This window comes from Chrysemys picta, chromosome 12 (assembly GCF_011386835.1).
Source record: "Chrysemys picta bellii isolate R12L10 chromosome 12, ASM1138683v2, whole genome shotgun sequence".
NCBI classification, from domain to species: Eukaryota; Metazoa; Chordata; order Testudines; family Emydidae; genus Chrysemys; species Chrysemys picta.
The window spans coordinates 7,472,275-7,612,843 of NC_088802.1; the positions used below are offsets into that span (position 1 = coordinate 7,472,275).

The 140,569-nt window shown below is 50.9% G+C and overlaps 5 protein-coding genes across 18 annotated transcripts; 3 read left to right on the forward strand and 2 right to left on the reverse strand.

The window, feature by feature from the left end:
• Positions 1-2,536: 2,536 nt before the first annotated feature.
• On the reverse strand, positions 2,537-77,566 carry LOC101947741 (C-type lectin domain family 2 member D-like). 5 transcript variants are annotated; one of them, XM_005312667.5, is made up of 8 exons: positions 77,054-77,566; positions 73,835-73,884; positions 73,714-73,744; positions 10,962-11,303; positions 9,402-9,491; positions 6,060-6,247; positions 4,883-4,989; positions 2,537-3,728 (listed from the first exon to the last, which is right to left on the reverse strand). In XM_005312667.5, the coding sequence occupies exons 4-8, from the start codon at positions 11,131-11,133 to the stop codon at positions 3,605-3,607; spliced, it is 681 nt and encodes a 226-aa protein (XP_005312724.2). In that variant the 5' UTR covers positions 11,134-11,303; positions 73,714-73,744; positions 73,835-73,884; positions 77,054-77,566; the 3' UTR covers positions 2,537-3,604. The 5 variants fall into 5 exon arrangements, with proteins under 5 accessions (XP_005312724.2, XP_065420348.1, XP_042701271.2 ...); XM_065564276.1 differs by lacking the exons at positions 73,714-73,744; positions 73,835-73,884; positions 77,054-77,566 and adding exons at positions 13,540-13,720; positions 28,302-33,578; XM_042845337.2 differs by lacking the exons at positions 73,714-73,744; positions 73,835-73,884; positions 77,054-77,566 and adding exons at positions 13,540-13,720; positions 22,520-33,578.
• Positions 35,726-49,732, reverse strand: LOC101948018 (C-type lectin domain family 2 member D-like). 6 transcript variants are annotated; one of them, XM_042845329.2, is made up of 6 exons: positions 49,415-49,732; positions 42,190-42,704; positions 40,580-40,720; positions 38,195-38,355; positions 37,106-37,209; positions 35,726-36,454 (listed from the first exon to the last, which is right to left on the reverse strand). In XM_042845329.2, the coding sequence occupies exons 2-6, from the start codon at positions 42,356-42,358 to the stop codon at positions 36,331-36,333; spliced, it is 699 nt and encodes a 232-aa protein (XP_042701263.2). In that variant the 5' UTR covers positions 42,359-42,704; positions 49,415-49,732; the 3' UTR covers positions 35,726-36,330. The 6 variants fall into 6 exon arrangements, with proteins under 6 accessions (XP_042701263.2, XP_042701266.2, XP_065420344.1 ...); XM_042845332.2 differs by having other exon boundaries at positions 40,580-40,690; positions 49,415-49,698; XM_065564272.1 differs by having other exon boundaries at positions 40,580-40,690; positions 49,384-49,518.
• LOC101948287 (early activation antigen CD69-like) lies at positions 69,049-87,058 on the forward strand. Of its 2 annotated transcripts, none has more exons than XM_005312669.4 (6): positions 69,049-69,507; positions 80,224-80,519; positions 83,675-83,761; positions 84,648-84,829; positions 85,585-85,688; positions 86,596-87,058. In XM_005312669.4, the coding sequence occupies exons 2-6, from the start codon at positions 80,390-80,392 to the stop codon at positions 86,711-86,713; spliced, it is 621 nt and encodes a 206-aa protein (XP_005312726.2). In that variant the 5' UTR covers positions 69,049-69,507; positions 80,224-80,389; the 3' UTR covers positions 86,714-87,058. The 2 variants fall into 2 exon arrangements, with proteins under 2 accessions (XP_005312726.2, XP_042701272.2); XM_042845338.2 differs by lacking the exon at positions 69,049-69,507 and adding an exon at positions 76,321-77,015.
• A 4,594-nt stretch (positions 87,059-91,652) lies between these two features.
• Positions 91,653-106,408, forward strand: LOC101949019 (zinc finger protein 835-like). 4 transcript variants are annotated; one of them, XM_024112982.3, is made up of 3 exons: positions 91,653-91,846; positions 97,506-97,604; positions 98,063-106,408. In XM_024112982.3, exons 2-3 carry the CDS (start codon positions 97,526-97,528, stop codon positions 99,292-99,294), a joined length of 1,311 nt encoding a protein of 436 aa, XP_023968750.3. In that variant the 5' UTR covers positions 91,653-91,846; positions 97,506-97,525; the 3' UTR covers positions 99,295-106,408. The 4 variants fall into 4 exon arrangements, with proteins under 4 accessions (XP_023968750.3, XP_042701274.2, XP_042701276.2 ...); XM_042845340.2 differs by having other exon boundaries at positions 91,654-91,854; positions 97,403-97,604; XM_042845342.2 differs by having other exon boundaries at positions 91,654-91,854; positions 97,503-97,604.
• Positions 106,409-114,469: 8,061 nt separating this feature from the next.
• Positions 114,470-128,299, forward strand: LOC103306935 (uncharacterized). The gene is made up of 4 exons (XM_008176537.4): positions 114,470-114,623; positions 118,604-118,921; positions 120,453-120,530; positions 126,845-128,299. Exons 1-4 carry the CDS (start codon positions 114,551-114,553, stop codon positions 127,246-127,248), a joined length of 873 nt encoding a protein of 290 aa, XP_008174759.2. The 5' UTR covers positions 114,470-114,550; the 3' UTR covers positions 127,249-128,299.
• Positions 128,300-140,569: the final 12,270 nt, after the last annotated feature.

The window sequence follows — 140,569 nt, forward strand, 5'->3', positions numbered from 1 at the left end:
GACCGAGAGCTCCAGGGCTGCGGGTTCCTCCCCACCCACAGTTCCACCCCTTTCTGCTCTTTCCCTGGGGTGCCACTCAGGGTCCCCCCATTCCACCCCCCCCCCCCACTGCAGCTCCTCAACCCGTTTCATACCTTATGTCCTCTCCACCCCCCACTGCGACCCCAAGACCGGAGATGCCCAGTCCCCCTATCACAGCCTGAGGCCGCAGTAGGGAGTGCCCCCCCAACCCCCCAAGCTGTGAGGCTGCCTCCTGGGGCCGCAGTGGGGGGGGGTCCCAGTGCTCGGGCTTCCCCTGCCACCCCCTGTGCTTCTGCCGGGGATGGGTTGGAGCGCTGGGGGCTTCCCCTGTCCCCACCTTCTGCTGGGGACACCGCCAGGGAGGCGCGGGGGGCCGCCAGTTGACCACTGCCCCGGGCGCTTTGGCGGAGCTCTGGCCGCTTTTTTTCTTTTTTGCGCTTCAGCGGTGCTCAGGCCCCCCCCCCCCATTTTCTTTTTTTGGGGGAGCAGCCGGAGCCACCTTATGACCGTGTTACATCCGAATTCGCGTTATCGCGGGGCGTGTTATACCGGGGTTTCCCTGTACCTTAGTCTGACAGTTATGTTAATTGAAAGGTGCATTCATGCCCGTCAGTCTCTATGAGGTTGGGGCAGCCATCAACACCTCTCAGCATAAAACTACGATTCAGGCATCATTAATCTTAACACTACCATTACGTTACCTTGCAATACAAGTCCACCTCCAATGCTCATACTTCATTTACAGCATAGTATAAAGACTGTGCAAAAAAGAGCGTCCAAAAACAAATATGGCTCAGTGCTAAATAGCATAATTAAGGAAATCACAGTTTACAAAGATCTAGAAACAAACGGAAGAGGAGTCCGTGGCTCAGCGGTAAGGCAGTCGAGACAAAGCGAGCCTGTCTCTATGCAACACTCAATGACAGTGTTTATGGTGGGTATAAACAGATACCACGTCTGGAGAGTTTGCACCTGCCGCAGTCGGTGCCTGGAATGATTCTGGCTTTCTAGGAAAGTCTGGCGGTCACAGCAGACATAGTGCAGGCGAGAAGGGGTCTGTCCAAAGGACGCTCCAAGTTGTACATGAGACTCATGACGAAGTGGGTTCCACCCCCACGAAAGCTGATGCCCAAATACATTTGTTAGTCTTTAAGGTGCCACCAGACTCCTCGTTGTTTTTGCTGAAACAGACTAACACGGCTTCCCCGCTGAAAGTAGAGACGAAGACACCTCCGCTTTGCTACTTATTTGGAAGTTGCTACCAAGCTGTCTCCCCATAGGGGGCGTAACCATTCACTGTTAACATCCCTCTTGCTGTCTGTGCCACTGTGTAACCGTCAGGTATGTTCTTTACGCTCATCCATTCACTGGACTCTGCTGCCTTCTCACCGTCCCTTTGGAGACACACAGATAGCTCGGAGGGGGAGCAGGGAGAACGCACTGCATTCACTCGCTGCATCAGATCTCAGAGGCTAATGCCCCGTCCTTAACTAGTCCATTCATGGCTGCTGGATCAGCCCTCGCTCGGCCCTTTGTACCTCGTGCCCGGCTTCCTTTCTGCAATTCCCGCCTTTGTTCTCCTGGCATGCCAGCGTCACCCGCTTCCTGCCAATCTCCCCTGGAAGCTCACCGCTGCGCAGCCCGCACTGGTAGGCACGCTCGAGCCCTTCAATCCCGTATAAATATAACGCTCCCACAACAGAACCATCCTCTGGGCCACTCGGTGCACTTCGGGTTGGTCTCAGATCGTCAGCAGCACGAGACCAGACCTGCTTTCTGCAGCAGCTAGGTAACGTGCAGAGGTAGGAAATCAAACGGTTGCATGGTTATCCAGAACCACCTCTCAGCTTCTGGTTAATCCCAAAACGGAATGTCTGAGGTTTCGAGGTCACAAGGAACATCATGACCATCTGGCCTGACCTGCAGAACACAGCCGAGAGAAACTCACCCAGTGGTTCCTGCGCTGGGCCCAGTAACTTAGGCTCTAGTTCAGCTAGATCAATTGGAAAACTAGGATACATCTCCCCCCTCGCCTCAGCAGTGGAGGGGCTGGTACGACCCATGGTATCGTCTCGGGTCATTCTTGAGCAGGGATTGCTGCCCTGCAAGACATTCCTAGGCCTGAGAGAGACTAAGGGCACATCTGCACTACAAACGTAAGTCGACCTATGTTGGCCCCTGGCTGAAGAACAAGGCACATCCCGTCAGTCAGCGCCTACAGCAGGCCAGAGCACCGGTGCACGGTGTAACGCTGTCAGCGGCTGTAAGCTCTTGAGCTCAATGCGTGAGCTAAAAGACACAGCGCTCTTAGCTACGGCTGTAGCAGGCTCGTCAACCCTAGGTGATCTAGCCACCACTTGAAGGGTGCAGAGCGACACAGCGAGCAGGCCTGGGTTACGCTGGCATCACAGAAACACCCCCACTCTCCTCCTTCTGTGGGCGGTGTGCTTCCTCACCAGGAGCACTTCCCCCGCCGTAAGTGGGGCAGCGTGGGGGGGGCTGAGAGCCAGGCTCCTCACAGGGGTTCCTGCTGGGCTCTTGGCAGCCCGGCGAGGAGCAGGGAGCCCTCCCACTTGCCTCCCTAGCTAGGAGCCAGATACAGGTTCACAGCAGGGAGGCTACCAGCCTTCGTCAATTTCATGGCTCCCTGCCAGAGCTATGAAATTGACAAGAATGAAAGCTGAAAGCGGATATAAGTAACGCCGTGTCTACATGGGCACTGCATCGCTAACTTAGTGGTTCTCAACTTATTTATCATTGTGGGCCGCACGTGTTACCTGGGCTGCAGGAGCCAGGTGGCAGGGCAGTGGAGCCTGGACCCTGACCCCAGAGCTTGCAGGGCTGGGCGGCGGCCACGGACCCCACTGCACCAGGCAGCCAGGAACCCAGACCCTGCCACGCGGGCCAGCCTTTAGCACACAGCTGATCTGGGCTGCAGCTGTGTGCAAACTGGGCGACAAGCGGCCCACGGGTTGAGAACCGCTGCTCTAGCTACACGGACATACGCCCTGCGTCTCTCGTCGAGGTGAAGTTATGTCAGTGCAGTAGGTCGGGCACTTACACTGGTGGGAGCAAGGCTGTAGTGTGTACACACCGGGCGGCTTTATTATAGCTGGAAGTGCTGGTTGTGGAAGTGATGGCTGGTGGCAGGTCTGTGGCTTTGGAGTGGCTCAACAGGAAGATGAGATCAAATCTGCCCCCTGAAAGGTGGCCCAGGGCTGGGTCCTTATTTGCCTGCCCTGGTGTCCAGACGTACCAGAGGAAGAGGCCTCAGGTGAGAACCAGCTGGCTTAGGAACCGCAGTTCATCCAGTCCAGTCTCCTGTCTGAAGCACAGAGCAAAGGGCAGGACACCCAATGGCCAGTTACGAGATCACTCGCCCACAGGGGAAAGTTTACTCCCAAGGACAGGGAGCTTATGCCCTGAAGCAGGAGGGTCTGGCCCATCTCAGATGCTTTTTGGTTTAGTCCTCACTAGCCTAGCTGTGAACGCTCTCATTAGCCAGAAAAATGTCCGAGCCCGCCAGCATCAACAATGTCCTGTCTCTTCCAGGCTGAGCTTTCAGCCCCTGCCCAGCGCCGTGCTAAACCTTTGCACACACGTGGGGTTTGCTGCAGATCCAGTGTCTCTCCATCGAGCACCGCGAGGAGCTGATGGCTTTTGCTTCCTTCAGATACGCGCACTTCCCTCCCCCGCCGATGTGAAACCTGCAGGGAAGGAGCAAAGGGATTGTCAGCAGAGGGTTCCCAGTCACCCAGCAGGGTCACAGCACATAGAAACCCACAGACAGTCACACCGCGTGCCAAGGGAGGTAACCGGGATTACCCCCATAGCACAGATGGGGAAGTGGAGGCACAGAGATGAAGGGACCTGTCCCGGGCAGCACAGCAGTTAGTGACAAAGCTGGGATCAGACCCCAGGTCTCCCTATTCCCCATCCCCTGCTCTAGCCGCTGGGCCACGCTGGCTCTAAGGGGAGGCTCCTTCAATCACAAGGTGATTATTCACCTGCACTTTGGTCTGGGGGAAGATCAGAGCAGCCCTCCCACCACAGACCCGGCAGTGGCTGGTGAGTGACACGTCTAACCTGTTCCTGACTCCTGGTGATTAGCATCAGGGCAGCTGTATCTGGGTTAGCTCCCCTCAGCAGCACATACATGAGTGTTCAGGACAGATGGACACACACGGAAGCAGACAGACCGAGGCAGCAGCAGTTCCTCCAGCAGGGGTCAGCCAGACACAGCCACCAGCTTTCCTCCCGCCCCGGGCAGAGTCGGGTCAGCGCCAGCTCCCCCAGCGCCGCAGAGCGTAGCTGCGAGCCGGCCGACGCTGTCACGGGGGGACCAGAGAGAGCGGCAGGAAAGGCAGAGCCCAGGGCAGAGAAGTCGCCCCAGCACATGGGGAGCTGCTGGCGAGGGTACTGTTTGGGATGGGGTTGGGGAAGGAGACAGACAGCGAGAGCACTGAGCACTGCACAGATGCAAAGTGGCTGGAGATTCACACCCCTCCGGCTAGGGAGGAGGGCTCTGCCTGCCCCGCAAAAGTGACTAAGACCCACGGCAGGAGACCGGTGCAGAGGGAACCAACCCCTCCCAGCCCCATGGCAGGAGCGGAGATCCCTCAAGGCAGAGAGGAATCAGCACCACGCAGGCCTGGGATCGGAGAGCCCAGATCCCCCATCGCTCCCCTATGCTTCCCACAGGAGGTAGTGCTGGGGGCGGACGCAGACATGGGGAGCACATTGATGTCACTTTGTCATACAAGACTCAGGTTTCCCTTTGTCGGCGAGGAGTCCTGGCTCGGTGAGAGTCCAGGACGTCAGGCGCCCGCGACCAGATACTCAGGGAGAGGCGAGAACTCACCAGTTGTTGAATTCGGTGCCGTTCACCCACCTCCAGGGCCGGAGGTCCTGTTCCCTCTGGAGGCCGAACCAGTGATCACGGGGGTCTCTGTAGCGCAGCATGAAGTCCTTTAACAAGAGCAGCAGGAAACCGTTCATGTCATGCCTGACAGAGCGCCCAGCAAGATGGGTTTGAGTCTATGGGCTGATAGACAGGGCAGGGGTAGCCCCGTCCCCCAATCCAGCAAATGTGTCCCATGCAGTGGCTGCCACCAGCTGCAGCCAGCACGTGTTTTGCAAGAGATTATTCTAGTGTGACATGATCTGGGGACCCTGTCAGAGGGCGGGTGCTCAGCCCCCCGTGATAATCAGTCCCCTTAGGGAGGGTCTCACTTGGGCTCCCACGTCACGTCAGAAAGACCTGGACACATTGAACAGGTCCCAGCCTAAGAGCCACAGGACGCCGGGCGCTCCAGGGATGAGAGGCCCAGGGGAAGCAGCAGGGGTGGGGCTCAGGGAATCAGTAGGGCAGGGAGCTGTGACAGCTCAGGCCAGAGGGCGTGGATAGGGAGGAGATCTCCGCAGATGGGAACCGGGGAGAGTGGAGGGGAAGGGACTGCAGTAGCCACGGCTGGAGGGGATGGGATGGGGAGGAGATCTCAAAGGACGGGAACCAGGGCCGGGAGGGGGGGAGAGGGAGAGAAGAGACAGGGAAGCCGTGTCTGAGATGGGTTGAGTCTCACGAGTTGCTGCTGAGAGTCTGGAAGCCGGACACCCTCAGAACAGGCGCAGTTGGAACCGCTGAACCCCCGCGGGGAATCGCTGAGCTGCCCAGCCCTTCCCAGCAGCCCTTGGGGCGGAGGGGACGTGGTGCCCAGAGGTAAGCCCTGGTTCGCCAAGGCAGGTGTCAGGCTGCAGCCTGGCAGCGTCTCACTGTCGGAGGTGGGGGAGGAGCTGAGTTTGGGGAATGGAGGCAGAAGGGCAGCCCGTCGCGAGGAGGGAGCTGGAGCAGAGCCGGCTGTGCCCTGGGAAGTGGGACGTCTGCCTGGGACAGGGACGGTTAGATCGGCACCGGGCTGGGACCCAGCCTGGTCTCCCGTCATGCCAGCTCCCACCCCACCCCCAGGGTCTGAGCCCTGGCACCGTTCCAGCACCAGCCACCAGGCCGCGCCCGGCCCGTTACTGCTCCACGGACTCACCATGTCCTGCTGGGTGTCGATCCCAGCCAGGAAGGCGCCGAGAGAGGAGCAGTTGCTCCGGCTGTAGGTCCAGTTCCCTTCGGTCTCTGAGAAATAGTAACATTTCCCTTGGAACACGACCCAGCCATTGGGGCAGGCAGTCTCTCCTCGTACCCCCAAATCAGCCACATGTGGCTTAGATGTTGTCACTGGAGGGGAGAGAGTAAGAGGGTGAGTCTGTCCCTGGCCCCTTCCCTGGCCCCCAGGGGAGCAGCCCCTCAGGCAAAGAAACCCCCAGCCTGAGTAGAGCCGGGACCCCACACCAGAGCCAGTGATTCTGAGCCTGAGATAGATCCCGCCCCCCGCCCTGATTGGCATAGCGGGGACATGCACTGACCCGCCGTACGGACTGGGAGGCGGGACTCCTGGGTTCTGATCCCCCCCACCCTGCAGTCCTAGCCCCATGCGACCCCCTCTGTAAGAAAGGGAATTGCCTGCCACCCCTGGGGCTGAGCGAGGTGATGGCCGGACAGCGCTCAGAGAGTTCACTGAGCAACGGGGAATTCACTTGGGTCAGTCCCATCATCTCACTTTATCCCGGGGGGCCTGGCAATACAGTAGGGGAGGGGCTGGCTCCAGGTCACAGGGAGTCAGTGGTCGAGCTGCGATTCGAACCCGAGTCCTGGCCAGTCCTTCGCTCACACCGCACCCCTCCCGAGTGCAGGGGGCTCACACAGGTGTCGGTTACGGCGCTTCTGTAAGATGAATTTCAGGGGCGCGCTCAGCCCGTGGCACTAACTGGACTCAGGGGCGGGAACCTGAGCACCTCAGCCATGGGAAGCTGCTTCTGTGCTGTGAGTGGTTAGATCCACCGGAAAAACATATCCGGCCAGGGCAGTGACGGGCCGGGGCACAATCTCCAGGCACTTGGCACACAAATCCAGCAGTTATGCTGGGGCTGGCTCTGCAGCGGTTTGCCCCAGACGGCCGGGACCGGGCACACACAGGCGCTGCCGTCACTTGTATAGGCCAAACCCAGGCACCCCCGTGATGGATGCAGCGTAGATGCCTAGACAGAGGCATGACCTCCTGGCTCACGCTTCCTATTTGTAGGCCTTTCAGCATGCGCACACCCACCATAGCAGCACCCGAGTTCCCCACAAGCATGGGTTGATTTTAGTCTCACATTTCCCCCCCGCCCTGTGAGGCAGGGAAGTGTAACTAACCCCATTTTACTAAGGGGAAACTGAGGCACCACGCAGGGAAGCATTCTGTCCAGTCACCCAGGGGCAGATCTGGGAACAGAACCCAGGAATCCCAATGCCCGTGCCAATGTTTTAACCTCAGGCCTGACCCACACCAGGCTGCTGCGCAGAACCGGGACTCTCCACCTCCCTAATCCATATGAACAGCGCCAGGGAGGGCTTGGAAGGGGCCTGGTGCAGTGGTTTGAATGGGGTGAGTAACAAGTTACATTGGGGCCGGTCCTGCCTGTCACAGCATAACCGGCCTCCAATGGCAATGGGGCCAGCCCTACCTGTCCCTCACTCCACCCTCCTCCCCAGCTGGGGAAATTACTGGGGGCCCAGGACAGGCGGTCACGGGTTAAAACCCAGTCCAGGCCTGGCGATAAGAGAAGTTCCCGGAGAGGCAGCGGAGAACCTCCGAGGGAGAGGAGGGCTGGTTGTCTGCGGATCTCCGCAGGGAAGGAGAGTTGGAAGGGGCCAGCTTGGAGAAGCCGAGGGAGGGCCGCAGCCGGCCTGAACGAGCAGCACAGACCCCAGAAAGAGGCTCAGAGACTCCTGATCCCAGGAGGGAAAATCTACCCAAAGAATCACACAGGCCCAGGCGGGCTGGGTGGGAGATCCCTGAATCCACGGGAACAGAAGTTAGACTTGAGGGGCGAAGGAGCAGTTTGATTTGCTGCACAAGACTTAATGAGACAGCAGAAAAGGGAAGGAATCTTAATTTAAGGTACTTGGTACAAGAGGGAGCTGGAGGCAGCACACCTGCAGGGCCAGGTTAGGGTGCCCCCTTGTGGGCAGAGACAGCTCCCTGTTATACTATCCTATTAAAATACATAGACGCTCTGCATTAACATCCATAGGAGCTGGGAAAGGGTCACGGTGCTCAGCCCAAAGACCCTGATCATGTTATTTAATTCCCTGGCTTGCCAACAAGAGCCTAGCAAGCATGGCAGGGCTATTAGAGACATCAGGAACCAAGCACTGCAGAGTTCAGGTTACTCCCCTCCCTAGATCACCTTAACTCTGCCCCCTTGTAGTGACACTGGCCTGCTCGTCACATGCCGAGTAGGGAACTAAACCCCACTCTGCATAACACACTAATCCTGTGTGTGTGTCTGAGCCCAAGCAAAGGAGCAGGGGTCTCACACGGACAGTGCTGCTTTCCAGGGGGATGTCCCGGGCAGGGGGAGGTTGGATATTTAGACTCCCTGCAACTGGGCTTAGTGACACAGGGAGAGTCGGCTGCCTCAGAGAGCCTGAGGGCCCCAGGATGTGAGGGGCTGGGTAGCTGCCATGCCAAGCCCTCTGTGCCGGAACAGAATGGGTCTGAGGAGCGGGGGTCTGATCGTCCTTGCACGGCACTGTGTCCAATCTAGACGGTAACAATACCGAACACTAACCATGCATGAGCCTCCATCAGGCACCACGCCACATTAGGCTAGACAGGGCAGCAGCCTGTTTCCTGGGTTTGGCACGGATGGAGAGCGCAGCTGGATTTTCGAGGAGTGTCTACAGGGGGGCAGAGTTAAGGTGGTCTGGATGCCCAGAGTGCTACGAGCAGCCTCCGCTCTGCACTGCCTGGGTTTTTAACGTTGAGGGAGTTATTTGAGCTGCTGTTCTTGCCAGGCTCCAGCGGAGGGAGCCGGGGGAACGTGGCAGCGACTGAAACGAAGGGTCACATTTAGCAGCATGAACAGCATCTATGGCGTGTGCCAACTAGATCGGTTAATAGCCGAGGTGGAAACTCCCCCAACTGCGTTACAAAGTGACGGACAGGTTTGTTTCCCAGCTGCGCTGCAGTGAGAGCCCCCCCATCCACTGCCTAATCAAGCCGGCCTCAAAAACACTGTAGGACTTGCAAGCCGTGTCCTGTGTCCTCAGAGGAACACTGTGCGGATGAGCTAGAGATCCTGTGGTGGGAATGAAGTTCCCTCCATTGCTCCAGGTGTGTGTGTGTCTGAGCTGTACAGAGGGAGTGCTAGGCACTGGGGCCGGGTGGGGGAAGGAATTGGAAAGACATCTCATGTGAGTCCTTGCTGAAGTCAGAGAGACTGGGAGGGGAAAACATGCAACTGAATGGGAAGCACAGAGGAGGCCAGACGGGCTGGGAACTCACCTGCCAGAGCTGCCCCCAAACCAATGACGAGGATGACCAGACCTGCAACTGTGCCCCATACTAATGGATTCCTGAAGGGAGACAGACAACCTGAAAGAGAAGCCATGAATGTCCGCAGGGCTGCTCCACTGCAGGGGATCAGGGAGCCAGCAGCATCGGACCAGCCACAGACCAGGTATTTATTTAGATCGCTGGAATGCGTGTGCCCTTGCACGTCTGGATAGTAGTTAAAACCACACACAGTCCTAACAATGTCCTCCCCAAATCCCACCGCGTTACAGGGATCTCAGTTCCTGTTAAGAGGATAAACGGGGCTAGCTAACCCCCCTCTTCCAGTCCAGGCTCTCCTGGAGCATCGGAAGGGTGACCGGCTCCCAGCTGTCAGGGATGGGAATGGGTCTCACCCTCCCCTTCCCTGCAGTCTGTGCCCTGAGCTGTGTCCGGGCCCCCTGCCTGTCACTGAGCCCAGAGCAATTGAACACAAGACCCCCTGCCCCTTCCTCGGTGAGTGTGGGGGGAAATCTACTCTCTCATATTGATTCCACCAGAGAGCTGAGAAGGTGTCGCAGAACTGAGACTTCAGAGACATTCTGAAAAATGAAGGAATTGGGGGACACTGGCTCATTACCCAGGGAATAAACCCTGTGCAAAAGATGTCCGCCCTCTGAGCCAGCGTGGGGCTGGGAGAACAGCTCTGTGGCCCCACCCAGCCTTCACAAACAGTCTTCCCCAAATGCCCAGAGCCACGTTTTCAGAATGCCCAGGGAAAACCCTGCTCAAACCCGGGCTGTGGCCACAGGCCTCAACGGAAGGCAGGAATTTCACTGTCCCCACACACCTGGCTCCTTGTCATGCACAAGTGGAGGATCCTGGGGGTGCCCCAGATGTGGCTAGACTAAGTGCTTTGGGGCTGGGACTGTCATTGTGTGCATGTCTGTACAGCACCCAGCACAACAGGCCTCAACCTGACTGGTCTCTAGGCGCTGGAGTAGAAATACAAGAATCTGCGAGGAGGCCTATGCTCTCCTGTTTGAAAATCTGGTGCTTACGATAAGCAGAGGGGAGAAGGGATGGAATGAACACAGGACAGGGACCAAGTGTTTTAGATGCAGACCCTATAGTGTGTAGAAATGGGGCTAGCGCCCCTTTAAATAGCTCGTGAGCCCTCCAGCAGCGCTCACTGTGTTTTAGGTTTGAGAAGCCAGCCCGAGCAGCAGTGCGCATGTAGCTGAGCCTGGGGTGTCCGTGTGTAGCTAGTACACATGGGTATTTGGCGCCCCACTGTGTCCTGGAGTTCGTCATAGCATTTCACTGCCTTTTGCTCTCTAGTCAGGAGTGACACGTGCCCACCCAGAACTGTTCATCCACAACCCCCCGCTGCACACAGAAAAGGGCGGTTACAGGTGCAGGCTGGGTAACTGTCGACAGGAGCCCACTGGGGCAGTCGGGGCCTTGCTACCTGGACAAACGCAAGGAGACGAACCCTCAGTGGAAGGGGAAATTGCAAAGCCAGCATGCAGCTCCCCACAGCCCATTCCCTGACCACGAAGCTGTGATTACCTGGGTCCTGTCCTCTCCTTGCATCTCCATTGCTACTTGACAACTCCATTAATTGTTCTTGTTGAGGATTCTCTCCAGATTCTGTGTCCCCTCCTGCCTCAGGGTCCCCATTACAGATGGGGAGCATCTCTCTTTGCAGCCTCTGCTCAGTTGAATCTGCTGTTTTCCCCATCTCTCCGCTGACGCACACAGGTTGCTCTGAGCACCTCTGATCCGCTCCTCTCCGGCTGTAGCGAGAGTCACGCCGATTCCTCTCCCTCTGCGGCTTTCAGTTCTGCGCAGACGCGAAGATGTAACACTCAGAAGAGTTCAGGGCACAGCGGGGTCAGTTCTGGTCATTCCCTGTTTGGGCCAAGAACATAAGCACCACGACACCCAGTTAGTTTTTGGCTTCTGAGTTCTACTGCACACGTTGAGAGCCCGCAGACCTGATCCTAATCCCACAGCAGAACCCAGATCCTGCCAGAACAGCCCAATGGCACCACAAACAGTCACTCATTTGGCACATGGATCTGGCCGGCTTTTGGGCCCAAATTCAAGACTTCGCCTAAAGGAAAATGATAGTTTATTGATGCAGTCTCGCCGCACCCCCTGGAATCCACCATCATTCGGCCCCTCACCCTGCTGCTCCTAACAAGTGAAGTTCCTACCAGGACAACAAGAGAGTTTTTAATCTGACATTGCTGGGCAAGAACATTTCAAACCCTGTATCCAACATCTAGACTCAACTGGCTCCTGCTTTTGGCTCAGAAACTCTAAGTCAGATCAGTAGCAGGTAACATATCTGGAAGTCTCCATTCACAGGAAGCCATTACTCTCGGGGGAGGGATAGCTCAATGGTTTGAGCATTGGCCCACTAAACCCAGGGTTGTGAGTTCAGTCCTCGAGGGGGCCATTTGGGGATCTGGGGCAAAAAAAATTGGTCCTGCTAGTAAAGGCCAGGGACTGGAAGTGATGACCTTTCAAGGTCCCTTCCAGTTCTAGGAGATAAAATAATAATATATGGAGATATACCTATTTTATATTATATTATGATTACTGTCACACCATGAGAGTTTGGTCACATCATATATAAACTTCCTGTTGCGGGTTTCCTTCTGCATGGGCAGTCATGCAGTTCCTTCTATCAGATTTCTTTCCAAGACTGTATTATTAAGACTATTTAGAACAAAGAAATGTAAACGTAACCCTACACAGCCTAGACCAGCCAAGGAGGAAACCAAAGAACAACCTACGGCATCTGAAAAGGACGTGCATTGATGATACGCTGTTCTGTGATAGCTAGCAACCGAAGAGCCAGAAGTTAGTGTCTGCCTGAGAATCTTGTACATGAAACTCACTAAAATATACACTATTTTTGAGACCTCAGTGCACTCAGTTGAATCTCATCGTCATAAGGCATTTTTGGTCCAGCCGTTAAACAGATTCTCCTTCGTACAAGTTTGTAGTCATAGTTGAGAGATTGAGGCTAGATCTGGAACAACAACAACAAGCAACCCCCCTCCCAAAACCACCACCACCACCCCTCTTTTCTCGGTGAAGATAAGCAGCACACACTCGCCCCTTTCTAAAACTCTATTACTGTGGTCATTCTGCTGTGTTGAAAGCATTGGTAACGCTTGGCACTGTTCCAGTATAAGGTTGACAGGAAGCTTTTGCTTATTAGGCGTGGCAGAACTCAATATTTGTAATTTCAATGGAGAACGCTGGTTTAGTTCTAATTTTTTAATATGTTTATCACTTTCAATGTTCCCAGCTGTGAAGAAAGTGGGTGGGTGGGGGGCAGACAATAGGTAAAGACAACAGATGTTGATATTTTAAAAGTTCTCTTCCTTTGCCAGGCTGCACATGTCAAATCACCACCAACGGAGATATTTTCCGTCAGTGTGTCTGCGTGCCGTTAAATGAATACTGAGATTTTACTATCAAAATCGAATCCTTCCAAGCCTACCTATTAGCTGAATAGGTCATATTGTAATAGCTGCTTCATGGTCTATCATCTGCCCCCCAGCTGCTGAGTTCTTACGGGAGGAGGCAGCTTCAGCCCTTGCTGTTTAACCTCCTGTTTTCAACTAGGGGATGTTAGAGAGCTGGGAACATCCCCGCGTTTCTGGGGCTGAACCGTGCTCTTGGACTAGAGCAGCAGGACGGGCTGCTTGGCCCCTGCCATTTCCAGGAGAACTGCCCTGGACGGGACAGACACCTCCAGGCTGTTTGCCGCCCTAGCCAGGAGCAAACTGAGATTCTGGGGGGGGGGGGTTGTTCCACAGTTCAAACAAATAAATTGCTCAGCACAGCCCCCAACTCAATCCCCCTCCCCCATCTGATCAGCATGCAGCCCCACCCAACCCCCTCAACAACAGTCCCCAGTCCCCCATTTGATCAGTGGAGAAACATACCTGTTCTAGCTCCACCAGTGTAACCCCCTCCCCAATATCCCCCCCACCCGAGCCCTGCTCCACTCTCCAGGGTTTAGCTGAAATCCCTTCCTCCCCAACCTCCAAATCGGTGCAGCCCCGCCCCCTTGCTCCATGCTCCCCCTCCCCACCCTGATCAGTGCAGGATCTCCCATCCTCACCTAGTACCAGAGATCCCTCAGTCCGTGCACTGCGTCTCCCTGCCCCAGCAGGACCCTGAACCTGAGCAGGGCAGGATTGGGTCCCATAGACCCAGGGACAGAGAATCCCAGGGCTCTGCTCAGGGCTGTTTCTTCAGCAAACGCTCGAGTCGGCTCCCCTCTCTTCTCCTGCAGACACAAGCTGCAACATGAAGCCAAGAATCAGAACCTGGCAGCTTGCGCAACCCTCAGCACGCACCCACTTCACTCTCCCGCGGCAGGTGGCACTTCCCATTCCAGCCAATCCCCGCGAGCACTCCGGAAAACACACCCTAAAAGGGCAGCAGATCTAAACATGACAAGAAGGGAGCCCCACGGGAGAGGAGCCAATTGGCCAGCAGTGAGACTGTTCGCAGGTCCCAAGAAGTGCCCAGCCCCGGACATACCTTGAGGCTCTCATGATCTTTTTAATAACCAGTAATTAAACACACCTTATCGCCTGTGGGGAGCACCTGTCACAAAACGAGCCTCTGAATCCAACTGATCCCTGCATAACACCTTCAAAAGACGAGTCTGGGAGCTTAAATTCATTCTTCTGCTAGACACTAGAAATCACAGACTGAACACAGACACCGCATTTGTGGTTTTTTTACAAACAGTCGGTAACCCACTAATCCCCTCTTTTTGCCCTATGACTGCAGAGGCGTTAACCAGCCATTCTACCTTGAATGGTCCCTTAGAATATGTGCTAATTACTGATGCTAAACAATTTGTTCCACCTTAGCCCGGAGAACCTTTCCCAGACCTGAAGAAGAGTGCCCTGTGTGGCTGGAAAGCCTGTCTCTTTCACCAACAGAAGTCGGTCCAATCAAAGATATTACCTCACCCTCCTTGTCTAACCTTTCAATATTTGAGCGACTTATTTAAGAGATCCTTTGCCCATTAAGAAACATGTTATGCTGAGCGCCGTGCAAAAATAAAGAATCCGTGATAATTATGGGCACCCGATGCATCCCCTCTCTTCCCTGGCCCTCTAACCTCATGCACAAAGATATTGCCCATGGTCTTCAGTTTTGGAGACTGAAAATGAAAACCATAAAGGAGCAATCGCAAGATCTACAATTGTCACCCCCCACTCTCAGTAACAGCACTTCCCAGAGAGTTAAAACCCATTGAACTCTTGTGCCGGGGCTGCATTGTTTTGGACTAATGGTAGTTCCTGCCTCTCCACCAAGCTATTCTTCATAACAGAAAGGTTCTCCTTCAGCAGAACAGATTCAGATACAATGGTCTGTTACAGAGAATGCCAGACAGAGCTGCCCTCTTTCAAAATGGTGTCCTCTCCTCTTCTCCTCAATGGGACAGAAGCCATACCTGTCCTCGCTTGGTGGCCATTTTGAGAAGGGCATCTCTCTCTCTTTACTTCCTCAAAGTGCAGGGACCCACCAGCTTCCCTGAGGGATCCTGTGGCTTCAGACCCATCAAGAACAATGCAATATGGAGGCCATTTTGAAAGGGGACTATTCTTTCTGACAACGTTTGTTATGAAAAATAGCCATTAAGCCTGAATGTCTTTGCAGACGCCACCCATTCAGACAGATCTACTCAACAGGCAGGCCACAAGGGAAGGGGAACCGGTGTATCTGAGCACACAGGGTAACCAGTAGGGTGGTACCAGAAGCAGGGGGAATTTTGAGGACAGACAGGGTGGGTGAGGGGGAAGAATCTGGAAAGGCTATTTTGCCCTGCTCCGGTCAAACAAAGCAACTGTAAGTCTACTGCAACGGGCCCATATGCGCGGGCTACTTTGTGCTTCAGAGGGAATGAATAGAACAGGTAATCATCACGTGAGCCACCCCATCATCCACTCCCACGTTCTGGCAAACAGAGACCACAGATACTCAGAGCACGGTGTTGCATCCCTGCTCATCCTGGCTAATGGCCATCGATGGACCTATCCTCCATGAACTTATCTAGTTCTTTTTTGAACCCTGTTAGTGTCTTGGCCTTCACAACATCCTCCGGCAAGGAGTTTCACAGGTTGACTGGGTGTTGTGTGAAAAAATACTTCCTTTTGTTTGTTTTGGACCTGTTGCCTATTAATTTCATTGAGTGACGCCTAGTTCTGGTGTTATGAGGCGTAAACAACACTTTCCTTATTTACTTTCTGCTCACCAGTCATGATTTTACATACTTCAACTTACTTATCTCTTTTCCAGTCTTTTTAATCTCACCTAATATGGAAGCTGTTCCATGCCCCGTATCATTTCCATTGCCCTTATCTGTACCTTTTCCAATTCCAGTATATCTTTTTTGAGCTGGGGCAACCAGACCTGCACGCAGTATTCAAGAGATGGGCGTACCACAAATTTATATAGAGGCATTACGATATTTTTCTGTCTTGTTCTCCATCCCTTTCCTAGTGGTTCCTAACAGTCTGTTTGCTGGATTTGCAGCGGCAGTCAGAAAAAGCTGATGTTTTCAGTGACGCCATGCCACTGTTACTCCTGGGGGGATTCTGTGCCCTTGCGGGGGCACATAATGCATTTGGTCTGCATTTTTCTGTGCCCCCCGTGCAGAAAAATTAAATAAATAAATCAGCCTCTTCCCTGGGAGCCCAGGCGGTGCGTCTGTTCCAGTGTGTCTGGAGGATCAGCCTCAGAGACAGGGGAGGGGAGCCGGGCGTACGTGTGTGCCTGAGTGAGCACCGTTGGAGGGAGCGGGTCAAGAGGCAGGCTAGAGGCACAAATAGCCACCCTGCCTGAGTTAATTGATTCATTCACCGAGGCACTAGCTGCCTGCCTGCCTGTAGTAACGTTGTTAAAGTTGCTTGTGATGGTTAATTGATCTCATTCTCTGGAGCAGAGATGTAGCAGCCTGACTGTTATGTTAATTTTGTTCACGTTTCTATTGTTTTTCAATTCCCATTCTAGGTCAATTCCCCCAGGAGCATAAAGTTTTAAGGCCCTACATTGCCAGAGTGATTTGAAGGCGCCTTATTATAAAGGACAGTAAGGGAATCCTGAGCTAGGAAGGTCTACGTGCTTTCTCACTTTCTTCCTGTGCCAAAGTGACACAATGGAATTAAGGATCTGAACAGGATTATTTTACGTACCCATTTTTTAAAAAAAGACTTTTGAGGGCAAATAAAACATTTACCAAGCAGTCAATAAAACATGAGGACTGTCAGAACCAAACACTTCCCAAAGTACCCAGCCAGGACGATAATTAGAAAAACTGTACGACTTTCATGTGTGCAAGTCTGAGCAATTTGAAATGACATTCCACTCCTCCCCCCGCCCCACATACACACCCAGTTTGGTGTTCTGTAATGTAATTTAAATGAAAATCCAGGATTGTAACTGGAATGCAGGGTATTAGTTACCAAGTGTTTGTAACTTAATTTTCATGTGTTTAGGAAATGCTGAATAGTTATTGAGACTTTTTTCTGTATTGCAGTTTAAATAAATTACCAAAGCAATTGAAACTGGTGTGATTATATTGCATTATTTTGACAAATAAAATATGCAGAATTTTGAATTTTTTGGCACAGAATTCCCCCCAGGGGTAAACTGTTACGGGGTTAACACCCTTAATCTAATCTGACATCACAAGCCATGAACTAACATTCAGAGCAGGGTGGACTGATAATAATCAAAAGTTATTTAAAATCACCAAGCAGGAAACCTTGATTTAATCATTTAATTTAATCTTGTTCTGAATTCATACTTTAGTTATTTTCCTAAAGAGAGGTTGATTCTCACTGGTTGGAAATCATTAAAACACGCTGATTTGCCTTTACGCTAAATGTGGTGGGGGTTTTTTTGTTTTAATACAGTATATCTAGACACATTTATTTAAGCAATTATATAGCTTATGTTTGTACAGATTCTTAATTTTTATATTTGTATTGTGTTAGAAAGTGGTGAGTGACGTTTTTCCTACTAGACAATAATGATTTGCGGCAAGCTCTGTTTAAATGGAAAATCAAATTCAAATATAAATGCACCAAAATTTTTTATTAGTTAAATAAAAACTACCTTAAATGTGCTGGATATACAAGAAACCTATTATCAAAATGTTTTGCATTTAAAACTGATTTGTTAAACAAAGTATTCTCTATAGTCATGGGCGATGCATGGGGGGGCCCAGCGGCCCTCGCTGACCCGCCCGTGGCAGTGGCCCCTCACTAGCTCCACCCCCCAGTAGCAGCACCCCCATTTATACCAGTTACCTGTGTCTAGAGTTAGTGAATTAAGCTGATTGTTTCTGGTCACTGTGTCCTTCAAGATTTTTAGAACTAGGAGATCTCATCCTGTTACATCTAGTTATTATTCATGGATTGGAAGAAAGAAAACAGAAAAGCTTATTTATCCAACTAGGAATGAACTAGTCAACAAATTGAACTATTTAAATAAATTGAAATGAAGAAAAATTCTCTCTGCAACAGAGGCTACTGCTGTTAAAAGCTGGTTTATCATTTCAGCAAACTCTCGTTCCAGGTGCTTAGTCAGTGCCTTCCACTAGTTCAGTGATTTGCCTTTATTTAAGCCTTTGCAGAAGACAAGTTCTGCTTAATTCTTTTTAATTAAGAAATTATAGTATGTTTAGGTTCTAACCCAGGCTGTCAAATTCAAATAGGTTTATTTTTAAAAGAAAACCGATATTTACTTTAAACAACATTTGATTTTGTTTTTAAAAACTGATTTCTATCCAACCCATTTTAGAGACATTAAATGTTTTCACTTCTTCCATCCTCATTATAGCACTAAAGAGCAGAGTTAAGGTTTCTGAGGACGGAGAATCTGTTATTAAAATAGTGAGGGGGGTAATGAGCATTAATCCTAAAAACACATGTATATTCAACAGTAGCCTGTACTGAACACTGGCAATGATCTAATAACACAGGAAAAGTTCAAAGAATCTGATGAGGCAGAGTTTGGACACTCAAACCTTGACACGTTTGGATTGCTTTCAAGTGTAACCATAATGGTAACCAGGGCCGGCTCCAGGCACCAGCCCACCAAGCTTGTGCTTGGGGTGGCACCTGGAGGGGGGCGGCGTGGTGCGGCGCACTGGTCCCCGGGGAGAGCGGGGCCACGGCCGGGCTCCGGCCGCCCTCCCCCCCAGCGCCCTCCCCCCGGCCACCGGGGGGAGAGCGGAGCCCCCGCCAGGGCTCACCGCCCTCCTCCCGGGGCTCACCACCCTCCTCCCCCCGGCCGCCGGGGGGAGAGCAGAGCCCCCACCGGGGCTCGCCGCCCTCCCCCCCAGCGCCCTCCCCCCGGCCGCCGGGGGGAGAGCGGAGCCCCCACCGAGGCTCGCCGCCCTCCCCCCGGGGCTCCGGCCGCCCCGATGGTAAATTCCTTAGATTTATAAATTCCTTTTGAGATAATTACAACATCCCTGCAATGTTGTTTATCCTCAATTACTGACGTGTGCGCTCAACTGAATGCCATTTTAATGTAGTTTTTGACCAAGAATCTATACTTGAGGTTCTTCCTGACGTGTCCAACTTCCTTGCAGAGGATGAAGTTGAGACCAGTTTCCTGCCTACGCTAATTGATTTTTCATTCATGTTTCTTTCCCTGCTGTGTACCAGGGCAACATTTTAGTTACGTGATTGACAGGCCCAAGGGTGCTAGGTGCTGTACAAAGGGCTGCCCCAATTAGAGTGTATTCTGGTGGCAAGCCATGGCACATTCAGCGGGCCTACCTCATTTCCTACTCTCAGGTAACCCAAGGACCCTTGGAGAGGCCCTCTTGCCCCAACAGTACCCCTTCCTCGGGAAAACTTTGTTCAAATAGTCCAAAACCTAAATCCCAACACACAGTCCATTTATCACAGCAGTGCAAGCAGTCATTGAAATCCTAGGATTTCTCATCCCTTGATGCCCTACATACCACATGTCTGCCACACCTGGACTCTGTCAGTCCTCCTCTATCCAGACAGTCACCCCAGCCCTTCCAGCTGGAGTGCAACCCCCACTTCTTCCCCCCACTCCCCAACTCTCTGCTGACAGATCATCTTTACTAGGGGAGCGTGAAGTCCCTCACTCCCCGAGTCCTCTCCCATTTCTCCTGAGTCCAGCTCTCCAATGTGAAGACATCAGTGAGTCCCTCTACTGCTCCCCTGTTTTCAGCTCTGGGCTTTGAAGAAGCAGGCACCTCCCTCTGCTGCTTTTCTGCCTTCAGTCCTCTCCAACCCTGCTTGCTGATCCCCTCCTTCAGCCTCCCCCCAGGAACAAATGCTCCAAAGCACCCCTCCCTCCCCAGGCCTGTCTCCCTCAGAGTCTCCCTGATCCTGTATAATCCCAGGTGCAGCCCTGGGTTTTCAATTGGCCAGATGGGAGCACCTGCTCTGAACGTACTTCGTTCCCTGGGACCTGACACCCTGCGACACACCAAATGCATGACTGGGGCTTCTAGGTGTTACCCCAATACAAATGAAGAATAAATAAGCAGCCTGCACTACACTGACTGAGATTACGGAGAACCACAGGTTAAGATCACCGGCGCTTACCAAGATGTAGAGGACGAAAATGCACGTTCCCAGGTCTGCTTTTAGGATTTGTAGATCCTGCTGTTGGTGGTGTTCAAGCAGAGCTGGCTGAAAGTCTGTCGTTATGTTTAAACGGAAAAGGGGCTTTTCCGATTAAAAAAAAATGTTTTCGCCACGTGCTGAATTTCACAAACAGTTTTGGGGATTTATCATAATAGCAAAACCCAAATGCCTCCGTTTCTGAGAATCAAGAGCCAATAATTCCTTGGGTTTAAGCAACGGAAGTTTTTGGATGAAACCCGCCCCAACGAATTGAAGAAATTGGGCAACATTCCCCCTGGCCCATTTGTTAACATTTTTCACAAGGGGGGAAAAAGTTCCCATTAAAGTGCTGGTGAGAGGGAGCCCGGTATCAGGTTCAGCATCAGACAGGGACTAGACCAGTGATATTCAGACCTCAGCGATTTAGGAACCAAATTAGTCATCGACCTTACCCAAAAGAGCCACAGTCGTGTGAATCCATTGTTTCACTTACTAGTCAGACTTAAACAGTATGTCGGGGGAAAGATTGAATTACTCTCCCAGCAAGTATGTTAATATCAGGACTGCCACACAGGCTGGACAGGAGGCGAAGTGTACAGAGAGAGAGAGAGAGATGGAAACTACGCCCGGGTGCCCCACCGAGCCACTCCCCTCCCGCAGCAACACCTGCATCATCTGCTCCTGGGAGATCGCCGGCTGGGAACTGGACTCTTGCACCGGTCTCAGTGCCTGGGCACAGGCCTGCTGCTGCAGCCGCTGTTCCAGCCGGGCACAGGCAGGGTGAGTGTGATGTGCTGCCCTTTCTCTGCCCCCGGAGCGGGGGGGGCTGCTCACCTTGCCGTGGGGCTGGCGCTAAGGCAGGGGAGCAATTGCTGTGGGGGCTCCACAGGGCTCTCTCCCAGTCCCAGCTGATGTGCCTGTGTGATCCCGCCGGGGGGGGGGGGTGGAGGGGGGAAGGGCGCGCTGGCCTGCCACCCTGCAGCAGGCACGTGGTGTCCTCCCACTGTGGGGCTGCTTTAATTCACCCTCACACAGCTGGGAATCTATTTTGCACCACAGCATGGTAGCATAGGACCTAATCACATCAGCCACACCATAAGGGGCTCTTTCACCTGCACAGCTACTAATGTGGTATATGCCATCGTGTGCCAGCAATGCCCCTTTGCCATGTACATTGGCCAAACCGGACAGTCTCTACGCCAAATGGACACAAATCAGACATCAGGAATGGTAACATACAAAAACCAGTGGGGGAACACTTCAACCTCCCTGGACACTCAGTCACAGACTGGAAAGTTGCCACACTTGGCCTGAATAAAGCCTGGGAATGGCTGGCTCACTACAAAAGGTTCGCTCTCTATTTTGGTATTCACAACTTCTCATCAAGGGTTACTAAAGGGCCACATCCCCCCTGATTGTATTGACCTCGTTATCACTGGGCCTCTGCCTAGTAATGCTTCACACCCATCTCTGTCAGTGTGTATTTCTTCACCTGCCAAACTGCAGCTTGCACGGCTGCATCCGCGGAAGTGGGCTGGAGCCCACCAAAGTTTGCGCTCTAATACATTTGTTAGTCTCTAAGGTGCCACAAGACCCCTCGTTGTTTTTGCTGAAACACTCACACAGCTACCCCTCTGAAACATGATGCAATGTCCACTATGGCGAGAGGAAGTGAGGCCAGCACCAGCTTCATTGAGTCGGTAATACGGGGGTCCCCCTATTATAGACGGATTTAACCCCCTTTTCCCCCAAACACTCTTACACTGAGCTTCCCGGGAGCAAGATCCCTGCTCACCCCCCACCCCTGAAACGGCTGCTCCCCTGGGAACCCTGGTTAATAGCTCAGGGCAAGATCACTTCATCCGTTACTAACATAGTAAAAGCCTGCTGATGGGTTAAATTAAATCACCCTGTTTTAATATCAAGTGCTGCCAAGAGCCCCTTGGAGGCTGTCCAGAGACCCACTGAAGTGTCCCGTTCAGCCCCGGGGAAATCCCTTGTAAGAGGCGTGCGGAGCCGCTGCCGCTCCGGGCAGCCTCGGGACCCAACCTGGGCGCGACCCACTAAGGGCCCCGCGGCTCTCGCTCCGCAGGGACCGCGCCCGCGATGTGTGCGGGGCGGGGGCAGGCAGGGGGAGCCCAGCCGCCTGCGGTCCCATCGGAGGGGACCGGATCACCCGGCGCCCCCAGTGCAGGGCGCTGTACAAAGCAATGTAGGGGCGGCCTCGGTCCCGCTGCACCCCACGGTCACACCCCGCTCCCCAGCATCACCCAAAGCGCACAACAGCCCCCCCCCTCCCCAGCCCCCGTCTGCAATAGCCCCCCTGTCCCGGAGCCCCCGATCCGGGCTCAACCCGCAGCCCCTCCGCCGCAGGGGAAAGGGGCACGGAGCCCTCGCCCCCCGCAAGGGGACACGGGGCTCAGCCGCGACCCCATGGAAAAGACGGGATCCGCCACTCACCCACCAGCCAGGCGCCAGCAACCCAGTCTGAGCACACGCCGGCCGGAGCAGCCCCAGCTGATTAACTTCCGGGACCGCCCCCGCATGTAAATCGACGCGGTGGTGTGTAAACCCCGCTCCCGCTCTGCCACTGGGGCAGCGGTTTGCAAACCCCCCGGCAGAGCAGCGAGCCATTGTCCGAAACATTCCCTCCCCAGAGCGCCAAACCAAATGCCGATTCTCGACACAGTGGCAGGCAAGAGCAAATAGTTCTTTTCGCACCCCCAGAGTATTTCATCTGCAAGGAGGCTCGCTTCCCGAGCCTCAACTCGACACCGGCTCACAGATGATGCCAGATTAGTTTCCTCAATGTAGCACCCAGAAGCCGCAGCTCAGATTCCCGCCTCAAACCAAACCCAGAGGTGACTGTGTCCACAAAGATTACAACTGAATAGGCAAGACTGGCAAAGGGCACAGCAGGAAACCTTTATCCCATCCAGCAAAAGAGACCAAAATGTGCATCCTGTTTTTCAGATGAATTCTTAGCACCTGACGCTGTGAGCACCTGCTCCACTTTACTCACTTCCATCTTCCTGTTACAGTGTGAAAACTTAAACCATACACAAGTCTGCAAGATCAGGGCCATAGTATTTAAGACTAACACATTTATTTGGGCCTAAGCTTTCGTGGGCTAAAACCCACTTCCTCAGCATCTGACAAAGTGGGTTCCAGCCCACGAAAGTTTAGGCCCAAATACATTTGTTAGTTAATTACAACGTGATAGAGAACACTTACAAAGCCAGCAAAACATTTTCACACACAATTAGTCAGAACTCGAATCAAGATTTCCTCAATAAAGCCTAACAGAACCGAACACCCAGACAGAAAACACCCATATCCCGGGAATACACCACTGCATAGGCTGGAACAATTATAAATCACTTATAATCATCATGACATTTTGGGAAAATTCAGGAGAGCACATTAGTCAGCTACAGTTTCAGATCACACTCCCACCTGCTTGTGGATAGAGATCCCAACAGTCAGCAAATCTCCCGTGGAACAGCCAGTCCCTCTCCACCCATTAGACACCTTTCTGTTTAATACACCCTCCGGATCATAACTTCTCAGATTTTGCCCCTCTGCTCTGGGAAACATACAAAACTCTGAGCATCTGGGAACAGGGGTTAGAATAGAAACTATTGCCTACCTTTAACTATAGCAGCGGTTCTCACTAGCTCCCCTGAAACTCTAGGAGAAGGGAACTCACTCGCCTGATTATTTTTCACTCGGCCAACCAAAAATCTCATCTCTCAGCTGAGCCTGAGGAGAGAGAAGAAAGATCCTCTAAAGAATCAAAGGGGTAGAGAACTGAGACTTGAATGAAGATTTCAGTTTATTTGAGGGCAAGGAGAGCAACTGAATAACAATTCTCTGACTGACAATGTTCAGTGAGAGTCTGTCCACATGTCTGGGAGCTTTCCTGAAAAGAAAGTACCAGTAAATTAATCAAGATAACACTTAGGCTCTAGCCCTGATTTCATCCATCGGTGCAAACCCTACAGGTAGGGAAGGAAAACTATGATTGTCAGTGGGGCATTTTACCTGCTGCATGAAAACGAGATCAGAAGCAGAAACAATCCCTGTTATTGCAGGCTTGGGACCTTCCTGCAGTTCTGCCCACGCACCTCAGTTCCTGACCCCCAACTTTCAGCTATTCCAGTCCTGAGAGGCGATGCCCCTCAATCCAGAAATACTGTCCTCTCTGCTATTCCAGCTTCCAGCCCTGGGTTCACCACACACACAGAGCTCTGCTGGTGTCCCTCAACCCCGGTCCCCAACCCACAGGCCCCTGCTAGCCTGACCCTGGGCTCTTCCCTCTCACATCCTAAGTCCATGGCCTCACTCTACAGCTCCACCTTCTAAAACTGAAGTGAAGGGGTCATCCTGCATTCATGCTACAAAAAGTGGTTAGCTAAGCCTGACCTAACTTTCACCTTTTCCCTAGTCAAGACAACACCTCAGAGACTAGAGTTTGGTTCTCAAACTTTTTTTTCCACGGACCACTTGAAAATTATTGAGGGTCTCGGCAGACCACTTAATGATCTTTCCAAATGTCGTTTGTACCGTTAGCTAACTATTGTAAAGCACTTTGGATAGAAGCGCTACATAAAAAAACTTGAATAATAACTATCCCTCTTGCATGCATATTATCTGCCTGCATAGCGCAGCTTTAAGATGCTAAACAAATCTATGAGTCAACTAGAAATAGTCATGCTCTCCTTGTAAATATTAATACGATATATTCTGATACTGGAAAGGACAGTAAAAGGCATTCACTCAGGCTTATACAATTTCTCTGAGATGTCCTCTCTAAACTTGATTAATACTTCACACACGTAGAACAGTAAAAATATGTAATAAAGTGACACAAACAGCAAAACCAAACCACAGGCAAACAAGTGACAACAATGAGAATACGAAGGGAAGTAAAACATCAACTGGTTGGTTTGGGGTATTTTAAATGATTGTTTAGGACCCACGCTGTGCAAATGCAACAGAGCCCTGTAGAAACAGGCAAAGTTCGCCTGGTTTCACACTGTGAGTCACCAACTCAAAAACACGAACACATAGCTTGGAGTTTTCAGACAGATCCCTGCTTCATAGAGCTTGCAAATAAAGTCTTTATCTCACAAAACACCTAGCAGCACCCCCACCAAACCTAGTGCTGCTTGCTACCGAAGAGTCAATGGGAGTACTACTCTTAGGCTTAGAGTAGGGTTACCATATTTTGTGCCTCCAAATGGAGGACACTCCCCGGGGCCCCGGCCCCGCCCCCAGCCCCGCCCACGCCCCCGCCCCAACTCCGCCCCCTCCCAAAGTCTCCGCCCCCTCCCTGCTTCCCGTGAACATTTAATTCGCGGGAAGCCTGAAGCAGGTAAGGGAGGCGGGGGGAGGAGGCGCGGCCCAGGCTGGTCCCCCCGCGGCTCCAGACTGGGTCGGCTCGGGCCCTGGGGTGCCGGCCCCGACCGACCACCCCCCGGCTCCCAGCTCCGCGGGCCCGGCGCACCCCCCGGCTCCCGGCCCGGCGCACCCCCCGGCTCCCCGACCCCGGCTCCCAGCCCGGCGCACTCCCCGGCTCCCCGACCCCGGCGCACTCCCCGGCTCCCGGCCCCGGCTCCCCGACCCCGGCGCACTCCCCGGCTCCCCGACCCCGGCGCACTCCCCGGCTCCCGGCCCCGGCTCCCCGACCCCGGCTCCCCGACCCCGGCGCACCCCCCGGCTCCCCGACCCGGGCTCCTGGCCCGGCGCACCCCCCGGCTCCCAGCCCCGCGGGCCCGGCGCACCCCCCGACCCCGGCTCCCGGCTCCGCGGGCCCGGCCCAGCTCCCCGACCCGGCTCCGCGGGCCCGGACCGGCACCACGCCCCCGGCTCCCGGCCCCGCGGGCCCGGCTCCTGGCCCGGACCCCGGCCCCACGCCCAGCCCGGCCCGGCACCATGCCCCCGGCCCCGGACAAAGAGGCCCCGGCCGAGCCTCCCGATTTTCCCGGACATGCCCGGCTTTTGGGGATTTCCCCCCGGACGGGGATTTGAGCCCCCAAAAGCCGGACATGTCCGGGAAAATCCGGACGTATGGTAACCCTAGCTTAGAGGGAACTATCTGCAGACCACCCGCGGACCACAGTTTGAGAACCTCTGAGCTAGAGCCCAAGAGCCCAAGGGACTGGCTTCATACTCCTTTAGACCAGCCCACAAGAGCATAGCTTGGAAATCCTGCTTTCTTTCTGCAACAAACCTCTAACGCTTGCACGCCAGGCTAGTCTCGTCCTCTGTTTCCTGACAGCCCTAGCAAGAATCCTCTTTTTCTTAGGATGGGTGTCTGTTTACTGGGAACTCACCAAGCAAAACCTAGTGCTTGGAGCCCCCACAAAGCTTGTCTGTAAACACCTAGGATGGACTGGGGTGCTTGCCCACGCTCAGTGACACTGTGCAGTGGCTGTGGTGTTATTAAATGATGTGCATGTCCCCCGAGCGCTATGTAAGGGCAAGAATGATGTCGACATAAATCAGTGACCAAATACTGACAGCCTGGAAACAGACATTAGAAAAGCAGGACATTTAAGGTTCTGATAAAACTATTTTTTTAAGCTGGAAAAAGTTTTGGAACACAAAGAAAAGGTCCCTCAAATATCCTCAACTCTGCCCCTGTGTGTGTACCACCTAAACGATCACAGACGATCTTCCAGTTCAAGGGCTCAGGGGACCACACAGTAGTTAACATGCTACAATTTTCTAGCGTGGAGAAAGCCTAACACTCCATATCACAGCAGAGACCCATGGAGTTCCCTTCTAGTGTAATTCCCTTGCACCAACCACTGGGAATTTCACAGCCAGTTTAACCTTTTATTACCCAGGGACCAGACTTCCGGCAACTCTGGACATCTTAAATCTAAATACTTGTGGGATTCAAGTATCAGAGGGGTAGCCGTGTTAGTCTGAATCTGTAAAAAGCAACAGAGGGTCCTGTGGCACCTTTGAGACTAACAGAAGTATTGGGAGCATAAGCTTTCATGGGTAAGAACCTCACTTCTTCAGATGCAAGTAATGGAAATTTCCAGAGGCAGGTATAAATCAGTATGGAGATAATGAGGTTAGTTCAATCAGGGAGGGTGAGGTGCTCTGCTAGCAGTTGAGGTGTGAACACCAAGGGAGGAGAAACTGCTTCTGTAGTTGGATAGCCATTCACAGTCTTTGTTTAATCCTGATCTGATGGTGTCAAATTTGCAAATGAACTGGAGCTCAGCAGTTTCTCTTTGGAGTCTGGTCCTGAAGTTTTTTTTGCTGTAAGATGGCTACCTTTACATCTGCTATTGTGTGGCCAGGGAGGTTGAAGTGGGATTCCCTCTTTTGTGGGATTCAGTTACACAAACCCTGCTCTGTAAACCATGGGGGACACTGAGAAAGAGGCCTCCAGCAGATGCCGGATGGAGATTTCTTAAAGGTCACTGGCAAACTACCAATGTAGAAACACTTAAAGATATTATTAGGCAACAGACCGGGATCGTGGCCAAATCACCAAGACTCACAGGAAGGCAGATGTCAGTTCGCTGAGATGTTTGTAGTCAACACAGACTCCTAGACTTGAAGGCCAGAAGGGACCCATAAATCTACTTGACATTGGTAAGGCGAGGGATGGTGGCTGATAGGATAGATCAATATTTGTGGGTGACGTTACAACAGTACGTCTGAAATAGTCAGCATTATCCGAGTACTTCACAACATGCTTGTCAGGTCAGGACTCAAACTCCCAACCATACTGCGAAGCCCTGACTTGGGCACCTGCTGGATGTGCCAGGGAGCGAACATCAAACATTCCAAGTCATATTTGCAGAAGACAATTTAATTTCTCTCTCACAGACCAAGGCTAAGAGCTTCCCTCCCATTCACACTCCCTATTTACCCTTAATGCACCCTAGGGTAAAAATCCCCCCTTCCCTCCCTGTATCCCCTAACACTCCCCCGCGCCTGGGTGAGGAAATAGTCCTCTCACAGCCAACTGAGGTCCCCACAAGATCCTTTTTCCACCCAGGAACACACTGAAAAGGGGGGCAGTGGAAACAGCAACCAACCCCCCCCCCCCGCCCGCACAGTCCCTCTGGAGACACCCAGATAAAAGTAAACAATGTTGACTACTTATTTCTTATACACACACACACACACACACACACACACAGAGAGAGAGAGAGAGAGAGATTCATTCACACAATCATTCATTCAAGTTCTGTACAGGTGTTATAGTTACCAGCCTAGAAGTTGCTCATGCCAAGTTACTGGCCAGGTATCTTGGTCATGAGGATGGCGCCGAGTCCATGTCAGGTGCACCTGATGCTCCTGGAGGCTGGCAGCAGAACCAGAGACTCAAAGTCATCAGTCTTTAGAGTCCATTCTTATAGGAATTAGTTCCTATGTTAGTCTATGGGAGCTGTTTCATTCTGCTGTTGCTGACTCAAACAGCAGATGGCACATTCCTGTCCAAAGTGGCACATTCCTGGTGGCTCCAAACTGTCCAAAGTTTGTGTTTCTCATCCTTCCAGGTAATGGGGTGGGTCCCAGTTTACCCTCCGGGGGTTTTGTGGTTATCCACTTGACACATTCTTCGGCGGATGGATACTTCCTTGCTAGGCTGGCACCTCCCTAACCATTCATGTATATCAAGCATTCATCGGCATACATTCCATACCTTAACCATATTGTAATTTACTGTCTCCACCACTTTCAGGGTGTGAGCTAATTCATTTGATGCATCCGAAGAAGTGGGCTGTAGTCCACGAAAGCTTATGCTCTAATAAATTTGTTAGTCTCTAAGGTGCCACAAGTACTCCTGTTCTTCTTTTTGCGGATACAGACTAACACGGCTGCTACTCTGAAATAATTCATTTGAGACTCCCGGCCCTTTAATCACAGAGGGTGGGGGTCTGTCCTAGGAGCTGTTGAATGAAGTGAAAGTCACTTAACGGCTTATAGTGCTTGTTTACCTTGTATCAATTACTTTAAGAACAAAGTTTCACAGGATAGATACAATCAATGGTTTCTACAGACAGTAGCTTACAAGTTTTAACAGAAGACCCAAGAGATTTTTGTACTTGGTGAAACTGTTGGATTTTAAAGTGTGGGGGACAAATTATGAGGGGGTCACTGGCACTTGGGGGAATCACTGTTAGTACCTTCTTTTATATCCCTACACTTCCCACGGGTTTTTCTCAGGATGCAGAAACGCTGGTCAGAGAATGATGTTAGCAGAACGATACAGAGGGCTGATGGGGGCAGGGGAAGGGGCTCAGGATAGGGGCTGGGGGAGAAACAGAAAGGAGACAGGGAAGTGGGGAAGGGGGCCCTAGGAAAGGCAGATGGATGAAGTTTCTCTGCAGTGGCATTTGGGGTGAGGTGTAGGAGGCAGGACATACAGCTTCCTTCTCGCTCCCCCTCCCTGGGCAGGGCTGAGGGATCTGCAGCTAAAGGATTGTAGACTGGGTTAGTGGGGGGCAGGGGGAGGGAAATGAGGCTGTTTCACTCCATCCCAGCTCTGGGCTGGCTCCTAGATGGGCCACAAAGCAGGGACAGTTGTTTTATTTCTCTCTCCCCCCTTGGAAAGACTTTTCCACCTTTGGGGGGATGGGAGAGGGAGTAAAAAACAAACCACGCAGCAGCTGTAGCAGAAGATGACTCAGCCCAGACCCCTTCCCTCCCTCCAGCACGGCCACAAGGAGCCGGGCCAGGAGCAGCAGGGCCCTGCACGGCACGCTGCGTCCCTACCGCCTGCACCATGTTCCTCTTCGAGCCTCCCTGGCTCTGCAGCCCTGCAGGACAGGACTCAAAGTGGTGCCTGGAACTGCTGAGGCCTGGGGCCCCTGTGCTGCTCCGGGCACAGAGCCGGACCCAGCACGTGTTTCCGTAAGGCGGCACATGCCCCAGGGATGGGCGCGGAAGAGCTGGGTTGGCTGGACAGACATGGAGAGAGAGTGGCATGGGGAGACGTGACCGCACTCAGGGGAGGGAGGGTGGGAAGGAGGAAGCGTCCCCAGGCCATTGCTCCCTGTGTACGCCCCCCCACCCCCAGGAAATTCCTACCCTAATCATCTGTTCTCGGCCCCGCTGCACATGGCGCTCTCCATTTCTCCTTCAGCCCTTTGCCCCAGCTCAGACACCGATCGCCCCCCAATCCTCCACACACCCCCGTGCTCACAAGATCTAGTGCAGACTAGAAACCTGACCAATCCAGCTGTGACAACATCTGCACAAGCACCACACAATCCTGATGCAGAGCATTCCCTGCTTTCCCAGTTCTGGTTTCCCCTCCCCATTCTTTAGGCTCTGCTGATGCCCCTAAATCCTGCCCCCCCCCCCTCTGCCCCAGCACCCTCCTATCCAGTTCCTGAAACCTTCCCACAGCTTGGCTGATGCATCTTAACCCTGATGTGTACCATCCCCATGATTCCAGTTCTACCTTCTGCCCTTCTCCCTGGACACCACCACCAAGTTCTGTCGAGGCACCTGTCTTGGTTTGCCCCACACCAGTACTTCCAAGGGGAGCGGCCCCCTCCAAAATGCAATGATAAGTTTGCTTCTCCTTACTTATCCCCGGAAGACCAAGGAGAAGGCCTGCAGGTGCTGCAGCATCTCTCCACCCTTCCATAGAGAAGTACAGAAATTCAAACTATCCTAGGACTCTGTGGGCCATCAGTGCTTAAGCAGAACCACCCGTAGCACTAGATCTAGGCCTGCCCAAAGCTAGAGGCCCGCCCCCTCAACCAAGGGGGAGGAGCCAATTGGACCCTGGCCACAACTGAATGCTGGGGACAACAAAGGAAAAAAACAGGGGTGGGAGCACTGTCAAAGGTTGAAAATCAGGGATCCGGAGGGGGACACCAAGCAGAGAACCCCCAACAGTCCCCACCACACCTCAAAGATGTCTACGGAGTCAGCAGGCACTGCCCAGAGGAACTCTGCCTGGAGTCATGGCTGTGCAATGGACCAGAAATAGGCCCCACAATCACAAAGCAAACCCTGTCCAGCCAGAGTGATGGATGGCCACCTTGGCCTGCGCCAGGAGGTGGTTGAGGAGGAGGACTCTGTGACGTTGTTCAGTCTATATGGTTTTATAAAAATATAAGTGAATATAATGTAACTGGGATATGCTTCATGCAAAAGGGCTCTTGTAAGGTATCATTACAAAGCTCATAATCTACTGAGTGTGATCATCCTATTTGTAGAAATGTACCACTCTTGTATCTAAAACTAGAAATATAAAACATAACTCTGAGGGCCTATTGTAATTATGTAAAGTGTGGGCCATTAATGATGGTTTGGAATCTTGATGACTCCCATTGACCAGGACCATTGTCTGCAGATGGCTGTGTTTACCTGTGAGTCTTCCTGTATATGTGTGTGCTGGCAAGTGAGTAATGAAGTCTTGCAGTGACATGTGATCATGTCACCTGAACTGGAATCCATCTTTAACCTGGTGCTTTTCCAGTGAGGGGGGTGGAAACCCAGAGGGACAAAGGGTTCCCGCCTTATGCAAAAGATATATAAAGGGGTGGAAGAGAACAAAGGGGAGAGAGGAGCCATCATGAAGAATCCCCTAGCTATCACCTGAGCTGCAACAAGAGCTGTACCAGGGGAAAGAATTGTGCCCAGGCCTGGAAGGTGTCCAGTCTGAGAAAAAACTTACTGAAGCATCTCTGAGGGTGAGATTATCTGTATTTAGTTTGATTAGACATAGATTTGCACATTTTATTTTATTTTGCTTGGTGACTTACTTTGTTCTGTCTGTTACTACTTGGAACCACTTAGATCCTACTGTCTGTATTTAATAAAATCACTTTTTATTTACTCAGAGTATGTATTAATACCTGGGGGAGCAAACAACTGTGCATATCTCTCTATCAGTGTTATAGAGGACGAACAATTTATGAGTTTACTCTGCATAAGCTTTATACAGGGTAAAACGGATTTATCTGGGTTTAGACCCCATTGGGAGTTGGGCGTCTGAGTGCTAAAGACAAGCACACTTCTGGGAGCTGTTTTCAGGTAAACTTGCAGCTTTGGGACAAGTGATTCAGACCCTGGGTCTGTGCTGAAGCAGACGGGAGTGTCTGGCTCAGCAAGACGGTGCTGGAGTCCTGAGCTGGCAAGGAAAACAGGAGCAGAGGTAGTCTTTTGCACATCAGGGTGGCAGCTCCCAAGGGGGTTTCTGTGATCCAACCCGTCACAGACTCACAGCTTTGTGGGGCTACAGATGGGGTCTGCACAGATCAGGAGATACTAAGGATCTGGCTGCACTTCTCTCTATAAGAGGTTCTGGAGGAGCCGGAAGAGGGGCTGCAACCTGACACACCCTACACAGATGTGCACCAGGGTCTCCCTCTCACTGCAGAAGGGACACGTGTCCAGGGAGTTTGTGAACCACGCCTGGTACATGCCCGGGCTCACAGCTCCATGGAGGAGCTGCCAATTAATATCCCTGGTAGGTAGAACTGGCCATAGTGGGGAATCAACAGGGCTCTGCTCACATGGAATAATTTGCAAGTTTGGAGCCCAAGAGAGTGGAAATTGAGCAATAAGACAGGCGTATCAGACTGCTTAAAACTGGGGGTAGGGGGGAGATTATGGTGGGGCTGTTAATTTTTCTTTTACATTTCTATTCAGTTTGTTATTTTTTATTTACTTCAAAGCCTAATGAACATTTGGGAAAAGGAAGTAGTTATAGGAGATGCAACACTTCAGTTAAGGTGTGAGAGCTGTTGTGACAACTACAAAGTGTACCCCTATTGTGACCTTCACTGTAAAAAAATATGTGAACGTTCCTAAGAGGTTCCAATAACCATGAAAAATAGGGTCAAGTTGCTTATGACACTGAATATTGTCACAAGTGCAAGAGAACCAGACGAAAAAGCTGGATTAGTCTAAACCGCAAAGGCCACGTTAATAAAATCCAAGGGTTGTTAAAATTACGCTTGGTAAAACAGACGTGGAACCAGAAGTGAATGGACCACAATTAGTGTGACTGATATTAAGCCTAATTGCAGACAAAATAATGACAGGGATGAACTATGATGCCCACTTTCCTGCTTTTGGGGTTTCTTTAAAAGAGACTGGTGGGCGGGGGGGGGGGGGAAGAGTCATGAGCAGTTCAGATAGTTCACTTCTATTCTCCCTCTCATCTGCCCATCCTGCCTTGCAACACAGCTCACCCCCCAAACAGCCAGCACTGCCATTCATCTTGACTCACCTAAGGACTTTCTTCCTGAGAGGAAGGCCGGCCAGCTGTCCATAATTTTGTTCAAGGAACTTTATTTTCATCTGTCAGAGGCGTAGCGAGCGCCCTCTGTACTAGGGTTACCATACGTCCGGATTTTCCCGGACATGTCCGGCTTTTGGGGGCTCAAATCCCCGTCCGGGGGGAAATCCCCAAAAGCCGGGCATGTCCGGGAAAATCGGGAGGTCAGCCGGGCCCGCGGGGAGCCGGGCCCGCGGGGAGCCGGGTCAGCCGGGCCCGCGGGGAGCCGGGCCGGCGGGGAGCCGGGTCAGCCGGGCCCGCGGGGAGCCGGGTCAGCCGGGCCCGCGGGGAGCCGGGTCAGCCGGGTCAGCCGGGCCGGCGGGGAGCCGGGGCCGGGGGGTGCGCCGGGCTGCCGGGGGCCGGCAGTGCTGGGCGGGCCGGGGGTGGTCGGCCGGGGCCGGCACCCCAGGGCCCGAGCCGACCCAGGCTGGAGCCGCCGGGGGGCCAGCCTGGGCCGCGCCTCCTCCCCCCACGCCCCCCTTACCTGCTTCAGGCTTCCCGCGAATCAAATATTCGCGGGAAGCAGGGGAGGGGGCGGAGACTTTGGGGAGGGGGCGGGGTTGGGCGGGGGTGTGGGCGGGGGTGTGGGCGGGGCCGTTGGCCCCTTCTGGGAGCGGTGTCTGGCCAGGGTAGGCAGGGAGCCTGCCTTAGCCTCGCTGCGCCCACCACCGACCAGGAGCCGTCGGAGGACAGTGCTGCCACGCAGGAGGCCGCACCCCAACCCCCTCCCAGAGCCAGCACCCCAACCCCCTTCCCCAGCCCTGAGCCCCCTCCCAGAGCCAGCACCCCTCATCCTCTTCTACACCCCAACCCCCTGCCCCAGGCTCAGCCCAGAGCCCCCTCCCACACTGCGAACCCCTCGGCCCCAGCCCAGAGCCCGCACCCCCTCCCGAACCCCAACCGGGTGAAAGTAAGTGAGGCTGGGGGAGAGTGAGCGAGCGACAGAGGCAGGGGGATGGAGTGAGCGGGGTACATCCAGGGTTGCCTTTAGATTCAAAAGGTTTCAGAGTAACAGCCGTGTTAGTCTGTATCCGCAAAAAGAAGAACAGGAGTACTTGTGGCACCTTAGAGACTAACAAATTTATTAGAGCATAAGCTTTCGTGGACTACAGCCCACTTCTTCGGATGCATATGCATCCGAAGAAGTGGGCTGTAGTCCACGAAAGCTTATGCTCTAATAAATTTGTTAGTCTCTAAGGTGCCACAAGTACTCCTGTTCTTCTTTTTTTAGATTCAAAAAGTGATCTTGGGCATAAAAAGGTTGGAGACCACTGACTTACAACATTAGTCCGGAAACAGCCCATTATAAATCCTGTGCAAAAAGGGGCCGCCAGAAACGTCTAGCTTAGTGATACCAATAGCATAATGAAGTCAATCTCAGTTTACAAAGTTTTAAAAACAAAACTGAAGAGGAGTCCCTGGGTCAGCGTTAAAACGGTCACGACAAAGCGCGCCTGTCTTTGTACCCACCATAAACACTCTCGCTGGCCATTGCACAAACAGGACGGACGTCTGGAGAGTCTGCACCTAGGATAGCAGCACACAGTGATTCCAGCTTTCCAGGGAAGTCTGGCAGGATAGTGCAGATGAAGAGGCAGCGTCTGCACTAAAGACGCTCCCGGTTCTACAAGAGGCTAAGACGCCCCCCGCATTGCTACTATTTGCAAGTTGCTGCCAGGTGTCTCCCTCGCTCGGCCCTTTGTACCTCGTGCCCGGCTTCCTTTCTGCAATTCCCGCCTTCATTCTCCTGGCATGCCAGCGTCACCCGCTTCCTGCCAATCTCCCCTGGAAGCTCACCGCTGTGCAGCCCGCCCTGGTAGACGCGCTCGAGCTCTTCAATCCCGCATCAATAAAAATAACGCTCCCACGACAGAGCCATCCTCTGGGCCACTCGGTGCACTTCGGGTTGGTCTCAGGATTATCAGCAGCACGAGACCAGAACGGTTTTCAGCAGCAGCTAGTAAGGTGCAGAGGTAGGAAATCGACGATTGCCTGGTTATCCAAAGCCACCTCTCAGCTTCCCGTTCTTCCCAAAACCAAATATCTGAGGTTTTGAGGTCACAAGGGACCGCTATGACCATCTGGCCTGACCTGCTTAACACAGGGCAGAGAAGCTCACCCAGTGATTCCCACGTTGAGCCCAGTAACTTAGGCTCTAGTTCAGTGTATATGTTTCCAGTTGATCTCCTCCCCCCTCAAAACAGGGGAGGGGCTGGTATGACTCATGGTATCGTCGAGTCATTCTTGACCAGAGATTGCCATCCTGCAAAACATTCCAAGGCCCCCAGCTCAGAGACACTAAGGCAGTGGTCCCCAACCCTTTTTGTCTGGCGGGCGCCAAACGGACAAGCATCCGCCGAAATGCCGCCAAGCAGCGGCAACGTCAATAGGCGTCGCCGCCGCCAAGCGGCGTCATCCACCGAAATGCCGCCCATTTTCGGACGCTGCTTCTGTCCTAGTGCAACGCTGTCAGCGGCTGGGATCTCTTGAGCCTTTACTGCCTGAACTAACAGGCACTTCTCTGAGCTGCGGCTGCAGCAGGCTCGTCTAGCGCCGTAGCACAGACCAGGCCTACGACTGGAAGCTCAGGTAAGCAGGGGGCTCCATTACAGCTGTGGCAGTGATTTTGCGGCACGGAGGTGGCTCAATGGGAAGAGGAGATCAAAACCGCCCCCTGAAAGGTGGCCCAGAGTTTGGTCCTTATTTGCCTGTCTCGGTGCCCAGACGTACCACAGGAAGTGGCCTCAGGTGAGAACCAGCTGGTTCAGGAATCCCCAGTTCGTCCAGTCCAGTCTCCTGTCTAAGTGGCCGGTAGCAGCCGCTTCAGAGGAAAGTGCAGGTCACCTAACGGACGATGAGATCACTCATCCATTAGGGACAGTTTACTCCCAAGGGCAGGGAGCTTATGCCCTGAAGCAGAAGTGTCTGGCCCAGCTCAGATGCTTTTTGGTTTAGTCCATTAGCCAGAGAAACGTCCGAGCCCAGCGCCGTGCTAAACGTTTACACACACGTGGGGTTTGCTGCAGATCCAGTGTCTCTCCATAGAGCACCGCGAGGAGCTGATGGCTTTTGCTTCCTTCAGATACGCGCACTCCCCTCCCCCTCCGATGTGAAACCTGCAGGGAAGGAGCAAAGGGACGGTCAGCAACGGGGAACGAGCAGTGGGTTCCCAGTCACCCAGGAGGGTCACAGCACACAGAGAAACACAGACAGTCACACCGCACGCCAAGGGAGGTAACCGGGATTACCCCCATAGCACAGATGGGGAAGTGGAGGCGCAGAGGTGAAGAAGGGACCTGTTCCGGGCAGCCCAGCAGTTAGTGACAAAGCTAGGATCAGAACCCAGGTCTCCCGATTCCCCGTCCCCTGATCTAGCCGCTGGCCCACGCTGGCTCTTAAGGGGAGGCTCCTTCAACCGCAGGGTGAACATTCATCTGCTCCCCTGCAAAAGCAGCTATGACCCACGGCAGAAGACTGGTGCAGAGGGAACCAACATCTCCCAGCCCCATGAAGCCCTAGGGGCCGGGGGTTGAGACCTCTGAAGGCAGAGAGAATCAGCACTGTGCAGGACTTGGATCCGAGAGCCCAGATCCCCCATGGCTCCCCACAGAGGGTAGCGCTGGAGGTGGGGCTGGACGCAGACATGGGGAGCACGTTGAGATCATACAAGACTCGGGTCTCCCTGGTCAGCGACGAGTCCCGGCTCGGTCCGAGTCCGACATGTCAAGCGCCCATGACCCAGCTCTCGGGGAGAGGGGAGAACTCACCAGCTGTTGAATTCAGTGCCATTCACCCATCTCCAGAGCTGGTTCGTGTCCTTCTGGAGGCCGAGCCAGTGGTCACGGTGGCCTCTGTAGCGCAGCATGAAGTCCTTCAACCAGAGCAGCAGAAAACCTACATGACGCGCCTGACAGAGCTCCCAGTGAGCTGGGTTTGAGTCTACGGGACGACAGATGGGGCAGCCCCGCGCCCCATCCAGCAAACGCGTCCTGTGCAGCGTCTGCCACCGGCTGCAGTCAGCACACGGCTTGGAAGAGATTCTTCTAAAGTGACATGATCTGGGGACCCCTGACCCTTCCCAGAGCCCCAGCTGTCAGAGGGCGGGTGCTCAGCCCTTTGTGATGATCAGCTCTACTTGGGGGGGGTCTCACCTGGGCTCCCACATCCCTCGTCATGTCAGAATTACCTGGACGTAGCTTAAGAGCCACAGGACACCGGGTGCTCCAGGGATAAGGTGAGGCCCAGGGAAACAGCAGGGCTGGGGCTCAGGGAATGAGTAGGGCAGGGAGTTGTGACAGCTCAAGGCAGAGGGGATGGATGGGGAGGCGGGGGGGGGGGGGGGCTGGGAGCTCAGAGTTGACAGGGAAGTGGTGTCTGAGATGGGTTGAGTCTCACGAGTAGCTGCTGAGAGTTTGGAAGCCGGACGCCCTCAGAACAGGCACGTCTGGAACCGCTGACCCCCCCTCCCCCCCGCCCCGGAAACTGCTGAGCTGTCCATGGAGACAGCTCAGCCTTTCCCAGCAGCCCCTGGGGCGGAGGGGGGGTGCTGCCCAGAGGTCAGCCCTGAGTCACGGAGGCAGGTTTCAGGCTGCAGCCTGGCAGCGTCTCACTGTCGGAGGTGGGAGTGAAGCAGAGTTTGGGGAATGGAGGCAGACGGACAGCCTGTCACAGGGAGGGAGCTGGAGCAGAGCCGGCTGTGCCCACGGAAGCAGGACATCTGCCTGGGACAGGGACGGTTAGATCGGCACCAGGCTGGGACCCATCCGGCCAGCTCCCAACCCACTCCCCAGGGTCTGAGCCCTGGCACCGTTCCAGCACCAGGCCACGCCCGGCCTGTTGCTGCTCCACGGACTCACCATGTCCTGCTGGGTGTCGATCCCAGCCAGGGAGGCGCCAAGGGAGGAGCAGTTGCTCCGGCTGTAGGTCCAGTTCCCTTCAGTCACTGAGAAATAATAGCATTGCCCTTGAAACGCAACCCAGCCATTGGGGCAGGCCACAGGTGCCCTTGATAGCACCCCTGGAAATGAGAGAGAACAGGGTGAGTCTGTCCCGGTCTCCTTCCCTGCCCTGCCCCCCCAGGGGAGCAGCCCCTCAGGCACAGCCCCCGCCCCCCCAGTCTGAGTAGTGAGTAGGGACCCCATATCGGAGCGAGCGACTCTGGGCCCGAGACAGATCCCACCCCCTCCCAGATTGGCATAGCGGGGACATGCACTGACCCGCCGTACGTGTGCACGCCCCCCATCATAGCAGCACCTGAGCTTCCCACAAGCACGGATCAATGTTAGCCTCACATTTCTCCCCTGCCCTGTGAGGCAGGGAAGTCTCATTATCCCCATTTCACTAAGGGGGAAACGGAGGCACAGAGCAGGGAAGCATTCTGGCCAGTCACCCAGTAGCAACAGCACCCAAGAATCCCCATGAAGTTAGCAGGGCCCCACGACTGGTCACGGGGTTAAAAATCAGTCCAGGCCTGGCAATGAGAGAAACTCCCCAAGCGGCAGTAGGGAGCTCCGAGGGAGAGGAGGGCTGACTGCCGGTTGAATTCTGCGGGGAAGGAGAGTCGGAAGAGGCCAGCTCGGAGGAGCCGAGGGAGGGCCGCAGCAAGACTCCTGGCCCGAGGACGGGAATCTGCCCCAAGTATCGCACAGGCCCAGGAGGTCTGGGTGGGGGATCCCAGAATCCGGTGGAACGAGGGCTAGGCTTGATGGGCGAAAGAGCGCTTTGATTTGCTGTAAGAGACCCAGTGAAATGGCACAAAAGGGGAGAAATCTTCATTTAAGATGCTCTGTCCTAGGGATGAGCCCCCTACAAGACACACAAGAGGGAGCTGGAGGCAGCACACCTGCTGGGAGGCACCCTGTTATACAGTCCCTATTGAAATACCTAGATGCTCTGCATTGACTTCAATGGGAGCTGGGATAGGGCCATGGTGCTCAGCCCAAGGACATCGATAGGTTAATTCAATTTCCTGGCTGCCCAACAAGGGTCTAACAAGCATGGCAGGGTTATTAGAGATCCTGGAACCAAGCACTGCAGAGTTCAGGTTACTCCCCTCCCTAGATCACCTTAACTCTGCCCCCTTGCAGTGACGCTGGCCTGCTCGTCACATGCCAAGTAGGGAATTGACCTCCACACTGCATAGCACACACTTCCTATGTGTGTGTCTGATCCCGAGCACAGGAGCAGGGGTCTCACGGACAGTGCTGCTTTCCAGGGGGACGTCGGATATTTAGACTCCCTACAACTGGCTCGAGTGACACGGGGAGTCAGCTGCCTCGGGGGATCCCGAGGGTCTCAACTTGTGAGGGGCTGGGGAGCTGCTATGCCAAGCCCTCCATGCCTGAACAGAACGGGTCCTTCATGAGGAAGGGGGTCTGATCGCCCCTGTGCAGCACTGTGTCCAATCTAGGCAGTAACAATACCGAATAACAACCATGTATGGGCCTGAAGGGCTCCAGCGGGAACCACCTCACATCAGGCAGAGAGAGGGCGGCAGCCTGTTTCCCGAGCTGGGCTTGGCACGGATGGAGAGGGAAGCTAGATTTTCTAGGAGTGTCTATGGGGGCAGAGTTAAGGTGGCCTGAATACCCAGAGTGCTATGGGCAGCCTTAGCTCCGCCCTGCCTGGGTTTTTCATGTTGAGGGGGTTATTTGAACTGCTGTTCTTGCCAGGCCCCAGCCGGGGGAGCCAGGGGAACATAGCAGCAGCTTTAACTCCTGCGGAAATGAAGATTTGCGTGCAGTGAATCTATAGTAAGGTTCATGAACAGTGTCGACCGCAACTAGAGCAGTTAATAGCCGAGGGGGAAACCTTCCATCTCCGTTCCAACTTGAGGGGCAGGTTTAATTCCCAGCTGTGCTGCAGTCAGAGCGCCCCCTCCCCCACTGACCAATCAAGCCTGTCTCAAAGACACTGTAGTACCTGCAAGCCCTGTCCTGGGAGCAGCCAACAAGCGGGGATGCAGGAAGACTGGCGTCCTCAGAGCCATGCTGGGCGGGTGAGCTAGAGATTTTGGGGTGGGAATTAAGTTCAGTCCATTGCGCCAGGTGAAGGACGGAGTGTGTGTGTCTGAGCTGTACAGAGGGAATGATGGGCTCTGGGGCAGAGAATCAGACTTCTCAGGTGACCTATTCCTGCACCCAATGCTGACGCCAGACAGGCCGGGAGGGGAGAACATGCACCTGAGACAGCTCCAGGCTGAATGGGAAGCACAGAGGAGGGCAGGCGGGCTGGGAACTCACCTGCCAGAGCTGCTACCAAAGCAATGACGACAAAGAACAGAAACACAGCTACACCGGAGACACAGATCAGGGCTATACGCACGGATGGGTCCCTGAAGGGAGATCGAGAACCTGAAAGAGAAGCCAGGCAGGCTCCCAGGGCTGCTCCACGGCAGGGGTTGGGGAGCCAGCGTTCGTAACCACCAGCATCGGAGCTGCCACAGACCTGGATTTATTTGTATCGCTGGTACGTGCGGGCGCACGGATATTAGTTAAAACCATGCAGAGTCCTAACAACGTCCTCCCCAAATCCCACCGAGTTACAGGGATCTCGGCTCCCGTTAGAGGATAAACGGGGCTAGTTAATCCCCCTCTTCCCGTCCAGACTCTCCTGAAGCATCGGCAGGGTGACCGGCTCCCAGCTGTCAGGGATGGGAACGGGTCTCACACTCCTTCTCTGCAGTCTGGGCCCTGAGCTGTGTCCATGCCCCTGCCTGGGGGCTCAGACTCGGTCACGCACGGAGCCCTCAGGCCCAGCTGCACCCAGCTCCTCTGAGCCCAGAGCAATTGAACATCCAACCCCCTGCCCCTCCCTCGGTGAGCGTGGGGAACATCTGCTGTATGTTCAGCACACGTTTCATACCGATTCCTCCAGAGAGCTGAGAAAGCACCTCAGCATCGAGACTTCAGCCCCTCTGAAAAATGAAGGAATTGGGGACACTGGCTCGTTACCCAGGGAACAAACCCCAGCAGCCCATGTGAAAGAACAGCAGCCCCGTGGCCCCACCCAGCCTTCACAAATAGCCTTCCCTAAAACGCCCAGAGCCACGTTTTCAGAAGGCCCAGGGAAAACCCTGCTCGAACCCGGGCTGTGGCCACAGGCCTCAACGGAAGGCAGAAATTTCCCACTGTCCCCACACCCCTGCTACTCGCCGTGCACAAGTGGGGGACCCTGGACGTGCCCAAGATGTGGCTAGACTGTAAGGTCTCTGGGGCTGGGACAGTCATTGTGTGTACATCTGTACAGCACCCAGCACAACGGGCCCAACCTGGCTGGTCTCTAGGCGCTGGAGTAGAAATACAAGAATCTGCGAGGAGGCCTATGCTCTCCCGTTTGAAAATCTGGTGCTTACGGTAAACAGAGGGATGAACACAGAACAGGGGTCCAGAGTTTTAGATGTGGATGCTGTAGTGTGTAGAAATGGGGCTAGTGCCCCTTTAAATAGCTGGTGAGCCCTCCAGCGGCGCTCACTGTGTTTTAGGTTTGAGAAGCCAGCCCGAGCAGCAGCGCGCATGTAGCTGGGCCTGGGGTGTCCGCGTGTAGCTAGTACACATGGGTATTTGGCACCCCACTGTGTCCTGGGTTCGTTCATAGCATTTCACTGCCTTTTGCTCTCTAGTCAGGAGTGACACGTGCCCACCCAGAACTGTTCATCCACAACCCCCCGCTGCACACAGAAAAGGGCGGTTACAGGTGCAGGCTGGGTAACTGTCGACAGGAGCCCACTGGGGCAGTCGGGGCCTTGCTACCTGGACAAACGCAAGGAGACGAACCCTCAGTGGAAGGGGAAATTGCAAAGCCAGCATGCGGCTCCCCACAGCCCATTCCCTGACCACGAAGCTGAGATTACCTGGGTCCTGTCCTCTCCTTGCATCTCCATTGCTACTTGACAACTCAATTAATTGTTCTTGTTGAGGATTCTCTCCAGATTCTGTGTCCCCTCCTGTCTCAAGGGCCCCATTACAATTGGAGTTCACCTCTCCTTGCGGACTCTGCTCGGTAGAATCGGTTTCCCCCATCTCTCTACTGACACGCACAGGCTCCTCTGATCCACTCCTAGCGAGAGTCACTTCCACCGGACGGCAAGCCAGCCACACTCAGATTCCTCTCCCTCTGAAGCTTCTGTGTGGAGCACAAAGCCACACTCAGGACAGTTCATGGCTTAGTAGGGTCAGTTCTTGCTATTCCCTGTTCAGTCCAAGAACATAAGCGACGTGACATCCAGCTAGTTTTTGGCTTCTGAAATCTATTGTACAAGTTGATCCTGCAGAACTGATCCTAGTCCACCAGCAGAACCCAGACCCTGCTAGAACAGCTCAACGGCATGGATCTGGCTGGCTTTTGGCCCCAAATTCAAGACTTTGCCTAAAAGAAAAGATCCGTTTATTGCTGTTGTCTCTCCCCAAACCCTGGAATCCACCAACATTCGACCCCTCACCCTGTTGCTCCTAACAAGTGGAGTTCCTACCAGGACAAGGGAGTTTTTAACCTGACATTGCTGGGCAAGAACATTTCAAACCCTGTATCCAGCATCTGGACTCAACTGACTCCTGCTTTTGGCCCAGAAACTCCAAATCATATCAGTAACAGATCGGGAGTCTCCATTCACAAAAAGCCATTTTTGTCACATCATGTGTAACTTCCCGTTACGGGTTTCCTTCTTGGGGGATGCTCCTCATGGGCAGTCATGTTTGCAGTTCCTCATATCAGACCTCTCCAAGACTGTATTATTAAGACTGTTTTGAACCAAGAAATGTAAATGAACCTTACAGAGCCTGGATCAGCCGAGGAGGGAAATGAACTAACAACCGACGGCATCTGAAAAGCACATGCATTGATAATACACTGTTCTGTGATAGCTAGCAATCAAAGAGCAGAGACTCTGTACATGAAACTCACTAAAATATACACAATTTTTGAGACCTCAGTGCACTAAATTGAACGTCCTCATCGTAAGGCGTTTTTGTCCAGCAGTTTAACAGATTCTCCTTCATACAAGCTGGTATTCACCGTTGAGAAAACAGAACTAAATCTGTAAAGAAAACAAAAAAACCTGCCAAGTTCCCTTTTCTGGGTGAAGAAAAGCAGCCCCCTCTCTCTCACCTTCCGAAAATCTGAAGTCTATTTCGACAGTCGTTTTCCTGTGTCGTAAGCAGATCTATAAGCGTGCTGGGCACTGCTCCAGTAAAACAAGTCCTGGCAGACTTCAACTTTTATAATTTTGTATTAATAATAATGATGTATTATACTGGTTTATTTTAAAGTTTTATCTTTATCATCAATTTAAATTTTCACAGCGGTGGGGAAATTCTGGGGATGGGTTCAGACAATAGATAATGACAGACCAGGTTGCTATTCAAAGTTAAAGCTTTGTAATTGTTTTAACCATCTGTCAACATCACATGTCAAAACATGCTAAGGAAATTTGCTTCAATCCAACTGTAAGAAGTTCTCAAGCAGCAGTTTTCTGACTTTGCAGATCTGCACATTTCAATGACCACCAACGGAGATATTTTCCCATCAGCGTGTCTGTGTGCCGTGAAATGAATACCGACATTTTACTATCAAAATCGAATCCTTCCAAGCCTACTTATTAGCTGAATAGGTCATATTGTAATAGCTGCTCCTGTTTGAGATATATAATCTGTTCCCCAGCCGCTGAGTTCTTACCAGAGGAGGCAGCTTCAGCCCCCGCCCCGGCCATTTAATCTCCCGTTCCCTGCTCCAACGTACCCTTGTGGAGGTTTTCAAACCCAGTACTGGGTGGCGGAATGTCAGGCACTGGGTCGCAGGGCTCTGGTCAGCACAGCTGCCTGGGCCATTAAAAGTCCCCTCAGCGGTGCTATCCGGCTAAGGCAGGCTAGTCCCTACCTGTTCTGACATCGCGCTGCACCCTGGAAGGGGCCAGCAGCAGATCCGGCTCCTAGGCAGGCGGGCCATGGGGCTCCGTGTGCTGCCCCCACCCCAAGCACCGGCTCCGCACACCGGGAACGGGCGGGGGAGGGGGACGATGCCTGCAGGCAAGAGCCGCATAGAGCCACTTGCGCACCTCAGCCTAGGAGCCAGGGCCGCTGCTGGCTGCTTCCAGGATGTAGCACGACCCGCGGTGCCAGGACAGACAGGAAGCCTGCCTTAGCACCCCCGCTGTGCCACGGATGGGGAGCCCCTGAGGTAAGCCCATGCCCCAACCCTGTGCCCCCCAAGCCCAGAGCCCCTTCTTGCACCCCAAGCCCCTTATCACCAGCCCCACCCCAGAGCCTGCACCCCCAGCCCAGAGCCCTAACCCCCTCCTGCACTCCAATCCACTGTCCCAGTCCTGAGCCCCCCCTGCACCCCAAACCCCTCCTCCCCAGCTCTATTAGGTCGAGGGCATCACCGATTTTCTTCAACTGGGTCGCCAGAAAAAGTTTGGAAACCCCTGTGTTAGAGAGCTGCTAACATCCCTGCGGTTTTTGGCGCTGAACCATGCTCTTGGGCTAGAGCAGCAGGACGGGCTGCTTGGCCCTTGCCATTTCCAGGGGATCTGCAGGGGACGGGTTATACACCCCTCCCCCGGGCTCTTTCCCACCCCAGCCAGCAGCAAATTGATTCTGGTTGTGGGGGTTTTCACATTTCAAGCAAATAAACTGCTCAGCGCAGCCCCCAACCCAACTCCCCTCCCCATCTGATCAGCACGCAGCTCCCCCACCCACCCTATCAGATCAGCACGCAGCCCCCGCCCAACAGCCCCCATCCAACCCCAGTCCCCCGTCTGATCAGTGCAGAAACATACCTGTTCTGTCTCCACCAGTGCAACCCCCGCCCAAGCCCTACTCCACTTTCCCCACTTCCTCCCCACCCTCCAAATCAGTGCAGCCCCCTCCCGTGGCTTCATGCTCCCCCTCCCCAATATCAGTGCAGGATCCCCCCCCCTTCACCTGGTGCCAGAGATCCCCCCCCCCTTTGTGCGCTGCATCTCCCTGCCCCAGAAGGCCCCCGAACGTGGGCAAAGCAGACAGCGCAACAGGGTCCCACTGCACAGGATTGGGTCCCCTAGACCCAGGGGCGGAGAACCCTAAGGACTCTGCTCCGGGCCAAGAGTCAGATCACGATGCTTCAGTCCCTGGGAGCTTGGTCAGCCTCCCGCTGCAGGTGGCACTTCCCATTCCAACCAACCCCAGCGAGCAGGAAGGGCTTCAGAAAAACACCATAAAAGGGCAGCAAATCTAAACAAGACCAGAAGGGAGCCCCAAAGAAGAGGAGCCAATTGGCCAGCAGCCAGACTGGAACCCGTTCCCCTTCCAAGAAGTGCCTTGGAAGGATGCCCAGAGACACCTGGATGCTTTAATGACCTTTTTAAGAACCCGTGATTAAGACCTGTGGGTGAGCACTTTGATCTACCAGTCCTCATCCACAAAGGAAACCTACACAACACCTTCAAAAGATGAGCCTGGGAGATTAATTCATTCCTCTGCTTGACACTAAGCACATCGCACTGGCACTTTCCCGCGCTGCAACTTTCCCGCGCTGCAACTTTCCCGCGCAGGGGTGTGAAAAAACACCCCCCTGAGCACTCCCAGCGCTGGGAAACTATTCCCCTAGGGGAGGCGAGTTTTTTTTTAGAGCTGTGACTACACAAGCCACATGAAAGCCCTGTCTCGGCAGGGCTTTAACCTTGCCAGTGAAGGCATGACCTAAAAATCATGGACTGAACAGAGACACTGGATTAATGGCTCATTACATCACCACCCACTAACACCCCCCACCACCACCACTCAATTTTGGCCTATGACTGCAGTGGTGCTAACTGGACACTCTACCTTGAATGGTCCCTTACAACATGTGCTAACTACTGATGCTAAACAATCTGCTCCACCTTGCGTTGTGCTGTGACTACTTATTGGGAGAACCAGACCTGAAGAGCAGCGCTGTGTGGCTGAAAAGCTTCTCTCCCCCCAACAGAAGTTGGTCCAGGTCCAGCAAAAAAGATGACCTCATCCACCTTCAATATTTAAGCCGCTTGTTGAAGAGATCCTTCTCCCATTAAGAATCACGTTATGCCGACAATCATGCAAAAATAAACAATTATGGGCACCCAATGCATCCCCTCTCTTCCCTGCCCCTCCACACTCATGCACAAAGATATTGCCCATGGTCTTCAGTTTTGTAGAAAGTTACTCCTTTATGATTTTGGTTGTCATCTCAGGAGCTACAGGTCTCATTACGCAATCTCAGTAACAGCATTTCCCATAGAGTTAAAACCCACTGAACTCTGGTGCTTGGGCTGCATTTTTTTGGATTCATGGTAGTTTCCCTCCACTTCCCCGGGCTATTCTTTATAACAGAAAGATTCTCCTTCAGCAGAACAGGTAAAGATTCAGATACCATGGTCTATTCCAGAGAATGCCAGGCAGACCTGCCCTCTTTCAAAATGGCTGCCATCTCCTCTTGTCCTCAATGGGACAAAAGCCATATCTGTCCTTACTTGGTGGCCATTTTGAGAAGGGCATCTCTCTCTATATTTCCACTTCCTCAAAGTGGAGGAACTCACCAGCTCCCCTGAGGGATGCAGTGGCTTCAGACCCATGGAGAACAATGCAAGATGGAGGCTATTTTGAAAGGGGGCCATTCTCCCCAACAAAGTTTGTTATGAAAAATAACCATGAATCCCGAATGCCTTTTCAGCCAACACCCACTGAGACAGATCTACTCAACAGGTAGGCCAGAAGGGAGGGAGAACGGGTGTATCTGAGCACAGAGGGTAACAGGTAGGGTGGTGCCAGAGGCAGGGGGAATTTTGAGAATAGACGGGGTGGGAAGAACCTGGAAAGACCATTTTGCCCTGCCCCGGTCAAACAACGCAACTGTGAGTCTTCTTAACGGGCCCACAGGCTCTGGCTGCTTTGTGCCACGCCAGAGAGGAGTAAAGCACCTCAAGTGCTCCTGTGGATAAGGCCTTAGAAGTTAAACAGACGTTACACCAAAACCAAGAGTTCTATATCCAGGAAATTCACAGTAAAGGTTACACTGACAAGCAATTCAAACATGTTCAGGCCTGGAAATGCACAGCACTGGGGAAATCAAACAACCTTCACCGTGCACTATAGTGAACGTAAGAGCGGCCATACTAGGTCAGGCCAATTGTCCATCTAGCTCAATAGTCTGCCTTCCAACAGGGGCCAACGTCAGGTGCCCCAGAGGGAATGAACAGAACAGCCAATCATCAAGTGATCCAACCCCTGTTGTCCACTCCCAGATTCTGGCAAAGAGAGGCCAGGGAGACTCAGAACACAATGTTGGATCCCTGTCCATGCTGGCTAATAGGCATCGATGGACCTATCCTCCATCAACTTATCTAGTTCTTTTTAGAACCTTGTTACTAGTCTTGGCCTTCAAAACATCCTCTGGCAAAGAGTTCCACAGGTTCCCTCGTATGAGAACGGCAGGTTAATATCACTGGGTGCGTAACAAGCTGTAGAGTATGAAAATGCATGTTCCCAGGACTGTATTTAGGATTTTCCGATACTGCACTTTGAGTGCCATGCTGTTTGTGGGGTTCAAGCAGAGCTGGCTGAAAGTTTGCCATTATTTTTAAAGGGAAAATGGGCTTTTCCAGCTAAAAAATGTTTTCCTGATGCGCTGAGTTTTGTAAACAGTTTTGGGGGTTTATCATAATAGCAAAACCCAAATGCTTCAGTTTCTGATCAAGAGCCAAATAATTCCTTAGGTTTAAACAAAAGTTTTTGGATGAAACCTGCCCTAACAAATCAAAGAAATTGGGCAACATTCCCCTCTCCCCCATTTGTTAACGTTTTTAATGCAGGGGAGGGAAAAGTTTCCATTCAAGTGCTGGTGAGAGGGAGCCTGGTTCCAGATCAGACAGGGACTAGAGAAGTGATACTCAGATCTCAAAAGTTGAGGAGCTAAATTAGCCACCAGGATTACCCAGAATAGCCACAGTCACGTAAATTCACGGTTTCATTTAGATCCAAAGGTCCATCTAGCCCAGTATCCTGTCTTTGGACAGTGTGCAATGCCAGGTGCCCCAGAGGGAATCAATCATCCAGTGAAAAAAGAACAGGAGTACTTGTGGCACCTTAGAGACTAACAAATTTATTAGAGCATAAGCTTTCGTGGGCTACAGCCCACTTCTTCGGATGCATCCAGTGATCCATCCCCTGTTGTTCATTCCTGGCTTCTGGCAAACAGAGACTAGGGACATTATGGCAGGGGAAATATTTAGGTTATAATCACAGCAAATAAATTCATATCTTAGTGCAAGTTGTTATTCACCAATTAAGTTACCATAAAAGCATCCTGCCTGCTGGGTTAATAAAAAAATCAGTGTTTTAATATGGCCTGCTACAAAGAGCCACTCGGGGGCTCCCCGGCTCCCGTCTGAGAAGCGCTGCATTAGAGCCAGGCGAGGAACGGAGATTCCCGCTACTGGCGGACTCGGCTCAGGCCAGCTCCCGGGGGCGGGGGCAGACAGTCCCGCGGGGGAAGTCACGTTTCCTAGAGGGCGAGGAGCTGCTGCAGCGCCGGCGGCTCTGGGGAGGCCGGGCCTGTTCTGGGAGCCTCAGGACTCAGACCGGCACGTGTGTGTCGGGTCTGCAGCACCGTGCGCGGCCGGGCGGGATCAGCCCCCCGGCTCTGCGCTCCCAGGGTGCGTGCGGGGCGGGGGCAGGCAGGGGCGAGCCCAGCCGCCTGCGGTGCCATGGGAGGGGACCGGATCCCCTGGCACCACGCCAAGGAGCTGCGCTGCTCTTCGTGAGCAGAGCTCGCCCGCCCCCGGTGCACGGCGCTGTACAAGGCAGAGTAAGAGACAGGCCCGGTCCCGCTGCCCCCCACGGTCACACCCCGCTCCCCAGCATCACACCCCAACGCGCACAACAGCCTCCCCGCCGTCCGCAATACCCCTCCCCCGCAGCGGCCATGCCCGGCCGGAGCGTCCCGGGGGCGATCCGGGCTCCCCCCCGCGGGGACACGGAGCCCTCGCCGCCGCCCCAAGGGGACGCTGGGCTCAGCCGCCGCCCGTCCCGAGCGCTGCATCCCTCCCACGCACCTCGGTGGAAAAGCCGGGCTCCCCCACTCACCCGCCCCACGAGCCAGGGCTGAGAGCCGGGGCCGGGCGCCCTGCCCGCTACCAGCTGATGCTAACCTCTGCTTAACCAGCCACCGCCCCCCGGGCCGCCCCCTGCGCGTAAAGCAACCAGTGGTGCCCAAACCCTCCCCCGACGGGAGCAGCGGTTTGCGATCCCTCCCCCACCTGCCCGCTCTGCAGAAAGCAGCGAGGGGTTTTCCAAAACTCCCTCATCAGAGGGCGACAGGCGGATCCGATCCGCCCCCCCCATCACGTCTTATCCCTGATTGACACCCCGCCCCCACTCCCGGAGTATTGCATGTTCCAGACGTGACTACAACACGCGTGTCACGCCACAACTAGACCGTCCCCCCCCCACACACACCCCACCCGAGACGATACCATAATAGTTTTGTCCGGGCAGCACCAAGGAGCCGCACCTGAGATCACAGGCTCAAAAACACCCAAGGGACCGTGTCCCCAAAGCTTACAATGGAATAGACAAAGGGCACAGCAGGAGGGGAAACCTTCACCCCGTTCAGCAAAAGAGACCGAAATGTGCCGATCCTGATCCTATTTTTCAAATGAATTCTTAGCCCCCGGTGCTGTGAACACGTGCGGCACTTCTCTTCCTTTAACAGTGTGAAAACTTTGACGCACAGGTGAGTCTTTGCAAACTCGGGGCTTTAGTGTTTAAATACCAGTTCATTACAAAGCGAAAGAGGAAAATGTACAGTCAGCAACACATTTTCCCACACAGCTAGTCAGAGCTCAAAGCAAAATTTCCTCAATGAAGCGTAACACAACTGCACACCCAGACAGAAAACAGCTGCCCGGAAATACTCCACTGCATAGGATGGAACAATTATAAATCACTTATAATCATAACAACGACATTTTGGGAAAATTCAGGAGCAAATCTCTTGCAGAATGGCCGGCCCCTCTCCACCCATTAGACACCTTTCTGTTTAATGCACCCCCCTGGATGTAACTTTGGGAACTAAATGACTTCTGAGTTTTTGCCCCCTCTGCTCTGGGACACATACAAAAGTAGTTCCCTTAACCCACCCAGCAATATTGTTAATCTTTCCAGCTATACTCTTAGCCCAGCAGAAGAGTCTGTCCTATCTCGGGGCCTCTCCTTTTGTCCCTCCAGACCCATGAATATGATACAGTTCTGCGGTGACACTGCTACTCTGAAACCATACAAAACTCTGAGCGCCTGGGAACAGGGATTAGAATAGAAACTATTCCCAACTTTAACTATAGCAGCGGTTCTCACTAGCTCCCCTGAAACTCTAGGAGAAGTTCAGAAGGGAACTCACTCGCCTGATTATTTTTCACTAGGGCAAACAAAAACCTCATCTCTCAGCTGAACCTGAGGAGAAAGAAGAAAGATCCTGTAAAGAATCACAGGGGTAGAGAACTGAGACGTGAATGAGGATTTCAGTTTATTTGACAGCAAGGGGAGTAACAGAATAACACTTATCTGATTGACAATGTTCAGTGACAGTCTGTCCATCTGTCTGGGAGCTTTCCTGAAAAGAAAGTACCAGTAAATTAATAACACCACCACTTTGGCTGAAATAGAGCTCGAGCCTTTGCTGCAAACCCCACAGGTAGGCAAGGAAAGCTATGATTGCCATCGGGGCATTTTACCCGCTGCATGAAAACGTGACCAGAAACAATCCCTGTTATTGCAGGCTTGGGACCTTCCCACAGTTCTGCCAACGCACCTCAGTCCTCACCCACAGTCCTGAGACTCTCATGCAGCATTTCCGATGCCCCTCAATCCCGTCCTCTCTGCTATTCCCGCCCTGGACTCCCCATACCCACAGAGCTCTGCTGATGTCCCTCAACTTCGATCCACAGGCCCCTGCTATCTTCACCCTGGGCTCCCCCCATGCCAGCTCTGCTCATATCCCTCAGTCCATGCCCTCACTAGAAATGCTGGCTACGGCTCCACCTGTTAAAACTGTGCTGTGTAATTCCCTTGCACCAACCACTGGGAGTTTCACAGCCAGTTTAACCTTTTATTACGCAGGGGCCAGACTTCCGGCAACTCTGGACATCTTAAATCTAAGTACTCGTGGGATTCAGTTACACAAACCCTGCTCTTTAAACCATGGGGGATACTGGGAAAGAGGTCTCCAACAGATGCCAGATGGAGATTTCTTAAAGTTCACGGGCAAGCTACCAATGTAGAAACAAAAACAACAACAAGGAGTACTAGTGGCACCTTAGAGACTAACAAATTTATTTGGGCATAAGCTTTCGTGGGCTAAAACCCACTTCATCAGATGCATGGAGTGGAAAATACAGTAGGAAGATATATATACACAGTACATGAAAAAATGGAAGTTGCCTTACCAAGTGGGGGTTGAGACAATTCAATTAAAGTGGGCTATTATCAACAGGACGAAAAATCACTTTTATAGTGGTAATCAGGGTGGCTTAATTCAAACAGTTGACAAGAAGGTGTGAGTAACAGTAGTACCAAATTAGTTTTTAGTTCTTGTAGTGGCTCATCCACTCTAATTTGATGGTGTCCAGTTTAAAAACAGACTCCAACGAGAAACTGCAGAACTGGAATTAATTTGCAGACATCAAATTAATGAGTCACTCTAAGAACTAAAAACTAATTTTTGTAGAAACAGTTTAAGATGTTCTTGGGCAACAGGATCGTGGCCAAATCACCAAGACACTCGCGGATGTAGATGTCAGTTCGCTGAGATGTTTGTAGTCAACAGACTCCTAGACTTTAAGGCCAGAAGAGACCCATAAATCTACTTTACATTGGTAAAACAAGGGGATTGTGGGCTCACAGGACAGAGTCAGTGTTCATGGGGTGACCTTACTACAATGCACCTGAAATTGTCAGCGTTACTCGAGTACTGCACATGCTTGCCAGGTCAATTCCAACTACACTGGGATGCTCTGACTTGGGCAGATGCTGGATATGCCAAGGAAGGAGCTAACATCCAACATCTGAAGAAGACAACAGTTTAATCTAGCTCTGACAGACCAAGGGTTTAAAGCTTGCTGGCCCCACACTCCCTACTGCACCCTAAGGTACATGGGCAGCGGGTATAACAGGCCAGGGGAGGCTCAGTTTCCCCTGGTGCTGCCGTGGCCGCCGGACCCCCGGTTGCGGGTTTTGGGGGGAAGTTTTTTTATTTATTATGTCCCATGCGATGAACCCGGGAAGCTGAGTGGCACATACCGCTTCCTCAGCTGCCCTGGAACCTGCCTGGGGCATAGCAAATGTTCTTCCGGAGAGAGTCGGAGACGCTTTTCCCTGGGCGGCTTGAGGTCTGGGGAGGGAAGGCGCGGCTGCAGCTGGCCCAGGGAGACTCCCGGCTGGGCTGTAGCAGAAGATGACTCAGCCCAGGCCCCTCCCCTCCCTGGAGTAGCGCCACAAGGAGCCGGGGCAGGAGCAGCAGGGCCCTGCACGGCAGGCTGCGTCCCCACCGCCTGCACCCACCCACGCTCCTGTTCTGTTCGAGCCTCCCTGGCTCAGGCCACTGCTCCCTGTGCGGGTCCCCCCCACAGCAAATCCCTATTCTAATCATCTGCTCTGTCCCCTGCTGTACATGGGGCACTCCATTTCTCCTTCAGCCCTTCGCCCCCCAATCCTCCCACACACCCCTGTGCTCAGAAGATCTAGTGCAGACTACAAACCAGACCAATCCAGCTGTGACAACATCTGCACAAGCACCATGCAGTCCTGATGCAGAGCATTCCCTGCTTTTCCAATTCTGGTTTCCCCTCCCCACTCCCTAGGCTCTGCCGATGTCCCTCAATCCCAATCCGCAGCCCCCTACCCCATCTATTCAGTTCCTCAAACCTTCCTTCAGCTTTGCTGAGGCCTCTTAACACTGACATCACGTGTAACATCCCCTACGATTCCCGTTCCACCTTCTGCCTTTCTCCCTGGACATCACCACCGAGTTCTGTCGATGCACCTCAATCTGGGTTTGCCCCACACCAGTACTTCCGAGGGGAACTGCCCTGCTTTGAAATGAAATGATAAGTTTGCCTCTTCTTTTCCCTGAAACACCAGGGGAAAGGCCTGCAGGTGCTGCAGCTTCTCTCAGCCCTTCCCTGGAAAAGTTAAGTCTATCAATTCACACTATCCTAGGACTCTGTGGGCCATCAGTTCTTGAGCAGAACCACCCGTAGATAATGTTTTCACCCCTCAGCTCAGAGAGAGCCAGCTACTGTGACAGGAGGATCTAGGCCTGCCCCAAGCTAGAGGCCCACCCCCTCACCGAAGGGGGAGGAGCCAATTGGACCTTGGCCACAACTGCATGCTGGGGACAACAAAGGAAAAAACGGGTGGGAGCGCTGTCAAAGGTTGAAAATCAGGGATCCAGAGGGGGACACCGAGGAGAGAACCCCCAAAAGCGCCCACTGCTCCTTAAAGGTGTCTAAGGAATCAGTGGGCACCGTCCAGAGCAGGGCTTTGGAGCAGAGCCCAGAGCTGGAGCATGGAGCAGCTCCGGAGCAGTGGAGCTGCAGGTTTTTGCCTGGAGCTGGAGCACAGCTCCAAAGCCCTGGTCCAGAGGAACTCTGCCTGGAGTCATGATTGTGCAACGGACTGGAAATAGGCCCCACATTCACAGAGCAAACCCTGTCCAGCTTCCTCCTCCAGGTGTGAGGGACTGCCGAGATGGTTGAAGAGGAGATCTCACAGCTTTGTGGGGCTAGAGATGGGGTCTGCACAGGTCAGGAGGTGAGGGGAGAAGTGCTGCCCGAACCACAGTAAGAGGTTCTGGAGGAGTCAGAAGAAGGACTGCAACCTGACGTACCCTACATTGGTGTGCGCCAGGGTCAGGGCCGGCTCTGGCTTTTTGGCCGCCCCAAGCAACAACAAAAACCAGCGGCGTGGCTGGAGCACGGGTGCAGGGGGACCGGCTGGGGGGGAAGGGGGAGGGAGCGGGTGGGAGAGAGAGAGAAGGGGGCGGCCAGGGCTACAGCAGGGGCGCTGCCCCTCCCGCTACGCCGCCTCCTGCCGCCAGGGCTCCGCTCCGGTCGGCGGGGAGGGAAGGAAGAGGACTGCCCTGCAGGGCACTCTGGTTCTCCGCGCCGCCGCCCCCTACAGGGCAGCCAGAGCGGAACAAACAAACAAAAAAAAAGTGGCCATGCTGCCCTAGGATTGGGCAGAATGCCGCCTCGAACAATCTGCCGCCCCAAGCACCAGCTTGCTCAGCTAGTGTCTGGAGCCGGCCCTGGCCAGGGTCTCCCTCTCGCTGCAGACGGGGAAGTTGGTGACCCACACCCGGTACATAGCCGGGCTCACGGCTCCATGGAGGAGCTGCTAACTAATATCCCTGGTGGGTAGAACCGTCCTTATGGGGAATCAACAGGGCTCTCCCCACATGGAATAATTTGCAAGTTTGCAAGAGAAATGGAAGTTAAGCAAGAAGAGAAGAGGAGAGTATCAGACTGCTTACAACTGGGGCTGGGGGAGATTATGGTGGGGCTGCTCCTTTTTCTTTTACGTTTTAATTTATTTTGTTGTTTTTTTTATTTACCTCAAACCCGAATGAACATTTGGAAAAAGGAAGCACTTGTAGGAGATGTGACACTTCCGTTAAAGTGTGAGAGCTGTTGTGGACACTGGGCCTACCAAGTGTACCCCTATTGTGAGCGGCACTGTAAAAAAAATATGTGGGAGTTTATAAGATGTTCCAATAACCATGAAAAATAGGGTCAAGTTGCTTAGGACACTGAATGTTGGCACAAGTGCAAGAGAACCAGACGTAAAAGCTGGATTAGTCTAAACCGCAAAGGCCACGTTAATAAAATCAAAGGGCTGTTAAAATTACGCTTGGTAAAACAGACGTGGAACCAGAAGTGAATGGACCAAAATGAGTGTGACAGATATTAGGCCTAACTGACAGACAAAATAAGGAGGGGGATGAACTATGATGCCCACTTTCCTGGTTTTGGGGTTTCTTTAAGAGAGACTTTGGAGGAAAACAAACAAACAAACAAAAAAGACATGATCAGTTCACTTCTGCTCTCCCTCTCATCTCCGGTCCTGCCTTGCATCACAGCTCATCCCCCGAACTGCCACTCATCTTGACTCACTTAAAGGACTTTCTGCCTGAGAGGAAGGCCGGCCGGCTGGCCATAATCTTGTTCAAGGAACTTTGTTTTCACCTGTGAGTGCTGAAAGTCATCACATTATCATGCCACGCAGCCCTCAGCCCACCAGTGGGGATACCCAACTTCCCGCACTGCAGAGGTATGTAAGATCCTGCACTGTTTTCCCTTCCCTTGTTGTGTTATTTTATGCCACCCTCCCTTTCTTACCTTCTATCCTCTCTCTTGGCTTTTCACTGAATCCTGAAGTCAACCATGCTGGATTAACCCAAGCCTTCCTTGTCTAAGAAAACAAACACACACATCCCAAGCAAATAGCATTCCTGACCAAATCCTAAACCACAGCCAAGCAGCAGGTGTTGTGGTTGACTTACCAGCCAGCCACAAACATCCATTCCTAATTAACCAGCCTGTTACAAACAGGACACATAAATACCCTCCACATATCGGAGCCGAAAGGAAAATTGACCCTTTCCTTTTCATCAAAGACCATTCTAATATAAGAGACTAATATTTTGCCTCCAAAGAAAGAAAAGTGTTAAAAGTTTTGACTGTTTTGCATAATCACTCACCCAATTTCAGTATAAATGCCTGTTTTAATTTCTTGTTCTTTCTTCTGTTTAATCAATAAACATTTAATTTAAATAAATGTTTTTGGGTGTGTGCCAAGTAACAATATGTATACAAGAGAGCTCAGAGTACATCCTCAATGACCCCTAACAATCTCCCCAGCAAAATCAAGGAAGACCATTCCCAGTACCCAAGGCAAACCCAAACCAAAGAGATATAACAAAACAAAACGACAGGTTTCAGAGTAGCAGCCGTGTTAGTCTGTATCCGCAAAAAGAACAGGAGTACTTGTGGCACCTTAGAGACTAACAAATTTATTAGAGCATAAGCTTTCGTGGACTACAGCCCACTTCTTCGGATGCATATAAAGTGAAACATATATTGAGGAGATATATATACACACATACAGAGAGCATGAACAGGTGGGAGTTGTCTTACCAACTCTGAGAGGCCAATTAAGTAAGAGAAAAAAAACTTTTGAAGTGATAATCAAGCTAGCCCAGTACAGACAGTTTGATAAGAAGTGTGAGAATACTTACAAGGGGAGATAGATTCAATGTTTGTAATGGCTCAGCCATTCCCAGTCCTTATTCAATCCAGAGTTGATTGTGTCTAGTTTGCATATCAATTCTAGCTCAGCAGTCTCTTGTTGGAGTCTGTTTTTGAAGTTTTTCTGTTGTAATATAGCCACCCGCAGGTCTGTCATAGAATGACCAGACAGGTTAAAGTGTTCTCCCACTGGTTTTTGAGTATTATGATTCCTGATGTCAGATTTGTGTCCATTAATTCTTTTGCGGAGAGACTGTCTGGTTTGGCCAATGTACATGGCCGAGGGGCATTGCTGGCACATGATGGCATATATCACATTGGTAAATGTGCAGGTGAACGAGCCCCTGATGGTATGGCTGATGTGATTAGGTCCTATGATGATGTCACCTGAATAGAAATGTGGACAGAGTTGGCATCGGGCTTTGTTACAAGGATAGGTTCCTGGGTCGGTGTTTTTGTTCAGTGATGTGTGGTTGCTGGTGAGTATTTGCTTTAGGTTGGGGGGTTGTCTGTAAGCGAGGACAGGTCTGTCTCCCAAGATCTGTGAGAGTAAAGGATCATCTTTCAGGATAGGTTGTAGATCTCTGATGATGCACTGGAGAGGTTTTAGTTGGGGGCTGAAGGTGACAGCTAGTGGTGTTCTGTTATTTTCTTTGTTGGGCCTGTCTTGTAGGAGGTGACTTCTAGGTACTCGTCTGGCTCTGTCAATCTGTTTTTTCACTTCAGCAGGTGGGTATTGTAGTTTTAAGAATGCTTGATAGAGATCTTGTAGATGCTTGTCTCTATCTGAGGGATTGGAGCAAATGCGGTGATCTAGATAGCTAGGTAAACTGGGCACAAGCAAACAATCTATGTTGTAATATGGCTAAATGTAAACGGATACATCTAGGAACAAAGAATGTAGGCCATACTTACACAATGGGGGATTCTACCCCGGGAAGCAGTGACTCTGAAAAAGATTTGGGGGTTGTAGGGCATAATCAGCGGAACGTGAGCTCCCAGTTCAATGCTGGGGCCAAAAGGGCTTATGGATCCAAGGACTGTATTAACAGGGGAATCTCGAGTAGGAGCAGAGAGGTTATTTTACCTCAGAATTTGGCACTGGTGTGACCGCTACTGGAATCCTGTGTCCAGTTCTGGTGTCCACAATTCAAGAAGGATGGTGATAAACTGGAGAGGGTGCGGAGAAGAACTATGAGAATGATTAAGGGATTAGAAAACCTGCTTTACAACGACAACTCAAGGAGCTCAATCTATTTAGCTTAACAAAGAGACGGTTAAGGGGTGACTTGATTACAGTCTATAAGTACCTATGTGGGGAACAAATATATAATAATGGGTTCTTCAGACTAGCAGAGAAAGGTCTAACACAATGGCTGGAATGGAGCGGAACAGAACAATGGCTGGAAGTTGAAGCTAGACAAATTCAGACTGGAAATAAGGTGTACATTTTTAACAATAAGAGTAATTAACCACTGGAACAATTTACCAAGGGGCGTGGTGGGTTCTCCATCTTGGGCAATTTTTAAATGCAGATTGGATGTTTTTCTAAAAGATCAACTCTAGGAATTATTTCGGGGCAAGTCTCAGGCCTGTGTCATACAGGAGGCCAGACTAGATGATCACAATGGTCCCTTCTAATCTGGCCTTGTGTCGGCTAAATATGAAATTAAAGCATTAGGGTTAGCTTAAATTTGTTAACGGATATATGTGCTGTAAAGAAAGGCCCTGGCTAGCAAGTAGAAGGAAGGCCTTGAAAATAATGAGTTATAAAACCCGAAGGAATGAAGTAGGGAGGATGCCTGTTCCAAAGGATAACTAATGAGATAAGGGAAGTTTCTGAGAAGAAGGCCTCTGTCTGATAGAGGTGACTGCAGATGATTTTAAGTAAGAGCAAGAGAATGTGTCTTAAAATGAACCAGCATGGTTCCACCCCACACACCAGTGTGAACATCTATGTGAACCCAAGTGCAATAGAAAAACCTGTGAGTCAGCAAGAAGGAGGGGAGCAAAGGCCTTGGGAAGAAAGGAAGCTGTAAATCTGATCTGGATTAAGACGGACAAATAAGGGTGAACTATCTAAAATTGGTTTCTAACTGAAGTCAATTGGCAATGACATTGCTTGCTTGTTGAAGGGTACAAAAAATAAACTCTTAAAGGGTTCATTGCTAACACCTGACGACACTAGAGCCAACCAATATGGGTCTAAGCACCTCTGGTTTTAGCCCTTTGAAAGTAGCTTGATCAAATGCTTACAAATGTTTTGATACTGTTTGGATGTAGTAAATTGCTTATTATTTAGGCTTTCTAGGCATGTTTATAGCAATTATATAAATACCATTTTGCCTTTGAATTTAATAAATGAATTTATGATTAAATTAGTGTCTGGTGGTTTCCCACATTAATAATCTAAATTATTAATAATTCCAAAACACAGAAACCTACATGCCACTAACCTACGCACAGCGAACCACGAGAGAGGCCAGGACTACGGGGAGAGGGGAAGGTATCAGAGCACATCAAGGAAAAAACTAGCACAAAGTGAAGATGCCATAGACACCGACTCCAACCCAGAAACCTGATGCAAGAACAAAAACAGCAAAGTAAGAAGAAGTGATTACATTTGAAAACACCATTAAAAAATGGGCACCTCGGAACAAGGAATGCAGAACGGGGGACTGTATCCCAGAAAGCACTGATTCGGAACAAGATTTAGGGCCTATCACAATGGACAAGCAACTGAACAGGAGCTCCCTCTGTGCCGGTGTGGCAAAAGGGGCTAATACGATCCTTGGATGTATAAACAGGGGAGAAGTCGGGTGATTTTACCTCTGTATCCGGCATTGGTGCAATCAGTACTGGAATACCGCATGCAGTTCCGGCGTACACCTTTTAAAACGGATGCTGAAAAATTGGAGCAGGTGCAGAGAAGAGTCATAAAAATGATAGAGAGGCTGGAGAAAATGCAGAAGAGCTCAACCCCTTTAGCTTGACAAACAGAAGATCGAACGGTGACTCCATTACACGTACCTTCACCAGGAGGAAATAAACGGGTACTAAAGGGCTCTTTAACCAGGGGCGGCGCGTGAATCACCAGCTGGGGGAGGCTAGCCCCGCCCCTTCCAGACGAGACCCCGCCCCTTCTGCACCCGCCAAAGCCCCCCACCATGGCCGCCGGCCCCTGCCTCAGGCTAGCTGCCCCAGCCCCTGAAGTGCCGGGAGGACGGGCGGCACGGCATGGCCCCAGTCCAACCCAGGGCCACCACACAGGGGGAACCGCAGAGCGGGAAGCAGGAGGGGGGAGCCTGGGGAAGAGCATGGGTGGGGCCACACCTGGCTGTTTGGGGAGGCACAGCCTCCTCAGCCTATGATACCCGCCGCCAACGTCTTTAACCTAACACAGAAAGGCATAAGAACCACCAGTGGCTAGAAGTTAAAGCCATCCAAAAATTCTGGGACTGGCAGACAAAGGAGACCTGGGAAAATTCATGTTGGGAGGGGAGGAGAGAGAAGGTGTATTTATGATGAGGAAAGGAAGGAGGACTGGGGATTTAGGGGATCTGGTAGAGGAAGAGCAGAGGGGAGTGTGAAGAAGGAGAGGGAGGTAAACTTCGTAGGAGGGAAATGGAGAAAAAACAGAATTGGGGAGGAAAGAAGAGACGGGGGGTGTAGTCAGTCAGGAGCAAGAAGAAACCCTGGGCTCAGTTCCCCATTGCCCTGCCACTTGTGTGGTCATTTCTGTCGGAGCAAAGTGGGTGTCAAGCAGCACTACAAATGCTTTGGATCGGGCCCTATAAATGTGAATGACTCTTCCCTCGATACCATGCAACAGACGTCAGTAGACAAAGTCCCACACATTTTCTTTCCACGTTTTACACAGCCCGAGGAAGTGCTATGGCTGAACAATGTCGAGTTGCACCACAAGCTTGGCACACAGACATGGGCACCGAAATATCAGAGACTGACTAATCTAGAGCACTTGCTGCCATGCCAAAGATGTGGGGAGCTAAAGGCAGAGGCCAGGGGTGCGCTGCCCTCCCTCCACCTGCCTTCTGCTCTACTCCCTCAGCTGATGAGTTGACAGGGCAGCCGCGCGGGGCTTCAAGCAGGTAGGATTTTCTCAGTTGGTGTCAGTGCTCTTGGGCTGGGGGAGGAGGAGCAGAAAGCCAATGCTGATTCTCAGCTGCTCTTCTGTCCCTGATTACTGGGGTCTCCTTGAACCGAAGCACTCGGCACTGAGACGCAGAGCTAGGAGGTACCTAGCTAGAAGCGTCACTAAACCTGTCTGCACTGCACGGTTATCCACTCAGCACTGGCTATTCCCAAAGTCCTGTCCCACAGTGCACTGGGCCTAGTGCATTGTCCCAGACCGTCTCCTCTTTGGTTGTTCCCAAATCCTGCTCAGGAACATTGAGGGGCTCATCCCCAGGACGTTGGAGTCAGCAGCTCCTGCTGCCCACACACTTGGCAGGGAACCGTGTGTGACGTCACAACAGGGTGAGCGGTCGCTCTGAGGGCTGTGCTACTGTGCTCTGGTGCGGCTCCGTGACTGAGGTTCGACCAGTCACAAGACAGGGGGAAAATAATATTCAGGTATATAAATAGCACCAAAGAAAGCTAAGGAATCCAGTGCTAGCTGGATCACGTGGTTTCTCATGTTTGTAGAGGAGGCTTGCTTGGGACAGAAAGAGGTGAGGTGGGGGGTTAGATCAACCCTGCTTCCAACTTGCCGCAGGGGGTGTTTTCAGGGAGCTGGGGAAGGCAGGGAGAGCTGGGGTTAGGATGAATGGCTGAGCTATCTTTTAGGTCTTTGCAGGTGACAGGAAAGAATCCCATTGGGGTTCAGGAGTGGAGGATAATTCAGGTGCCTGAAGAACGCTCGGATCTGATGAAGAGGGGGTGTATCTCCTGAGTAAATAAAAGGCCCAGAGTAGCAGAGTTAGACACACAGGGCCAGATCCTGCTCTCCTTTACACCAGATCTGAGGCACTGACGTTACCTCAGAGTTATCTTGGTAACCAGGAGGAGAATCTGGCTCACAGCCTCCAGGGAGCAGCGAGAGCTGCCCTCCCCTCGCTGCCCCACCCTCGATATGTTTCTTCATCACCGCCTGGGTACAGCTGTATCCGTGAGAAACACTCAGGGCTGAGATACAATTTTGCTTGGCACCGGAGTTCAGTGTGAATCCCGCAGCAGCCTATGAAAGCTAGGGTGAAAGTTCACAGTGCCGGGATGCAGCTGTAATTACACCCTGTGTGCCTGGTTTGGGGAATCAGTGCACAGCTTCTGCAGATGCTAACTAGTGCAGAGAGGCTTGGGGGGCTGGGAAGGAGTGGCACAAGAAGATCCTCCCCTGGTGCAGGGATTTCAACTCCCTGTCCCTCAGCAACAGCTCCCAGTGCAGCGCAATGCAGTGCACACCTGCTCACTGCCCGAGGACAGGCTTCCTGCTTCGCAATGCAGAAGAACTAGTTTGGCTAATACACTTGCTCAGGGTTATAAATTAACCTGTGCCCCCACCATCCCCTCGTCTGCAGGTGGGGGTAGGAAGTATCTGCACTAATGGGATTGCACTTAACAACCACACCCTGCCTCAGAGGCATTGGGGAGAGACTGGGAATTCCCCAGGGCCTAGATCTAGAGATCCAGGATCTCAATATTATCCACAGACGTTAAAAAATAAAACCCCCTTAAGACTGTAGCCTTTAAACCCTTAGCTCTAACCCAAAGCTCTTCTGATCTAGTCTCATCACTTTAGGATCCACAGTATGAAACCAGGGCCGCCCGGGGAGGGGGGGGGGGAATGGGCCTGCAGGGGCCCCCACAAGAATATAGTATTCTATAGTATTGCAACTTTTTTTTATGGAAGGGGCCCCCGAAATTGCTTTGCCCCAGGCCCCCTGAATCCTCTGGGCAGCCCTGTATGAAACACAGAACTTCTTTTGAGACAGTAAAGAGCTTTATGTCAGTTTCTACCTTCTCTAGCTCTAGAACTCCGAGCAAACCAGTGTGTCAAGAACTGTGACAGTCTGTGTTTTGTGAGGGCATCATCATGAAAAGGGGGGGAAATAAATACCAAGTGCTACAGACAGAAAAGCGCCCAAAGCTACAGAAAAAGCCCTTGCTAGTATTATTTGGATTTTCTGCTTTTTAGCCCAGGTGTCACTCCGCCTGCTTTTAAACCCCAGTGACTCAAGTTTCTCGAGAGATTTTATTTTGCATGAGGCGAGGCAGAGTGTGCCTTTAGCACCAGCATTTTTTTTTCTGTTGCTCAATTCACGCCCAAACTTACCAAAATATCACCAAGAGGCTTCCTCATTACTCAGAGCCGAAATGGGCTCTGTTCCAAACAAGTCTTATTTGGGTATTTGTTATTCCCTTTGGGTGCATTCTTGTGATCAATTCAGTTCCTTTCCATACCTCTCTTTTGCTAGTACATAAAGCACTCTGTTGCAATGCACTGTTAACCACCACCTCCTATAGCCCCAAAACTGGCTGCATCTCAGTGGTGCTTGAGATGCTTCTTTTATTACCTACACAGCCCACTCCTGCTTCCCTTTCGGTCAGCTGGCCTTTCAATGGGGCCAGGAGCACGTGTCTAGTTTGAGAGTGGTGGCCACTTAAAAAAAAAAAATCTTGGCAAGTGATTGGGGTCCCAGTCTGAGACACCTGAAAGGGGCTTTGCTTTCAAAAAGTGCTGAGTACCCACCCTCTGAAAGTCAGGCTTCTTTAAGGGCTCTCACGTTGGGCACCCAAGGACACCAGTCGCTTTTGAAAACCTCGCCAGGTTTTAGTGCTTTGGAAACCCTTCTTTTAAGGAGCTAGAAAAGGGTCTCATCCAAAGCCCATTGAAGCCAATGGAAATATCGCTGCTGATTTCAGTGGGCTTTCGATCAGGTCCTAAATGTGTAATCCATTGGGGGCCTGCCACTGAGGTCAATGACAGCTCTCCCATCGATTTCAATGGAACCCTAAATTATCTACGTGACCACTTTTCCCCTCCCCAGTGTAAAGATTTTACATCCTAATAGATTTGGTCACTCCCACCTTTGGGAATAATTTGTCAGATTCTCTGCGAAGTTTTTTCATTTCAATTATTGGGCCAATTTCCAGTTCAAAAATAGTGAAGAACGGGGTTAACGTTAGCACAGAGGGAACTTCTTTCAGTTTAGTCTGCAAAAGGAGGGGAATGGGGAAAATCAGCTCAGTGGCCCGTGACATAGGTTGGCTAGATAACAATTCAGGATATTCTACGTGTCCAACACAAGAGCCCCACAGTGAGTCCAATCACAAATCACCAAAATGCAACTTACCAGGCTGGGCATGAAATAGAACTGATATTTAATACAGACTGCTACATGTCCTGGTGGAAACATGCTTATAAGGAAGTACAATACTCAACATTAATGGTACATAACCTGATACCAGGACTTCTATGTTTACAGACATTACTGTGAGGTCTTATTGATTAGTTTGGTTGTGGGGTTGTTGGTTTTTTTTATCATAAGGGCAGAACCCATTTGTACTCTCCCTGAACTGAGGTGTCAGTGATTCCTCTTTGGGATGCAATAAGACTTCAGAAAACAAGGCAGACCAGCTACTGTGGGGAATAAAAAATGGTCCAGACAAGCTGGGCGAGAGAGCACCAAAGGAGTCACCCCCATGCACTATGGGCACCAGAAGTTACAATCCGGAATAATACTAGGGCGGAAAAGGACAAAGAATCAGGAGACTCCATTGTGAGGGATGAGATTTTTCCCACACCCCCTGATGTATCCCTCGCCCAGTGAGAAAACATCTCACTACTATAGTCTACAGTTCTAGTCCCAAACACTGAATCTTATTCTGAAGGCTACGGCAGTCCCGGACCATGCTGTAAAAAAGCACAGTCTTTCTTCCTTTTTTTTAAAATGAAGAATCAGAGAATAATTCTGGGACCTGCCCCATCCCTCGGCAGCCTCAGAAGTTTTCCCTTCCAGCCCCTCAGTTCTGCAGACAGTCCCACCCCAGCGAGATCATTGAAGTCTGTGAGCCCAATCATGAGTCCTCAATATCTTACCTAAGTCCTCACTCAGGACTATCCTCTCATTAGAGTCACTGGGCCGAATTCTTTTCTTATTCGCTCTCAGTGTGAATCGGGAGCAACCGCACTGGAGCCCCTGGGCCTGATTCTCCTCTTGCTCACCCTGGGCATATAAGGAGTAAATTCCACTGAAGTCAACAGACGATCAGAATCAAACCTAGGCTACGCACACTGGCTTAACCAGAATTGGTTTTTAACTAAATATAGTTAAACTGGTGCAACGTTCTTAAAACGGTTTACAACAGGCTTATGTCAACTTAGTTTAATTCTATTGCTGAATTTAGCTTAATCAAGAGAAGCTAGTTGTCGACAAGGGCGACCTGAGCACTGACTAGATGAAAACTGAGTAAGGGCTTCAGGAACTGGCTAAGTGCAGGGGTGCCTAGTGGGATTTTCAAAAGCGCCTAGAAGGCTAGGTGCTCTGTAAACCCCACAGGATGCCTAGTTGACCCAGTATGGCCGTTCTTATTCACTGACACCATCTGTACGCTCAGCACTGTTCAGAATATACCACAAAAGATAGTCCCTGAGCCAATGCGTATAAAATGTGTAGCCCTGGACAAGGTGGCTCAAGATATTTAAGTATGAAGCGTATAATTATTGAACACGTTAATATCTATGAGTGGAGGCGCTGATGGCAATGATTAAGCACTGGAAGATTTGACCCTCCAACTTTCTTTCTGGACAGCTCTTTCTTCTTGAGCCCCTGGGCCTGTTTATTTTCCTTTCCTTTCCTGCCTGCAGTGGCCCTGATTTATCTCATAAGACTCCATTTTTCTCAACTTTAAAATGTAGAATTTTCTTGGTGTTTGGTTTTAAGTATTCTCCTGTGAGAACTGCAACTCAACCACCGTAGTGTTTTTCTTAAGAGCCCTTCAGGAAAGTAACTAGTCTTTAAACAGAAGTGAAAGCAGTGTTTTCAACTCTCATGATGTTGTTATGAGTCTCATGATAATTATTGTTTTCCTTAAGGCCCCAGCTCCTGGAGTCAAGTGGAGATGTGATGATTTCAGCCTTCATTCTTAAAGAAAAAGTAAGTTTCTGGCCCTTGTAGCTGTGGAGAAAGCTTTCACAATGTGACCCCAGTGCACCCTAAACGCTCAAAAAGCAGAAGGCAAATAAAAAGAACCCCAAATCTATTACTTTTACATAATATGATTTTTAAGCCAGTCTCATGATTTTTCGTGAGCCTGACTCATGTTTTTTAAACATTTGGGGTTGGCAATACGGTGAAAGTAACTTGAAAGTGTTGGTTTCATTCCTGTTTAAAGTCAGTTTCTGGTCTATTATATGTAGTATGGTAACACCCCTGGCAGGTGCAAGTATAAACTCACGGGGCCTTACCCTAGTAGGATGTTTTCAAGAGTTAAATGATCTATTCCAAGCTTGGTGAACTTCCAAAAGTAAGTGGCCTAAATGATAGAAAGTAAGCTAGATTTTTCTACAATTGTTGTATTCAAGAGTAAGAATATAGTTTAAATTTTTAAACCTAACCAGTGTCCCTTAAGTGACATGACACAAGATATTAGAACGTGTTAGTGTTAGAGCTGAGTATTAGAGATATGAGGGAGAGAGAGATCATTTCTAAGTTATTGTCTGAAAAAAAAACCCTAGAGTTTTCAGTTGCCTAAGTAGCCCCTGCAATCACGGTTAAAGTTGTCCCCCCCCGTACCAAAATCTGAAATGGCGTCAATGCCTGAGTGTGATCTTACTCTGCAAAGATCTTCTCTATTTTTGTCTTTGCTTGACAGAGCAGGAAGGGCACGGAGCTCACGGCTTTCCTTATTTCCTTTAACAATCTTTTATGTCACTGTTGTGGTTACCACAACTGATGCACTTTCTTCACTTCACACTCAACAGTAAGTTTTCACACGAAGTCAGTCAATTCAGGAAATAAGCAGCCCACCTGTACTGGGGGAGTTTAACCAGTACTTCAGAGAGCCTGTCCACATGCTAAGATAAAAGGGGTGTTTGAAAAGCGTGAGAGCTAACATGTTTAAAACTCTAGTGTAGATCGGTCGCATTGTATTTCAACATGTGTTAGCTGGTCAAGGTGAACCATAGGCTACCCCCAGCTAGCACATGTTAAAATGCAACCTGCCCTGTCTGCATTGGCATTTTAAGACGTGTTAGTTGTCAAGTTTTAAACACGCCACTTTTATTCAGCATCGCCAGCCCCAAGGATTCAAAAACGCGGAGGCAGGCCTCCAAAAATCATGGGATTAATAATAATACATGGTGGGTTCTTTCTTTGCCTTCTGGTTTTTGAGCCTTTAGCCGTCACATGCAGTCACAGAGGGCTAGAGATTTACTTTTTCTTTTAAAATGAAAGTCAAGATTCTGTCTTTACTTGACACCAGGAGCTGTAGCTGTAAGGAAAACACTAAATATCATAAGACTTATGATGTTATCATGAAAGTTGGCAATACTGACAGGCCCAGACAGAGCTACTTTATGTGGTGGTGGGTTAAACAAACTCAGCAATGATCAGACTTAGCACATACCTCTCACGAATCTGGCCCACTATTGAAGAAGTCTTCACAACATAGCAGTGGGCTAGGTCATTACCACCATCCCCATTTTACAGATTGGAAAACTGAAGCACGGCACGTTTATGTTGTGTCAGGTCACACTGGGAGTAGGAGGCAGCACCTGCATTAAAATGTGGGCATGCCATTTCCTCCAAAAAAGATACACGTTCCCAGACTTGCAACTCTGAAAACCTTCTAAGCGTCCTCTTTATTTGTTCCCTGTGGTTGTATTATACATTTGTTAAATGCATTAGGACAGGCTATTTACCTAGTTCCGCAGTTTTAGAACATTTCTGCATCTGGTTTCATAAGAACAAAGAACATAAGAACGGCCAGACTGGGTCAGACCAAAGGTCCATCTAGCCCAGTATCCTGTCTTCCGACAGTGGCCAGCGCCAGGTGCCTCAGAGGAAATGAACAGAACAGGTAATCATCAAGTGATCCATCCCCTGTTGCTCATTCCCAGCTTCTGGCAAATAGAGGCTAGGGACACCATTTCTGCCCATCCTGGCTAACAGCCATGGATGGACCTATCCTCCATGAATTTATCTAGTTCTTTTTTGATCCCTGTTATGGTCTTAGCTTTCACAACATCCTCTGGCAAGAAGTTCCACAGGTTGATTATGCATTGTGTGAATAAATACTTCCTTTTATTTGTTTTAAACCTACTGCCTATTAATTTCATTTGGTGACCCCCTAGTTATTGTGTTATTAGAAGTAGTAAATAACTAGGGTGACCAGAAAGCAAGTGTGAAAAATCAGGACGGGGATGGGGGGGGGGAGGCGTAATAGGAGCCTATGTAAGAAGGAGACCTCAAAATCGGGACTGTCCCTATAAAATCGGGACAACTGGTCACCCTATAAACAACACTTCCTTATTTACTTTCTCTACACCAGTCATGATTTTACAGACCTCAATCATATCTCCCCTTAGTCGTCTCTTTTCCAAGCTGAGAAGTCTCAGTCTTATTAATCTCTCCTCATACGGAAGCCGTTCTATACCCCTAACCATTTTTGTTGCCCTTTTCTGAACCTTTTCCAATTCCAATGTATCTTTTATGAGATGGGGCGACCACATGTGCGCACAGTATTCAACATGTGGGCGTACCATGGATTTATATAGAGGCAACATAATATTTTCTGTCCTATTATCTATCACTTTTTTAATTATTCCCAGCGTTCTGTTCGCTTTTTTGACTGCCCCTGCACACTGAGTGGATGTTTTCAGAGAACTATCCACAATGACCCCGAGATCTCTTTCTTGAGTGGTAACAGCTAAAGATTTCCTTGAACCTTTCCTAATCTCGCTCTCTATCTCGGGGTTTTTACCACTGCCCATCCCTGTAATATCACAACGCCTTCAGCAGGGAAACAGTGATGGGAATAACAAGTTCCCTAGTGGTCTTAATGGGGTCTTTTCCCTTTTGGGGACACAGAAACTCTACTTAGGGCAAGGTTATTTTTCCATTCAGTTGAATGGCTGCATTATGCATTTGTTTGGGGTCTTTTTGTTTTTATTTGTTTAAATATCAGTGAATGTCAGTGAAGTTACAACAAGGACTTACACCTGTATGGTCTTAGGTACCGGCACTGGTGTGAGTAACAAGATACCTATCCCCTAGGCAGTGAGGATCATTTCTTTCTATCATTAGTGGCATCTTCAAACTACAGCCAGGTTTTCTTGCTACAACTGTTAGCTAGGGGGAAAAAGTCCCCTAGCAATAGAGACAGAGAACGGACTTTTCCCTCTGCACCTTACCCCGTGAGGTGGGGGACTTTCCCTTAGCCACAAGAAAGCACTTCTCACATGCCTTGCTGTGGGCCCCCATCCTGTACAAACCCAAATACAGGAAGTAGGGTCGGGACCGTGAGCAGTGCCCTTGAACTCCTGGGTCCTACACTCGTGGGTGCAGTGCAGTTACACAGTATATGTAGGACTGAAGGGAGGGGAGCCCTTGGGTCTGATGTGGGTGCTTCCATCGCTACTGCAGGAAATGGGAATTCCTCTCTGCCCCCCGTAACCCACTGGGGAGAGGGGGACGCACCCCGAATTGGCAGGGAGAAAGAGGGAGCGGCGAAGTCCCCGACTGGGATCAGGAAAGTGGAAATCTCAAGGAGAGGGGAGGGAGGAAACATCTACTGAAGTCCAGCGGCAGCCGGGCGGGCCCGCCCATCTCCCTCTCAGGCTCCAGGAGCGATCGCGTGGAGCGGCCCCAGCTGCGGGGCTGTGCCCGGGGATCTGCCAGCTCCAGCGGCGAGAAGGTAACGGGGGAGAGGGGCTGGGCGGGGGCAGCCCTTTAACCAGCAGTGCCCGGGACAGCTGAGCCTGGCGTTAGGAGCTAAGAGCAGGCAGGGCTGCTGCTCCCCTGCCCCGGGAGGCCGGCCGGGTGCAGCGCGTGTCGGGAGGGAGATGGGGAACCTGGCGCCAGACCGAGCGTGGCTGGATGGATGGATGGATGCAGCCCCCGCATCCTCCCGCCGCGGGATCACACCCCGTACAGGCGGCAGCTCTGCGTGCTGAGCTAGGACCTGATCTAAGCACCAGCATGCCTGCATAGAGTTATGTTTTAACCCAGGCCGCCTCTGCTACTTTATCAGCTTATCTCGAACCGCCTCTGGGCCTCGCATCCACTCTCTTAACTCCGGCAATCAATTCCCCCCCTCTAACCAATTAAACACATCGCAGCAACCTCCCTGCCCTGAGCAACCCACAGTCTCTATCCCCGCTCAAACCACACCGCAAACAGAAACAGGTCAATATCCACTTTTATGCTTTAATGTGTTGTTAAGAATCACAGATCTAAAACTCTCCACGACATTCCCACTCAGCATTTCTCTACCCCGTTTCCAATTAGTTTGGAGGCAAGTCCCACAGGCCAAAAAATCATCCCCAACCCCAAAATCTATTCTAATAATCCGCGATGGATTCCGAAAGCTTTTCTTAGAGTCTTGTCATAGTATTCTTAGACATACATATTCGGCATTGCTAAACACATTCACATGAGAATGAAAACCTGCCACAAATCATGCAGATAAAGGTTTGCAAAAACTGTAGTTAAAAAAAAAATCAAATTGCAACAGAAGCTGCTATGCTATACTCACGATTGCTTCTCAGAAAAGAGAACCAAATTCATGGCAAGGTAAACTCAGTGGCAAAACTCACATTCACTTCAGTGGGCCCAGAGTTTCCCCAAGATTGCGTAATATTACTGCTAAAGCACAAAGACTAACGGAAAATCTTAAGTGGCAACATGTAATAGACACAAAACCACCACAAAAGATATGAGTGAAAAGAAATCTTGTAACATCTTTTAAAAAGTGTTTTCCCCCTTTCAAAATTGTTGGAGAGAGATTACAATTGAGTTAATTACACAGATTATTAAACACATTAAATCTGAATAAATTGCTTCAAAAGTCACAAACGTTCTTAATATCTCACCATAGCCACGTCTTCTAAACAATTTCTTAAACCTCCACTGAGAAAGTGACAACTTTTGGCAACAGCCAAAATCCAGCAGTAAAATGTATGGCTCCAAAATACACATTCTCAGAGGCTATCCCCCCACCCCCACCCCACACACACACACACACACACACACACACACCAATGTATTCTACACAGCCGCTGCCCTAAACCAATGAGGTCTTACACCAAGGGACAGACCCACTGTCACCAACCTCGCAAATCACAACCCCATTCCTGCAAACTCTGACACGATGAACTTTAAGCACATAAATCAGGGGTTCTCAACAGTGGGTCATGACCCCTCTGGGGGTTGCAAGGTTAATAAGTGAGGGTTACGAGCTGCCAGCCTCCACTCCCCAACCCCGCTTTGCCTCTAGTATTTATAATAGTGTTAAATATAAAAAAAATGTGTTTTTAATTTATAAGGGAAGTCGCACTCAGAGATTTGCTGTGTGTAAGGGGTCACCACTACAAAAGTTTGAGAACAACTGACATAAGTAATCCCATTGATTTCAGTGGGGTTAAGTGAAGCCCATGCATAGCCCCATTGAAATCAGTGGGATTATTTATGCTTAGTTAAGTAAATAAAGCTTAAGAGCTTGCAGAATCAGGGTTTAGATTGCAAATGTCTTGCCTGACTGACTGACACACACACGCACGGCATTGCATATTTCGGGAAGGCAGCTACAATGCAACGTTTCTCTCAGTTTACAACTAGACCCATACAACAAAATTCTATACCAGAGAAACAAACCGAGGAAACAGGCAGCCTCTCATAAGAGAATCTCAATATCTTACAATTTAAGCATCAAATTCCAAACGGACATAGCAAACTGGGATTGTGTCTATGCTTACGGAGCTTGTTGGCACAGCTCTCTTGCTGTAGCGGTGCCAGCATAGCCCTCTGGTGCAGACACATGCCCACCACCAGAAGCAGGTACGTCTAGCAGTGCAGTAACACCTCTTCCTCAAAGGAAATAAGCTAAACTGTTGGTTTAGCTGCAATCTACCCAGGGAGCTCTGTTGACCTAGGTTGTTTGGTGGGGTGAGGAGGGAGAATCAGACCCCTGACCAATATAGCTGGGTTGGTAAGTTTTAAGTGCAGACCAGAAAATGGTAGAAACATTTATATACTACTATCCAAAATTAAAAGCATGTTTCCTCGGTGAAGTCCGACAAGAAATAGCACAGACACAAAATATTTTTAGAAATACCCAGGTGAGGAAAGATTCCAGCACATTCATTTCATAGGGTGATACAACTATACAAGTCATTAGGCATCATAATCAGAACAACAACATTTCTGAGGAAAAGCCAAAGAGAGAACATTTAAATATTAACTCTTTGGCACAGATGAATTATTAGATCCAAGCCATTTCTATCCTGAGAATTATCTGCATCCAGCTTCCGCAGATTTGGTCTCATCATAATTTTTAATAAAAAGATGTTAGTCACCAGTAACTGGCTTTTCTTGTCTTTAAAAGCACCCACCATAGTCTGTTAGAGTGGCATCAAGTCAGATTAATGCTGCTGCACACTTCAGCCATCTTATGACTCAGGGTGTGTTGTCACTGCAGAGCTAACTCGGGCTTTTACTCACATGTTGCCCCAACCCCTGTCCCGGACACATACACAAAATTCTAACCTGAGTTTGGTGGTGCTCTAAACCCAGGCTAGTTGGCCTGTCTGGGGCTACAGGCAAAAGCCTAGGTGCTCACTTCACTAGGTCTGGTAACCTGCCTACTTTGTAGTGAGGATACAGGCCAAGCCACTCCAATGCTGAAAGTCCTCCAGAGGGTTCACACAATCCCTGCTGTATGCCCCGCAGGGGGGACAAGTTCTCCCACAACTCACTGGCAAAGAATCATAGAATAGCTCACCTTCCTGCAGCACAAAGAACCATGGGATATGGCCCCAGAAGTCCTAGTGACTCACACAAGTGAGTGCCCCACCAGAACATAGTGATTTGAGTATAGCTTTCCAGTGTGGCTGATCTCACCCAGTCTAGGCTAAACCAGGTGCTCAGACCCCAGTGCCAGTCACCTGGGTTAACACTGCAGTGAAGACATACCCGATTATCAAATTAAAGGTACAAAGGGGCTTGAAGTCTGGTCAAACTAGACTGCAGGAATAAAGAGACACCCACCGAAAGGAAGGAAATGCAGTGATAAGGGCCACATCCCTGATACAATCTCGTGCCATAAGGGCCATGAGGTTCCCAATGAGCATAATTCTGAAAGGGTTCAACTACCCAAGGACTTCTTACCCATTGGTGGGAACATGAGAGGCAACCTCAAATAATAACAACGATTTGTAAGACAGCAATATATAAATAATCCATCAATACACATAGGAATCTCAGTATGACAATGTTTCCACCAAGAAAAAGAGAACTTCAAAGCAATAACCATCAAAACAAAGAGGGATCTCAGTATGACAGAGGATTCTTTGCTTTCACAGAGAAGAGAAAACTCACCCTTCAAAGCAGTAACAACAACTTAGATAGTATGGTGATGAGTGCAGTAGAAAACCCTAAAATAGGAAAAACCTTCCAGCAATCTCACACTAACACAGCATTCCTGAAAATCAATCCCAACCACAGACAGACTCATTTCTGATCTCTGCTCATTAGAGGGAGGTATTCATGGCTTCAACCAGACAACCAGACCTAATTTCACATTATGTTCCTACCTCCTTATGGATAGGATATAGCAAACCTATATCTCCACCTATTAAGCAACCCCCTTTTAAATTAATGCTAAAAACAGCACCATGAGGTCCTGGTCTGTGACTGGTGCTGCCACAATATAAATAATAAACAACAATAAATATTTAGAACTAAACCACACCTTAGTCTGTGCCTTCTCCACTTTGGGAAACCTGCAAAAGTTCAAGAAGTGAAGTATCTGAAAAACTGGGTTTATAAAGAAAACTGTTCTGCAGCCTCAACTATAGGTACCACCTTCCACGTAGCTGGAGTTGCGTAGCGTAGGTCGACTTACCGTGGTAGTGTAGACATAGCCGACGTTGAGCCTGGGGAGAGAGAAATATCCGAATCAGTTGAATAGAGAACTAGGGCTTGAATTGAGGTTTGAGTGAGGAGAATTATGAAAAGACACTTACATGATCAAAAATTGCTCAGGGTGTCTGCCTCCATGCGCCTGGGGAATTTCCTGAAACACCAGAAGCAGGAGATTAATAAACTTAACACCCAAAGCTTAACTGAGACAGTCTAGGGATGGAGCTATACATATACTTATGCATTGCATGTGCTTGACTTAATGTATGAACAATCCCATTGAGTGGGGCTACTCGTGTGCATAAAGTTAAGCGGGTGTTTAAATGTTTATAAAAAGAAGAACAGGAGTGCTTGTGGCACCTTAGAAACTAACAAATTTATTAGAGCATAAGCTTTCGTGGGCTACAGCCCACTTCTTCGGATGCATAGTCCACGAAAGCTTATGCTCTAATAAATTTGTTAGTCTCTAAGGTGCCACAAGTACTCCTGTTCTTCTTTTTGCGGATACAGACTAACACGGCTGCTACTCTGAAACCTGTCATAAATGTTTGTAGGCTCTGGGGCCAATGCCTTAGGGTATTTTCACCTTTTCTTTCCTGCTAGCCCTACAAAAGATTCCTTCCCCTTGCTTACTGGGTGTATTTAAAGGGAATCCACCCAGGGTTGGAGCCTGTACAGCCTAGCGTTGGCAGTGCTTACAGGACCTGCCTCTGAGTTTGTTGTGCACGGAGCACGCAACCAGCCATCTAACAGAGCATGGTGTGCCACAGAGCTCCCAGCGACATCCTTCCTGGCTCTTTGAGCTCTGGTCAAGTGAAAAATTCTTAAAATTATGTACCCACGCCCTGAGCTTTAATCAGTGACACGTTTTTTATTAATATAAAATGTCTGACATTTCTAAAAACGAAACAGGAAGTTTTTCAGTTAAGGGAAAACTTTAAAAAATTGCACAGCATTGAAGTAAAGAGTTCAGGTTCCCACAAACGGCCTTAACTCTGTTTCTGTATCTACCCGCCTACATAATCAGACTGTTTTCCAAGGCCTGGTCTTCGCTAGGAAAAAAGGTGTGTTGCAGACGTGTTAAAACCCTAATATAATAACGTGTTAGCTGGTGGGGATCAACCACTGGAGGTGGCATAGGTTTTACTTTGCCCAGCTAACACATGTTAAAATACAAATTGTTCTGTCTGCACTAAGGTGCTAACACCTAACACATGTTAAACACACTTTTTGTTCCTAGTGAAGAGAAGGCCCAATTTCCCAAGCACTCTCTCTCCTCTTACACTTCAGTTACACAGCAAAAATTATCCAGCCTCTTCCCATCTCTCCCTTATTATTCCCTCAGACCAGCCACATCGAGTTTCACAGCCATTTTAACCTTTTATTATATACAAGAGGCTAGACTCTATTTTATCCTCGAAGCCCTGAATCCTGTATACTCTTGTGATTCAATTACACGTATCCTGCTCCATAAACTATGGGGGATATAGCTAATGAAACCAACACCTGAAAACTGGAGACTTCTTAAGAGTCCACAGCCAGCCACTAAAGTGTACAGTGCTTGTGTTCCCAGGGACCATGACAAACTGCCATTAAGATGTCAACTAGTTCTGACAGTTGTCACCAGCATGTACCTATTTTTTTATTTAGATTTCAGATTTAAACAAGTTTCATGCCAAACAGGACCTGGGCTGAACACACATGTACAAAACACATGGGCATAGGAGATATGAAGTAAAGGTGACCAAAGTGGCATCACTTCCTCCCACACACAGCACTGAATCACCAGATGTGATCAAGGCACCTTAAAATCCCCCAGTGCACTTTCCCATTAGCCACAAATCTCACCCTCGGTGCATATGAGCTTTGCAGTGTGCCAGGAAAGTCAAAAAATTCAAGCCGGGGGGCAGAAATTCCAAGGGAAAGGGCCCATGTCATGGATAGGACAGACTGGGGTGATGGGGACATGGGACAGATTTCAGGTTATTTAGATGAACTTAACTCTGCATTTCCATACTTTCCAACATTCGTTAAGATGACATTTGATGTAGGGGGAATCAAACTCCAAACACACACTACATCTGGGGAAGATGCCTGATGAATCTACCTCTGGCAGAGAAGGATTAAGGACCTCACTCCCTGCCTACATTTGCTTACATACCCAAATGCCCTCAAGGTGTAAAAATCACTTCAAACTCAAATCCATTTGGGACCTCCTCAGACAGGGCCGGATTAATGCAGGGGCTTTAGGGACTGCAGCCTAGGGACTCGGACTAAGGGGGGCCCCGTACACCGGATGCGGCCCGCAGCAAGTCTCTGCACCATGGGCTGGACATCAGTTCCTGAACCTCCCGCAACCCTGGGGCTGGAGCCGCGAGCACCGGCTCACCGATGTGCCCTGGCAGCCCCTAGGCAAGGGGCATCCAGGGAATCTCTGCGCGCTGCCCCTTCCCCCAGCGCCAGCTCCGCAGCTCCCATTGGCTGGGTACCACAGTCAATGGGAGCTGCGGAGGCAGCGCCTGCAGGCATGGGCAGGGTGGACCGCGCAGAGAAGCCTGGCCCCTCTGCCTAGTCGGCGGACATGCCAGCCACCTCGGGGAGCAGAGCAGCGCGGAGCCAGGGCAGGCAGGGATCCTGCCTTAGCCCTGCTGCACCGCTGACCAGGAGCTGCCCGAGGTAAGCGCCTCCCGGCCGGAGCCTATACCCCACACGTGCTCTTGCACCCCCAACCCCTTACTCCAGCCTGGAGCCCCTTCCTGCACCCAAACTCCCTCCCAGAGCCCAAACCTCCTGCTGCACCGCAACCCCATCCCATCCCTGGCCCCACACCCCAGCTGGACCTTCACCCCCTCCTGCACCCCAATCCCCTGCCCCAGCCCACTCCAAATCTCCTGCAGCCCCACAAAATCTAATAGCCCTGGGCCCACAGGAGAGTTAATCCGGCCCTGCCCTCAGATCCCCCATTTCACACTGGTGGGGGATAGCAAATCCATCCCAACCCCTTCTACACCTGTGTCCTGAGGGGCACCCCACACACACTTGGATGAGACCCTTTCAAGACCCATATTTTGCACTGTCCCACATCGCTTCACACTTTTTCAAACTGAGACTATTTCACAACTGGCTATGAAAGGAGCGACTCATTGTGGCTTCCCCCTGTAAGTGATTTATGACAGTTCACGGGGACTCTCACTCACTCGGTCTTTTCTCGGATGCTGTTTAAGGTTAACCCCTTTACGGGGCTGTATTACAAGGCTGGGGCAAGGATGCGCCTGCGGGGTTCAGGTAAGCGAAGGAGCGAGGTTTCGGGAGCAGGGTATTACCGAGCCGGGGGAGTTGCAGGCAGGATCCGGGTGAGATGTGATGGGTCACAGGCGCTGCAGCGGGAGCTGATAGAAAGGTGGTAACTTTCTCACCGTCTAGGAGCGGCGCTGCCCGTGTCGTGTAGTGCGAGAAGAGGATGGGGGGGGCGGGGGATGAGACCCCCCTTCCTCCTCCTGCACGAATCCTGGGGGGGGGTTGGGTGCACCTCTGTTTCTGGGGAGGTGAAGTGGATGAACCCTCGATCCCCCCCACACTGACGGGGGGCGGCCTTGGGGGTTCACCCGCCGCTTTCGGAGTGAAGGCGGGGGGGGGGGCGCTGTGAGGTGCTCGTGTTCCGGGCAGGACGCCTGGGTCCCACCGCCACCTTCCCCCTCCGCCCTCGGGGCGGGGCAGCTCCGCCTTGTCGGGCGGGGGGGAGGAGGGGGGGGCTGCTGTGTGAATCATCGCGGACCCGACGGAGGATTCCCAGGCCCGGCCGATGCCCCTACCAAAATGGCGGCGGCGGCGGCGACCGTCCTACGGGGAGACGAAGGGGACAGAATGCAAAGCCGAAACGGCACCTGACTGACACTGCGCCTGCGCGTTAGAGTGAGGCACTGCGAGGGGGCGGGGCCGCATGGAGGGGGGAGGGGCTAGGCTGTGTGGCCGGGGAGTCCGGAGGGGCGGGGCTACGTGTGGGGGCTGGGTGACATAGGGGGGAGAGGGGCGGGGCTGAGCTGCATGGGGTGAGGTGTGGCTGGGTGACACGGAGTGAGTAGGGCTGGGTGGCATAGGGGGGGAGAGCTGCATGGGGTGAGGTGTGGCTGGGTGGCACGGAGTGGGTAGGGCTGGGTGGCATAGGGGGGAGAGGGGCGGGGCTGAGCTGCAAGGGGTGAGGTGTGGTGGCTGGGTGGCATGGAGAAGAGACGGTATCACCAACTCCCAGTGTCCAGAAATCACACATTGTCACGAGATTGGCATAAAAAGGATGAATTCTTTTTAAAAGGAATCCATGCGGGTCTTTTCCTAGCCTGTAGCTGCACTCGCATCATGTTGTCAAGTATTTCTCGTGGAGCAGGAGAGCTAGACGCTTTGCGGGTGTTTTTGGGGTTGTTTTTTTAACGAAAGCTGAGATAATCACAGATGCCAGTAGCTGGGGCATGAAGAAAAACACCCAGATTCCTGCCCTGTTGCTTACAGAACACTTGGCCGGGGTCAGACAGCGGGAATGCTGTGACCGTTGCCTAACCCACGGTTCATAACTATGTCATTGGTACCTTGTGCAGTTGTGCTTCACCTGTTGCCTCTTGCCTTGGGTTTAGGCTACGTCTACACTGCAGCTGGGAGGTGTGATTGCGGTTTGTGAAGACGTACCTAGCTAGAATACCAGAGCTAGCTCCAGTGACAATAGCCGCATAGCCATGGCGGCGTGGACTGCACAAGCTCTGTCGGTCTCCTGTGTATGCACTCCTGCTGCTAACTCAGCCGTGGGTAAACTACGGCCTGCGGGACCGTCCTGCCCGGTGCCCCCAAGCTCCCGGCCCGGGAGGCTCCCCAGCTGTTCCCTCTCCCCCGCAGCCTCACCTCACCGTGCCATGGGGGCGTGCTGGGCAGGAGAGCAGGGAGGGAGGCTCCCCCGCAGCCTCCGGGGAGCAGGCGGGAGCGCGGGCAGAGGACTCAGGAGGGGCACAGGACGGCCGCGCACCTGGCCGGACAGAAGCGGCGCTTTGAAGGGGAAACCGTCGCTTCTCTCCGGCTGCTCGGCTGCCCCTGCTCCTTCTGAGTCCTCCACCCACGTTTGCAGGGCCGCATTCAGAAGGGGGCTTTGGGTGGGGGGTTGATAGGGGGTGGGGTCCCAGAGGGCCAGTTAGGGGCAGGGCGTCCTGGGAGAGGGCGGTCAGGGGACAAGGCTGGGGGCAGGGGTGTGGATAGGGGTCGGGGCAGTCCAGGGACAGGGAACAGGGGGGGTTGGATAGGGTGTGGGGGCCTGGCTGGGGCAGGGGTGTGGATAGGGGTCGGGGCAGTCCAGGGACAGGGAGCGGAGGGGTTGGATAGGGTGTAGAGGACTGGGGGGCCTGTCAGGGGACGGGGGGTGTGGATGGGGGTCAGGGCAGTCGGGACAGGGAGCAGGAGGGGTTGGATAGGGTGTGGGAGTCTGGGGGCCTGGCTGGGGGTAGGGGTGTGGATAGGGGGCGGGGCAGTCCAGAGACAGGGAGCGGAGGGGGGTTGGATAGGGTGTGGAGGCCTGGGGGCCTGGCTGGGGGTAGGGGTGTGGATAGGGGTCGGGGCTCTGATCAGTTGGGAAGAGCAAACAGGACAAATGCCCGTTTTTGTCAAAAAACAGGACGTATGGTCACCCTACTCACTGCCTTATTCAGTATCCTTCAATGAGAAAATATCCTCACGTTTGGGCCCACTGCTACTTCTGCTCTTATTTAAGTTTAAACCTAAGAGCATCCACTCAGGAGTTTGCACAGGTTAACTAAATTGGTTTAAATTCGTCCCTCTGGTTATACTGATGCAACGTGCGCCTATAGAAAAGCCCTTTCTCTCTCTCTCTCCCCTGTCTCTCCTCCATTCTTCTCTCTGTGTTTCCTTCCCGGCAATAATTCCCAGCCTCTTCCCACACTGCTATCTGCTAAAATGATCAGTGATGACATAAAGAAGAACAGGAGGACTTGTGGCACCTTAGAGACTAACAAATTTATTAGAGCATAAGCTTTCGTGGACTACAGCCCACTTCTTCGGATGACATAGTTAATGTTGACACTTCGGTGTCAATATTGGGCTTTAGAGCTGACAGGCCAATGGGATTAAATGGGCTATGGGGAATTCTCGAGTCATTATCGAGTCATAGTTTGAGGCTCTCTGCTGACCCTGAGGCAGATAACACTGAACTGATTTACCCTTGGGTCACCTTTGGAAGGTTTTCTTCCCAACCATGAGGTTTTACTTTTTTGTTAATGAAAGATGAGGTTCTGGTCTATCTGAATGCATCCTGCAAGGCACATAAATTCATCAGAGAGGCCAGATGTTTGACACTTCTATCCTGAAGTACCCTTGGATTAAGTATACTATTAACTGTCAGATTTATTCTACTGCTAAAAGTTGTGGGTGTTTGTTTTGATCAGCAAAGCACCGAATGCCAAATGTCACTAACCCTTCCAGTGTCCCATATCTGTGATTTCAGAACCTTTGGAGGTGAGGAGATCGGAGGCTGGAATCTCTACAGCTCTCTGGACTCTGCCGCCTCCAGTTCAGACTCCGCGACAGTGAAAGGGGGAGCCCGGCCCATGCACCAGTGTCCATAGCGCAGCCTTTCGGAGAGAGGACACGGAGATCGTTCTGAGGGGGAAATGCAAATGGAAGAGCATCTTAGCGGCAGTGAAAACGCAGAGGGAGGAGGAGAGAATTCTGTTCAGCAGCAACAGCAGCTGACGGAGCCTCTTAATTGTAATGGACACCTGGACAGAGGAGACGAACCAGGTAACTTAGGGCTTGTCTGCACAGAGAAATTTACCAGTATAATTATACCATTATAGTTATACCAGTATAACTCCCTGTGTGGACACTCCTATTCTAGAATAAATGTATCTCCATGGGGCGCTATCCCGGTATAACCATTGTGGTATAATATTGCCGGCATGACCTATACCAGTAAATTCTCCCGTGTAGACAAGCACCCTGAACCCTCTCTCTCTAGGAAATGGTTAGTGGGAGAGACAGAGACTAAGGGCTTGGCCACATGGGAAATTTATCCCCGTATATGCTAAGATGTGAATGTAAACGGAGATACCTACCCCGGTACAACCCCCATGTGGACTCTCTTATTCTGGTCTGTATGTATGCAACTCTTTAGTCCAGTATCAGAGGGGTAGCCGTGTTAGTTTGAATCTGTAAAAAGCAACAGAGGGTCCTGTGGCACCGTTAAGACTAAGTCTTAAAGGTGCCACAGGACCCTCTGTAACTCTCTAGTCCAGTGGTTCTCAACCAGTGCCGGCTTTAGCAAGAGCGGGGCCCAATTCCTGGGGGCGGGGCTTGCTGCAAGCCCCGCCCCCAGGACCAGAGCCGCGCCGCCGGGGGCCGGGGGGGGGCCGGGGGGACCCGAGCCATGCCGCCGGGGGGGGCCGGGGGGGCCCGAGCCGCGCCGCGCCGCAGGGGGGCCGGGGGGGACCGAGCCGAGCCGCGCCGCGCCGCAGGGGGGCCGGGGGGCCCCGAGCCGCGCCGCAGGGGGGCCGGGGGGGACCCGAGCCCAGCCGCGCCGCAGGGGGGCCGGGGGGCCCCAAGCCGAGCCGTGCCGCAGGGGGGCCGGGGGGCCCCGAGCCGAGCCGCGCCGCAGGGGGGCCGGGGGGCCCCGAGCCGCGCCGCGCCGCAGGGGGGCCGGGGGGCCCCGAGCCGCGCCGCAGGGGGGCCGGGGGGGACCCGAGCCGCACCGCGGGGGAGGACGGGGGGGCCCGAGCCGTGGGGACCGGGCCGGAGCCGGGCCACGGGGGCCGTGCTGGGGCCTGTGGGAACGGGCCGCGCCTCCCCGGAGCCCTTCTCCCGCCCCCACCCCAGCTTACCTCGTGCTGCCGGCCGGCCCGCCCCTGCTGCTTAGTCTCAGACTTCCCGCGAATCTCTGATTCGCGGGAAGCAGGGGAGGGGGCGGGGCGTGCAGGGGAGGGGAGGAGGGGGAAGTGAGCTGGGGGCGGGGTGAACAGCTGCAGCGCGGGGCCCTCTTGGCGCGGGGCCCAATTCAGCCGAATCGGCTGAATCGGCCTAAAGCCGGCCCTGTTCTCAACCTATTTGCCATTGTGGGCCGCATCCCATACTACCTGTATGGCCCTGAGGATGTCACATGGGCGGCAGCTCTGTGCTGACTGGGCTGCAGGTTGAGAACCACTGCTCTGGTCAGTGTGTGTTACAGGTCCCCCCTGTGCCAGATCCACAGGGGACTGGAATCTGTTCCTGCCTCCACTATGCTAGTTTGACTCAAGCTGTATCCGCTCCTGCTTTCAGCGCCGGAGGGCTGTGGTTCGATTCCTGGTGTGGTTGGCAAAGATGGGGTTGTCACCTGTAGAAAAAGCTTATGGTACCTTGATACCTGTATAAATGTGTTCACGCGAGGGGGGCTGTACTGGCATCGTTAAAGGAATACACATTTTGTGTGTAGTTAATGCCTTAGTTCCCAAGAGAAACAGTGTCCTGCACCCTATCCTGGATCTCTGATAACAGAACGGATCCCGACATTGTTGTTGTTTATATTACCACAGCACCTGGAGGCTGAGATCAGGACCCCTGCCGGAAGGCTGTGCCTTGTTCTGGGAATGGTCATTGCCCAGCATGTGTACGGAGAGATTTTGTATTTCCTGACACCACCTCGCACAGAGTAAAAGTTACTAAGAGCTCTGGGTTGAAAGACCCCGGGTAACACGTGGACCTGAAGTACTTTCTGTGGTTTAGACACAGAGACCTGGGAACAAACAACTCAAAAAGCTAGGGCCGTGCTGTGGATTAAGAGTAGGGAATGTGCTTTTCTAGAGAAACTGTGGTAGGGTGACCAGATGTCCCGATTTTATAGGGACAGTCCTGCTTTTGGGGTCTTTTTCTTATATAGGCTCCTATTACCCCCACCCCTGTCCCGATTTTTCACATTTGCTGTCTGGTCACCCTAAACTGTGGGGATTTGTGGTTAAGGCACTGGATTGAAACTAAAGAGAATTGGGTTCAATTCCTCACTCTGACTTCCTTTTTAACCTTGGGCAAGTTACTTAATCTTTCTATGCCTCAGTTCCTCAACTGTCAAATGGGGAAAGTAAACCTTCCTTTATGTGTCTTGTCTATTTAGATTGTAAGCCCTTTAGGGCAGGGACTGTCTCTCACTGTGTGTCTGTGCAGCGCCCGGCTCAACGGGGCCCTGATCTCAGCTGGGGCAGGGACTGTCTCTTCCTGTGTGTCTGTGCAGCGCCCGGCACAACGGGGCCCTGATCTCAGCTGGGGCAGGGACTGTCTCTCCCTGTGTGTCTGTGCAGCGCCTGGCACAACGGGGCCCTGATCTCAGCTGGGGCAGGGACTGTCTCTCCCTGTGTGTCTGTGCAGCGCCTGGCTCGACGGGGCCCTGATCTCAGCTGGGGCAGGGATTGTCTTTCCCTGTATGTCTGTGCAGCGCCTGGCTCGACGGGGCCCTGATCTCAGCTGGGGCAGGGATTGTCTTTCCCTGTATGTCTGTGCAGCGCCTGGCACGATGGGGCCCTGATCTCAGCTGGGGCAGGGACTGTCTCTCTCTGTGTGTCTGTGCAGCACCTGGCATAATGGGGGCCTGATCTCAGTTGGAGTCTCTAGAAGATACAGAAATCAACGACTGTTGTTTGCAATGTACTTGTAGCCGTGTTGGTCCCAAGACATTAGAGAGACAAGGCGGGTGAGGTGATATCTTTTATTGGACCCATTTCTGTTGCTGAGAGAGACAAGCTTTTGAGCTTACACAGAACCGAAGAGCTCTGTGTAGCTTGAATGCTGTCTCTTTCACCAACAGAAATGGGTCCAATAAAAGCTATTACCTCACACTCCTTGTCTCACTGGAAATCAAATCATTTCCCATTATTATTTAGATAACACCGCTGCCCCAAAGAGCACTTATTGTTTTTCTCTCCCTATTTTAGGTGATTCATGTAACCGCAAGTTCAAGAAACGTGCTCCTCTAGTTGGCGTCTTCGTAATTTTGATCACTATCATCATTGTTCTGGCTGGTGAGTTCCCAGCCCTCAGTCTCTGCACTTCCTGTTTCGCCCTGGAGCGATCACAGTCACATAGTCACACCTCCCCAGCCTCCAACTTCCGCTCCTTCCGACTTACTACTTCATCACTAAAAGAAGAACAGGAGTACTTCATCACTGGCTCTTTAGATCAGCTCTCTAGTGTTACCCATGGGTGACCATCCCTGTGCCCCCTCTGCAATGAAAGGATTGTATTTCGAGCACACACCCCCGGGAATGCAGGAAGTTGGCGCCTATGGTAGAGGGGGTCAGAGGTTTACCATAAACAGGGTCTGGAATCGCTGTGACAATCAGTAACATGAAATGGCATCTAGGTGTCACAGGGCAACTGGTCCCTTTAAGGGGAGATGGGGCCAGCCTCACTCCTGCCATAGTTAATTAGTTGCTTCCTAGCCTGAGGGAGGGTCAAGTGAGAGCTTAATCACTTGGCCTTATAAAGGGACTGAGAGCTGGAACCACAGGGACCAGGCAGCCAGGCTCCCTTGGAAGGCCTTGAGCAAGGGTCTGTAAGGAAAAGGGCTGGGAACTGGGTGGAGAGGGTGAGCTGACGGGAAGTCCTGAGATTCGGCAGGACATCTTTGTTTGTTTGGGACTTCTTAATTTGGACCCTCGGCAACCTGGAAGGGGATACGTTTGTTGTGGGCTTGAACGGAGGGCGAAGCTACATCTGCAGCACAGAGCAGTGGCTGGGAAGCTGAGGAGACCAACCTTGGAGAGGGAAACTGAGGCCTGGAACAGCAGCTGCACTATTCTTGGTTTAATGGGGGTCTCTGGTTCTGAGAACATTTATTGCCCCTTACCCCCCTCCTAGACAGAGAGGGAGAGAATCTCTGACCCTTTTTGACTTTCTCATTTTCAGGAGTAAAGTTTTCAGGTTGCCCTGATCCTCCGGTTGCTGCCCACTGCTGCCCAGACGGCTGGGTCGGGTATGGAGGGAAATGCTACTATTTCTCCGAGGCCGAAGGGACCTGGAACAACAGCCAGAGCAACTGCTCCTCCTTCGGTGCCTCCCTGGCTGCGATCGACACCCCGCAAGAAATGGTGAGAGACCCTTTCAGACTTTAAAGCAGTAGTCCCCAGACTTTCGAGTGCTGTGCCTCCCCCCTGCCTCCCTGTTGCCCCCCCAGGGGTGGAGGTGGGTTTGATCTCCCCCATGCTGCTGTTAGCTCCCCAGCCTCCCCGAGGCTCCGAGCTGCTAGTCCCGGGTTGGCTGGGGAGGGACAGGACTTGAGCGTCCCCTGCACAGCTACTTGCGGGCGGGAGTTGACGGGGGAGATCAGACCTACCTCTGGGTACCTCCCCCAGCTGCAGGGTGCTCCCAGCAGCACAGGGGAGATCAGATCCACCTCCACCTCTGCCAATCTCTTACGGCTGCAGGAAGCCCTGGAGCTTCTGCCCAGCGCTGGAGCTTCCTGCAGCTGGAGGAGGTCCCCGGAGGGGGACTGATCTCCCCTGAGAGCAGCTGTGCAAGGGAGGAATAAGTCCTGCCCCACCGCATCCCGGGGACTAGCAGCTGGAGATGGGGACACGGTAATAGCCCCCAGCTTGGGCATCCCCAGCCCTGCTCCTCCCCCCACATAGCTAGATTTCACAGAGGAGGTCTGATTTTATGGTCCGTGACGCGTTTTTCACGACCGTGAATTTGGTAAGGCCCCAGCCACAACCTTAACAAGGAGGTTTTGCTGTCGCTGGCAGCTAGAACAGCATTGCAGATTGCACTAGGCCCCGTCAGCAGCACGGAGAGACTTGAATGCAGCTCGTGGTAAATAATATCTTTCACTCCCTCTTTTGGAAAGGCTTTTATCAAGCGCCATAAGGGCCTCTCTGAGCACTGGATCGGCCTCCGGAGGGAACCGGGCCAGCCCTGGAAATGGACCAACGGCACCGAATTCAATCGCTGGTGAGTTCTCTTTCTCGTCAATGGGGGGCCCTAACAGGGAAGTTGGCTTGGCTATAAATGTGACTGGTTAGCTGATGGGGCTGAGGCCAGGGATTGCAAGAGAGGATCAGGTGACTTGCAGGCTGAGCTCAAAGGCCAGCCAGCTGCTCCGCTGAGAGCTGCAGGGAGCAGGTAGGTGCTGGCTGGAGGCAGGGCCCAGTTTAGTTCTTTGCTTTACGTTGACCTGTTTCCAATAGTAAAACATATCCCCGAGGAAACGGACAGAACTGCTGTTGTGATAGCTCTGAGACAAGCCTTAATAGCTCCGCTGATTACAGCTGGACTTAACCCAACCCTACTAAGGCCGTTTTCAACATCCACACGTAACTGTTTTGCTGTTGACCATTTTAACAGAAGCATCAAGCCAGCAGACTTCCCCATCGCCACTGGATGAAGTCCCAGATCCTGGGGCAGATAGTTGCGATCACGGATTGCTGGCGTTTGTGAAAGAAGAATTCAACCCCCTTCCTCAAATTTAGTCCTCTCCTTCATGTCCCCAAAATGGGGAGAGACAAAGGGGATGCATCCCCTTCCCGGTGACAAACGTTTCAACTGCTTGCTGGGCCCCAAAACCCAGTATTTTCCTAGTTAAGAAATGCCCCAGCTTTCCCTAACCTAGCTGCTTAAACTTCCCAGTTTCCCTTGACAATTGTGTTTGGAACTTTGCACCAAAATTTTGCATCACACTGAAATTAAAAATTGGAGAGCAGCGTTTAATGTGAACCATAACCAGGGATGTTGGGCTAACTGGACTATACAAAAGGGGACAGTGGGACATAATGTAGAGGCCGTTGCTGCTTGCTTTCTGTCCGCTGTGCTGCATAGACCACGAAGCCTTGACTTTAATTCCGTGGTGCTTGTAATGCAGGTTTGAAGTCAGAGCACAGGGTGAGTGCGCGTATCTGAACGATGAAGCCGTCACCTCTTCTTGGTGCGACACGGTGCGATACTGGATCTGCAGCAAGCCTGCCGGACGTACGGCGTGAGAGGAGAATGGAGCGCAAGGGCAAGCGGAGACGTCAGAGCTCAACTGAAGTGGCTACTGTATGCACAGGGACACACGCACCCCCGCCCCGACTTTTCTACCTAACGTATTTGTATCAATTTAGATGGAACGTGACACATTTTTTTAAAATGCACTTTATGTTTTTACGGCAGCAGGGGGGTGGGGGCGGTAGTGATGTGCTGTATCGTGTTTCTGGGCAAGTGAAGGTGGTCCAGAGCCTCTCCGCATCTGCTTTTTCCTCAGTGGTACGAAGATTTCAGCAAAAAGAAGAACAGGAGTACTTGTGGCACTTTAGAGACTAACAAATTTATTAGAGCATAAGCTTTCGTGGACTACAGCCCACTTCTTCGGATACATATATGCATCCGAAGAAGTGGGCTGTAGTCCACGAAAGCTTATGCTCTAATAAATTTGTTAGTCTCTAAGGTGCCACAAGTACTCCTGTTCTTCTTTTTGCGGATACAGACTAACACGGCTGCTACTCTGAAACCTTTCAAGATTTCAGCAAATTCGGAAGCACCAGACAGACTCTCAACTCCATGTCCTTGCGGTCTGCGAGCTGTCAGAGGGAAAACTGTTGCAGGGGGATTCTCTGTACCTAGGTCCAGCTCATAGGTGCCAACTCCATGGGTGCTCTGGGGCTGAAGCACCCACGGGAAAAAAATAGGGGGCGTTCAGCACCCGCCAGCCACAATGGCTCCACGGCTCCCTGGCTGGCTGCGGATCAGCTGTTCCGGAATCTGCAGGGCTGGCTGCGGATCAGCGAGCGGCTAGCGGGAGGCTCTCAGGGGAGGAGCAAGTGGCAGGTGGGTGGGAGGGACCTCGGGGGAGGGGGGCAGGAAGAGATGGAGCGAGGGTGGGGCTTTGGGGTAAAGCCCCCACTGGGAAAAACACAAGTCAGTGCCTGTCATCCAGCTGCTGGCACCCTGCACTTTAAATCCATCAATGTGACTAAAGAAAAGTTGCTGCTGTTTATCCTTCAGAAGGTAAAATCATTATATTTGACAGTGCCACACCTGACCCCCACTATGGTTAGGGCCCTACCAAATTCACAGTCCGTTTTGGTCAGTTTCACAGCATAGGATTTTAAAAATCGTAAATTTCATGATTTCAACTATTTAAGTCTGAAACTTCAGGGTGGTGTAATTGTAGGGGTCCTGACCCCAAAAGCAGTTGTGGTGGGGTTGCAAGGTTATTGTAGGGGGCGTTGCAGTACTGCTACCCTTACTTCTGCGCTGCTGCTGCTGGCGGCGCTGCCTTCAGAGCCGGGCAGCTGGAGCGCGGCAGCTGCTGGCCAGGAGCCCAGGTCTGAAGGCAGAGCCACCACCAGCAGCAGTACGGAGGGCATGGTCTGGTATTGCCACCCTTACTTCTGCGCTGCTGCCTTCCGAGCTGGGCCCTCAGTCAGCAGCCGCCACTCTCCGGCCATCCAGCTCGGAAGGCAGCAGCGCAGAAGTAAGGGTGGCAATACCATGACCCCCCTAAAATAACCTTGCAACCCCCCTTCAAACCCTTTTGGGTCAGGACCCCCAATTTGAGAAGCGCTGGTCTCCCCTGTGAAATTTGTATGATGTAGAATAAAAGAACACAAAAGACCAGCTTTTACAGGGGGAAACCAGATTTCACAGTCCGTGATGCATTTTTCATGGTCGTGAATTTGGTAGGGCCCTACCTACGGCGAGCGCTGTCCTTGGCCTGAGGAACTTACAACCCAAGCCGATGAAACAGGGGTAGGGACGAGATACAAAATGAGAATGATGATGGGTAGGCACAGGTTGTAAATTTCAATGAAACCAGTGGGTGTGAATCCAAAGTCTATCTGCAAGGTTCTTTGAAATTGGCTTTTATTTCTATATAATTTTGATGCGTATTTTTTCACTTACAAAAAAATGTTGACAGGTTTCCGAGGGGCAGCCGTGTTAGTCTGCATCAGGAAAAACAACAAGGAGTCCTTATGGCATTTCAGAGATTCAGAAATGTATTTGGGTATAAGCTTTCGTGGGCTGGAACCCACTTTATCAGATACATTTAAAAAAAACATTTTTTTAAAAAATGTTGTTGTCATCTGTTTGGTTTTTGTCTGGTTTTCTTTCTTTTTTTTTCTTCTTCTTGCATTCTTCCCTCTACCACAGTCTCTGTCTTTGTCCATTCTCTGCCAGCTCCCCCTGCTGCACAGGATTCTATGCTACCGATCTGCTTCCTTTGCAAACCTTCCTCCTCCAGTGTCAGGCCCTGTTACATGGAAAGTGAGAGTCTGGATCTTCCCACGTGGCCTTATTCTCCTCTGCTTTGGGAAGATGGGACTGTCACAGTCCAGGGCAAATGCTACTATATTCCTCCCCTGTGGTCCCTCAAGGACACGCATTCTAGGCTCCTCAACCATCACCTCTCTTGAGCAGAGCCCCACGTCTCTCTCCCTCCCGACCAGGGTGTTTCTAGTTCCCTGCCTTCCAGTGTGACATTCCCCCAGCAAGCCAGATGGCCTAAACAAGCTAGTGTCTGCACTGGGGTGTCTCTCCAAAGGCTAGGAACAGCTGTAATTGCCAGCAGTTATGAGTTACCCCACAGCCTTTTATAACCAAGCATTTATTCTTATAGTGAAAGCACTACAAAGAAAGCATATTAAACACAGGGGCTGACTCCATGGGTGCTCTAGAGACTGGTGCACCCAGGGAAAAAAAAATAGTGGGTGCTCAGCACCCACCAGTCACCCGCTGATCAGCTGTTCAGTGACGGGCAGGATGTGGGGGCAGGAAGAGGCGGAACAAAGGTAGGCCACTGGGGGCTGGGATGGGAAGAGGTGGAGCAAGGATGGGGCCTTGGGGGAAGGGACAGAGTGAGGGTGGGGCCTTGGGGTGGAAGTGGAGCACCCCCTGAAAAATAAAATCACATCTCTAAAAAAATCCTTGCATAGATTTTTAGATGCACAATCTGAGTATTCATCTTTAGCCTTAAATGCTTGGATCTTCCGACATAGTTTTTTGAATAAATCCTTCAAAAGACCACCCTTATCTAAAATACACATGCGAGCCCAGGTTGCCGTTGGGCATAGGGGCACCCGTTTAATAATACTGCGTAGGGCCCCATAAATCCTAAGGACGGCCCTGAAAAGGAGAGTAAAATCAGGCTAACAATGAAATCCGAATTCAGCTGCAAACTGACCTTCTGAGCGATTGCTGTGACTCCATAATGGGTCAGCCTCAAGCAGGCCTGTCTCTGGGTTAGGGTGACCAGATGGCCTGATTTTGGGGTCTTTTTCTTACATAGGCTCCTATTACCCCCCCTCCTGATGTTTCACATTTGCTGTCTGGTCACCCTACTCTGGGTCTATGCTGCTCCAGATCCTCTTGTAGTTTCTCTTCACTGGATGCTTCTCCTGATCCCTCTGGGTTTCCACTGCCTTTCAGGGGCTGCTCCTACTGCTGTTTCTCCCCCACCTTTCTGTGGGGCCCTGGGGAGTGAGGCCTGGGCTCCTCTGGGGCTGAGTCAGCACAGCTGGTTGTAATCAGCTGCAGAGACTCGGACCCAGAATTTTTCCCCTTTCCCAGCTTCTTCCACTCCTGGAATTGCAGAGAGACCAGTCTGGGGTTAGTGTGCTAAGCCTGGGATTCCTCTTTTCATCCACTGCTCCCCTTACCAATGCACACATCCAGACTGGCTATCAGTAAACTCATCATCTTCCATTTCATTAGCCCCCTTACTCTCCCTAAAGATCCCCACGCGCCTTAGAAACAAACCGAAGACCGAGCTCACTGGGCTGTGCAGAGAGGCGGTCGCATTCCACTGAGTGGAGTGGAACAAAACAGCAGCTGCGCTGGCAACGTGAGTCAGCAGTTTTGGAAAAGGCAGAAAGGAAACTCCTGTGTCCCACAGATACTTTCACTGGACGTTGAACGAGTGAGACAGGATGTTGGGCTGGGGTTTGGTCAGGAGAACAAGGCTAACGTTCCTGCTCCTGGGAAAACAGTGTTTATAGATGTCTGGGGTGTGTCTAGATACTGACCACGGACACGCTATTAAGCCATTAGTACAACAGCCCCCAGATATGCATCTTATGTTATTAGCTCACCACACAGCTGTTTTATCATCATATTACTTCAGAAACAATATGAAGCTCCGGAGAATCATAGAAACGTAGGGGCTGGAAACAAAAAAGGTCAGATCAGCCTCAAGACTGGAATTTTCCTGGGAAACGTGGAGTGATTTGAACACGGGGTCGCTGATTTACAACCTACATATACAGGCATTTTTCACAATCCCGAAAGTCTTCCAAGCCGGGCTTTGCAAAGGTCCCTAAGGGAGTGATCTTGCCCAAATAACTGAATTTCCTTGGGTGCCTCTGCAAAGGGCTCAGGCCGTATCCAAAAGGCAGGAGGCCGTGAGACATAGGGCTAGATGATAACCTCCTGAGGTCTCATCCAGCCCTAATTGTCTATGATGCTACGTGGAGTGGCAGTTTGTCACGTCCCACCGGGCACACGCTGCTCTGTAGTGCAGTATTGGCATTAATAGGCAGTTAATGAGGCCGTTGGCTTTGCAGCAGGTCCGGCCTGGGCCGCTGGTGACCTGTCTGCACCCGGGCTCTTTCCCTGAGATCTGCAACTAGCGGTGGCTTTCCATAGGTGCTGGACTGGCTCCTGTGGGTGCCAGGCTGGACGATGGGGGGGGCAGAGGAGTGGGGCAGGGCCCCCCAGAGCACAGCCAGCCCCGGGGGGAGAGGCAGGAGCCCTGCCCCGGCAGTGCCTCCTGCGGCCGCTAGGTGTCCCCGCGCTGCAGCGCCCCTGCCGGCGGGCGAGGCCCCTGGTTAACAACCGAGGCCAGGCTGGCGCCGAGCGGGGTGGAGGGCGCGGGCTGCAGCCGGCGCTCGGTAGAGCCGGGTCCTGCGGGGGCGGGGCGCCGGGAGGGGGGCCGGGCTGAGCGCGGGAGGGGCCAGGCGGCCGGAAGCGAAGCGGGGCGCGCAGCCCAGCGGCCCTCAACCCGCTCCTGGGCAGCTCTGGGCTCGCTGCAGCCAGCCCGGTCCGTCCGCCCCTTCCCCCCACCTAGCTCAGGGGCGTGCACAGCTGGAGCCCGCGGGATCTGCCCCACCCTAGCCAGCTCCGGGACAGCTGGGATGGTGCGCTGGTGAGGAGGGGGTGACCTGTGTCTGTACCGGGCTCTGGGGTGTGATCTGCTCTCTGTGCAGGGCTGGGGGGATTGGTGCCTGTCCAGAGATGTATGTGTGTGTGTGGGTGATTGGTGCCTGTGCAGAGATGTATGTATGTATGTGTGTGTGTGGGTGATTGGTGCCTGTGCAGAGATGTATGTATGTATGTGTGTGTGTGGGTGATTGGTGCCTGTGCAGGGGTGTGTATGGTGGGGGGTTGGGTGCTCTCTGTGCAGGGCTCTATGGGGGGGCAGGATGGATTTGATTTAAATCATGATTTAATCAAGTCTTCCTGACTAGTGATTTAAATAATAGATTTCTACATAAAAGTGCATTGTTGTTGGTTGTTATAATCTTAATACATATTCTTCGCAACTCAGAGATCGATGTAGGCTTCATTTTTAGAAGGTACACACTATTTTTTGTTAAGTGGTTTATTTTGAAAACTTTTCAGATGAGTTTTACAGCCATATCAGAAAATGAATGGTTGTTTGGTTATTTCATTTACCAAAGCAATTGAAGCAAATTTTTATGAAGTCATTGGGACGTGACCTATCTCCAGTCAATAGGTTAATCATTGATATCTGGAGGATTTTCTTGCCATGCTTTATTAGGAGGAGAACATCACCAGACAGACATTTAAATTTGTTTTATTTAACTAAACAGTAATGTTATATATTCTGGATTTTTTTCTTCAACAGCAAACATATATTTTAAACATTCAAGTTTTTAAAATCAGGTTTTGTTTTTGTTTGTTTTCAACTAAAATAGTTAAATGAAATATTTAAAAAAAAAACAACAAAAATTAAATCGACTGTCAGCCAGGTCAACATGAGAAACTTAAAATATTGTTAGTCTCTAAGGTGCCACAAGTACTCCTGTTCTTTTTGCGGATACAGACTAACACGGCTTCTACTCTGAAACTTAAAATATTGGCTTCTGTAGCTAACTCAGTCATCTTCACCTTCATTTTCCTGTTTGTTCATATTCTGGAAAAGAAAAATAAACTTTCGCTGCTTTGTCAGGTCCCAAACGATTTCTCAATTTGGAATGAATTAGTTCAAATGAAGAAAATAGTCTTTCTACACCGACCGAAGAAGAAGCAGCTACTGCTGTTAAAAGTGAGATTATCACTTCAACAGTCTCTGAATCCAAGTACTTAAGTGACTTCCACTGGTTCACGGGTGTGACTTTCTTGAAAACATCAGCAAACCTATATTTCTTGAACGGTTCACCCTTAGCTCTGAAGTTTATTGTAGTCGGCATTATGGAGGGACGATTGCTGCATGTCCATGTCATAGCCAACTCCTCTTCTTCAGCAGTTAAGGTTTGACCCTGGTACCGAGTATTGAGAATATTTGCAAGAAAATGAGCTGGAGATAGTGCTTGTCCCATTCGTTTTTTTAATGCTTGTAATTTAAGTCTGTCGTTGCATATTTCTCTTTTTGAGGTCTCACGTAGTTCCTTCCAAACTTTGGCTGTGACGGTGCCATCTATTTTTTCTCGATTTTGCTCACAGACTGTCATCGGTTCTTGATATAGTGCTCAAAACAGGCCACTAGTGAGTTCCATTGCATGTCTTGTGGGAGAGTTAGCTTGGTTCCTCCCACTTTTTTTTCAGAGCAGCTGCTGCAAAGTGGTTATTACAGAAGTATTTTGCAATTTCAACAACATTAGCCTTTATTTCTGGAACAATGAAGTCTTTGGCTAGGAGGTGCACCAAATGAGCACTGCAACCGTATGTGATTAGCTTGGGACTCTCTTCTAAATAATTTTCTTCTCATCTTGGATACATTTGCAGCATTGTCTGTGATCAAGCTGCGTACTAGACATTTGAATTTTTTTTCACAGTTTGTTATAGCTTTTGCTGCTACTTCTTGTAAGTATTCTGCTGCTTGCGCATTTCCTGATGTATCCATTGTTTCTGTAAGGAAGACATTCCCGTCTTCTGTTGTCACACAAGCTCATACAGTAGGATCATTGTGGACATTGCTCCAGCCATCAAGACTCAGGTTAACAATTTCACCCTCTAGACCTTTTGCCCACTGCTCAATTTCCCTTTCATACATTTTATCCAGCAATTTGCCTGCGTCATCTGCTCTGTTGGGTGGACTGTATCCTGGTCTTAATGACTGAGCCATGTTAATCAAGTGTGGGTTCTCAGTCTTACGGAAAGGAGAGTCTGTTGCATAAACAAACTGGGCAATTTTTTCATGAATTACCTCTTGTTGTAATCTGCTGGTTCTTATCACAAACTTATCTATGGTTGTTTCTGGATGATGGAGATTTTTTTTTTCTTTTTGCTACAGGCGATATACTGTGGCTCTGTGACATACATGATGTGACTGAAACACTATCATTGGCAGATAACTCTGAAACTATAGAAAACGATGGTGATCTTGAAGGTGGATAGTCTTCAGAATCCTGTATGTTGAGGATGGATTCTCCTAAACAAAATAAGTCAATGCAGTTATTTAATTATTATTACTCATTGCATTCACTGACACTTGGTACTACTTTAAAGGTGAAGGAAGATCTGCCTATTTCAGCTATTTATTTTTTCTCACAACTGCATCTAAAATGATAGTACCATAGAGTACCAACTATATTATCTGCTCAAACATGAGAATTCAAGAATAGTCCAGAAGGAAGACAGGCAGTTCTTAAGAAAGAAGTATGAAATAAAAAAGTTTACCAACATGAAGATCCTGCATGTTTAGACACGTTCTTTTCATCATCTTCAATGCAGCTTCCTCCTGAGAAGGAACACGTCTCATGATGTTTCATTCGGTCAACCAGGCCTTGCATTTCTTTATTGCACTGTTTGCGTTTTGCACGCATGTCTGTCCTATCCACAGGTAGAGGAACTTCATTAAAATATTCCCAAACTGGGTCTCTTTTACGACCTGCTGCCATTGTAAATTTTCCCTTCTAGTGAGAGAATGGAATGGTAGATCTCAAATCAATGAAGGCTAAGCTCAGAAAGACCTCAAGACTTCTGGAATATGCTGCTCAAACAGTTTCACTTTTGTTTCTACTGCCTGTCCCTCCCTTCTCACGTTTATCTCCAGACTTCTTCTCCTTGTCCAGATCTATTCCGCCCCCAACAATCTTCAATTCATTGAATTTTTTGAAACTTTTTAGAGAGAGGTAAGGGATTGACTCTGTGTACCCAAATTTGCAGAGGGACAACAGAGTTGAGGTCTGTTATTTCTCACCTCTCTATATTTATTTATTTTAAAACATTTTTGCTGTTAACAAGCATGTTATCTCTGGAGACACAAATCCACATTTTGAGAACTCCAAAACTAAGCATCTCTGATGGTATCTTCCAGACTGAGCACTGAGTCCCAGTGGGTAGATAGCAAGATTAACCTAAATAATCTATATAGAAGCCCCTGGAACCCCATAAGATTGTGTCCCTAATCCATGAACTATTGGGACTCATTTAAAAAAAAAATTGTAAATATTACATGAATATATTGTCTCATACTATAGAATTAGAATTTATAATCCCTATTCCATGATGAGAGATCTTTGAGCTATAATGTATCTTAATTAAAACTATCATTAGATAGGATATTGCCTCAAAAAGCATTTTATAAAAAAAAAACTGATTTAAATAAAAACTGATTTTTTTTTTATTAAAAAAAAATAGATTTTTATCCACCCTGAGCTACTATGAGGTGGGTGCAGAACTGGTTGGAAAACCGTTCTCAGAGAGTAGTTATCAGTGGTTCAAAGTCCTGCTGGAAGGGCATAACGAGTGGGGTCTCACAGGGATCAGTTCTGGATTAGGGTTCTGTTCAATATCTTCAATGATTCAGATAATGGCATAGAGAGCACACTTATAAAGTTTGTGGACAATGCCAAGCTGGGAGGGGTTGCAAGTCCTTTGGAGGATAGCGTTAAAATTCAGAATGATCTGGACAAACTGGAGAAATGGTCTCAAGTAAATAGGATGACATTCAATATGGACAAATGCAAAGTACTCCACATAGGAATCAATCCAATCAGTTGCGCACACACAAACTGGGAAATGACGGCATAGGAAGGAGTACTGTGGAAAGAGGTCTGGGGGTCAGAGTGGATCACAAGCTAAATATGAGTCAACAGTGTAACACTGTTGCAAAAAAAAGGAACATCATTCCGGGATGTATTAGCCGGAGTGTTGTCAGCAAGACTCAAGAAGTAATTCTGCCGCTTTACTCCACATTGATCTGCCCTGAACTGGATACCGTATTCAGTTCTGAGCGCCACCTTTCAGGAACGATGTGAACAAATTGGAGAAAATCCAGAGAAGAGCAACTAAAATGATTAAAGGGCTAAAAAACGTGACTTATGAGGGAAGATTGAAAGGAGTGGGTTTGTTTAGTCTGGAGAAGAAAAGACTAAGGGGGGACATGCTAACAGTTTTCCAGTACATAAAAGGTTGTTACCAGGAGGAGGGAGGTAAATTGTTCTCCTTAATCTCTGAGGATAAAGCAGCAATGGGCTTAAATTGCAGCAAGGGCAGTTTAGGTTGGACGTTACGAAAAACTTCTTGTCAGGGTGGTTAAGCACTGGAATAAATTGCCTAGGGAGGCTGTGGAATCTCCATCACTGGAGATTTCTAGGAGCAGGTTAGAGAAACGCCTGTCAGGGATAATGCTTAGTCCTGCCACAAGTGCAGGGGACTGGACTCAATGACCTCTCGAGGTCCCTTCCAGTCCTATGGTTCCGTGATGAGGGGGAGTCGGGCGAAGTGCTGCTTTGCGATGGCAGCACCAGTTGGCGATTGCTCTCTGGCCAGCGGTAGCACTCGGAGCCGTTTGGAGATCAGGCCTTATGTTGCCGGGCCCTGCACAAGCTCAGAACGAAGACACTCCTTGGGCTAAGGAGTTGGGGCCCTGTCCCAGCGGCGGGGGTGGCAGTGCAGGGTCCCTGGGCGTGCTGTGGAGTGAGGGGGGTTTCCTCATTAGCATGAGGCGCGTCCTCCCTAGGTGGAGTCCAGAGGGGTGATGCTGTCAAATGTTTCCAGCAGGCGCGCGCTCAGGGCTCTGCGGCTCAGAAGACCACAGGGCTGTTCCCTGTAGAGCTCTGGGCGCCAGGCCGTGTGCTCTGGGGCTGGTTTGGGGCCTGCAGGGCCTGAGTACACAGTCTGCTCTGGAAAGTGCAGGAGTCTCTGCCACCCCCTTGTGACTGAGGGGATCGCTGGCTCTGCCCCGTGCAGTGGAGTCCCCGATGGGGCTGTTGGCTCACGGGACGTGGGCTATGGTAACTGGCAATTCCTTGACTTGCTCCTTTGCCCGGAGTTGGCGTTCACCACACAGGGTGGCCTTAGCCAGGCCAGCTGTTTCCCACCCGTCCCGTTCAGAGGCTCAGTCCTGGCGCTGCACGGAGCCAGTTTGGTTCAAGGGGCTTTTCTACCCCATGTTAGCGAGCGGCTGTGGGGCCACGCTGGCACTATGGCTCGGGGAGCCCTGGGGTCGTCTCCCCTCCACTCTGATTGTTTGTGTCTGAATTGACCCTCCTGTGTTTCCACAGGCGTTTCCTGGCTGTCTCGTCCATGCCAGCCCCGAGTAGCAGATGAACGCCGAGCATGGCGGGTATTTACCTGGATCCCACCTGCTCTCTTCTCTCCCAGCAGGGCCCCAATCCCGATACTGGATGGAGCGAGGGGAAGAGCTGCAAGTCCCAGATCTCAGCAAAGACGAGGATGACGAGAGCTGGCCGGGCCCCCAAACAGGTGAGGGATTAATAAGCCCAGCTGAGAGGGGTGGGGGTAGCTGGGACCCCCCACAGCCACCCCTGCAAGCCCTCCTGGCCCAGCTCCTCTCCGAGGTTGTCACCACCCTCTCCCTGATCTGTGTGCACCTGGCACCCATCCCACCACCTGCGCCAGGACCCCCAGAACCATACGAGAGCCAGGTCTTGGCTCTCACTGAAAAAGCAAATAATATTTCCAGCCCACACAGAGGCAAAGAAAGGCTTGTGAACCTGAGCTGGGTGGTGCTGACGCCTGCCTGAGTCGGTAGCAGCCTGAAAAAGCTGCAAGAGGTGTGACCGGCCCCTTCAATCCCTGCTCAGAAACCGGCTCCAGGGAGGGGCGGGGCCACGTGGGCAGTGCCTTGGGCTCTGACTGCCGTTGAGGCCCTGTCCTCCTGTGGGGACAGCTCCGGCCTGATTGCCCATTTGTTCCTGCAGGTGAGAGGCTGGCGAGCGTGGCTGGGGTAGAGGATGCTGCACCGGGAAGGGGCGGCACCAGCACTGATGTGGAGCCGGTGGGGGGAGCGTGGCACAAAGACCCTGCTGCGGGGGCAAAGGAAGCGGTGCCCGGAGGCGGCGCCAGGGTGGAGGAGGCCATGCCGGGAGGTAGCGCTGATGCAGAGCCGGCGCGGCACAGAGACCCCACCGTCAGGCGGCCCTTTAAATGTGGCGAGTGTGGGAAGAGCTTCCGGCAGAGCGCCACGCTGACCAGACACCAGCTGCTGCATGCGAGCGAGAGGCCCTACGTCTGCACCACCTGCAGCAAAGGCTTTTGCGATGGCGCGGCGCTGGCCGCGCACCAACGGGCACACACGGGCGAGCGCCCCTTCCCCTGCCTGGCGTGCGGCAAGGCCTTTGCTGGCAGCTCGGCGCTGCTGGTGCATCAGCGAGTGCACACCGGCGAGCGTCCCTACCGCTGCGGGGAGTGCGGGCAGAGCTTCCGGCAGAGCGCCCACCTGACGCAGCACCAGCAGGGCACCCCCACCAGCCTGCACCCCCACGCCTGCGCTCACTGCGGCAAGAGCTTCGGGCTGCGCTGCACGCTGGCACTGCACTTGCGGACGCACCGTGTCGAACAGCCCCACGCCTGCCCGGACTGCCCCCGCCGCTTCCACCACCGCGCCCACCTGCTCCGGCACCAGCTGGCGCACACGGGTGAACGCCCCTTCCCCTGCCCGGTCTGCGGCAAAGCCTTTGCCCTGAGCGCCACGTTGCTGCGGCACCAGCTGGTGCACACGGGCGAGCGCCCCCACCGCTGTGAGGAGTGCGGGCGCAGCTACACACAGAGCTCCTACTTGCGGCAGCACCAGCGCAGTGCCCACACCGGCCAGCGCCCCCACACCTGCCCTGACTGCGGCCAGGCCTTCGCCGACCGGGCCAACCTCCTGCGGCACCAGCGGGGCCACACGGACGCCCGGCCCCACACCTGCGCTGAGTGCGGGCTGCGCTTTGCCCAGCTGGCCAGCCTGGTGGAGCACCGCCGGCGGCACACGGGCGAGAAACCTCACGAGTGCCCCCGCTGCGGGCGCCGCTTCCGCCACCACTCGGCCCTGCTTCGCCACCAGCGCTCCCATGCTGGGGAACGCCCCTTCCGCTGCGGGCAGTGTGGGCGTGGCTACACCCGCAGCTCCAACCTCCTGCTGCACCAGCGGGTGCATGCTGCTGAGTGACATCCCCTCCCCCCGGACAGTCACCGGCATCCGGTGCCTCCCACACCCCCCATGCTGGGATGGGCCTGGCCTTGACCACAGTCCGCACTCCCCGCCCACTGCCCAGGAATGGGGGTGGCTGGACCCGTCCCATTACTGAGTGTGAGTGAAGCTGCTGCCAGCAGTCATGGTTCCTCCAGCCCCAGGTAGCAAACATGGGGGCAGAGCTTCCTGCAGGGTGGGGCCCTGCTCAGGGGTGGGGTTCAGGGAATGGGGGCTGTGCCCAGGCAGTGCCTGACCCCCTTTTTCTCCCCTTTTGCTGGCTGGTGCTGCCCGGGCTGCTGCCCCAACACCCTGGGCCCTGCCGTGTGGCCCAGCCAAGCCAAAACCCACCCTGCAGCTGCTTAGCTGTGCGCGGGGCAGGGGAACAGAAGCAGGGGGACGCCAGCACTCAATGCAGGCTGGTGGGAAATGGGGGAGGGGCTGGGGGAGAGATGCGGGCGGGGGGCTGTGGGTTGGGGGAGCAGCTTCAAATGAATTTTCTAAAATGTTTGGTTACAAAATGAAATTAAACCTGTGACATTCCCAGGGCGCTGTGTCGTGTCTGCAGTGGGCAGGCACTGGGCCCCATGGCCTGACCACACCAAGCGCCCCTGAGGGGAATGCCAGCTGGGCACAGGCACCCGGGGTTGCCATGGCTTCATCCTGGCTCCACTTTGGAGAAATGGCTCTTTGGGGGCTTTTGTTGTCGTCACAATGTGTGTGACCGTGGGCAGGGCCGCCTCCCTGCTCTGTGCCAGTCGCTCTGAGAGGCGCCAGCTGCCTCCCTCCTCTCAGGGGGGCACGATCCTTTGCAATGCCCGTAACTGTCTCACGTCCCAGCCTCTTGGCCCCGCAGCTGGAGGGGTCTGTTCATTGCAGTCCCAGTGCCTGGGACCTCCTCCCTCCCAGGTTCTCCGGCCGCCAGGGGGGACAGGCCTAGGCGGGCTCAGGTCACCATCCTGCTGTGCTGTGAGACCAGCTGGCATGGGGACACCATCGGCCGCTGCCTCTGGAAATCACTAGCATGCCGTGGCCCTCAGCAGGCTCCGCATTTCCTCTGCCTGGAAGTGTCTAAAGCGGCTGCAGAACGGCCTCCGGCCGGCCTGGATACTCAGGGCCTTGCTTATGGGCCCAGAGCCTCAGGTCAGCTTTACGCCTCGTCTGCCACCTGTGGGGTGGGCCGTGGCTGCAGCAGCGTGGCCAGGCAGCCAGTGCGGAGCGGCAGGTACTGCCTGGTGTCAGCAATGCGACCAACAATGAGCAGAGGGGAGATGGCTCCAGGCTGGGGGGGTCTGTGCCCAGGTCTGGTGGAGAGGGGCAGCGACTGGGTCTTGGCTTTCCTAGGAGCCCCGGCTAGGGAGCCAGGCTGGGCTGCATCTCCTGGGGGGCTGGAGTCTCTGGTGCAGCGGCCCGAGCCAGAGGGTAGCACCGCAGCAAAGGCGAGAGGCCATGAGTGAGCCAAGGGCAGTAACTGGGGAGCAGTCAACGGCAGTCAGGCCAAGCCGCAGATGGAGGTGTGGGGCCTGCTCTGCTAGGGCCGCCTGCCCACCAGTTACAGAGAGCGGTGACTGAGGCGCAGAACCGGATGTCTCCTATCCAAGCTGATTTTAATAACTGCAGCTCTCCTGAAAGCACAGTATGAAGATTGAATTTCATCACGACGAGGGAAGCACATGCATTGTAAATTGTGGCAAATGCTTGTGGTATCAACGAACAGATTAATAGCTTTGAAAATGTCAGACGCTTGCAAGTAAAAGACAGTTTAAATCATCTCCCTGGAGGGACTTGGCAGGTGAGTAGTGCTGGGCAAATAGCTGATTTTTCACGGATATTTCAATACTTGTCCTCTTAGGGAACCTGCACAAGCACCTTCCGAAGGTGAGACTGGGAACTTCAATTCATAACTCTGCTAAACACCAAAAAACATTGACTCAACAGAGACACTGATTTTATGGCTCATGACAACAATGTGTAACACACCCCGTTGTTAGCTGTCAGGCTCTAGCTGCGATGGGCCACCCCAGCAAACTCTCTCACCCCCCTACAAGGGGGCAGCATTGTGGCTGGGCCTAGGGCAGGTAGTTATATGAGGTGCTCTCAGTACAGTCATTTCCTGGTACAAAGGTTTTTTGGTCCCCACTGGGCCGATCCTTCCAGATGTCCTGGGGGAGCCTTTGCTGAGAAGCCCATAGATCAGTCTACACTAAAGGCGGGAGAGAAGTGCTTTTGAAAGACGAAAAGGGAGGCATGGAGCAATGTGGGAAGACTTTCAGGCTTATCTGAGACTGGGACAGACTCTGTTCCTGGTGGCTTGGAACGGAGAGGGGAAGGGAACAAAACTTTTCCTGATGCGCTGGAGAGGTTTTAGTTGGGGGCTGTAGGTGACGGCTCGTGGCGTTCTGTTACTTTCTTTGTTGGGCCTGTCCTGTAGTAGGTGACTTCTTGGTACCCTTTTGGCTCTGTCAGTCTGTTTCTTCTCTTCACCAGGTGGGTCCTGTAGTTTTAAGAACACTTGATAGAGATCCTGTAGGTGTTTGTCTCTGTCTGAGGGATTGGAGCAAATGCAGGATCTCTAGCAAGAGGATTGACAGAGCCAGAAGGATACCCAGAAGTCACCTACTCCTTGCATAGCTGATGCAATCCACAGACTTCACCCAGAGTTCCCAGCACTGCTGGACAGAGACGCCTCATTCCTGCACTCTCTCCCCGGGACATCTTTCTTTCTTTCTGGAAGACTTTGAGATTCCCTCCTCCCTTGGGCGGGGCGGGAATGGGGGTGGGGGAGGAGCAAAGGGACCTGATCTGAAAAGTCCCTATAAGGAGCTGAGATTGTCCAATGCAGCCGGGTGCACGTACTGTACCAGCCCACGTGCACCATCACCCCACTCTCACCTCATCCTGTCAATTGGGTGTCAAGAGCTGTCTGTGCTGGGCTTTATTAGACCCAGCTTCACAGAGTATCCCGCCCCCCCCCCCGAAGTCCCACATCCCCCTTTAGTGGTCACTAGTTACATGCCGCGCTGCCCATTCTGTCATTTTCCAGACCCCCTCCCCCTGTACATTTGAACCCCCGCTCTGATTTCAGTTCCTGGGGAAAACGCCATCGGGGGCCAAGCTGCAGAACCAGAGTGAGACAGATTGCTAGTGCCCCCTCCCCCAGGCAGGAATTGGGAAAGGGGGCCATGAGGGGGCTCCCTCTCCGGGGTGGAAACTTCCCTTCTTTGAGGGGTGGGGAGCGGAGCAACCAGCTCGCAGGCTCTGCAGAGTCTGTGGGGGGGACCCCTGCACTGGGATCCCCCAGGGATGGGGTGCTGGAGGGAGCTCTGCTGAAGGAAAAGGGGGGCAGCTGGAGCACAGATTTATGGGGATTCCTGTCAGCTGGTGTTTGTAGGAGCAATGGGGCGGTGAGGTTTGCGGGGGGAGGGGGGAGTATTTGCTGGAGACATGGGGGATCCCGCCCAGTTTCCCGGAACTGATCAGGGACAGAAGGGGAGTTTGGAAAGCACGCGCGCACACACCCCCTGGGATCCACTGCCAAGCCACTGTGCAGTCGGAGGCTGCTTCATTGAAGAAAGGAGTTAGCAAACTTCCTTCTTGGTGAGATGGATGCCGCCGCCACGGAAGCAGTTAAATGGGGCCTTTTTCATTGTTCCCAGCAGGCCGTGGCTTCTCCAAAGTTGCCTTCTTTAACTGCAGTTAAAAATAGCTCCTCGGCGGTGAGTGTGAAGCTATTTTTCAGTTTGGGTTTGCGCCTTGGTTCGTTCTCTCCCTCCCTAACTTCGACTGGTGTAAACCAAACTAAAATATTCCTAGGAGATCAGCCTGTCTGGGCAAATGCCTTTTTTAAACCAACTAAAAGCTTCACTACAAGATTGGTATGTGCCTGACCTCCTAATGCAGCACACCATTAACTGCTTGCCTTTGCATATGCATTTTGACTGTAGGGCCAGTCTGCACTTAAAAGGGGCCACTGTTGTAGCCACTTCAGTGTAGACACTGCCTGTCCACTGGCCTGAGAAGCGGTAGCTGTTCACACGGGGACTTGGGTTGGCTTCGCTATGCCGCTCAGCTGTGTGGATTTTTCACACACTAGTGTGACCAACTAGTGCAATTGACCTAATTTTCTAGCATAGACCAGGGCTTGGGGAAAGAGAAGGTGGGTCCAGGAAAGGGGCATGATCGATTTTCAAAGATGTGAAGGGCTGCTATAAAGAGGACAGTGATCAGTTGTTCTCCATGTCCCGGTCCCTGCAGGACAAAAAGGAATTGGCTCAGTTCCACTTGCTCTGAAAGGCACCTCGGTGTCAATGACTGCACCAGCCGCCGGGCTATGGAGAATCAGGTCTGTCGTTTTTATGTTGGGTGCCAGTGAAGGTGTACAGAATGGAGAGACACTGCCCCTTAGTGGTGGGGCAGATGGTAGAATCTCTATTGGTATGATTACAGCAGTGGTTCTCAACCAGGAGTACGTGTCCCCCTGGGGTACGCAGAGCTCTTCCAGGGGGTACATCCACTCATCTAGATATTACAACAAGCTACATAAAAAGCACTAGCGAAGTCAGTGCAACTAAAATTTCATACTGACAATGACTTGTTTATACAGCTCTATATATACTGTACATCGACATGTAAGTATGGTATTTATATTCCAGTTGATTTATTTTATAATTAGATGGTAAATGAGAAAGTCAGCATTTTTTCAGTAATAGGGTGGCTGTGACACTTTTGTATTTTTATGTCTGATTTTGTAAGCAAGTTGTTTTTAAGTGAGATTAATCTTGGAGGTACGGAAGACAAGTCAGCCTCCTGAAAGGGGTACAGTGGTCTGGAAAGGTTGAGAAAACCACTGGATTACAGCAATGAAAGACTCTTGTCTCCAGTGCTGATAAGCAAATGAAAAGAATGGGCCATTAATTTGGAACCTACACAAGGAACTACTTTGGGCAATGGATAGACAACCGGTGGAACTCACTGCTGCAGGAGTCAGATGCAGGTGGATTAGGGTTGCCAACCCTGCAGGGTTCTCCTGGAGTCTCCAGGAAATTAAAGAGCAATCTTTAATTAAAGATTACGTCAGGTGATGAAATCTCCAGGAACACATCCATACAAAATTGGCAACCCTAAGCTGGATCTTTAGGACCGTTGCCAATATTTGTGCAGTGGGCAGAGGTAAAGAGTTCTCTTTCACCAGTAGGTAAAACCTGACCCATTTAAGCAGCTGTCACCTGTTGAGGGCTGGAAGTGTCAGAAGGGCTCGGCTCCCACCAGCGGGGCGAGAGCGTCTAAAGGGCTCAGCGCGTTGGGTGCATGATGGGCACTGAGACCTTTGGCCCACTTATGTAAGTGCCTAATTGGGAACTGAAAACTCTGGCCCCAATGGTGAGTGCTGGGCCCTTGTAAACCTGGTCCGGAGTTCTTCTGTCAAAAGGGGGGAGCCCCTCCAGAGCTGGGGTCGTATCTGACCTAGTGGGAAAGAGCTCAAATAATAATAATAATCTGGTTCTCTTCATCAGCACATCTGAAAGCACTTCACAAAGCAAGTCGGCATCATTGTAACAAATGAGGAAACTGAGGCACTGGGCGGGGACAGGACTTGGCTACGGGCACCAGCAGGCTGGCGGCAGAACGGAACCTAGATCTCCTCAGGGCAGGGCCAATCTAATGCTCTAGCCACTAGGCCACATTGCTGCTGTAAGAAAACTCTAATGGGGCCCAGTGGTCGTTCTGCCAGGCTGTGCTAGTGCCGTGCGGGTGATCAAACACCGCGCTCCCTGCCACGTACCAGCACCCCGGGTGTGGCAGGGTGGGGGCGTTTTGCTTTCTTCAGAAGCATCCTGTGCTGGCCACGGGGTATGAGACTAGACGGCTGGGGGATTTTCAGCACTGCAGATCCAGGCATGTGGAGGCTCAGTCCAGAGTCTCCAGCTCGTCTCTTGGCTCTTGGCTTCCCTCCAGGTGGTGCGGGGAGCAGCTGGCTGGCTTGTAAACTGCCTGGGAGGGGAGGAGAAAGCGATTAGGTACATTTGACTCCCCTGCGTGTGCTGCAGGGGCAGATCAGCCTAGTCCCACGGCAGCCGAGGGAGTCATGGGGCAAAAAATTACTCTTATTTGTTGTAGGACGTTGTGAAAAAAAATTGTTTTTAAAAAATTAACACTGTCCCTCCCCGTCCCAGGCAGGGCAGAGCCCCCACCCCTCATATCTAGCGCTCTCTTCCCTCACACACGCACCCTCCTGTCTAATTTCCAAAGTGCATCTCCCCTCAGGATCTCTCGGCAATCACCAAACAGCAGTTACGGAGAAAGCGGAGACCCAGGATGCACTGATCAGGTTGCAGAGTTTGAGCAGAAAGGGAGTTTCACTGACTATTTGCATTCGAGGCCTTGCAAAGCCGGATTTAACCCAACACCAGTTTACTCCACTGGAGGATCTGGTCCATACCCCCTAACGAGCAATACACAGAGCTGGCGTGGCTCATGTATGAGGCCCAATCCTTTCCCCAGGCCCTCAGAGGCAGCCACAGCAGCGGGGCTCACTCACCTCTCCCACAATCAGCCCCAAGAGACAGAGAACCAGGCCGGCTAAGCCAAGGCGGACGGCGTTGGGCACCAGGCTGAATCTGCCTCCATTTACTCTTCCCGAGTATGTTGGTGCAGCTGCTGAGAGAGACAGAGGGACAGCTGAGAAACCGACTTCTCTGTAGGCCTGATTCAAATCCCACTGACGTCTGGCTGTCTCCGTCATACTCACATGGTCCCCATTGCTGTGGGCACCTCACATGCTTTAATATCAGTGGAAAGACTTTCGCTGGGTTTCAGATCAGGGCTTGTATTGTGATACATCAGGGCTCAAGCTAGAGGGGATGTGGTGGGACAGCAAACGCTCACCCTTCCGCTGCTGCCTTCCTGTGCTCCAGATTCTCCACTTTCTCTCTCATTAAACAAACAAACTGGGTTTTGGGGAAGTGAAAAATGTCTCTCGCCAGGTTGATGTTTGCAAGAAAAAAATAAAACTAAATAAACTGAAAAAATTATGACTTTTAAAAATGGTCAGTTTCAAACACTTCAAAATAAAAATAACTCTGACATCTCGAAATTCCTTGTGGTTTTTATTTTTTGACCAGCTGTAGTGTTGAACCAGCTAAACCCAGCCCGGTCTCCGCATACTTCCACCGCTCATGTAGCGCCCGGGAAATGAAATGATTCAAGGATTAGAAAACGTCTTGTAGTGAGAGACTCAAGGTGCTCAGACTCTTTATTGAGAAGAAGGTTAAGGGTGATTTGATCATTTTCTATGATGAGTAACTACGTTGGGAACTAAAATCTGACAACAGATGGCTCTTCAATCTAGCAGACCTTAAAGGTACCACAAGATCCAATGGCTGGAAAGTGAAGCTAGACAAATGCAGACTAGAAATAAGAACATAAAACTGGCCATACTGGGTCACACCAAAAGTCCATCTAGTCCAGTATCTTATCTGCTGACAGTGGCCAATGCCAGGTGCTTCAGAGGGAATGAACAGAACAGGTGATCATTAAGTGATCCATCCCATTGCCCATTTCCAGCTTCTGGCAAACAAGGTGAACGTTTTTAATACTGAAGGTAATTAACTACTGGAACAATTGACCAAGGGTCATGGTGGATTCTCCATCACTGGACCTTTCTGAATGACGATTGGATGTTTTGCTAAAAGATCTGCTCCCGCTCCACCACAGCTAGTGGGCTTGAAGCAGTAATTAATTCAGGGATGTTCTCTGGCCTCTGTTAGATGGGAGGTCAGACTGGATGATCACAATGGTCCCTGCTGGCCTTGGAATCTAGGAATCTGACGTATTCCCTGCAATACCTACAGGCTAGACAGAGCGAGCGCCGGGAGCTGTGTCTAGGATTCCGAATTGGAATCTTTGAAATCCAGGCTCCGCGGTTCCTGACCAGGGTTTGCGTGTCCTCGATTCCATGGAAAGTGGAAAGGAGCGGGGTGGACTCTCTGGGTCAGGAGAAGTCCCTGGAACAAACCATTCTTCCCTCCTTCGGCTGCTCTCTCCCATCTGTGCCTTTCCCCCACCCCATTCCCAAACTCTCCCCCCCATCTAGATGTGCTCACACCACATGGAGACTCCTCTCTAGGGGCGGCAGGTATCATAGACCAGGTGAGGCTAAGCCTCCCCTAACCCAGGCCGCAACCCCACCTACGCTCCACCCCGAGGCCCCACCCTTGCTCCCCTCTCCCCTGAAGCCGGTTGGGGCTCCTCTGGCTGTAGGGGGTGGGGCCTTGGGGGGAAGGGGCGGGGCTGGGGGCTAGCCTCCACTAAGTGGGGTTCCCCTGCTGCCCATCCTCCTCTCTGTGTCTGTTACCTTCAGTCACTGTCAGGTTCACCTCTGCCATGACAAACACATCCAGGCCTCGCACTGTTATCCGGTACGTCCCAGCGTCCGTGGGCTGCACCCGCTGGATCACCAGGGAACCGCTCTGCAGAGAGACATTTGCCTGCTGCTGATATTCCTTCGCCACCTTCACGCTGCGCTGACAGGAGCGCTGCCACCACTCGTGGGCGCTGCCTTTGCACTTGCTCATCACGTAGGCTAAGACGGGGCGGTCGCCTGAGAGGAAATCCCATTTGAGGTGGAAGAATTCCCCCGGCGGGGTAGAAAATCGCAGGGAGATGGGCAGGACGGCTGTCTGGTTGGTGATGGCGTGGACTGGATTCTCCAGAGTGGCTATAAAGAGAGTGGAGGAGGTACCTGTAGAACAGAGAAAGAATCACAAATTCTATAAAGTGGATTTAAAATGCTGGCAAAGGTCCCGGCTCAACAATCCCTAGACCCCTAAGGAATGGATTTCTCTCCAGAGTGGGTACAGCCCGGCCACTGCTCCCTACCAATGTGCATGAGCAAACTTCCACTTGGAAGGGAGAGCAACTGAAATAAAAAGGAGGTTTTCTCTCCATTTTGATGTCAGTTCTTCTCCCTTTCTTAGCTTTTTGCCATTGGAAAAGAAGGACAAAACTGTTTTTAAAAGGACATATAGTTATATCCACCCCATCCCCCCCGCACTGCAGACATTCTCTCTCTTTGTTTGTGAAACTTGTCCCACCAGAAGAATGGAGAGGGGGGAGGAACCAACCAACCTCTTACAAAAAATTATTTCCTTTTCCAAACACCAAAACGAAGCAACGCTTTTTAAACGTTCAAAACGAAACCAGCCAAGAATATCGGTTTCATTTCCGTTTTTTTGGTGGAAAAAATGAAAATTTCTGCAAACAATTTCAAAAGAAGCGAAACCCTTACCCAGTTTGTCAAGCCACATTTATTTCTATTTTCTGACCGGCTCTAATGACAAGTAAAGTAATCTACCAGTAGGTAGGGGCACCGATAAAGTTAACCTGATCAGCACATAGATTTGGGACCAATATAATTACGTTGGTTACAGATGATAGAGTTATACCAGTACTGCCCCTAGTGTGGCTGCAGTTATACCAGTATAAAGGCACCTTATACCAGTACAGCTCATTCCCCTCCCGTATGGGACAAAGCTCTATCAGTATAAACACACTTATACCGCTATAAATGCGTCCACACCAGAGGAGTTGTACTGTTTTAACTAGACCAGTGTTGAATAGTGAGGAGCATTAACCACTCCGGAGAGATGGACTCTTCATCACTTGAAGTCTTTATATTGAGGCTGGATCAGTCTTTCTAAAAGATCCGCTCTAGCTCAACCACAAGCTATGGGCTGGATGCAGGAATCCCCGGGTGTGCGCGTCTGGCCTGGGTTATACAGCAGGTCAGACTAGATGTCCGTATTGGACCCTTCTGGGTCGGAATAACCCATGACAGAGGTTCAATCTCAGTTGTAGCATAGAAATCGCTGTTCTCTTGTGTAACAAACCACCCATTCTTTGCTACCAGTCATTCCTCCTCCTCCCTTCTCATTTACCGTAACCTCACTACAGTCTTTGACACAAGCATGGATGGAGCCCATCCAGTCAGGTCTTGAGACAGTCCGTACTCACCCATGAAGGCAGAGAACAGTAACATGGCGCCGGCGATCATTTCCCTGGGCCACAGGTCCCCGTGTCGCGTGAGAATTAGTCACACCCCAAACTGTAGCCCCTGCCTGAGCTTTGGAAAGACAAAGAAATTTCTCCTCATCCCAGCTGGTGTCCCGGTGTGGCAAGGAAAGCTCCGGGCGTTTACCAAGCACACAGCGCAGGGCTGGGTTTGTCTGAAATGCACCTGATGTAACGGTCACTCTCTCTCTCAGGAACCAAGGATGTGGTCTCGCGTTAGTGCCTCCAGGGCTTGCCACAGGATGTCACAGGCCTGTTCTGGGGTACAGCAGAAACGGCCGGGTTCTGAGAACCAGCTCGTGGGTGTCCATCAAAGAGATGGGACAAAACGACAAAGCTGCCCTGGCAGCTACGCTTGGTTAACGGGGGCTGTTGTTCTACTGGGGTTGAGAGTGTTAGGGGTTAATGAACTAAAGTGGTTGCGCGTCTTGGTTATCTCTGAGGCTGAAAACGCCAGATCTTCACTGTTCTAGGTCCAGGATGCAGGGTTGGGGTTGAAGTCGGGAGTGGAGGGAAGGTAGCTAAGCAGGCTTTTAGCTTCCCCATTGCTGGGACTGTCCAGGGGACCGGTTCAGCCATGGCATAACTCAGAGCAGCCTGTGGGCTGCTCTAAATTACGCCAGCTACAACAGGCACTGTGGATCGTGACACTGGCCAGGGATCACCAGAGTGCGATGAACTCCAGCCACGTTCCTGACTCTCGGAGAGGAGTGGGTGGTGCACAGCTAGCTAGGTCGGCCTTCTGTCACCTGGTGATTCCTCTACATCAGGGAATCCCCACCAGCCATTTTAGGGCTGATCTCTGCCCCTTTTTTATGCTGCTACCGCGTCCCAAAGGAGCCAGGGCAGAAGCAAGGATCTGGCCCAGGAAATGCTTTGTTCGGGACGACAATTCTACTGTTTTGAATGGAGCTCGGCATATCAGGGCCCTTTAATTTAGGCATTGGGGTGGGCAGGGCCGGTTCCAGGCACCAGCTTGCCAAGCAGGTGCTTGGGGCAGCCACTCTGGAGAGGGGCGGCACATCCAGCTATTTGGCGGCAATTCGGCGGACGGTCCCTCACTCCCACTTGGAGCGAAGGACCTTCTGCTGAATTGCCGCCGCAGATCGCGATCGCGGCTTTTTTTTTTTTTTCCCGCTTGGGGCGGCAAAAACCCTGGAGCCAGCCCTAGGGGTGGGGGGACAAAGAGAGAGAGAAAAAAACTCCTGTAGTTAAGGCTGCCATCTGGGAGATGTGGATTCAAATCACTGCTTTGTGTCTGTCAGAGAGGGGATTTGAACCCAGCTCTGCTAGAGCCTAGGTGAGTGCTCTAAGGATATCCCAGACCCCTGTTGTGTTAGGTGCTGTACAAACTCAATAAAAGGATGGTCCCCACTCCCTGCCCCAAAGCACTAGGACATCATGCCACTAAAGCCGCTTCTGCATCTACTCGTACATGTGAGGTTAGCTCCATTTGGCCCTGCGGATCTCAGATCATAGTCAAACCTTCCTGGCTAGACTGTCACTGTAATTCACTCCCCAGAGCAAAGACTGAACAAAAGCTCTCGGGACAGACTAATGGAGCGACACTGATTTACACCAAGGGAGGATCTGAGCACGGGTGAATTTCACCCTGCCAGCCCCAGAAACACCCAGCCAGGAAAGGGAAGGCTGCAGGAAATGTGTTTGGAGGGAGATTCAAAGCTCGGGCAGCCAATGGGAAGAGCCCGTTTGCTCTTGAGCCTGCTGTATTGGTGGATGATGCAGAAGAAATACCCAGTTAGTAATACAGAGATGAGTGTGCTTCCTTACCATGCTGGGGTGAGCCGTTTCCTGCGCGCTGAGACTTGTGGCAATCCAGGCTGCTTGCTTTGGGATATAACATGCAGGAGACGCTCCCCAGGGCCTGGCTGAGACAGGTAAGTGATGGCCTTTATTCCTTCCCAGGGCTCGTTTTCACCCAACAGCAGGAAAGAGCTCAGGGCCTTGATTTTCCAGCAGTGACTGGTGATTCTGGGGGCCCAGCAGCTGGAGACACACATCAAAAGCTGGGGCCCCAAATCACCAGTCCCAGTGGAAAGTCTTGGCCTGTAGCTCCCAGGGCATTTTTGAAAGAAATATGGGCAAATGTTGGGATTGATTTGTAGGAAACAATCCAAATGGTAACACTTAGGGTAGATGGAGCTGTCGGGGGGAGCAGTCGCCTGCCCACACCCCACAGGATTTCTAGGAGAGGAGGGAGGAAGAAGAGGGCTTATTTTACGCTCCCACTGCTTTTGGAAATCTGGTGCTTAAATGAGAGCTGAGCTCTGTTCTGAACATCTAACCCCAGATCTGTTCCCTGTGCATGGACAGCATGATTCAGCTTTCCCATAATGCCCCCCAGCCCACCCCTGTCTGTGCTCTATGGGAGACTCACTGTCAGGCTGGGGTAGGGAGACCCCCACATTGTGCCCAGTTTGGGGGTGATAGTTGTAGCTCAGTGCGAGCACATGGCACAAAGGGGAACTGAGAAAAGCACATGTTCGCTCTCTGTGTGAGTTTTTACCCATCCATCCGCATAGGCACTTTCTAGATCCATTTATCCAGCCATGCCCAAACATATCCCCTATCTATCTTTTCTATAACATGTTTGATGAAAAGTTCAATAAAATCTTGGATGTAAATGTTTTGGGGGGAAATGTTAAAAAAAACCCACTGCATTCCCCCAAAGAAAGAGAACAGATGGGTCCATTTTGGAGGGTTTGAAACAATTTTGAAATTTCTAAACTTTTTGCAGAAATGTTTGTTTTTCGACCACCTCTAGAGGAAAGTTCCAAGTAAGGACAATAGACCAAACCCTTCATGCAGTTTCAGCTTCCTTTGATCTTGGGGCTGCTGGCTGCTAAACTGAAATCCCCTGGCCCAAATTACAGCAGCCTGCGAGAGGCTGTGACACACACAGCGTGGCCAACCTATCATGGTCTCACGATATCTGTTGCTTTCTCCTCAAGCCCCAGCTCCTGGAGTCATGTGATTTTTTTAGAGAACCTCAGCTTTCATTTAAAAAGAAAAGCAGGCCTCAAGCCTTTGTGGTGGGGGAGAAAAGCCTCAGATGATGAACTGAGTGTACTGGGGCAGCTCAAAGCCCCAAATTTAAAATCTCACGACTTTAAGCCAATCTCGTGATTTTGGGGGGAGCTGGCTCATGATTTTGGAACGGGTGGGGTTGGCCGCATTGTAGACTGTTACAGGCTGACTGGCCCCTTCAAAGGGAAATGGGACCACCCCATCTGTGCCATAATTAATTAGCTGCTTCTCAGCCTGAGGGGGTGGGACTAAGAGGGTCAGGTGATAACGTAATAGATGCCTAGGCCTTATAAAAGGGCTGAGCGTGGCCAGACAGGTTTGGTCTGTGGAAGGCTCTGAGCTAGGGTCTGCAGGAGGCTGGGCACTCCAGGGGGGGGACCAGCCTGGGGTGCAGGGCCCTGTACTGGAACAGAGAAGGTCCAGCAGGGGCTGAGAATGGTGCTCCAGGGGGACCAGGTTGGGGTCTCTATCCTGCAGCCAGAAAGACTCTCGGAGGTAGCCCAAAAATGGGCTGGGAACAGGGCCAGGGGGGTAGGGCTGAGGGGCAGAAGAACCTTTTTGTTTACTGGGACTTGTTTAGCTGGCTTTTGTTAACCCCTTCCAGGGTAACTTGGTTTGTGACTTGGCTGGAGGGTTAAGCCACATCTCCAGCATGAGTGTGTAGAGTTAGTGGGGACTCTGAAGGAAGGAAACTGAGGCAGTGGTGTGCTGCCTGCAGTGCTGTGCTTGGCCAGCAGGGGGTGCTGCAGAGCAGTTCTATCCTATGAACAGACACTAGGTGCCTACCAGAAGCAGGTGCTCGATGACTGTTGCCTTTTCTATTCCCAGGGGGCTTGGGGTGGGGAGCCCAGCTCTGTAGCTGGTAGCCTTGCTGCTGCCACTGCTTCTGTGGAGACAGGGGAGCTGATGCTGCTCTGGGCTTGCCAGGGAGGGGTGTGGGGGGAGGAGGAGTTCCATGTCTTGCCTTGCTCCAGGGAGGGTTGGATTCTCCCTTCCTGCTCTCTCTCCCCACCCCTGCCTGACTCCCTCTCTTCTCTCTCTCCCTCCCTCCCCCCCAAGGATGGGGCTCTAACGCAGGCAGGCCTGGGGTTTGCGCTGGTGCAGCTCATCCCAGTCTATTGAGGTTTTACCTGTCTACACTCGGCATTTGCACCGGGGCATCTATGGCTGAAATCCCCAGTGTCAGCAGTGTCTTAGCTGAAAGCCTGGGGCCTGATTCTCCCCAGACCTCTAGGGCAGCTGTTTACACGGGGTTGCCGGCTCTCAGCACAGCTGGTGTTTTTGACGTATAGCTGTGTACGTTACGCCAAGCCACCATGGGGCAGCTGAATAAGTAGTGCGTTAAAATCCGTGATCCTCTAGACTTCTGAAGCCATTTCTCCAGAGACATCCCTGGACCATAAAACAAAGAAAGAACGTTTATAGAAATTGTGATAATTCGGCAGTGTCACGTTCCCTCTTCCGCCTAACTTCCTTTTCAACTGTGAACGTCCCTTGCAAAGGGTCTGTGTGTGTGTGTGTGTGTGTGCGTGTGTTATAAGTGCCGATCCTCTGGCAGTTTTTTCCCCAGCTCAAACTGGTTTTCAGCTAGACAGCTTTAAAAAAAACAAGTTAGAAAACTTTTAATAGAGCCCCGGTTCATTGTTCCTGTTTGTCTCCTGATCGCTTTGATTTGCCTCAGACTTCTCAGAAAAGTATGACTCAGTTGTGAGAAATTTCAAGAAGTTAGGGGTGTGGGAAGTAAAACTAGAGGGCTGAGGTCAAAATCGAGCTAGGGAAGCCATGTGCAGCTTTTTCTAATTGTTGCATCTACTCGAACAAAGTTTGGGGGCGGGCAGGGGTGGGTTAAGTGCCTGAATCCTTTACCATCCTGTAGTAAAGCCAAATTCTTGACATCCTCAGGAAGCCAGCCATGATTTAGAAAATTCACATCCCATTGCAAAGCAATTCCAGAGTTGTTTTTAAATTAATCTCCAGCCCTCTCTGGTGGAACGTCCCATGCACCGTTTACACGACCAGATTACTGCGCTTTCGTAGAGACTAGTCAGGTGACAGTGGGCTGGACTTGGCTTCTGGTGAAGTTGCCGCTGATCTCTCCCATTCCTTTCTCTCCTTTGCCATGTGGTGGGTCGGTGTGTTTCTGGGGCTCTTCCTTCTAGCCTGCCCATCTGGGTTTTTGGATGGCACTTCAGGTAAGAGATCCCATCTGCCGTCTATACAGTTCAGTGGGGCTGGAGTCCTAAGCAGAAAAGGGGAGGGCGATGCGTGTTGTCTGGGGGTTAGAGAAGCTAGAGCTGGGGGGGGTGTGTGGAGGGCAGCTGCAGTGCCCATGTGTTCCCAACACCTCTGCATGCCCCTTTCTTCAGGTCCTGTCCTGCCCTGGGGCACTGGAACAATTTGCACAGTGGGGGGGCCGAGAGCCATTGAACCAAACTGTAAACTCTATATATGATGGAAACCACTTCAAGCCGGGGGGTGCAGCAGCAGCAGCCCCCCTAGATCCAGCACCGATGGTCCTGCCCATGTCGATTTTACAGAAAATATTTGGGGGCTTTTTTTGTCCGGTATTTTTTATTTTGATTGATCGATTTGCAAATCCCCAGCCGCTGGCTGAGCAGATGAGACTAGAGACCCGGAGAAAAGGGAGAGAGGGAAGAGTGCATGGAAAGAATATACGCGGGGGGGGGTGGGGGTTATTTTGTAAAGCTTCTGTGAATGCAGTTTAGCAGCTGGACACAGAGAGGAATGGCCAATCGCCTGGCAAGCCCCAGGTTAGGGAAGTGGGGGTGGGGTGTGGGGCAGATTTGAAGCGTGCGTCTTCTCTGGCAGGGGGCGTTGACCTTGGGTTTTAAGGTGGAGGGGGGCAGGCATGCCCTCACTGCAGAGTGAACTGGAGTTATGGACACTGGGAGTTATAATCTGCTTGCAGAGACGTGCTGTGTAAATGCATGAGAGGAAATCAGATCTGGTGCCGGCATGATGGGATGTGTGTGTGTGTGTGTGCACGCGCGTGCGGCATGATAGGGGTGTGTATGGGAAGCAGCCCTTGTTAACTCTGCACGCTGCCCATTCATCACAGGGAAACTCCCAGCACCCACTTCTAGGTCTTTCTGTGATCTGCCTACGGGAAGGAGCAGGTGAATGACACACCTTCATTCACTGCCTCAGGATCTTCCCAGGCCTTCCCTCACCTCTGACTCCGCTCTCCCGGTTGCTTGTTAGGGCTGACCTCTGGCTCTTTGCCTGGACAAAGCCCCAGCGGAAAATGCACAAGCCCCATGTGTGTAGAACGAATTGCAAGAAGTTTAGGGTCACATTCCGTTAGATCAAACCCCCCTTTGTTCTGCAACAGCAAATATCTCAACCTCTTTCAGAGCAAGTCATTCGTTTAAAATCATTTGGTTTAACAAGAGTCCTACCCTCTCTCAGAGCCAGCGTTGTTGATATTCCTGGAGCTGTTTTGCTCAGTCATGGAGTGTCAGGGGTTTAATAAAAAAAAGCCATGGTTTGCTACGAAAAAGCCCTAAGTCATGAGCAGGTGTTGCAAAATAATCCCCAGAGTTCGGCTCCTAAATCCAGGCATAAATGCGGAGAGCCCTGCAAATCAGCAGAGATCCGCTTCATATCCGTGGACCGTGTTTGCGGATCGCGGGCGGAAACAAATTTTGTATCCATGCAGGGCTCTATACATGTGTATAGAGGGGGGAGGGATAGCTCGGTGGTTTGAGCATTGGCCTGCTAAACCCAGGGTTGTGAGTTCAATCCTTGAGGGGGCCATTTAGGGATCTGGGACAAAAATCTGTCTGGGGATTGGTCCTGCTTTGAGCAGGGGGTTGGACTAGATGACCTCCTGAGATCCCTTCCAACCCTGATATTCTATGAGGCACAAAACTGTGAGACCCTCTATCTTCCCCCTGGCTTTAACTGCAGCTGCTGAATGCCTGGCACTTCAGTGTCATTAGAGGACCTAGAATGAACAAAAAGACAAAAGGATGATTGCATCACACTCTTCCTGTTGTGCTGCCCTACAGCAGAGTCACATGAAGTGCAATGGGTGGGGAGTGGAGGGTTGTCAAGGGGAGAGGTACCTTCAGGCACGAGGCCACTGATGTTCCTGGGGTACCCAGGGCCTTTCCCTCCACAGGGGGAACAGTTAAAGAGCCTAACGATGCATTATTAGAGGATTCCCTACCATTAGTTCCCTGTGACTTAGGCAAATATTCCTCATTCCCACTGTTGGCAACTCCCCTGATTTGTTTTTTTTTCATGCATCTCACGATATTTGGTGTTTGATTTTCTAAAAGCCCCAGCGCCTGGAGTCCTCTGATAAGCACATCCATTTGTTTAAACCAAAATATGGGGTTTATGTAGGAAGGCTTCAAAAAAGTGACTTCCCTTGCCCCGCACCCCAAGGCTCAAAATTCAAAAGATGAAAAAGCAGACACCCCCCCCCCCAAATTATTATTTTTAAATATTTCATGATTTTTAAGGCAACCTGATGATATTTGAAGGCAGTGGGTTGGCAAAACTCTGCAAGCACAATAAAGTGGCATTCCAAGAGGGCAGAGTTAAGGTTATATGGGGGAACCGGCACCTATAACTGAACTCCTCCTGGTTAACATAGCTCTGAGGTTTGTCGCTAAGATTCTTTCCCAGTGTTACATGGGGAAGATCTTAGCTGAGCATTTCCTTGTTCTCTAACAGCTGAGTTTGGGGCAGTGACATCCCATAAGGGCCTGGGGAGCAGAACTGCCTGTTGGTCAGCAAAAACAGGGTGGATTTGATTTATTGATTTAAATCATGATTTAAATCACTAGTCAGGAAGACTCGATTTAATCATGGATTTCTACATAAAAGTGCATTCTTGTTGGTTGTTATAACCTTAATACATATTCTTCACAACTCAGAGATGTAGGTTTCATTTTTAGAAGGTACACACTATACATTTTTAAACAGTGATTTATTTTGAAAACTCTTCAGATGAATGAAGCTATATCAGAAAATGAATGGTTGTTTGGCTATTTCATTTACCAAAGGTAACGGAAGCAGATATTTACAAAGTCATTGGGAGGTGAATTATCTCCAATTCAACAGGTTAATCATTAATATTTGGAGGATTTTCTTGCCATGCTGAATTAGGAGGCCCTTATGGGATGTCACTGCCCCAAACTCAAATTCCACCAGACAGACATTTAAATTGTTTTAGTTAACTAAACAACAATGTTAAGTATTCTGGATTTTTTTTCTTCAACAGCAAACATATAATATTTTAACAAAACAAGCATATGTCCCTCGCTTCTCACATTTATCTCCAGGCTTCTTCTCCTTGTCCAGATCTATTCCGCCCCCAACAATCTTGTATTCATTGAACTTTTTGAAACTTTGCACTTTTACAGAGAGGTAAGGGATTGACTTTGTGTACCCAAATTTGTAGAGGGACAATAGGGCTGAGGTCTGTTGTTTCTCACCTCTATATATTTATTTATTTAAAAACATTTTTGCGGTTAACAAGCATGTTATCTCTGGAGACACAAATCCACAGTTTGATAACTGCAAAACTAAGCATCTCTGATGGTATCTTCTAGACTGAGCACTGAGTCCCAGTGAGTAGATAGAAAGATTAACCTAAATAACCTATACAGAACCTCTGGAACCCCATAAGATTGGGTCCCTAATCCATGAACTATTGGAACTCATTTACAAAACTTTTCTTAAACATTCCATGAATATATTGTCTCATACGATAGAATTAGAATTTATAATCCCTATTCCATGATGAGAGATCTTTGAGCGATAATGTATCTTAATTAAAACTATCTTTTAGATAGCTTTTTGAGGGGGAAAAACATTTTATCAACATAAAAAAAATCTGATTTTTTTTTTATTTTTTTTTTTTAATCATTGATTTTTATCCACCCTGGTTGCAAGTGAATAGCAAAACTGGTCCCAGCAGGGAGCCAGAGTGTCAAAAATTCTTAGCTGGCAGGAGAGCCTCTCTGTGAGCATCTACAAAGCCTCTCACTTAAACAGCGACTGGTTGAACGGTTTATTGTAAGGGACGCCCTTTCTCAGACCCTTTCCCTTTACTGTCTCTCCCCACCCGCGCCCCCGGTCAGTCCCTGACCCAGGATTGCCAAGCCAAACTAAAATACTGCTTGTTTAAATCTCACAGCTCGCAAAGCTTGTCCAACTGTCCCCGTGGCTGAGCCCGAAGGCGGCTCTGTGAACATCTCCATACCGAATGCCGCCTACTTTTCAGAGACGTCTTTCATTGTGCAGAAATATAATGCCTCAACTTCGTCGTGGGACGATGTCATTTACTCCTCTGATGAGGACTTCCAAAAATTCCTCAGTTCCTACAAGGAGACACTCTCCTTTTCTGGTGGATACTTCAAGATGGAGAACGTGAGCAAAGGGGCTGGAGGAGTTTACAGGATTCAAGATGAAATGTACAGGAAGTGTGTGGCTGTCATAAACTTGACCGTGCTGGGTAAGTTCTGCTCTCAAAGACCACAGAAAAAACTCTGCTCCCATTGCACTTCTCAGGCAGTGTAAACCCTGTGGAAACATCCTATAAACTCCCAGAATATGGAAGACCCCAGCAGACATTGAGCTGGGAGAGCCATCTCCTCTGCACCCTCTCTGCAGCCTCCAGCCCAAGGGGCATGTCATGTGGGAATGTGTGGGGAGAGGAACTAGCCAGACTACAATGCACTCTGGATATTCTCAGTGGATGGATGGTCCCTGAGGGCCCCCTGCCAGCCAGCATACATTAGAGCAGCCCCCAGGCTGCTATAACCAATGACGGGACTGGCATTAGAGCTAGGGCAGAGAACCAGGAAGGTGTAAATCCTGTTGTGCCAGAGCAGGAGCCTTGTCTACAGTAGGCCCACCGATGTTCCTACCACTGACTCTAGTGACAATGAACATTTTTTGCAAACATGGTCAGCTAGTGACCCGGCCGACCGGGGAGGCTAGTCCCTGGCCCCTTCCCTTGTGGCAAAGGCCCCACCCCTCCCCTTCTGCCCCCTTGCCCCTGCAGGAGCCCAAAGTACCCCCACCGTGGCCCCCGGCCCCAGTGCCGGGCAGCTGTGGGGGCGAGGCCCCAGGCCTGGCACTCCGGGCAGCACGGTTGCTGCATCCCCAGGCCTGGTACTCAGGGTGGCTGGTGCTGGGGGTGCGCCGCCCGGAGTCCCTGTGAGAGGCAAGCCAGCCAGGGCAGAGCTCTGGGAACAGCAGGAGGGGGCCTGGCCTGGGGGCGGAGCATGGGCAGGGCCACGGTAGGCTGTTTGGGGAGTCACAGCCTCCCCGTGCCTACGATACCTGCCGCCCATGTTTGCAAAGTTTCTGCAGTGTAGACGAGGTTTAAAGCACCCCAAGGGCTCGCAGGGAGAGCGGCGTGTGTTGTATAGGCCACGGGGTGACTTATTTTGATGGTGTCTAGCAAGACTTCTGTTCCTCAGGCTGCTCATTAACATACGGCTGGCTCCGTCTGACTGCAGGATCAGGAACAAACACTCATGAAGTGTCAGCATTGAAATCCCTGGGAAATACGTGGTAGGCTGTGATCTGTTTTATCTCTGACCACCGTCACCTCGTATCTGAGGCCCAGATCTTCCAAGATGAATGGGAATCAGATGCCTAAATACCTTGGAGGATCTGGGCCTAAGGGCCAGACTCTCAAAGGTATTTAGGCACCTAAAGCTGCAAATAGGAGCGTAGGGGGATTTTCAAAAGCACACAGCTGCCTAACTCTCATTGAAGATGGGAGCTAGTCACTTTTGAAAATTCCATTAGTGACCTACCTGCATCTTCAGGAATGCAACTACCTTTGAGTATCTGGCCCTAGATAATCAAAGGGCACCGTGGCAGAGGCTGGAATTGAACCAGGCGCTCCTGGGCCCTAGATCAGCACCTCCCCCCTTAGGCCACCCTTCTGCAGTGTAGACAAGAAGAGGAGAATCAGGCATGTGGTATACGGAGTCCTCACCAACACTTTCCTCCTTATTGTCTCATTCCAGAGCCCAGCTCATTCCCACCTACTGTGTCTGGGACCTCCAGTGCTGAAGAGGAACCTCATGATGAGACCAAAGGGGAGGGTAAGCAGCTTGTGATGGGAGATTTCCTTCACCAATAGCCTCTCTCATCCCAGCCTGAATTTCACACGCATGTCCTAGCTCCCACTTACGTCAATGTGAGCTTGAGGGAACCATGCACTTACTCCGGATCTTCTCAGATGGCCTGATAGCTTGTGCCACAATTGGCCAAAAATGGACCACTGGGAGCTGGCATAGCAGAGTTGGCTACCGCTAAGGACAAGCCGTTGGCCAATTGAAGAGCCGTGTTTGGGGCCTCCCAATGCGAGAGCAATTAGAGGAATAATAACGAGGAGTCCTTGTGGCACCTTAGAGGCTAACAAATTTATTTGGGCCTAAGCTTTCGTGGGTTAGAACCCACTTCATCAGATGCACGGAGTGAAAAATACAGGAGCAGGTATAAACACATGAAAGGATGGGGGTTGCTTTACCAAGGGTGAGGTCAGTCTAACGAGATAAATCAATTAACAGCAGGATACCAAGGGAGAAAAAATAACTTTTGAAGTGGTAAGACAGTGGCCCATTACAGACAGTTGAGAAGAAGGTGTGAGTAACAGTAGGGAGAAACTAGTATTGGGGAAATTAAGTTTAGGTTTTGTAATGACCCAACCACCCTCAGTCTCTGTTCAGGCCTAATCTGATGGTATCCAGTTTGCAAATTAATTCCAGTTCTGCAGCTTCACGTTGGAGTCTGTTTTTGAAGTTTTTTTGTTGAAGAATTACCACTTTTAGGTCCATTATTGAGTGACCAGATAGACTGAAGTGTTCTCCTACTGGTTTTTGAATGTTATGATTCCTGATGTCAGATTTGTGTCCATTTATTCTTTTACATAGAGACTGTCCGGTTTGGCCAATGTACATGGCAGAGGGGCATTGCTGGCACATGATGGCATATATCACATTGGTAGATGTGCAGGTGAACGAACCCTTGATGGTGTGGCTGATGTGGTTAGGTCCTATGATGGTGTCCCTTGCAAAGATATGTGGACAGAGTTGGCTGCAGGGTTTGGTTCCCGGGTTAGTGTTTTTGTTGTGTGGTGTGTAGTTGCTGGTGAGTATTTGCTTCAGGTTGGGGGGGGCTGTCTGTAAGCAAGGACTGGCCTGTCTACCAAGGTCTATGAGAGTGATGGATCGTCCTTCAGGATAGGTTGTAGATCCTTGACGATGCGCTGGAGAGGTTTTAGTTGGGGGCTGAAGGTGCCGGCTAGTGGCGTTCTGTTACTTTCTTTGCTGGGTCTGTCCTATAGCAGGTGACTTCTTGGTACCCTTCTGGCTCTGTCAATCTGTTTCTTCACTTCACCAGGTGGGTATTGCAGTTTTAAGAACGCTTGATAGAGATTCTGTAGGTGTTTGTCTCTGTCTGAGGGATTGGAGCAAATGCGGTTGTATCTTAGAGCTTGGCTGTAGACAATGGATCGTGTGATGTGGTCTGGATGGAAGCTGGAGGCATGTAGGTAAGTATAGTGGTCAGTAGGTTTCTGGTATAGGGTGGTGGTTATGTGACCCTCACTTATTAGCACTGTAGTGTCCAGGAAATGGACCTCTTGTGTGGACTAGTCCAGGCTGTGGTTGATGGTAGGGTGGAAATTGTTGAAATCTTGGTAGAATTCCTCAAGGTCCTCCTTCCTATGGGTTCAGATGATGATGTCATCAATGTAGCGCAAGTAGAGCAGGGGCGCTAGGGGATGGTTGCTGAGGAAGCGTTGTTCTAAGTCAGCCATAAAAATGTTGGCATACTGAGGGGCCGTGCGGGTGCCCATAGCAGTCCCGCCGACTTGAAGGTATAAATTGTCCCCAAATGTGACATAGTTGTGGGTGAGGACAAAGTCACAAAGTTCAGCCCCCAGGTTTGCAGCGATGGTATTGGGGATGCTGTTCCTGATGGGGAATTAGGGGAATGAGTTCAGGGGCAGAAAACTGCAATCCCCAAAAGCCAGCATGCTCTGGGGGGGAGCCACCTATGCTAGCCAATGGGAGATGTCGATAAGAGGGGTGTGTCCTAAGCCCCGCCCCCTCCATGTGTTATGCCTGTTGTGGCTTGTGATCCAGGGAAACCCCTCTCTTGCAGTCAGGTGATTTAGATGCTGCTCAAGTCATACCTTGCAGGAATAAGTTAGGCACCTGCCTTGCTCCATGCAAAATGGCAGAGGAGCCGTCCTAACCCAGCCCTGTGGCTAGTGCACTCAGCTGGGAGAGCCCCGTTCACTTCTCCCGTCATTAAAAACTCTCAGGCCATTCTTCTTAAAAATCTCAGAGAGGCAACTCCTGTTCGTCTGGGTTGGGCGAGGGAGTTGCTTTAGGCACTGTCAAATAATTACTTGACAGCCCAATTAATCTAAGTATTATACTTAACGGGTGTCTGGAATTTGTAACCGGTTTAGCAAGGTCATTCCATGACAGGCTGGTGCACCGTTAAACAGAAACAGGCACTAGACAGAAGTAAGCAGCAGCATCCGAAAAACATTTGTCAACCATTACGTTTTCTTCACATTGCAAGGAGAGAGACGGCCTAGAGAAGAAATTGCTTTTATTGAGGAGTCTGTAGGTGTTTAAACTGCTGGGGGGGTTTCTGCAAAGGGAGGAGGTGGGAAGGAACCTGCTTTATGGCTCAGGCTGTGTCTGCACTTAAAACACAACAGCTGCTGTAGCCCTTCAGTATAGACACTTCCTACAGCAATGGGACTCCCAGTCCAGCGCTCTATGCCACGCTGCCTCCATGGGTCCCAGCTCTCACACACACCTTCTTGCTCCCCCTGACGTCACTGAGAGCTGGGCATGCACAAGGATCAGGCCCAGTGTCTGACCAGGGTGTCACTCCTGACCCTGAACTCCCTTTGCCGTCCCCCGAGAACTTATGGTTGCTTCCATCTCCATCCCCCAACGCTGGGCTTGTACGTCAATGACTCCTTGCACTGATGAGGTCATAGCCTGCTGTCAGCTCCTCGGCCCTGCTGATGCAATACTTTCTCTGCTCTCCTGACTGCAGCGTGTGTGGAATTCCCCCTCCCGGCCTCTTGGACCTCTCCCAGCTCCTCCCTTGTCGCCTGGAACATTGCATCACAATGACTCCTAGAAAGCGATCTCGGAGTCATTGTGGATAGTTCTCTGAAAACACCCACTCAATGTGCAGCGGCAGTCAAAAAAGCTAACAATGTTGGGAATCATTAGGCAAGGGATAGATAATAAGACAGAAAATGTCCTATTGCCTCTATAGAAATCCATGATACGCCCACATCTTGAATATTTGAACTCTCCTGTGCCAGGAAACCTGAAACCAACTTGACACTAGTTAGGTTACTGGTGTGTTGAGACCACAGCCTCTATAGAAATCCATGGTACGCCCACATCTTGAATACTGCGTGCAGTGGTCGCCCCATCTCAAAAAAGATATATTGGAATTGGAAAGGGTACAGAAAAGGATGACAAAAATGATTAGGGACATGGAACAGCTTCTGTGTGAGGAGAGATTAATAAGACTGGGACTTTCCACCTTGGGAAAGAGATGACTAGTGAGGGATAAGATAGAGGTCTATAAAATCATGACGCATGTGGCGAAAGTAAATAAGGAAGTGTTGTTTACTCCTTCTCATAACACAAGAACCAGGGGTCACCCAATGAAATTAATAGGCAGCAGGTTTAAAACAAACAAAAGGAAGTATTCCTTCACACAATGCACAGTCAACCTGTGGAACTCCTTGCCAGAGGATGCTGCGAAGGCCCAGACGATAACAGGGTTCAAAAAAGAACTAGATAAGTCCATGGAGGACAGGTCCATTAACTGCTATTAGCCAGCATGGGCAGGGATGGTTTCCCTAGTCTCTATTTGCCAGCAGCTGGGAATGGGCGACAGAGGATGGATCACTTGATGATTATCAGAGCTCCTGTGATTTTGTTTTTTTATTTTTATTATTATTTTTATTTTTTTAATCTTTCCACAGTTTTGGTTGCAGTTGAAACTTCCAGTTAAAGCGATAAGTGTGGGGGCTGGACTCTCTGTTGCCTTGCACTTCGCTTGTATCACTTTTACACTGATGCAAAGTGAGCATCAAATACCAAGAGAACTGCAGGCACTAGTGTAAATGACAGACACTAGGATCAGGGTAAGGCTGGATTGGGGCCCAGAGCTCTCCACTCACCCACCCATCACTGCACAAGGAGTTGGATCCTGGGCCCCAGGCCAACTGCCCTAAAGGGGCAGCTTAGAAATTCCTAATTAGCACAAAGCTAGGGTGTCTCCCTATGTCACCTGTCTCCTCCCAGTCTTTAGTATGGGGATGTGGTGTGGTAGGGAAGAGGGTGTGGTGCATAATGCTGGCTCAGAACTGCTGCCACTACAGCCAGTGTAACTTAGAGCAACCTCAGCAGTGCTCTAAGTTATGTCAGGTGCAATTTCAGGCACCAGCCAGCCCAAGCTTGGGGGAACAGAAGGGTGACTTAGATCCCCCTTTTCCCACCCCCCCTCGGCTGAGCCAAGTGAAAACTTGGCACTTCTGAGAATTAAGACCCTGGCATAAGGCAATGGAGAACCCCAATCTTTTTTCTGCTGTGAAGAGTTGGTAAAACTCAAAGCCCAGATGGCACCATTATTAAGCAAATTATTTTTTTCTCTTTGCTATTTAAAAATAATTAGATGCAAAAACAATATTAGCGCAGCATTAATGTTGTATGGTTAGGACACACCAGTTAAGTTTCCTATGACAACACTAACTTGATCAACTTGCATGTAGGTAGCATATATCTCCCCTTCCTGTTTTTCTTGTTGCATTTTAAAATTTACCACCCAGGGTTCTGGGTAATGTAATGTAACGTGTAATGTAATATAATGCAGCTTGTATTAAAAACATCACAAACACAAACTTACAGGAATGGGTCAGAACTCCACAGCTTACAGTAGCGGATGCCGCAGGGATCGGGGCTGATTTTTAAAGGGCACAATTTTCAAAAGCCCCAAAGTGACTTAAGTGCACTGGAAATTTTACCCATAATCTTCCTTATGAATTGATTTTTTAAAACAAGGGAGCTGTAGCCTGTTTTCCACAGGGTCAGTCTGAGTTCAAGCCAATGCCGTAGGGCATTTCAGGCTGCTGTCCTGTCTGATCCAGCCCAGGGGTCAATATCTGATGCTTCCAGGGAAAGCAAGAACCCGCTGTAACATACGTGGCTAATTCTACCATGCTGTAAATGCAGGTGGGGAATTAATTCCTGACCTCTGGCGTTCAGACTATGCCCTGAAGCATGGGATTGGGCCAGAGGGATTGCTAGCGCTGGTCCTGGTGTCTAGGGTCTCTTGAGTGGGAAGTTTCTGGGAGAATTCCACTGGGTGGGCGACTCAGCTGCGAAGGGAGGGGGCAGGCAGGAGCCTCTGATGAGCCCAGGATTGGAATAACTGAAGTAACGTTCGGAACCTCTGCAAACGTTTTAGCCACGTGTTTAGCTCCATCTGTAGGAGTAGCCTGGGATCGCAGTGGGACGGCTCAGGTGTGTAAGTGTTTGCAGGATGGGAGCTCAGGGCAGTCCCTGACCCAGGGCAAAGTGGATGTGAAGTGCCTCTGTCTGGATTTGGGAGCCTGCCTGCACACCGAACTCACTGGGCGCTGGGTGTGTGGCTGCAGGCTCTGGGCTGGGGAAAATCAGCCCGGGATGGTTATTTCAAGTAAAAACCAGAGTCACTTCCGGGTCTTTCCGCTTCTAATTTCCTTTCCCTTCTGCAGCTGGATTTCAGCGTATGATAAAATCCCTCTCAATGCCAATTCGGTGCCACAAGTCACTGGACTGGGTGCAGGAATCACTAGGCAACATTCTCTGGCCTGGGTTTTGCCGGAGCTCAGGCTAAATTATTGTTCCTCAAACTTTGAAAAGCTGAGCCCCTTCCTCAAGGCAAAGAAACCAATCGCGCCCCTCACCCGTCAGCCCCATCATGTGTTAGCGACCCCACCCCCCATTTTCATGTATACATCTTCAAACCCACCCTTCCCAGCATGGCTAGCCCTTCCCCACGCTTCAGGAGAGACTGTCCCCTCTAACCTTAAGATCTGAGGGATCCCATCCTGGAGCATCTTAAAAATCACGTTTCCCAGACTCTGTAACGGGGCTGCTTTGCCAGGCTCACCGTTCTCCCTTGGTCAGGTTGGCCGATGGGGATAATGAGCCTGGAGATCTCATTCCTGCTGCTCTGAGTGGTACCCATGTACGCACGGCCAAACTCCGCTCTTACTGTATCCCAGGAACGTCTTAATCTTCTGGGCTCCTCACGGCAGCAGTGGGATGATTTAAATGAGTCCCTTAGTAATGGGGCCTTTCTCTCTCTTTTGTTTCAGAGCCAGTGTCCTGGAATCTTTCCACGATTCTTCTGGTGGTGGCAGCTGTGGTGGGAGTGCCGCTGCTAGTCTTACTATGCAAATGTGGGTTTCAGAAAGCTAGAGGAAAAGTGTCTGCCTACCTGCCACGCGTCTTCAATAAGCTGCAGCCCCATGTGTCCCAGAAGCCTGAAAGTCCGCAAGATTCACAGGAATATGAGCTCCCTGCAGTGTGTGGCAGGGACGGAGACCAGGCCCAGAGAACCGGAAACAGGAATGGAGACCCAGCCCCGGAGAATGGTGAGGGAGACCTGCTAATGGGGGTGAGATGCTTCACCCAGGAAACCAGAGAAAAGGATCCATTAGGTGGGGACACAGGCCCAGCCCAGGAAACTGGAGTAGCGTTGCAACCCTCCCAGGATTGACCGGGAGTCTCCAGGAATTAAAGATTAATTTTAAATTAAAGATTATGTCATGTGATTAAAATCTCCAGGAATACGTCCAATTAAAATGGGCAACGCCGAACCGGAGGAGGGGACCCATTAGATGGAGACAGACTTGGGCTGGGGAGCCAGCTAGAGGAGATGATCCCTCTTACGATGCCCATCAATGGTGGGGACTAGACTGGGTGAAACTTTTCATCTAAACCTGTTTTAGGTGAAAAATGCAGATTCAGAAACCTGGAAACATTTTGCGAATTCATTCAACGTTCTGCTGAATTGTTCACGTCCAGACCCTGCCCCCAGGTCTTAAAAAGTCAAGGCATTTTGTTTAGACACTTTCCAAACAAACAGTTTTGATTTTTCAGTTCGACACCATTTTTTGTTTAAAAATGTCCTTCAGTTTTATTTTAAAAATTCAAAGTTACAACCCTCGAAATGTTCCCACGTCTTTTTTTTTAAGCTTTTTGGTTCATCAAAAATTTGGAAAAATTTTAGTTTTGTTTGACTTGAAACCAATTTTTTTCCATGTTTTTTTTGTGTGTGTGGTTTTTTTTTTTTGCAATTGCCAGCGACCACAAAATTCTGTTTGCCCAGCTCTAGGGGCAGGTGAGAATGTTATCAGTTATACTGTGGGTCTCTGAGTCTCCTTGTCACTCAAAGTTTTCTTACTGTAACAAATTTATTTGGGATGAGGGATGGACAAAAGCTTACTAAAAGTGGGGGGGCTGCTGGCACCAGATCTGTGGCCCTGCCCCTGTACCACCCCTTCTCCTTGAGGTCCTGCCCCCTCAAACCGCCCCTTTCCCTGAGGCCCCGCCCTCACACTGCCTTTCTCCCTGAGCTCCCACCTCATACTGCCCCTTGCCCCCAAGACCTTTCCCCCCTGGTCGCTCCTCCCCCCCCTCATCCAGTTGCTCACACTTATGGTCGGTAAAAAGTGGTGGGCCCTGCCCCCCCCGTTCCGGCACCCCTGGATGAGAGTGGGAGAGGATGGATGAAGAACTCCTTTCAAATATAACTCTCCCCCCCCCCCCCCCAAAAAAGAGCAACTCGCCAGCCACCGCAAAACATGCAACTAACCAACCCGTGCCAGTCACGTCGTGTGGTATGTTACATTCCCATCCTTGGGTGGTTTGTGTCTTTGAGAATGTGAACCCTGCAGGCCTGGGAGTTTCTCTATGTAATGTGACCTCAGTGCTCATGAGAGCCATTATTTGTAAATGTTTATCAGTAGCATAGATATTTATTATCATTCATGTACATACAGACATATTTATTAATAATTAGAACTGGTCAAAAATAGCCGGGGTGAGGGGGTTAATGAAAATTGAAGAAGAAACCACTCCCCCCCCCATATTCTTGAAACTTATTTGCAGATGCTTTTAATTATCAAATTTTTGTTTTGTTTTGGTGGGAAAAACTCCATGTTCTCTCTCAAGTGGGCAGAGAAATTCAAAATGTTTTTTTTTTTTAAAGGGACATTTTTCAAAATATGAACAATGTAATCAAAAGTGGCAGTTTTAATTAAAAGTTGCATTGTCAGTATAAAGCCATTTTTAACCAGCTCTATCACTGTATAAAAAGATGTGTTTGTTTTTCATGATGCATTGTTTGGGCCAGGTTCCAAGCAGTATTCAGTTTTTGCACAGCTCTTCTCTTGCATCTGTGCCTCTCATGAGCTTTGGGCTTAATCTTAGCCCTGGAAACACTTATGCGCGTGTTTAACTTTAATTACTGCTGTGAATAATTCCATTTCAATGGGACGACTCTGAGGTCGGGTTTACACTACGGCTTTATATCGGTGTAACTCAGGGGTGTGAAAAATCCACCCCCGAGTGATGCCGTTTTACTGACCTAATCCCCCATGTAGACAGCGCTATGTCAGTGGGAGAGCTCCCCCTGCTGGCCGGCGACATAGCTACTGCCTCTTGGGGAGTTGGAATAACTACACACACAGGAGAGATCTCTCCCACCAGTTTAGAGCGTCTTCATTAAAGTGCTATAGTGACGTAGCTGCATTTGTGTAGCTGAATCGATGCAGTGTTTTTAAGTGTAGACGTGCCCTCAGTAGACTGGCTAAGCCCTTGCTTAGGTGTTTGCTGGATCAGGGCCGTAATGTATCTCTGGAACTGCCGATGTAAATGTGATGGAACAACAAATAATCTGTGAGATTTTGGAAAGAAGGGCGAGGTAAAGCATCTTCTTAGTGTCGGAAATGGATAAAGTGTGTGGTTACAATAGAGATACAAGGTGGGTTAGGGAATCTCTTTTATTGGCCCATCTTCTGTTGGAGAGAGGGAGACAAGCTTTCGAACCACACAGAGCTCTTCTTCAGGTCCTATAAAAACTATCACCTCACCCACCTTGTCTCTCTAATATCCTGGGACCGACACGGCTACAACTACTGTTTACAACAGATGTATATTGGGTTTTATTTTTCTTTCAAGTGTTTCCTCCTTTGCTGCTGTATATACTCTTGAATGCTGTTTAATACCTGTAAATACTTAGCCCTTTTTAATGTGTATAAATAAATTATATTTTAAAGCTAACTGTGTGCTGGGTGTTTTTGATGTGAGAAAAAGTAGCTAGCAGAAAACCTGATGTTAGAACTTGAAAGTGACCATCCTCTAAACGTGCTGTGATAACATCTTAGCGGCAATCCAAGAAAAAACTATTAACACGGAGACTTGTACAAGAAACGAGTGTTAAATAGATTCCACTGTAACTATCTATGTAGCCATCCCTACATCTATCTATCTTTATATTATTATCTGTGTAAGCGAAGCGCCTCAGAGCCTAGTCACAGACTAGGACCCAGCATTGTACAAACACTGAACAAAGGGATGGTCCCTGCCTCAAGGGGTTGACAATTTGAGAATAAGACAAGAGAAAACATATTGGGGGGGGGGGGGGGCACAAGGAAACAATGAGGCTGTATTTGTCAGCATGCTAAGAACAGCCACACTGGGTCAGACCAAAGGTCCATCTAGCCCAGTATCTTGTGTTCCGACAGTGGCCAGTGCCAGGTGCCCCAGAGGGCATGAACAGAACAGGTGATCATCAAGTGATCCATCCCCTGTCGCCCATTCCCAGCTTCTGGCAAACAGAGGCTAGGGACACCATCCCTGCCCATCCTGGCTAATAGCCATTGATGGACCTATCCTCCATGAATTTATCTAGTTCTTTTTTGAACCCTATTAGTGTCTTGACCTTCACAACATCCTCTGGCAAGGAGTTCCACAGGTTGACTGTGCGTTGTGGGAAGAAATACTTCTTTTTGTCTGTTTATACCTGCTGCCTCTTAATTTCATTTGGTGACCCTTAGTTCTTGTATTATGAGAAGGAGTAAATAACACTTCCTTATCTACGTTCTCCACATGCATCATGATTTTATACACTTCTATCATATCCCCCCCCTTAGTTGTCTCTTTTCCAAGCTGAAAAGTCTTATTAATCTCTCCTCAGAGGGAAGCCGCTCCAGACCCGTAATCATTTTTGTTGCTCTTTTCTGAACCTGTTCCAATTCCAATATATCTTTTTTTGAGATGGGGCGACCACATCTGCACACAGTATTCAAGATGTGGGTGTACCATGGATTTCTATAGAGGCTGTGGTCTCAACACACCAGTAACCCAACCAGTGTCAAGTTGGTTTCAGGTTTCCCGGCACAGGAGAGTTTTTGAGGGTGATTTGAAAGAGGGCAACACGCCGGCTTTGACAGGGAGCTCCTCCCAGGAGTGAGGGGCTGCGTGACAAAAAGCACAAAAGGGCTTGGTGGGAAATGGAGGCTGACATCATTGGCTGATTGGAGGCGAGTCAACATCTTGATAGTGAATGAGAGAGGCCAGGTAGGGTGGGGATTGCGAAGACAAGGCTGTACATCGATCTATGGCACTTATGTCCCCCCCACACTCCATCACTGTAGTATGGGAGCATCTCACAATCTTTGGATGAATTTATCTTCCCAACACCCCATGTATCTAACCTGAATTCTTCCCTTAGGAAAAACTGCCCCTGAGTCGGCTGGAGAACAGCCAGTCATTCCGCCTCCAAACTGCGCCAGAGAACCTCTGTACCCGCTCATGTTCACTCCACCCATAACCTCGCCCTTCATCCCGTTTCAAGAGCGGGTGGCAGGGCCTGCTGCCCCCTGAGAGCGTGAGGAATCCCTGGGGACCAGCCAGTACTGCAGTCCGGCCCCACAGCCAGCCGGGGATACTAGCTGGCGGCTCCTCCCTGGACCCATAAGCAGGGGTGTGTATCCGGCGCAGTTCACCAGCTCCCCCAGCGCCTGTCCCTTTTGAGGAGAGAGAGAGACCCAGACACACATCTGTGTCCTTGCAGCCCCTCTTCCGGCTCCTCCAGAACCTCTCACTACATTTCTCATCACACCTCTGATCTGTGCACTCACCCCAGCCGCCCCGCAAAACCGCAAGATCCCCTCCTCAACCACCTCCTGGCGCTGGCCCGACAACCATCCATCACTCCAGGAGCAGAAAGCTGGACGGGGTTTGCTCTGTGACTGTGGGGCCTATTTCCGGTCCCTTGTCTGCTCCCGTCTCCGGGCAGAGTTCCTCTGGGCAGCGCCCACTGACTCCTGGATGCCTTCGAGGAGCGGTGGGGGCTCTCGGGGGTTCTCTGCTTAGTGTCACCCTCCGGTTCCTTGATTTTCCACCTTAGACTGGGCTCCTGTTCCTGTTTTCTCCTCTGTTGTCCCTCACAATCAATTGGAGCCTGGACTTAATGGTTCCTCCCCCTTTGTTGAGGGACAGGGCCTTTAGTTTTGGGCAGGCCCAGTCCGGCCTGTACTAATATTTCCCAGAGCACAAGAACCCTCAGTGAGTGACTCCCACTGGCATCAGCTCCGTTTACCCTGCCCAGGAGAGCGAGGGGCAGCTCTTCTGCGCTGCCTTTTCTCGGCCCCCCCAAAAGGGGACGGACCCCATATGGAAGGAGTTGAATTCCCCAGATGTTTCATACTTTGATTCCCCTGGGGTGGCCATTTAGGGAGGATGGGGGGGGCACCTGCCCCCCCCCCCAGTTTTGTACCACCAGGCAGGAGCAACCCCCCCCATCATTTGCTCCTTTTCCCCCCCTCACGGACTCTGAGTTGCCCCCTCCCCAAAATCTGAAATGGTGCCCCTGGAGCCTCCCCACCACACCGAGCCTGTCCCTCACTGCCTTGAACATGCCCCTCCCCATTAGCCTCTCCCACCTCCCCCCCACATTCTGCCTTTCTGCTCATCATGCAGGCCAGCAGTTTCCTGCCTTTTCAGGCTGGCAACCCCCCCTTCAAAATAAAAAATGCCCCAACCCCCTGAGGTTTACTATCGAAGTCAGAGTAAACCTTATATCAGTGCTAACGACGCCATGTGCCTACATCCCAGCTACAGCAACGACATCGGATCTTGCCAGCTCCCCAGGGTTTGGCCATCCCAGTTTTCTTCTGGGAATTGTCTGTTCTTCGCCTAAGATTGTAATAAAATTTGCAACACCTCACGACCTCCCCTTATGTGACCTCCAGCAACTTGCTGGGCGACAAACACGGGGGGTAGACCAGGCAAGGTCTCAGCTTCCTGCGTTGGGGGCTATCGGCCGCCACTGGGGTGGGACCGGAACAGCCCGTGGGCTGATGGAACAGGGCTGAGCTGTTGGGCTGGCTGGTTTCTGAACCAGGGACGCAATCCAGAGCTGCTGGGTTCAAACGGACCCGTGCCACCTGCCAGTGCACCAAATCCCAAGGGAGAAACAGCCCAGAGGAGCGTGAAACGCAGGAGGTGTGGGAACAGGCCGGCAAAGGGCTGAGGCCTGTCTGCTCCCATGAGCAGCCCAGACAGACTGTGCAGGGCACGCGGTGCATGTCTCTATTTATATGGCCACATGACTGGCTTCATGCAGGTCAGCACAGGAGGGGGGATTCAGGAGCAGGACCCAGAGAGGAGGGGAGGGGAGCTGGTAGCTCATAACCAGAGCCTCCAGCGACATGAAAATTCTCTTACTTTTCTGCTTGAATGTAACGCTACTGAAGGGGGGCGAGAAGGGGAGCTGTGAGGCGAGAGACGATACGGAGCTTGAACCTTGCAGCTGGTGAGAAGGGGTGAGGGATTACGAGCGGGGGAGGAAATCTGCATCCCCCCTCCCATGAGTTAGGAGTTGGGGGAGGGGGAAGAAAGGAGCAGGCATCCCCCCCCACAGTGAGATAGGGTTTGGGGTGGAGGAGAGGGTGGCAGTAGCAGGGCAAAGCCCCGAAGGATGGGAGGAAGAATTTCTCCCCTGCTCTGGGATCTCCATGGGTGTGTCTACACTGCTGTTAGACACCTACAACTGGCCTGTGTCCGCGGACTTGGGGCTGTGTGTGGGGGGTGAGGGGGGCTCTTTAATTGTGGTATAGACAGTGAGCAGGGAAGGTCTCAGAGCCCATGGCAATTTTGAAGCCCTGCAGCCCCAGTCAGCGGCCTCGGGCCAGCCGCACATGTCTAGTGCCGTGTAGATGGGCCCAGAGCGGTCAGACCCGCCCCAAGCTGCGGCCAGTCTTTGTAACACGCATGCAACGAGAACAAACCCACCAACCGCTCTACCCCCGCTCAGCTGGTCTGGGACAGCAGCAGGAGGAGGCCGAGCAGCCCCTGGCACAGGCCCCGCCCACAGCCCCTCCCTCCCCTCTAGACTCCACCCACAGGGGGTGGGTGTAGTGTCAAAAACTGCTGCCTGATAGAATTTGGTGCTTAGGTACTACTGAGCATGCTCGGTAACCTCTGCTAAAGCCGCTGCCCTCCCGCTGCCCTTACTTGGAATCAGATTCTGCTGCCTGCGCTTTACAGGGGTTAAAAGGGGGCCAAGGGCAGTGGTGCTCGATCCCGTTTTATAGTGGGGATGCTGAAAGCCGGCTAATGAAACGCTCTGTTCAAAAGCAACTTGAAACCGTGCAATTCCCACTCCCACCACTTGGGGGCAGCACAGCTCCGGGATTTGAAATACTGCCAGCTTTGTTCTCACAGGCCCAGCAAACTTTTCACAGAGAAACCTGGGGGTGCTCCTGCAGCACCCCCCACTGCACCCCTAGTTCCTGCGCCTATGGCAAAGGAGCGGGGTTAGAGCAGAGTCTGAGCACGGGGTGGAAATTGACTGGCCGGGAGGGTCAATCAGCTGGAGGCAGGGGCAGGAGAGGGGCTGAGGGGCAAAATCAGGGGTGTGGGGGGATAGGAACTGGGGTTAAGCCCAGGGGTGAGGCATTGCCAGAGGGTGGCAGAGGGCAAAACCCAACACAGGGAGGGGCAGAGGGGGTAACAGTTACCCCGATGGGATGAGCCACCTGCCGTGTTTTCAAAACTGCAGGGGGGGGGGGCTTTTTTATTTGCCCTCTCACAGGGCAGCACCTCTCAGCACGGGTTTCCCAGGGCTGGGTTCTTAAAGGCACAGGCCTCCCAATGCCTAGACATAGCAGTTCCTCTCTGTCTGATGTAACGTACTGAGGTGCTACAGGAGACTTGATTCAGTGAAATATTTCACAGACATCCCGTCAAAAACTCTGTGTCGCACATTTTGAGTGTGTAAAAGAATCCCTTATCAGCGTATAGGTCTGCGTAAAGTCTCATAGCAGTTCTCAACTTCGTCTCATCTGCTGGGATTCCTTGAACTGCTCTTCCTAACTTGTAATCCACTTTAAATCGAGTTTTGCTCCTGTTAAAATGTTGTTTTTATTGCTCTTATTTCTCCTACCACTTCATCATGTACCTTTGTTATCCCTGTGCAGTTGCATGCCGTTGTGCTATTTAATTTGTATTTTAATAGCAAATGCTCATCACAAGTATTGATAAGTAAATAGTTGCTAGTTGTTTTAGCAGTGACATCTGTGTTTCTAGTATAGCACTTCCTGTGCTTTTTATTGGGATTTTTAATTTGGAATTTTTAATTCTAACTTTTTCTTCTTATTTTTAGAGCACAAGTTTATTCTGTTGGATCACGTGACTCCCAGTCTGGCTGATTTCCTGGCCAGGTGTCAAAACTTCAGTTGCATTTGCTCCACCAATGGGGATTGCCTTTTGCAACTGTTATTTTGCCTCTCAAGCCAGCCCTTGGTGCTTTTTCACATGTCACTGCTTGTGTGTAGAACTTGATTCTCAAATAGTCACTAAGGGGGCAGTATACTATCTCCTATTACATCCGTCTCACGAGCAAAAGTCTTCTGTAATGTTTGCTGAACATAAGAATGGCCATACTGGGTCAGACCAAGGGTCCATCTAGCCCCATGTCCTGTCTTCCTACATTGGCCAATGCCAGGTGTCCCAGGGGGAATGAACAGAACAGGGAATCACTGAGTGAACCATCCCCTGTTGTCCAGTCCCAGCTTCTCACAGTCAGAGGTTTAGGAACATCCAGAGCATGGGGTTGCATCCCTGACTATCTCAGCTAATAGCAATTGCTGGACGTATCATGAGGAATTTATGTAATTTTTTTAACCCAGTTATAGTTTTGGCCTTCACAACATAATGAACACACACCTACAACCCCAAGACAGCTTGACAACCACACACATTCCAAATCATGAGTTATACACCCTCGAGTCAGGACATTATAAAAAAAGAAATAAATGATATTGGGTTTTTTTCATGTGCCTCCTTGTTCCTGAGCCGTTAGGGTGTAGTAGGCCCAGTTCCACAAAAGCAGGAGCCTAAACACCTGAATGAATGTTGGCCTATCCTCATACTGTTCCTGTGACCTCCCCCAAACAATTCATAGACCGAAGGCTGTATCTACGCTACAACCATATGTTAACTCAAGTTACGTCAGCACAGAATCGCCACAGTTAGTATGTCACAGGTGTGCAGGCCGACTTGGCTCCTTGTGTCGGCGGTGAGTGTACTCACCAGTGGCAATGTCTCTCTCAAGCCTCAGGACACAGAGTGATAAACATGGAGGTCACAGACACGGAGGAAGAGGTTGCAAGCAGCGATCCAAGGGATGTTGGTGACATGCTTATGGAGGATGGGAAAGGCAAAGAATAGTTTCTGAAAGGTAATTGCTTACCACACCTTTTAAAAAAAAAAAAACCCACCACAATTTGTTAACATACTTCCATGTATGAAATATGCTAAAAGTTTTCAGGTAAAAATGGCAGCATTCACAATGGTAAAACAGAGAAAAAGGAAACGATTACCACGCATGTAATATGTGTCACATTTTTCTTTCTAGTAAAATTTACACAATGTTACAAAGAGACTGGAGGCCAAAGTGAAAAAAATCGGTTTGTCTGACTTTTCATTTCATGGCCTGAAGCCAAGAGGATGATTGGGTGATGTGGTACATTTAAATAGCGGGAAACACAGCCAGTAACTGGATTGATTTGACAAATATTATTAACATCTTACCTATTCTTTCATCGTGTTTTGCGGGTTATTGATGAGTATTTGTGTTGTGTGGTCAAGAAAGCAGGTGGGAAGGTAGGCCACTTATTGTGACGGTACATGGGAACATCAATTCTATCAGTAATTAAACCAAAAGATGACTATGTGGTAAAACATAGTCAAGTCCAGATAGCCTGGAAGTGTGAATATAAACCTCTAATGGCAGCATTTCACTGTACTTACTGCTGCCAAATGTACTCAAAAGTGTTTTGAGGTGTATACCTGACATACAAGCCTTGACATGTTGAAGGCCACATTAGTTTTGCTATACAGTTCAGTGAGGCCATGACTTCTACACCCGTATGTGCACAGGTGAGTCAGTTTTTAAAGTAGGTAAGACAGAGCACATGGTGACTTAAAAAGAGAAGGTTTGTAATCCGTCTTACATCACTTATTTGTAACAGTACGGACCCGTAGCATGGATGTATTTATGAACTACACTGTGATCTTTGTGAGTAATTGTAACCATGTAATGAAACTGGGAAACACAATATAATCTACATTGCATGGTTTGCTTCACTGACCACTATAACTTCAGTTCTAATTTTTTTTTCAATGAGCACAGAGTGGAATTATGCAAAGTGATATATTGTTGTTTCCTTACAACACAGCAGATCATTGGGTTATTGTGGTAAGAATTCCATTGTTATACTTTGGGATTGTCAGCACTAAACGTGGTACTACATAACAGGGTTCAAATACAGCTGTGTAGCAGTGATATAACTTCCTGTATTGCAGGGTTTCAATAAGTTTAATACTACCTTGAAGTTCCATTTTCATTGGTAACTCTTGAAATTCTGAGGACTGCATTAAAAAAAAATGCTAGTATGAAGACTGTTATTATCAAATTTATTTGAGCATAAGCTTTCGTGGGCTACAGCCCATTTCTTCGGGTGCATAGAATGGAACATATATTGAGGAGATATATATACACATACAGAGACAGGTGGGAGTTGTCTTACCAACTCTGAGAGGCCAATTAAGTAAGAGAAAAAAAACTTTTTTTGTCTCAGAGTTGGTAAGACAACTCCCACCTGTCTCTGTATGTGTATATATATCGCCTCAATATTATGTTCCATTCAATGCATCCGAAGAAGTGGGCTGTAGCCCACGAAAGCTTATGCTCTAATAAATTTGTTAGTCTCTAAAGTGCCACAAGTACTCCTGTTTTTTTTATCTACCAAGTAACTGGAAAATCTACAATGGATTGGAAAACAAAAATTGTGGAACAATGGAGACGAACTGATGGGCACAACTGCTGACCACTCATGCTAAAGACATTCAATACCGAATTTCCATTATTACTTGTTAATGATGTGTAATTATGATGTGTTTTCTAAATAGAAGTGTTATTAGTTTGCAGAAACGTATTTACAGCATAAAGATATCAGCACTGTAGAAACCACACAAGAGGCTCTGACTATGTTTAGAAGAAAAATAGCAACTCGAAGGAGTCAGGTTTTGTTACATATACTTAGTGAGCCCATAGTACATGGGAAGATAACAGGAAAAGTGGAATTATGTCACATAACAAACAGTTACCATAATACACCTACAGTGGGGTATGACACAAGTTTGGTTCTCTAATGGTGACTCTGTATGAATAATTTCTTTAAGTACTGAAAAATGTGGAGGGGTTGAATGGTTGCTATTGTCAGAGCAGTGAAATGTAGTGAGATATCATTTTATCCACAGCAGGAAAGTAAAAGTTTGAGAAAAAATAGAGTGGAGTTCCAAATAGAATTTAAATGATAACCCTCGCCCTCCAAAATATTTGCAAACCAGTTAATTAATTGAAATAATTGACATTAATGAAAACAATCAAGATTTCTATTTAGAGTTTTGATCATGATGTAATCATCTGAGTGCATTGTATTGATTTTTCAGAGAGCGTGGAGGACTGCCGCATATACTGCAACTTTGTCACTTGCAGAAAAGGAAATGAAGATTGCATGATGGTAAGAAACACGAAATTGTATGCAAAACACACACCATATGTTGGAGCAGATAACTAAGCAGAATATGATTGTAGTACAAGAACAAAAGTCATGGCCCAATATCTAGGCAGCTACATATAGACCCAATGTAAAAACCTGCCTGAGGATCAGGATTCTTGTAATAATTCCACAGTAGTAAACATTTTCACCGCTGCTGATAGTCATATCTTGAGTAATAATTAAATGTTGAAGGAATTTAATTTGCCCCTGAGCCCTGGGGGCTCCCAGCCACCTCTGCAGCTGGGAGTCCCGGGTTGATTTAAAGGCCCTGGGGCTCCCAGCACAACCGGTGCCCCAGGGCCTTTAAATCTTGAAAGGCCCCGCCTCTTCCAGTTGAGACCACGCCCCCACCCAGGACTCCAGTGTACCGGTAAATCCTGTAAGTTACTTTCACCCCTGGGCCCTACGCAGTATTATTAAACTGGTGCCCCTATGCCCAATGGCAGCCCGGGCTCGCAGCCCCGGGGGATGGGGGGGGAGGGAGGGACGAGGCAGCAAAGGATAGCGAGACACACGGCCCGGCTCACGGTGGTGGAGAGTCACAGTTCCCCGCAGAGACCCCTGTACCTCTCCTTCATGCAGAATGGACATGCAGAAGGTACCTAATTAAAAGCACTAAACTTGGGAATAAAAAATGTCAGTCACAGGGTTTTTGATATACTCTGAAGTTTGTCAGACTTTTATTTGCAAAAACTTTGTAGTAAGGGTGAGTTAGCGGTCTTGCTGAATACAACATTAAATATTATAGAATACATGATGCAGCTCTTCTGTTTTTCATTTTCTCAATCACTACATGCATCTGACGAAGTGAGTATTCACCCACCAAAGCTTATGCTCCAATACGTCTGTTAGTCTATAAGGTGCCACAGGACTCTTTGTCGCTTTTTACAGATCCAGACTAACACGCTACCCCTCTGATATTTTCTCAATCAGTATTTCTAAGCTGATTTTATATTTTAAATGTGCTCTTAAACCTTCAGAAAGTCATCATTCCAGATTACTGCATATTTAACTCACTGAAACAAAGATGTTATTTTAAATTAATCAGTCACAGAGGTTTAGTGTGTTCATAATAATGTTCATTGCTTTTAGAAAAAGGGAACACTAATTCACTGTGTGTGAGCTCCATAACAATGCACATGTTTATGAAATTTCACCAACTTTAAAAAATATGTTTCCAAAGATGTTAGGCATAACAAAGGATTTTATATCTTACTAAGGTACTGATTTTGCTGGGGGGTTCTCTTAAAACTAGTTCATCAGATAGTCAGAAGTAAAGAAAGGGAAACTCTTTATCCAGCTATCTGAAAGCAAAGGGGTGTTGTCCCTTTAAGGGCTCTCTTCAATGGGGGTGTGGGGGGAGAGGGGGTGAAAGGAGAAAGGGATGGACAGAAAGGACCGGATGACTGTGGAAGCAAGTTTTTTGTACTATAGTAATTAAAATTAAAATGTGTATTTTAGATAAGGGGGGTCTTTTGAAGGATTTATTTAAAAAAACTATGTCTGAAGAGCCAAGCATTTAAGGCTAAAGATGATTGTGCATCTAAAAATCTATGCAAGGATTTTTTAGAGATGTGATTTTATAATCTTCACTAACACACTAATGAAATATTTTTAAAGCAAATTTTAAACTAAGGTCCTATAGACTGATATGTCCTGAGTAAATATGACAGTCGTGCACAACTGCTGTGTCAGAAAATTCAGAAACTGACAGTGTATACCTGGGGGTTGGCAAATGCCTGTTAAAGAGCCATTCAAGTGGTAATGAAGCCATTTAACAGTTCCAGTGTTGTGCTAATAGGTCTGGCAGGCTGGAGGCTTTTTCACTTTTAACTACTAGATCCCCTCCGGAGGAAGACTCCCCAGGCTGCAGCAGCCAACTGTGGTGGGAGCCTGCAGGAA

Coding starts and splice junctions, on each gene's coding strand:
- LOC101947741 (XM_005312667.5), bottom strand. CDS start 11,133: ATGGGGAAAACAGCAGATTCAACTGAGCAGAGGCTGCAAAGAGAGATG. Junction 9,492..10,961: donor AAGGAGAGGACAGGACCCAG/GTAATCACAGCT, acceptor CTTCTCTTTCAG/GTTGTCTGTCTCCCTTCAGG. Junction 3,729..4,882: donor GGCACCGAATTCAACAACTG/GTGAGTTCTCGC, acceptor CCTTCCCTGCAG/GTTTCACATCGGCGGGGGAG.
- LOC101948018 (XM_042845329.2), bottom strand. CDS start 42,358: ATGGGGGAAACCGATTCTACCGAGCAGAGTCCGCAAGGAGAGGTGAAC. Junction 38,356..40,579: donor TTTGGTAGCAGCTCTGGCAG/GTGAGTTCCCAG, acceptor TCTCATTTCCAG/GGGTGCTATCAAGGGCACCT. Junction 37,210..38,194: donor TCGACACCCAGCAGGACATG/GTGAGTCCGTGG, acceptor CTCTGGTTGAAG/GACTTCATGCTGCGCTACAG.
- LOC101948287 (XM_005312669.4), top strand. CDS start 80,390: ATGCAAATGGAAGAGCATCTTAGCGGCAGTGAAAACGCAGAGGGAGGA. Junction 83,762..84,647: donor TATCATCATTGTTCTGGCTG/GTGAGTTCCCAG, acceptor TCTCATTTTCAG/GAGTAAAGTTTTCAGGTTGC. Junction 85,689..86,595: donor GGCACCGAATTCAATCGCTG/GTGAGTTCTCTT, acceptor CTTGTAATGCAG/GTTTGAAGTCAGAGCACAGG.
- LOC101949019 (XM_042845340.2), top strand. CDS start 97,445: ATGAACGCCGAGCATGGCGGGTATTTACCTGGATCCCACCTGCTCTCT. Junction 97,605..98,062: donor CTGGCCGGGCCCCCAAACAG/GTGAGGGATTAA, acceptor TTGTTCCTGCAG/GTGAGAGGCTGGCGAGCGTG.
- LOC103306935 (XM_008176537.4), top strand. CDS start 114,551: ATGTGGTGGGTCGGTGTGTTTCTGGGGCTCTTCCTTCTAGCCTGCCCA. Junction 118,922..120,452: donor CATAAACTTGACCGTGCTGG/GTAAGTTCTGCT, acceptor GTCTCATTCCAG/AGCCCAGCTCATTCCCACCT. Junction 120,531..126,844: donor TGATGAGACCAAAGGGGAGG/GTAAGCAGCTTG, acceptor CTTTTGTTTCAG/AGCCAGTGTCCTGGAATCTT.